A 144,179-nucleotide genomic window follows, 5' to 3' on the forward strand; every position below is an offset into this window, starting at 1 on the left:
AAATGTTTTTATTGAGCTAATTTATATTAAAGTGCTCTCTTCTACCAGCAGGGAAAAAAGGTTTCTAGAATGACTAGCCAATTGCAACAGACATGATAATATCCATCAAGTTCATAGGAGTACCTTCAAACAATCACAACTGAAGACATATGTTCTTTCACAAAAAAAAACCCAGGTATTATGGAACATGAAATTGCATCATGTTTAAAGCATTCTGCATACAGTATATGTTACTGAAGTGAAAGGGCACATCTGTGCTGTACTTAATCAGATGACTATTTTATTCACTGGATGATGGCAATTTATTCATTGATTTCTGGATCCCAAATTGCCAAGAAGATATCAGATATCTGGCTGATGTTATAAGCAGTTGGACTTGTATTTGAATCTCATTGTTTGTATCTGTTTCAAAATCATAATTGAACAGCACGTAAATGAAAAATAACAAGGAAATAGAAATGAAACATCACATATCATTCCCTCCTCTCTTATACATCAGAGAGAAGAATATGCACAGACTTACTCAATGAAGATTCCCCACACACTTTATTAAGACTGACTTGGCCCATGCAGTTACTCAGTTGAGGACTGGACCATAAAGTGAAGACGTTACAGGAATTGTTATAATTCTTATTTCTGTATGCAGGTTGCCAGCACCTGACAAACTAACAACACACATGATGGATACATGCACACTTTAGCTTCCACTTTTCATTTGAAACCCAGCAGAGGGAAAATTTTATGCATTCCTTCCCAAGCAAAGAGCAAAAGGATTGATGGGTGTATTCTGGCTGACAAACAAGGTGCAATATACACTGCTCTAATGTGGTAGTTGCCAGAGCACAGGTATCTCATTCTGGTTTCACTTATGAATGTGTGGGCTGGGCAGCTGGGGAGTACCAGCTGGGCTGGTACCAGTGTCTTCCTCGTGGCTGTCTTGGCCTCCATGAGTGGCTATCCCTTCCCTGTCCCTGGGAGCATATCAAGCCACGCTATCTTGCAATCTGAGAAGGAGCGTATTTTCAATTTTCACACTGGAGTGACAACAAACCCATAAGTAATAGAACTGAGAAGCATGATAAGATCCCACTTTTCCCCTCCTCCCTCCCCCCCCCAGCCCCCGGTTATCCTTTAGTATACAATCTTGACAACATTGAACTCAGAGGGACAACACAGAGGGATAGATAAAGGGCCATTGGTGCTCCATAAAAATAAGATTACGACACAGTCCCTCTTGTTTTCATATACTCCCAGCTTTCATTTCTATACCTCAGAGTCTTCAAATACAACAAAAACATAAAGTATGTTAAGCTGATATTGAAAAGTTCATTTTTACTAGCATTCAGATATATTTTTGCATGAAGTATTCACTAAGCTGTGGTAAAAAGCATCAATGTCTTCTCAAGTTATTTAATTCTTCTCCCCCTTGGGAAAAGAACATGCAAAATCCCAGCTTTTCCTCAACAAAATAGTTCTTGGTAGAAATATTTAGTGTAGAGGAATAATGTTTCTTCTGGGGCAATATTCAACATCATATTTACCTTTGCCTGATCAACTCCACAGAAAACACTATTTATTTTTAGACAAAATGAAACATCTTTTGCATTTTATTTCTGAACTGTGTGGTTAAGGCAATCTCAAAGCCATAGTGAGTTGTTTCTATTAAGATGAAAGAAAAATTGTATTAATCAGATGATGTTGAAAACAGTGCCTTTACCACGTTCTTCCTTTTGCAATGCCAGAGCAACCCATACACCACCAATGCATTTCCAAGTATATTCAGCTGAAAAATAACCACAGAGGAAAGCAAGGGGGATGCAAGGAATCACTAGGCATCCTGGTTTTCTCCTGTGTGGGCCAGCCCGTGGCACAAGGCAGGCTGTGGAGAGGAGCCTTGGAAACAGTGGTGCACACTGAGGGGCAAGAGTCAAGGGGAACCTGCAGCACCAGAGCACTGATTTAGGGCAGCATCATACCAGGCTCCAACAAGTAGCTGTGTTGTTTCTCACCCATATCTATGTGTATGCATGTGATTTAGTTTCTAATTGGTCTGACCACAGAAGGCTTTGCCTTGATCTGTGGCTTTCTCCACTACCACAACTCACCAGGCCATTTAGCTGCCCTGAATGAAAGGTTGCTCATTCACTTTAACCACGTTTGACTGATCAGTAGACATGTTTACTAGAATCCATTAACATCTTTCAGCCTAAGAAGAGGAGAAAAAGCAGAACTGTCTCACCCCACTGCAGGAAGATTGCACAAGTCATAGTTACAATTAAGCAATCATTGCTCTGTCACTAACAGTGGCCATTGCCCATTTCCCCAATGATAGGGCAAGCAATTATTACAAATTTTTGCTGGAGGGGGACCTTGAAGATCATCTGCCTCAAGGCCCTCCTGCAGCACTAGCTCAGGTCAGCAATGGCTGTGCCAAAGCAAGCCTGGAAAACCCCCCAAGGACAGAGGTTTCACAGTCTCAGTGGATACCATGTTCCAGAACTGCACTCTCTTCCTAGCAAGGAAATTCAACCCTTCCTGCTTTCTTCCGTTTGTTCGGCAAAAAAAAAGTATAGAAGCTATACCTTGCACACCAGAGATGACTACTTCCAGGCACTGTGCATTCCTAGTGATACCAAAAAGCAAGGACACCAGGGAAGTAACCCCTCGGAGATGAGCTGGCACCCTCTCCCCAGTGCAACCGCTAGCACGGCCAGCCCACACAGGAACAGCACAGGATGTCTTGCAGCTGCATGATTGTGATCTTCTGAATGTATTTGAGAGAGAGAGAAAAACAAAAAATTGGCATTATAGAAGGAAGAGTGTGGTAAAAGCCATAATTTGGCTGGGATTAAAGAAACCACTGGAAGTTTCTTAGCTTTAAATTTTACACAGATGTCAACTATAGTTGTTCCTACTGTCTTTAATTTAATGTCTGGAATATTGTGATAATGTAATTCAGCTGACATATGGCTGGGAAACAGCCAGACCAACAGATTTGTGAAATTTTCTTTTTATGTTTAGATTTAATTAAAAAAAAAAGCTCTCTTACGTGTGGCTTTTCTATAGAGCAGTGTAATAAAACGCTCTAGAAAGCTATGAAAATTATCTGTGAAGTTCACTTGAACATGCCTGCAGACAGAGAAGAAGGCAGAGGCGCATTGTAGCAGTAGTGGCAGCTGCTATTTTCATGTATTTTTCCAGCTCAGCATGCCACAGTCCGTCCCCTTCCCACCATGGAGAAGAAGCAAACACCAGCATGCTCTGCATTTACTTCAGTCCTTCAACCCTTTCGTAGAATCATAGAATCATTTGGTTGGAAAAGACCTTTGAGATTTTCAAGTCCAACTGTTCCTGTCCACTACTAAACCATATCCCTGAACACCTCATCTACCCATATTATAAATACCTCCAGGGGTGGTCACTTAATCACCTCCCAGAGCAAACTGTTCCAGTGCCTCCTAATATCTATTCTGAAACTATCCTGGTTCAACTTGAGGCCATAACTGGGCACTGGTGTGAGTAATCATGTAAGCACCTTTCCTAAACTGCTTCAGATGTTTCCAAAGTCATCAACCCCACACAACATCACACATTTTGCTTTGCCTGGAATAATTGGTCTGACGAGATTGCAAGTGAAGCTACTCTCTCCAAATGTATAAATACTTTCACTTTGTCCATGTTTTTACATTTTGGAAGGAGCATGGGTTCCCTAGCATGGTCCTCCACATGCTGGAGGGAATATTACTTTATATGATTCCCTGTGGCAGCAAAGCACTGCATCGAAGGACTGTTCAATGCTAAACTCTTCCGAGTTTGAAGAATTCTTTTATAAATGACTTTAAAATGCCAGTCTGACCTCAATGTGTGTGCAAGTGACTCGCATTGTTTGCGACCTATTTGCATTTGTTGCTTTATGTAACTGCAATAATACGAATTTCTTCTCAGAAAACACCTTGGAGGCCTGTTCATTTGAAGCAACAGACTCTTAGCTCTCATCAGCTTTCTTAGTTAACTGTTCTTTCACTTGCTTTATATGGGAGTTTATTAACACATTTATTGCCAAATTCTCATCTTTGATTTAAAGAAATGCAGTAAATTATATAGGTCAAAATCTGGCTGCCAAAAGAGAACCATGGAAATCTACATGTATCTTTGTGCTGATGTTTTTCAAGAAAAAATAGCATACACGATGGCCTCAGCAGCTTCAAGCCCAAAACTGCTATTTCAATAAATTTACCCTTTCACCATACAAATGCATACATTTTTTCACTTGAAATGCTGACTAGGCTTTAATCTTAAAACATATGGATGTCATTCTCTTTTTGCTCAGAGGCATTGATGTAACTGAAGAAAAACAGTTTCTGGAGGGAGGCCAAGCTAGAGAGTGGCAGCATAGAGTATACATTGACATCAGATCTGGAAGCAGATCAGATATGAATGGGAGACCCAGAGTGAGTCAGGTTTGCATGTAAACCTCCAGTAAGTCTGGGATAGCTCCAAAATGTGATATCTATGAAAGAACTGCGCTGTATCCACTTTCAGATACTCTCACTGCAGAATTGCATTGGTTTTACTTCATGGATTAAAATTCATCCAAACTGTGGGGATAATTTTTTTTAAATGGATCCGTCAAAACTTCATTAAAGGATTCTTAAGACATCGCACAAAACAACCAGAGATCAGAAATCCATGGTTAAAGATGACACGGTGGCCTGCATTTGTTAAAAAAAAAAAAAAAAGAAAAAGGAAGAAAAACACTCAGATAAATAGGTATTGGTTTCTTCCTCCTGTAATACCAATCTTAACTTTCTACATTTGAGAAACATTTCTTTTCAACAAGCATTCTTGTTATTATCTCTTATTTCCTATTGGCAATTTTAGTTGTTTTTATCCTTTCGCAGATATCCTTTTGCTGATGGATTTATTAGCCCCTGGAATCCAGGAAGATTTTTGTCTTGGGATTAAAACAACTTAGAATGAACAAAAAAGTAATTCCTTTCTGAACAGCTTTTGATTATAAATATGTAGCCTATCAGGCATTGTCCTTCTTTAAAAAATTTCTTTGCTTTTATTGCTTTCTGAAATGTATATTTTATGACTACATTAGTGCTGTTCTCCTGCTCTCTCAATTCTTAAACTAAGTTTTTGAAAAACAATAAAGAAAATGGAGAAGCCAGGAAGAAACAAAAGCAGTCCAATGCCTATTAATAAAACAACACCTTCTATTTGTTTTGTGGAATGCACGTCATATTCTGCAAACTCAAAGCAAATTGTACAAATATTAGAATATTCTCTCTGGAAAGATAATGACCATTCCTTTTATAACCTTGCAGTCTCAGAACTTCTTACTTACTCATTTTTTTCTATTTCTGCTCAACAGGAAAGAAAGAAATATAGATCCATTCTCATTTCAGTGGGTAGGTTTAAAGGTATTCCATATCCACTCAGAACTAAGTTCCTACTGTGCAGTCCTATCCTAACCCGCCATGCTGATGTTTCCCTGGGTTTCTCAAATGTCATTTGGTAGAGCACAGTGAACTCATTATTTGCTTTTTTTCCTGTGTACTGTACTCTTAGTTACAGAGTATCAAGGTATTGCAAAAATATATTACATTTCATGGTAGCAGGTCAAGTACAGAATGAATTTTCCTACCTTTGCAAGAAACAAGTACAATTTAAATGTGCTTAATATGGGGTACATTAGCAGCCAGTAGGTTAGATATGAGCAGAAGGTACAAACTCATTTACCTATCAGCAGTGAACCCTATAATTTTGGAGGAACTCTCTCTGCCAATAATTACTGTTATTTATGTCACTATCTCAAAGCTTTTGGGCTTACAAATATTTAATAGATCGAGCATCACGTTGTGCGAAGAAGACATTTGATGGTGCAATTCAGAGAGACATAGGTCTTCCACTAAGAACAGAAAGCCAATGTTCTACTCTGTCTCTTTTCTCAACTTTCAGGCATACTACAGGTACCCCCTTCTGTACATTTCTCCTTACTCCAGCTCTGGGGCTGCCCAGATGTTTTTCTGTTTGATGTCTATGTTGTAGCATGGTGGCAGCCTTGAAAGATATGACTGGAGATCCAGGATTTTTTAAATAATTTTGTTTTCATATTTTTGCACCATGCAGAAGTATCTGTTAACAAACAGATTTGTTTGTTAGATCTGTCCCCAAGAGTAGTCGTTTAGTGCCACATTCATTCATTCCTTTGTTCATTCTACAGCTATGAAAGCATACACTCCCACATATTAAAAACATGCTATACATTAGCCATGGTACTGGTTTTAGAATCTTACGTATATAATCTGCTTCCCAAATTCTGTTGAAATTTCTAGGAAAACACCCACTTAAAACACACTGTTTTCAGGAAGCAGCAGGACTCTTTGCTCTTCTTCAGCAGATATCTCTTTGAGATATCAAAGAAATGAGTAAGAAAGACTAGCGACAGATGTACTTTTGTTTTCTTTGTGCAGTGGAAAAACAAAATAGAAACTGAATCCCTGTTATTATTTTTGTATGCATATTAAAAAAGATACCAGACCTGAGGTGAGGTTTTATCTAACCAGTAAGTTTCATGCACTAACCCACTCCTTTTATGCACTGCAGGCTAAATGGTTTTCCCTTCAGTTGTGCTGGAGCACTATATGCACAGGAAATCTTAACAATTTCCCTCTTTCCTCCTCAGTGTGTAGGAGACATCATTCAAATCCAAGTACAGGAATAACTCACCGCTACTGATGACCATAATATCACCAGAGAGAGACAGTATTATTAACAGTAAAGATGGCTCTACAACTCCAAAAGCATTCCTACAGCTAGAGGAATGAATGTCTGTGCACACATGACTTAAAGCTAAAACATGCCTTACTTTATCAATTTCCTCACACACAATCTGGAAATACCCTGTATTGCAATGGAATAACAACTTGGGAATACATATCCTTTCTGTCCAGCAAGGCATTAGGCTATCACGTACAACTACTACACGTGAGGCTGATGAACGTATAAAAAGCTTTTGGCCATGGTAACTTTAGGGTGGGTGTAATCTTGAGAGCTGATCCTGTAATGCACAGTTATTTCAGTGCGGCTACTTACCTGCCTAAGAATATGGGACTTTACTTTTTTACCATGCCCTGCGTGGCCTGTAATGTGAAAACCCCAAAATCCCATTGGGCATGAACTTTCATTTTTCTCTACATCTGTAAAAGGTAGAATACCTACAAACACCTACACCTGACGCTTACAAACCACCCTTGAATGAAATGTTTGTAAATAGAAAAGACCCTTGGAATCAGATACCATAAACTCAGTTAATGTACTGAAGATAAAAGGATAATTTTATTCCTTCATTCTAATTTTTAAGTAATAAGAAACAGCTAAAAATTTGCTGCAATCCCATTTGAGCTCTCAGTGTTTCCAGCCTCATCCATTGTGTTGGTCATGTGATTTATGTATGATGATGATACCCTCAGTACTTTTACCCCAGAAAATACTGATAAAGGTGTATGCAATCTTTTTCTTGGTTCTTCTGAAGTCCATGACCCTTTTCAAATATCACAAACTATCTGTCTCCAATTCAAATGTTCGGTCACATTTTTCCTGTCTCTTTAGAGCTTCCTCTACATATCATTTTTCTTTCAGGGCAGCAGCAGCTGGGCTCCTTCTTTGAGGAGTAAAGCTCAAAAGCCAAGCAATATACCAAGAAACCTCTGAACTAGATTTCCATTTTTCTACAGGACTCTCGACCCATTGGTCATCCCAGTCTCTAAGGGTCAATCACCACAAGAATTATCTCCTACCCTGTAACTTAATGGTGACCCTTACTGTAGACAAGATATTCCTTCTCACCATTCCTCTGGCAAGTACAAAAAGCCTGCTGGCTTTATGTCTCTCCTCCCTACATCTCTAGATCCTTTTTATCGCAAACACACATCTTTCCTCAGCTGCATCCATAGCTGTATTAGTGGAGCCTAAAACATCTACAGATGCAAGCCAGAAGTTGGAACCCTCAGGACTCAATTAGTTCACTGAGAGCTGATGGACATGAATACACTGTCGTCAGTACGGGGGATTCAACTTTGTCATAGAATGTTTCATTTTGTAGACCTAAATTTTAGCTTTAAGTCCTAATCTGCTAAACAAGTAAGTTTACTTAAGTGTTGGGATTTCAGAAAAAAACTCACTTAGATGTAACTTGTGTAAATACTCACATCTGTGAATGGTTATAGGATTGTGGGCTCGAGGTGGGAAGGCACAGGTCCTGACTACATCCACAGTCCAAAATGCACCACTCACTGCAAAGATTTTGGTCCATGAGAAGCAAACAATTCTTCTTATAAATGGGGTATATATGCTCTTGGTAACACAATGCAACAATATGTCCAAATACTACCAATTGCTGCATTTTAAGAAATCTTAAGAGTTCTAAAAACAATTCAAATGCCAGTTTACTTAGGGCATTGTACATAATCACTGTCATCCAAAAAAATGCTTGTCACTAAAGAAATGAATTTGCACTGGTGAATTAGCTCTAGCAAATTCTGATACTGATAAAGTCATGTTCATTTTCGTACATGAGTGTAACATAGGGTGACCAGGTGGTTATTTCTAAACAGAGGATTGCGAATGCTCACTAGAATTGTTCAACTGCAATACCAGTTGTTGATCTCAGGGATTTATGTTGAATTCTCCAGGAAAAAAAAAAAAAAGAAGAAAAAAAAATGGATCCAGACATCAGTCCTTATAAACACAGTTTAAACAATGTGATTTCACAGTTGCTTAAAAGTCACAGAGCAGCTGCGTTGAAACTGTAAAATCTGCAGTTTTATTATGCCAATGACTTTCTATTGGCCTCAGTCATAAAATAACATACTCCTCAGTGAAGTTCTCTGCTAAACAAAAAACACATCCAGACTGACTAAAAACCAAACTCAGACAAGCAATCAACAATTTGGCCTTCATTTTGCTGGGCTCAATTTGTCCAATAATAAACAACTTTATTTTTCTTCCTCGCTGCTACTCCTACTGATAATTACCTTATTCCTAGTGGAGAAAATAAAGGACTAAAAAGTAACTATTGCTGTGAGAAATTCACAAATTGTACTTTGTTCTCCTGCAGGAGTTAATGGCATGCTGCAAATTCTCTAAGATTTTCTGTTACTATTTTCGCACAAATTTAAAATTTGCCAACTGCAAAAGAGGATCCACTGAGGAGATTTCTCTCCAGCAAACAAGACAGGAAAGTTCTAATCATTCACTATTGCTTGGGAATTCAGATGATGGCTTTAAAATAAATTATTACTTCTAGAATAATAACTATTTTTAGCCTACATCTTCTGGCCCATGCTAGAGGGTACATTAAGGTCTAGTGTGCTGTATACTTCAGGCAGAATAAAAATAGGTTCTAAATATAGCACTTATTTGAAAGCAAAATAGGTGTTCCAGATAATACTTCAGGCAGTGAAACTACTACAACATTGTACCACTTGTAGGTATAATGTCAAGGAATTCAAGAAAACAGCATTTTCATGATTTCTGTGACAACCAGCAATGTTTGAATCATGTACTTCAAACCAAGGAAGATATAGGTAGGAATATTGCCCTTTGCTCATTTAAATATAATTTTCTACATCTGATTTATTTGTGCTTTTTAGCCTTTATTTTCTAATATTGCACGTGGTTCTTTTGCATGTTTTGTACTCTATGACAACAGTGGATTGTCAAATATTTGAAGAAATGCATGCCAAGATAGATGAGGCACAAAGCATTCTTGAGGAGTCCATAAACAACCTACTATGATTTGCATCAAATTATGCTTGTATCGGATTGAGCCTGTTGATTTTGGATTTGTAATGGTATTTACCAACCATAAAACTGGAAAGATAACATGGTGCACTGTGGCTATGATCAGAGTATAAAACATTGATTCAGTAGGAAGCCCCAGAAGATATTCTGATTATCTATTTGTATTTCTTAGTTTTAATTTGTCTGTTGTTATGCATATCCTTAGATGCAGAAAACAGCGAATATTAATCTTCTAGAAGTATAAATAAAACTGATCTCTGTGGACATTATCTGATGACTCATCTGTTGGACCATGTAGAAATTCAGTTACTATCAAATAAATTTTATTTTTTAGCAACTACAGCTAATGCAGTCATCATGCTGACAAGGTGTACCATTCAACCTTCAGGCTTATATTACTTCTACAGTGAAAATAAAACCACAGACCATGTTCATTTAATAGATTACCTAGGCACACAAGCATTAAGATGAATCTAGATTTCTGTGCACTCAAAAGGACACAGAATTGCTACTGTTCAACTTTCAGGGTTAGTAGCCTATTGAATTGAACGTAGCCTTTCGTACTTCTCAGAGATAAGATTTCAGATCGCCTGCAGACTGAGCCTGATCCTCTTAAACTATTTCTGGTTTTATAGTTGAACAGCAATGGCAAAAGGATTATCTTATTCAGGTCAGCAAGAATTATTCAGCCTTCTGTCTGAATCCCACCTTGACCTTCCACTTCAAAACTGGCACTCACAGACTAAGAGCAACATACAAGTCTGTGCTTTAAGACCCACACCAACGATGAGTTATACTCCCCCAAGAACCATAAACTTGTACTGTGAAAACACTGACAGCTAAAAAAATTGATTTTTTTTTAATTGTCTGACACAATGTGTCACATAGATTCCCAGGCAGTTCACATCTCCGAAAGATGTTATTTCAGTTATGTAAAAACACAAATATGAATGCATTCGTTATCTGAAAATTAGTGACCGACATGTTTCTTACAAAGCCAGAGGTAGTAACTGGGAAGAAATGCTGGTAGGGCATGCGCCACCATGTGTCTCCTGCTGATCTCTGTACAGGTGGAAAAGGTGATCTCGAGTGCAGAATCTTTCTTGGAAAGCTGGGATAAATCACACAGAAGATGATTCAGAGCACTCTGATGCTGCAAATTGATGCTTCACTGCATTGTCTTCTGGATTCTCCAGTAGCCATAAAGGTGACCAAGATTCTATTTTAAGTACCTAATCGCTCACATAATGTATTTTTATTTGGCATGTAAATTCTTCTGGGCAAAAATACTGAGGCCAAGTTACACAGGCAGTGACAAAAAAGCATAGGTTTACCCCTATCTTTTTTTTTTTTCAATTCAGTAACATTTCCAAAAAATAAGGATGGTAAAAAAACTTGGAAATTATGATAGTAATACACCCCAAAATTTAGTAACAATAATAGTTTTCAGGTGAAATTTATGTTCTGAAATTTCCACCTCTTTATCAGAAATGTTGTATGATTTGCCTTTCTTAAAATAAGAGACAGATGTCCTAGCCAAATCATGCTTTGGTTTCATTTTGAAATCTAACATCTCACTGAGTTAAACTCTTTTGTGTTTTATTTTCAATAACCAAAGAAAAAAGCCATCATACAGAAATGGACTGTAAAGCAGACTATTTTCTAATGCAGTGAAAGACAATATGTGATTTATGTTTTCTTTTACTTATTTAAATCACAGCTGAATTGCAAATTCCTCCTTGTCAGACAGAATGCAAAATCTGGGCAGCTCCGGAGTTCTAGCAAAACTGAAGGCTGACCTTGCACATCTTTTCTTTCCCTTTTTGAATGCTCATGATCTTAATCTGAGTGTGCTTCAAGGATCAGCCTGAAACTGTGTTTTGAACTCAGCTGGGTCATAGGAACTTTCTCAGCACTCTATTCTAATTTGCAGTTTTGCTGTAATAAAAGCCCCAAATATATTGCTACTGTCTAGACATTTTATCTGAAACAAGTGTCCTTTGTAGTCTCAGAGGACTTTTCTATTTTATTTCCAGTAAATCAAAGTCTGTGAAGAGGTTTGGTTCTTATTAAGACGTACCCTTCACAGTCCAGCAACTGCCAACAGAGGCAAGCAACTGACAGTTCATTTACATATAAGTGATGATTTCCATCAGGTACTTGGCTCAAAAATACAATGGACATATAGAGCATATCCAATATTTCTTGTTCTTTGATGGGCATCAAGTGCCAATTTATACATGGAAACAGACTATTGGAAAGTGAAGGCTTCTCTTCACTGACCTTACACTGTCTTTTGCAGATCTGGAGTGACATATTGTCATTGCACTAAACGCAAGTTCATTCCTCCAAAGTGGCGTGTAGAGCAAGGTGGTAACAAGAAACATCAGAACAAGTGTAAATTTAACAGAAAAATAGCCTGGCCACATTCATTGTTAGTTCAATTCACTGCATTTACTGTAAAGCAGCCAGTAAGAGGGAGATGATGATCATGCTCTGGGCAGCAGTTGGCTCAGGGAAATGTAAAACAGGTTTCAGTCCTGGATATGGTTTTGCACTTAGGCATGAGTTGTTCACATGTAACATGCTCGCACCCTCAAACTAATTAGCAGGAGGGTGATTAACTGATAACTTGGTAATTTTTAATCTGAGAAATTATAATCGATTGACTTCCTTCTGCCAGAAGCTTAAGCACATTGTTTTGGCAGAAGGGGCATGATCAGCTCGGGGTGGACAATTGGAAACTCCTAAAGGGCATCAGCTGGTGGTGGATAGACAATTCTCCCTAAGCAATATATCTATTTTAGAGGGTCCCCGTTGCCTCTCACCTCCAGGTGTGTCAGATGCTGAACCAGCTGCTGGTGTACCTGTGCAGCAATAAGGAAGAAAACTCTGTGAAAATAATGTCTCTTAACAATTTTCTTGCAGCGGTTGTCAGCTGTGCTTAGAGGACAAAAGAAGCAAGCCCTGCTTGCTGTCATCAGTACTTGTCTCCATGTTGCACAACTGATTTATGCCAGTTTTAGGGAGAGACATACCCTGCACCCTTTGGGAAAAATCAGAGGTCCCATTTGCTCTTTTAGGAACCCAATTATGAAATATTTACTAGTTTTTTTTCCTGAAGTGTGTTGTCTTTCCATTTACAGGAAGACTGTCGGAATAAAGATCTGTCCATTATACAGGTTAAAGAAGAAATACCTAACACATCAACAGGCTTGTGTGTTGCTCTAGGAAGGTTATTGGTTGGTACAGTTTTAAGTTTTTCTACTCAATTGACTGTTGTAGAGTTTTGATCTGTGAATCCATAATGTACATTGCAGACTGATTCACCCTGTAATAAGCAAATTGAGGCATATCATTTAAAAATGGTCTAAAATTATGTAAACATCTGGATTTTCATTTACCTTATGCCCTCATTAAGGAGTTCTTCAACATGAAGGAGTCTTGTGTCCTGCTTCCTCTCAGATGTAGTATTCTTTCCCTACAAAAAGAGTCTCTCTGAAGAGACTGGAGCTTGACTTCGAAAGACTTGACCATGCTAGGTTTTATGCAGTGGCAGCAGAAATCCTGATCAGAGAGGCAATTTTATTCTCCAGTATCTCATTAAAGAAGTCCATTAAAACTTCCAAATACTCCATTCTTGGGGGAAGACTGACAAATGTCTTTTCCCAGTTGAGATTATTCAGAAAACCTAGAATGTATTTTCAGACTGTTTCAGGGAGACCAAGTTCTTATTCTAAATAAACAAATTATTAGCCTGATCTGACCTGACTCTGTTTACAGAACCACGTTGTATTTGCAAGCAAAGTTCAGTTCAACTGTCTGAGTAAAATGTGAAATTGCTAAATTAATCCTAGTTTCAGTTACTGGATTTCCCCAAGTCAGTAAGCTTGCAGGTCACGTAGAATTCATTTCTATATAATCAAAGAAACATTACCACTGTTTTAGAGTAATCTCAATTCTTTATAAAACTTCTTTTAATATATAAAACACATAACACACGCTTAATTTGGCCATGATGTACCAGAATAGTTTTTCAGTTTCAGCATTTACAATCACAGTTGCACAGTAACATTTTTTATTTTTTAGAAAAGGAAAAGTTTAGCCAGATATGAAAAAATTCAGTCCTTAACAAAATGAGAGAGAATAGTTTTAAGCGTTTTATAAAGCAAAATATAGAGAAGGAAGGTATTTACCATGTGGTCCTGTAACTCCAGGGATCTCCCTGTTTTATTTATTCTGGCCTGAAGTTGGGGCTTGTTTGAATGTATAGCAGAGGAATGGGAGGGCATGTCTAAAATTTTTTTCTCATCTTCACCACACCAAGGAAGGAAAACATCACCAGAACATGACAAAATTAAAGACTTACTAGCATTTATCAAGAGGGAAGAAAAATAGGACAAAAAATACATTCCTGCACATCAGCCACTCATATCTACAGGAAGATATAAGAGTTGACATGGAAGATCCTAAGTACTAACACTTTACTTCCCCAAACGAACACTTTTTTGTAATCTTTATGTCCCCTGGAAAAAGGTTCCTAAAATGCAAGTGAAAGGTGAATGCTTGTGAGCCAGGTATGACTGCATTAGTCACACAAGTTCATGCTTCACATGCTTCACCAAGAATAGAAAAATACGTATTTTTACAATCAAAAGGTAATTTCTCAATAAGAGGAGGAAGAATTACTGCTTTCTCTAATGCATTCATAAAGCAGCCCCTTACCAACTCAGTTTGTTGCACAGAAGTGCCTCAGACAGTATACATTTATTTGAAAATAGGACCAACACCATTGAGAGCTATGTTCTTGGTATGTATTTTGGCTTGCTTTAAAATAAAATAAAATAAAATAACATATATTTAGCTTTAAAATGGCACATATTTGGCACAGTTTTGATGAATAGGAGTTTGCCATGTGGATATTACTTTCTACAGAAAATAGACTATTCAAAAGAAATAACAAGAGCAGGATGCTTTCTAATATGTTCCAAAAGTAGAGAAAACAAACACACATGAAGAGACAAACAAACAAATCAACAAAGGACTTCATTGTGTAAATCCTTTAACAAATGAGAAAACGCTTCACTGCTTCCATGTCAGTTGTTACTTTTGCAGGTAGAAGGACCAATTTACTTCTGACAAGAGTAGGATTAGTGCCATTGGGGTAACAGGTAGTCAGATTACTTCAATAGATATAAAACAACTTCTTATTTTTTCTTTTAAAATATCACGTGCATGTACACCTCTATTTTGTGCATTTAGCCGCTACTACACCGTTGAAGAAGCCTGAGTCAATAAGTCCCACAAATTCCATTAATGCTGATAGTGAACTTGCTAGGTGAGATTGACAGGAGGCTTTTGTGTTGCAGACAGATTTTGTGGGGTAGGTTAGGATCTAAAGAACAAATGAAGACCTATACGAGTTTTCCTTCCTGCATCACTCTGGTAAACACAGCCAACACTATTTTGGCCACTGTATAACCACTGCTGTGTCTTGATGTTGAACACGTTCCCTATGAATCCCCTCATATACACCTTTAACATTCTAATTGAGCAATGCAGTCTTCAGTGATCGCCTACAACTGGAAAATACAGTTTGAATCACTGGAGAATAATTTTAAAGAGTATAGAAAGAAACAATTGCCAAGAACATTTATATTATGATTTAAAAGTCTAACCAAGCTTCTCCTCCATCAGTAATGAAAATAAAGAGACAGGAAGAGAATAACAACAGAAGGGATAAGAAAGAGAAGCAGCTGGAAGAAATAAGCAGGAAGCCCCAGAATGGAAACTCGCTTGGCAGGATCTGTGGAAAATAGACCCATATCCATAAAGCTGAACTGTATAAAATACTCCTTTACCAAATAAAGTTTTAAATAATGCATATAATTAACCTTTGCTATTACCTATTCTGCTCAAGTAAAGAAAAAAACTTGGCCTTTGATAGTTTAGAGAACAGTCCGAATAAAAAGGGTCAATTGAAATTGATTTCTTCCTGTGTGGTGCACTTGGTGTCTTCAGATTTCGCACATGGAGACTGTCACACTAAAACTCTCCTTGTTGGAAAGAGTACCTGTAGCTTATGAAAGTCTCATCAGGACCATGATGTGTCAGGAGTGGGAATGGGTAGTGGGAAGTACAGGAAACAAAGTCAGTAATATTTCATTAAAATAAAAGAAAAACAAACCAAGAACTGGTGTGTTGTTAAACCAACAAAAAACGGGCCACGAAAAGTACCCTTCACAATTGCTCCTAAGATACTCATAGAGACAGTTGTCCCAGACAAATCCACGCTACTTAAAAAATTAACTTGCAGTTAATGTACATGTACACATGATGTACAAGTGCATCGCACAGCAGAGGCAGCTGCTTCACAAATTCTTAATGACACATTACAATGAGATAATAATAATGAATATTTTTTCCTGTAGGCAAAAAAATTAAGAAATTGTAAACCAGATAATTTATGTGAACTGCTTTTGATGCATTTTTTTGTTGCTTTTAATAAATGCCTTGAACACACTTAATTATTGTGGTAGTGCACTGGAAGAGATTGAATTGGTGAACTGCCTCAGTTTCTTCATCTTGAAAGTCAGGATAATGCTGAACCATTTTGCAATAATTATGTACTATTTTTTAAAAAGCTGAACAAAAAATGTGTATCACTTGGTGCTAAAAATGCAGCAGCCAATATACATGTTACATTGGTCAGCATCAGAGGTACAGCAGCCTAACTCACCATGCATAAAGTTACCCCAAAATTAATAAAGGCAGAAATGGACGATTTTGTCACACAGTCAGCTATCTAACTGCAAGTCTTGGTGACAAAACAAAGATAAAGAACTATAAATGATTCTTAAGGGAAAGCATTTTTTTAGGCAGCATTGCAAATACAGGTATCTGGATTTGACATAGCTGTCCACTAAAAACTGCTGAAATTGAAGATGAAATCAAGCATGATCTGGAACACTGGAAGGTAAAGCAAATGGAGCCATTTTGGGTCCTTCTGCAAGAAGGAAAGTAGAGGATAAAATCTTGAGTGATACTTCTCCTGAGCTTCCTCGCTAATTCTCGTTAGCATGAATGAGTCATATTGATTTTGCTTTTCAATTTTAAAATATTACATTCATTAGAGAATCACAGGTCACCTTGCCTGTTTAGATGGATGCTATTGCATTTATTTACTGCCATTAGACATTAAGACTACAGTTATTAAAAAGGACTACAAAGACTTAACATTTTATTCTTGAACCACTAGTGTTCCTGTAAATACTTAGGATCATAGAATGGTTTGGGTTGGAAGTTACATTAAACATCACCCAGTTCCAACTCCCCTGCCATGGCAGGGACACCTCACACTAGATCAGGCTGCTCAAGGCCTCATCCAACCTGGCCTTGAACACTTCAAGGGATGGGGCTTCCACAACTTCCCTGGGAAACCCGTGCCAGCTTCTCGCCACCCTCATTGTGAAGAAATTCATAGAACAGAATAGAACCATGTCCCTGAGCACCTCATTCTTCCTTGTGACTAGTCTAAATCTTCCCCTCTCCAATTTATAGCCATTGCCCCAATTCCTTCCACCACAAGCCTTTGTGAACAGTCCCTCCCCAGCTTTCTTGTAGCCCCTTTGGGCACTGGAAGGTCACTGTAAGGTCTTCTCAGAGCCTTCTCTTCTCCTGGCTAAACGAGCCGAACTTTCTCAGCCTGTCTTCTTATGGGAGGTGCTCCAGCCCTCTGATCATCATTTTAGCCCTTCTCTGGACCCGTTCCAACAGTTCTATATCCTTCTTATGCTGAGGATTCCAGGATTGGACACAGTACTCCGGAGGAGTTCTCACAAGAGTGGAACAGAGGGACAGAATCACCACCCTCGACCTGCTGGTCACATTTCTTTTGATGCAGCCCAGGATGCGGTTGGTCTTCTGGGCTGTGAGTATCCATTGCCGGCTCATGTCAAGCTTCTCATCAATCAGCACTCTGCAGGGTTGCTCTCAATCTCATCATTCCCCATCCTGTATTGAAACCACAGATCATAATTATTATTCATTATTGTTTTAAATCCAGAAGCACAAAAGCTGGAAGAATGAAATATCTAAATGTGTAGAAGTATCAAAAGAAAGCAACAAACAATAAAAGACAAATGATACTGAAATATTAGCTGAGTTACAAACTTGAAAATAGTGTGTTCTATTTTCTTTACATATAATACAAAGCTGTTTCATCATCTCTCCATTAACGTTTCCCATATCTTAGCTACAGTCTATATATGTTGATATGGGACTGTGTTCTGTGCGTTATGGCTGGATATATATTTCTCAAAAGTTAATCCACTTTGAAATTTATTAAGCAGTGAAACTAAAATTCTATCAACCTTAATGGGATTTCCATGAGGGAGTTTACACTTAATATGGATGAAACTGATGCTTAAAACTGTTGCCAGGAAAAAAAAAAAGACAGGCTTAGTGTAGTTAAGGCAAAGCCATCACAATTTCTATTTATGTAGTCCTTCACAAGGGTAATCCTCTGTGTATTAAGGACAGAAGAAAAAGCCAAAGACTGGTTGGTGTTTAAGCTTCCCAGATGACAAGTGAGATAATTGCATTTGCCAATACAGGGTGGTCTTATTGATGTGGCACTAATAAGCATTGGTAGGAGGATGGGAAGGCATTATCTCTGGTTTTCTTATGGGTCATGAAAGTGCTATTGCTCACATTTTCTTCTGTATAATGCTGTACAATAACACTTGTTGGAATATGTTTCCTGTAATGCAACAGACATGTAATATAATGAATACAAATTTACGTTGTTCCAGTACCAGCCATTCCTCACAATCAAACTAAAGGAAAACTCACATTTTTGTCAAGAGGTTTCCAAGGCAAAATTAATTGTGGACTCTAAATCATCTAGTTAACACATAGGAGATATTTGACTTCATTTAGAAAGGCTGAATAAGCTTTGAGTATGTGATCCTAAATTGACTTTTCCAAGAAGAAATTTATTGGATGCAAGGGACCAAAATGTAAGATTGCTGAAGAGCTGAGATTTCTATGGGAGAGGATCAGAGGTCCTGAGTATCATTCAAAGGGGACCACTTAATGGTGGATACGTCAGAGTGAAGGGCACAGAAAAACGCAGGGACTCTGGGGCTCGATGTCTCACCTGTGCCAGGAAGGAATAGCATTTGTAGCAGACCCTGCTGCAGGAGTGACAGCAGAAGCTGGAGACCATTTTGCCTCCTGCAGGTACAAGTGTAGGAGTCTGGGCTTTCAAGCTCTGTGGGACAACATACAGGAGCTGCAACAAGCAGTTACTCTTCTGAGGATGGCCACATTAAGAAGTTGTCTTTGAAGGTGTTTCCTGGGTTTCAAAGTGGCATGTCAGCCATATTTTGGGTACTCAGGTGTTAGAAAGGTTGAATTATTTGTCCTGACACTTTGTCCTAGGAGTATGTTTCACTCCAAGCAAGCAATGTTACTCAGGTGGTATCTTGCTGTAGCTGCTTTGTATACCAGTCACAATGAAAACATTTGTAACATTATGGTCCAGTCTTCTGCAGAATAAAATCAAATAAAAGCCCTTAGAACATTCATGAAGAAATTAGAGAAAGAAAATCTTGTGTTAATTACTAGAAATTTCTCAGCCTTCACAAGGTTCCTAATTTGGATTCCCTGATGTAAAAATAGCAGCCTGAAACAAAACTACCGAAAAATGCCGTAGCACAAACAAATTGGTACTTTTAGAATAAACCACATTGTAAAAACACTTGGATATACTGATGTTTATATGGAGTCTGAAATGATGAAAAATAATTACTTCCTTTCTTATGCTATTTTTCATTCATTAGAAATTCAGTATTCAGAAAATAAAGACATTTTCATCCTCTTAGCTTCTTTGCCCTCCTTCGACAATACAACCCTGATACCCTATCACTAACATAAAGCTTTCTAATAGGGATTTGCAGCTAGAAGTTTGGTTTGTTATTCCGTTCATGTCAATCTGCCCAGAAGTTTTCTGAAGACAACCATTTAACATCAACGAAGTTGAGTTCCTCTCTGTCTGACATGATCGTCTGTGTCTACATTCTTCATTGGCTAAGAAAAAATATCCAAAAATATGAAAATCAAATTAGACAGTTCAGAGATGTTAATGGTAACTATCTTCTGAACATGGAGACAATTTGATTTTGGTCTTACAGTAAGGTTTTTCATACATCGTATCAGAGCCAGGCTACATACTTTGAATCTAAGCCTGGATCTTTTCTCTCCATGCAAGCAGAGTTCATTTACAAGGGCATTTACATTTGATGATATAATTTACATTTTATCACATAATTGCAGTGATAGAAGCATGACAGAAAGTGATTTATTTTTACATGTGTGTGCCAGGTATGTTGAAATTGTGATTGATTTTAGTCATAGTAAGTGTTCTCCCAGTAAAAATGAACAGGAAGCACAGTGACCCCTGAATCCTTCTAATAAAATGCCTGAGGCTGGACAGTCAGGTACCTAAATCTTCATTTGAAAAACCACTCAATATAGCATGAAATAGATGAGATTTTTTTTTCATAGCCCACGAAATTTAATGGAACCTTTTTCTGACATCCAAAACCCTAGGATCAAGGATTATATCTGTAAGCAGAAGCCTGTTAGACCAGTGGATGCACGTGTTAGCTACAGACAACAAAAAAGAGGCAAGGCTAGGCATGAACCCACTAATGGTTTTGGTACTGGCTGACAATGCAGAACATACCACCTTCTCATCAAAGTTGTTGATCACGTGGGCAGACAAAATGCCTGCGTAGTGGGTGATGTCCCCATTCACTCGCTGCTCTACCTAGTCCCATGTTGGATGTGAACAGCAAGTAGTTTCCTACAGTGGCTGCAGACTGACATCAGGAGTTAGAAACAGCGTCTACATGCATATCTGGTTCAGAAAAGAAGATTAGGCATCCCACAGACCTTTCTCTTGAACCCTCTAACAAGCAGGGTGAGAAAACTGTACCATTCCTATGAACATTTATGCCATACTCCCTCTGAGTGCACTAAACTTCACACCAAGATCATTGAAAAAAATACTGCGTTGCTCATCTTGTATTTCCATCTTTTGCAGTGATCTTGGGGGATATTTTAGATTCAAATACTATCAGTCTTGAATTAAGAAGGATAAAAAGCAAGCAGTACATTGCTGCATTTTTTCAGCAGCCTTTATGTTGTTTTCACCTTGTGAATGTTCTTGAAGGGAAATATATCACAAGAAATGACATATCTGAAAGGAAAAAGTAGTTATACTGAGTTCTCTCTCCCTTCCTACTCATATACCTGCCTTTATTCTTTCTGCAAAATATCCACATGTCTGATGGGCCACATGAGAAAGGATAGAGAGAAATATTGAACAAGAAAAAAATTAGAAAAGGTTTATTTCCCTTAAAAAAACTGTGGCTAATGGAGAACAGGCACCATAATTCTTTCCTAATATTCTAAAACCTTTACCATCTCCAATTATATTCAATGAGAACACAGCCAATGCATCTGTATTTCCTTGCTAATTTATCATGCTACCAGACGTTCCGGTAACCAGCTTCCCCAAATGTCAAGATCAGGCGTAAGTTTGGATCAAAATATATCCAGTCATAATCCATGCTGCTAAACACCACATATCAGGAAATGGATGTGCAAATTTAGTAAATTCAGAAGATCAGTAATCTTGACAAGCATGTACAGGATATACGTAGGCTGGATATCCAAGTTTATTTTCTGCTTTACTCCCAGTTTCACCAGTCATGTTTATGTGTGCGTATGTCCACATATCTACACATACATATATGCACACAAGTATACATATACAATCTTTTCTTCTCAAGTTTTACCTATACTACCTTTGAATATACAATTAAATTATTAAAGAATTCACTGTGTTATTTAAAATGCTACTTACAAGTTTTTATATATTTCATTATATCCCTTTTAAAACAATTTGATGATATTATTTTTACACAGCATTGCTATTGATTTCAGTTGGATATTCAGCCTTAATGGAATTAATATTTAACAGATTTCTGCAATCTGTCCAAGACCACTTGCTAAAGAACAATATTATTTCTACTGCTGCATTTGAAGAAAGAATTCTTTGTACTCTGAGAAATTGAGAAAATTAGGATTTCCCAACTGAATATTAGATCATATCCTCATATGATGTTCTTGAAACACGCAGATACCCACACATCTGGAAAACTGTTGCTATAAAATCTCTTTCATGCAAGTAATCCTTACTCAGCCTTTAGTCAAATTCCAGCACTTCAACAAAGCTTATGATTTTCTGAAAAGTCAACATTTTCTTTCAGAGAAAGTGACCAGGAAGTCAGGTGATGAAATAGAAATGCTGAAATAAAAATGCTGAATCAAGATTTTAAGAGATAATGCATACTACTGAATTAAATCCCTTTGCATTTTTTTCCCAACTTGCTAAGATGCATTTTTCAATATTTTTTTATCTGACAGTAAAAACTCCTTATCACTTAAAAGTCAGTACGAAGTTAACAACAAACACATCTTTTGTCCTATAAAGATTTACTGGTTTATCAATGGGTCAGTCCTGGGAAAATAACATTTGAGTCTTCTTCAGTTCTGTCAGAAATAACGGACCTATGCAATTAAAAATAAATGAAAATATTTTAAGCTTTTGGGGCTTCCAAATTTTAGTTATCTGTATTTTCAGCTCTCATGGATACAAAAAATGATCTAGAATGATTCTGCTCTAAGAAGCCAAAAAGGTTAAGCACTATGATCTGTATATTCCTGACATCAGACATCCAATGACAGTGAACAGGAAACTTCTGTGCAAACTGCAGAGACTTGTGGCAATTAATTCTCTTTCCTGATCTTCACAGGGCAAGCAAAGAAATGGTAGCACAGAATAAAGCCTCCTTTTTTTATAGGGCTATTATTACTACATGATGGAAAGTTGTCGTCAGAATTTCTATGATGGTTATAAGCTGTGCATGGATGTAATGCAACCAACCAAAAATATGTTAGACTGATCTTCCTTGTTAAAGCACAGCAACCCTCTCCTCTTGACACACTCTGTTTATTTGAGCTGACCTCAAATAACATTCCATTTATGGTCTGTATTTAGCCCTGTAAATAGAGTAATTAAAATAATTTCTATTAAAAATCTGTACAGAAATTAGGATCCTTCCCTATTAGCACGAAAAACAGAAGGTAATATTATTTGAGGAAAGGGGGCAGTCACTGGAAATGCAAACTGGATGATTACTCAGGTACCCACTTCCATGAGTAGTTGTATTTTTCCTTTCTGTCGTGCCTCAATATTTGTCGTATCCTGGGCACGTTTTCCAACCCTCAAAAAGCAGACTGAGAGAAGACACTGAGTTTTTCCACTCATTCTTTTTGAGGAAGCCTCCTGAAACCTTTACTTCATCCTCACCAAAGTCACAGCTGGGAGCTTACTTCTTTCAGGAACATCACAATATTTTGAAGCCTTTCTTTTTTGATTTTCTTGTCAATTCACAGAATTACAGAATGGTCGAGATTGGAAAGGACCTCTGCAGGTCAACTTGTCCAGTCCTCCTGCTCAAGCAGGGCCGCCTACAGCAGGTTGCCTAGAACCACATCCAGATGACTTTTGAATATCTCTGAGCATGCAGACTCACAGCCTCTCAAGGAAGCCTGTGCCAGTGCTCAGTCATCCTCATAGCAGAGTGTTTCCAACTGTTCGAATAGAACCTGCTACATTTCAGCTTGTCCCCATTGCCTCTTATTCTATTACCTTCCCAGGAATCAAGGTACAGCTGCCCAGCACGTTGTTTCCCGGGTCCTCTCTCCTGCTCGTTTTGAAAACAGGAGTAGAATGACATTTGCTTTCCTCCAGCCCTCAGGAACCTCTTCCACTTGTCATGCTCATTTGAAGATAACTGAGAGTGGTCTTGCAATTATATCAGACACTCCCTCAGCGCATGTGGGTGTACCCCATCAGAGCTCATGTACTGTCGTATGCCCAGTTTCCCTGCTCCTCTTCTACCAAGGGTACATCTTGCTTGCTCCAGGGTCTCCCTCTGATAATCAGGGCTCGCCTTGCTTGTAAGACTGAGGGTAAGAACTTGTTCAGTACATCAGCTTTTTCCATGTCTTGTGCCACCACATCTTCCCCATTCAGCAGAGGGTTCATGTTTTCCCTGGCCTTCCTTTTGCTACTTCAGTACTTGCAGAAGCCCTTCATGTTGTCTTTGACATACCTCACCAGATCCAGTGCCAGGTGGCTTTTGACTTTCCTCACTGTGTCCCTGAATACGCAGGTAGCATCTCTGTATTTCTGCCAGGTTACCTGCCCCTACTTCTACTTTTTCTACATTTCCTTTATTGTATTTGATTTTTGCCAGAAGCTCCTTGCTTATCCATGCAGGCCTCCTGGCACTTTTCCTTGACTTTCTGCACTTTATGATGGACGAGTGGTCCACTGAGCTTGGAGGAGGTGATTGTTTAATATCATAGTTCCCTATCCCATAGGACTCTTTCAAGCACTTCCCTGGAGGGACTAAAATCTGCTCTTTTGAAGTTCAGAATTGTGATTTTTTTTTTTTGCCCTGCTCCCTCCTCTTCTCCAGTCCCTAACCACCACCATTTCTTCATAACTGCAATCAAGGCCACCTTTGACCTTCACATCCCCAGTAAGCCCTTCCTTGTTTGTTCGTATGAGGTCCTGCAGACCACCTACCCTCATAGGTTTCTCTGTCACTTTTGTCAAGAAGTTCTCATCAATGGTCTCCCAGAATTTCCCTTTGCCTTGCTGTGTTGTCCCTCCAGTAGGCATTGGAGTAGTTAAAATCTCCCATGAGGACGAAGGTCAGTGAACACAAGGCTACTTCTAGCTTTCTGTGGAAGGCGTCATCTACTTCTTCTTCTTGATGAGGCAACTTATAGCAGAAATCCTCTACAATATCTCCTAACCCTATACATCCTGTTGGCTCGTCAACCATCCCCGGGTAGAACTCCATGCACTCCAGATGCTCTCTCACATAAAAAGCCCATCCTTCCTAAAGAGCCTGTATCTCTGCACTCCAGCCATGCAAGCCATTCAACCACATCTCCATCAGCCCAACAAGGTCACAGCCCTGCACCTGCATACAGATCTCTGTCATGCTCATTCCCCACAGTGTATGTGTTAGTGTACAGATACTTCTTCCCATAGTGATGCCTCGCAGCCACTTACTTGTTTACATGCAAATGTTTAAGATGACTCTGCTGAACCCCTGTTTTGTTAATTATATGTTTCCTTTGTTCACATCACCACAGGTCCTTGAAGAAGACCCAAGCAGCACAGTACAGCCTTGTCTTTTAGCTTCTCTAGTTCTTTTTTAATACGGGCCCTGAGCAAAAAGCCTCAAAGCCTCAAGTAAGAACATTGCCAAACTGCTTCCAAGGCTCACCCAAAAGGTCTGCTTTCCTACCACATTTCAGAGCTCTACCCTGTTCACAGTAGTCACTGAGTTTTTGCAATATAAACTCCTAATGCCCATATGTGGCAAGCATTTGCTGTTTACATAGCCATTAGCCAATCTTCCAGAAGATTTCTTTCTTGCATGCCATTTTCTTATTCGGGTTACAAGTGCAAAAAACAGAGGCCTGCGGTAATATGTTTTAACAGGCAAAAACTCAAACATGAAGTCACAGCCACATTTTTTTTTCAGATGTGCTTTTCAGAATAGTCTTAGAGCAACAGAAAAAAAAAGCAATTTTTTCCCTTCTTTTATGCTAAGATTTACTTTAGAAGATCTTTTCTTTGGGCTGATAAAAAGATCTTCTCTTTGGGCTGATATCTACATTGAAAGCCAGATTTAATAAGGAATTACATTGCTTAAAACTGCTTTGCAGAGCTTTGATTGATTGATTTAGCCTTCCCCAAGTCATATGACAAATGAATGAGTAAAGGATGAATAGTGTCTCTATTTGGTCTCTGTGGTGATTGAACCAGCCTTGGCAAAACTGCTTTTTAAGATCAGTGTAAAAAAAAAGGTAAGGGCCTATCACAAACTACTGTATTAAAGGAACATGCAAATCTTTCCTTGTTCCACATTCTCCTTAGCCTTTCACTACAATTATTAAAAAATTAGAGAGCATTAATAGAAACTAAATAAAGCACTCTGTAAAGACGAATTCCAGAGATGCAAAATTCAAATCCCAAATAGAGAGTATGCAATTAGGTTCTTAAATAATTCTTATCGCATTTTACGCTAATATCAACATTTCCAAAAAAAAATAGAAAACTGCAGTATTCCCAGAGACACTCCATTGGAACAACATACTAAGGCTCAGAGAAGGAATGTTGGTGAATTTTTATATTTTGATGTTATGCACAAATAACCTTTATCTCCAGTTACAATAGTAAAAATCTTTTTGTACTCCAAAAGGAATTCATAACACTTACATGGTAATATTGAGAAAAAATTGTAGGCTTTTTTTCTGAACCAATGCAACAGCAAAAATGAGACTTTTCTGCTTAGAAAGAACACAAATTAGCCCAAACTTTTACTTAATAGGCAATAGGGCTTTTCAAGTAAGTATGCAGCAATGAGCATTAGTCTCTCCTCATTGCTTTTTAAAAGCTTTATATCTATTCAGGTCCCATGGCCTTACAGATTTTAATGGCCTTAATGAAGAAAAAGAGCATTGTTATCCTATTTGACTCAAGGAGATCTCTGTTCAGAATGATAACGTTGCCATTCACAATGCTATTGTTAGAGTTTTGTCATCCTTTCTATTTTAAATCTTGGTGTTTAGGAGTTTTTAACTTGCCAGTAGCCTACCTTCTCAGGCCTCTCAAATAAATTTGGTCAATCGATTGGTCAGTCAGTCCATCTGTCTCTCTATTATCTATGCATGTAATCTACATTTCTGCAGTATACACTGCCAAATGACAGAATCATCCATTTGCTGAATTATTCACAATATCACTTTATGCAGCTCAAAGTCATTGTTATTCTAAAAACTGGGGTCTGGCAAATCATCTACCCACCATATAGTCAAACTGCCTTGGACTTCCTAGTGGTAAAAATAATCTTATTGAATATTTGTAGGTCTGAGGTCTACATATTTGCTCATTATGTGTCATGGTTCTTTGCATGTACTAAATTTCCAAGACCGTTCTCACCCAGAATGGGTATAAAAAATGTTATCTTGAATTCAATGGCCATTTTTTTCTTTGATTGAGTGTCTTATAATATAAGTAATTTTTCAAAAGCATATTCTGTATTGGAGATGATTACATACCAGAACAAGTTCATGAAAATCCTGATTACATTTTGTAAAGCTGCAAATGTACAAATAGTTAAATCCTTGTAATTCAAATTGTGATGTCACATCAAGGAAGGCGAAGAGAGTACACCTTTTTTTGCTATGTGAAAAAAAAGAATGAAAGCCATTGCATTTTAGGAGGAAATGTAGGGTCTGTGGATCCCTAAACCGTGCAAGTATTTTTTTCTCATAGATCATCTTGGTTATCACTCATTTCCTTTTGAAAATGGTCTTCTGGGGAGTCCCAGGAGACTGAAGCTTTGGCACACCATCTGTACCAGGTCTGTGCACAATCTTCATGGCCATAAATATTCTATAGAATCATAGAATCATAGAATTATCAGGTTAGAAGAGACCCACCAGATCATCGAGTCCAACCACTCTTATCAAACACTAAACCATGCCTCTTAGCACCTCGTCCACCCGTGCCTTAAACACCTCCAGGGAAGGTGAATCAACCACCTCCCTGGGTAGCCTCTGCCAGTGCCCAATGACCCTTTCTGTGAAGAATTTTTTCCTAATGTCCAGCCTAAATCTTCCCTGGCGGAGCCTGAGGACATTCCCTCTTGTCCTGTCCCCTGTCACTTGGGAGAAGAGGCCAGCACCCTCCTCTCTACAACCTCCTTTCAGGTAGTTATAGAGTAGTTATCTACCTCTTTTAATATTTGAACTGCTTTGGCCTTAAAGATAGTGGTTCTTATGTGGCTGTGAATGTCTGATTAGCATCCTTGAAGAGCATCAGCACATCTATAATACAGCTCAGCTCTCACACTTTGAACATCCTACATTCCCACAGGATTTTCTTTACCTAACCCAGACAGCCCATCTACCTTGCCTGTGGTTGAAATGTGAAGAATTTTTCTTTTATAAATCTGATAGCTACACTTTTGCACCTATGTGTTAATGGTGCTAGAACAACTGCCTCAGAATTAAAGCTCCTGGACTTCCATGTGCTTTATTGGTAAACCTAAAATAGATTTTCTGCTTTCTGAGTGGGCTGTGTTCCAAACCAGGAACTGACTGTAAACTGGAGTTAGATGCCATCTCAGCATGATATCAAATATTCACTTTAGGGTACATAGTTTGCAATAAACATATACGAAGAACTAGCTGGAACAGGAATGAAAGCTGGGTACTAGCTGAGCATCATAAGCAATGCAGCTTTCAGAGAACAAATTATTATATCTAGAAGAAAATATTGCTTTCTAAATGCTGGACCAAATGCTGGGGAAAATTGGAAGGCGAGAGGAACAACAGATGGTTCTCTCTCAGACCAGGGAAAACTGAAGGGAGACAGTAGGATTGAGAGCAAGTGGAAAAATCTAATATTTGAACTCCTCTTCCCTTGTCTTTCTCTTCTCTCAGAAGAACTAAATAATGCAAGTTTAGAATAACTAGTACAGCTACAGAAATCATGAAAAGAGTACCAGAACCTGGAGAATAAACTTTCAGTCCATGAGCACTGTGTTTACAGAGTCATACTTGATCCACCCAAAAAGCTCAGTAAGTGAAAATTGGTTTCTGGAAGAAAAGAATTACTTACCTGTTTAGGGTTATATCCTGGCTGTGGAGCTGACATCAGATGTCAGATTAGATATAGACTTCTGTACTCTCCTTCATGTAAGAGATGCTTACAATGGAGATTTAAATAATCTCTTCTTACCTGAAAAATATTTTTAATGTTAAATAAAAAATATACCAGCTATTTTATGAAATAAGATTTCTATATGCATAGCTGTATCAGTTACGTGTATCTATGAGGGTAGCTCACTTGATTTTCTAATCAGAAAGGTATTTAAACATGATCACTAGCTCTGAACAGTAATCACTTTAAGATCATCATTGTAGAAGTGAAAGTTTCCCATCTACTAGCTGGCAGTACAGTCAGAATATGCTTTGAGCTGACTAGATGTATTATCACCTGTCAGCTATTTAGAGCTCCTGTAAGTTAGAAGAAAGACCCACACTGAGTCAGGGAAAACTGCATCTGCTTCCAGACATCAAATTGACATTTCCTGGAAAGAAAACACCCCACCTGTTCATTAGAGCATTTGAAGCTGCCAAAAGGGCAAGTAGACATTATTTTCAGGATAATCAACTGAAAAGAGATTAGTGAATATTAAAACTTCACCACTACATTATTAACTCCAGTACGTTTCTCAGGATTGGAAGTATTTGTATTAAATGTGGCACCTGCTGGAGACTATTCAAGGGAACAAATCAGACACAGGAATAAGGCCAGTAACAATGATTCTGGCTTGGGGGGAGAGGGGAGGATGCCCTAAAATAAATGGATTCCCATTTTCCTAGTACTTTGACTGGAAACTGTCTTTGCAGTGATGCTTAGCACTTTCTTATAACTTGGCCAGCATTTTATTCATCTATGAGTCTATTAATCCCAGAATCTGCTCTTCTGTGATGTAACGATGAAAATAACTGCAGGTATGCAGCTTTTTATGTCTCTATGGATAATTTCTTATATTCACTAGCCAGTATTGAAATATCATCAGGAACTCAAACAATCGGATCACTGAAATCATTGGGTCAGATTTCTTAATTTGAATTGTATTTTCTGAAATGTCTTTCCTGCTGATAAAGGAAGGAGTCTGCTAAGCAACATATTCAGCATTTCGTCGTGTGAATAAAGCCCTGAGAGTAGTTAGAAATACAATAAAAGTGGAATGCCTGTGCCATAGAAGATATTCAGTTGTCTGATTCCTATTATATTAAAAATTTCCATTGTCATCAAGTGAAATAGATGTAAGCAACATTTTGCCCATAGTATCCAAAGAAAATGCAAGCAGGCATTTTAGTAGGATCACCAACCTTGTAGCTGGTATGCAAAGATTTTGCAAATTTTTTTAACAATTTGATTTTTAAACATTATAGAAAAACAACCTAAACATATTTGTGAAAACGCTAATCAGATCATGCAAATTGAATTAAAATAGGTGTATGGTAATAAACAGTAAATATTAATATGTTTCAAGAGCCAAGAAAGTAGGATTTAAAGATATATAATTTCATGAAATATAACTAACTTTTAGGGTTATAGAAAGAAATCTTGCCAATGGATTTCACATTCTAAGGACTTCAAGCATGAATCACAGATTTGACGGTACCAAATTTCTTGGTACACAAAGAGCTATATTTGTGTTTGGTTAATTGAACAGTGTTTTCTAAAGTAAAAACCTCTTTAGTATAATTCCTTTCTCCCCAGGCAGCCGCTGCATATTTGCTATATATACCATACAGTAATTTCTGTGAAGTAATTATGCCCTCTGAGGTCAAGGCTTTGTTGAAACCATTACAGTCAGACCTGAAGGCCTTTTAAAATCTGCTCCAAATTTTCTGCTGCTATCTACCCTGAACTGAGAAATCAGTTGATTTACTGATTGCATATCTATGACAGTAAGTGCAAAAGATGATAACTAAAAATTTTCCTTTTGTATGAAATGTTTTAATGTAAGGACTGAAAGAAAACATGGTGTTCCTACTCTACCAGTTCTTCATAAAGAACTGCATGCATTTTACTATTTGATATAAATCATAAAATCATCATTCTAGGGAACTTTCAAATGGTAGGCAAGAACTATAACAAACTTCACATATTTTGCTAGTATTTCTAATGAATGGACTGGCAACATAGTTAATAAGTGGCATAATTTCATTATTTTTCCTGTTCAGGAGATAACTTTAATTCTATATTCTTGTAACTAAATTTAGAAGCATTTAGATTAAACTAAATTTCCAGCATTTCAGTCAATTTGCAAGTAAAAATGATTTTAACTCTTTTTTTTTTTAATAGCACACATTTCTGCATGTAACTATTGGGACAAAAATTACCTCCAGAGTATTTGCAGATTAGGACAAATATATCTTGTTCTGCCATGAATTCCTCAACAATATTTCTTAGAATTTTAAATCCTTAATTAAAGGGCAGAATTCAAGCTAGGTTTACACTGGAATTGTTTATGATGTCTTTGTAAGATCCTTGCCAATCTTTAAGATACCTTGTTTTTATAAACTCTCTAACGAAGGGTAATTTGACTCTGGATGTCAATTAGGATTCATATTCTTGGCCCACTAGGTTGATAAGTGACTTCATTTAATCATATAATTGCAAATTATATACTTATGTATATCTCTTTATGATATTATTTGATCATCATTCTTAAGAAAGAATTATATCTTGCTCATGATAAGCAGTAAATGACAAACCAGTAATTAACAGCAGTTAAGAACAGACAAATATTTTTGGCTGTTATCTCTGATATTTTTAAAATTTGTCCTGGTTCCCAAAGAAATAATCTTCAGTTAAGTAGAAGTTTAAAAAAGTGACAGCTTGATAAAATTTTTCTCTTTTATTTTGAAGGGTTTGAAATTTGTATTTCAAATATACTGAAAGGGATTTTTAAACAAAAGAATATCACTGAAAAATACTGACATCTTTCACTCAGAAGATAAAAAAAAAGGAAGCCAACTATTTCAGTCAAAAATAAAAATATTAAAAAATCAGTAGCTATACTCTCCTTAAAAAATTAATGCGATAAAATAAATAATTATATATGTGTAATTTTCACGTTACATATTTCTAGATAAATGGATGTAAGTATTCAATCTATGGACAATTCTGTATTTCTCATTATTAAAATCTTTTGTAAAGCTTGTTCTTAGCTGATGCAATGTTTTGTGTTTATTTTAAAAAACTGAAAAAGAAACACTACAAGTTGTGATGAATTATGCTTTACTTTTAGGAAATATCAGTTTAGTCTAGTAGAGATAGAACTAGAAATGATCCTCAGTTTGCATTTCTAGGATTCTAGATAACCCTAGAACACTTCAAAATGGTTGAGACTTTACGCTGTAAATACACACCCAGCATAATTTGAGCACTTCATGGTATTTTTCTACAATTCTACAATGGGCGTGTTTCTGCATGTTTTGAGCAAACTTCCAGATGAACAGGCTTGAGTAATGCCAAACCTTTTTGAAAGTCAGTATGAAGTATCCATGCTCCATTACTTGTGTTGCAGTGGACTCAGTTAATCAAATCAGGACACAAAAATAGAACTGTGAGATTTAATTGACCACTCACAAATATGCATACAGGTCAGATTTCAAACTCTGACTTTGCAATGTGACAAATGAAGTTTTAGACAACTGTAGCCACTCCAAGAACCTTTTAAACACAAAATTAGACAAGTGTTGATGTTTCTCAAATTATAGGATATTTAATTGCTAAATTATTACCGACCCAAGTCCCACATTCACATAATCCTGTAAAAACAGGACTGGAAGGGACATGACATCGCCTTTTTGTCTTCTTATAAGAGAAAGTTTTCACTTTCCATGAAATAAAAATCTTCCTTTTCAAGCAGACAAGTTGTCTTTTCCAATATTTTAAAATTACTTGCAGACAGAATTTAACTTCAGATTCCTTTGATATCAAACACATCTCAGGAAGCTAATGTGTGTTCTAATGTAAAATGCCACTTAGTCAAAGAGCCACACTTCTCACCTTAAGTGAGACACTAAGATGTCATTGCATTATCTACAACTTCTACAAACCCTTGTGTGGATGTGCAGCTTTTCTGTCCCGCTGCATATGCTGCAAACATTTAGAAAATAAAGGCCTTGAAGTATAGAGCTTAAGCTTTCATTTGTGAGTCCAAATGCTGCATTCCAGTACGCTTTCTAGAAATAGCTTTACAATCCCCCAAACTATAGCAAACCATACTGCCAGACTAAGACAGAGAAAGAAGCAGCTTTGCAAAAATGCAAAGGAAAAAATATAAACATACAGTAGATATTGCTAGCCTAGCCCACCGGGCATATATTGTTGGTCACAGCATGGATCTGACACTGTGGAGTATATTTACAGCATGTGGTATGCAGAACTATACATATAAACAATGGTGAGAACAGTATAATTTTCTTCTGTGAAATGCATTGAAAATTGACCCTGTTGGGATATACAGTGGGAATTGGATTGTTGTGGAAATTCTACTCGTTTGTGTGCTTTTTAAGTGATCAAAAGTGTCTTTGAGTCATAACAGTCAAAGATGGCAAAGACCACATTTTTCTCTAATTCTGGTCTTCACGACATCTTGCAGAGATTAATGCTTGAAAGATATTATTAGAACTTTTTATTCCTTTATCCCAAAGTGACACCATATGAAAAGCTTACTATGATACCTCTTCAATATCTTCTTTTTATTTTCAAAGCTATACCATGTAAATTAAACTGGGAAAATCACATCAAAGCTGAAAGAAAGAGCTAATATCCACTACATACAGACATTTAAACATCTTCCATATCCTCTCTGGCTCAGACAGTAGAATGATCACACTTCCCCTTGAAGTATGAGTCCTTCAGCCTTCCATTTTACATTGCTTCCTCTTTACTTCTTTCTTTCCCCATGGAATTGCTGAGTCCACGTTTAGAAAATTTCTTCTCACATATACAAGAAGAACAAACAATATTACAATTCTTCTAGCCAGTAGGATACAGATCTTTCAGGACCTCCTTATCAGAGTTTAGTCTAGCAGCAAAATGAAAGGTTGATGGAATTGTGCCTGTCATGAGTATCTCCAAGAAACCATCACTGGCAGAGATTCTTTGCACCCATGAGTTAGCTAGGGAAGAGTAAACAGACTGCAGTGGGCATACACCAGCATGCCATAGAGGCAGATTAGGAACTGGTTGAACGTTCACATTCAGAGAGTAGCAGCCAACAGCTCAATGTCCAGATGGACATCTGTGACAAGTAATGTCCCTGAGGGGACAGTACTGGGACCAGTGCTGTTTAATATTTTCATCAATGATATAAACAGCGAGATCGAGTGCAGACTCAGCAAGTTTGCAGATGACAACACGCTAAGTGGTGCAGTTGTCACATCAGAAGGACAGGATTGCATCTAGTGGGATCTGGATGAGCTGGAGAAGTGGGCCTGTGTGAACCTCTTGAAGTTCAATGAGACCAAGAGCAAGGTCCTACACCTGGGTCAGGGAAAACTGCAGTTTCAATACTGGACGAGGAATGATGTGCTTGAGAGAAATCCTGCAGAGAAGGATTTGGGGGTACTGATTGATGAGAAGCTCAACATGAGCCAGCAATGAGCACTCTCAGCCCAGGAGACCAAGCGTACCCTGAGCTGCATCAAAAGAAGCATGGCCAGCACATTGAGGGAGCTGATTCTGCCTATCTACAATGTCCTCATGAGGCCTCACCTGAAGTATTGTGTCCAGTTCTGGAATCCCTAAAATAAGAAGGATACAGAACTGTTGCTATGGGTCCAGAGGAGGGCTAAAAAGATGATCAGAGGGCTAGAGCACCTCTGTTCTGACGACTGGCTGAGAGAGCTGGAGTTGTTCTGCCTGGAGAACAGGAGGCTCCGAGGAGACTTTATAGTGGCCTTCCAGTATCTGAAGGGGGCATACAAGAAAGCTGAGGAGGGACTTTTTAAAAGGGCGTATAGTGAAAGAACAAGAGGGAAGATTTAGATTGGACATTAGGAAGAAATTCTTCACGATGAGGATGGTGAGGCACTGGAACAGTTTGTCCAGGGAAGTTGTTGATGCTCCCTCCCTGGAGGTGTTCAAGGACAGATTGGATGGGACTTTGAGCAGCCTGGTCTAGTGAGAGGTGTCCCCTTAAAGGGCTTTAAGGTCCCTTCCAATGCAAACCAATCTATGATTCTATGGTTCTATCACTACTGAACATTTTCATTGACTTCTAGAGGCTCTGTTAGTAAACATTGGGTTTCTAAATTAGTTTCTCAAGGAAAGTTTTCGCTTCAAAAACCTTTTACAATCTTACTTCTCCGTTGATTTAACCACACTAAACCCATTGCTGCACTATCAATATTGATATCCATGTACTTGCAGCAAACACAGCAACATTATTTTTTTGTTGTATTGCATTTTTGTGGCAGCAAAAAGCTGATAACAAGTCTTATTTTACCACCTTCCCCTATGCTTTGCTCCTTCACCCCCCACCCTCCCCCTGGCTTAGTTCCATACAGGATCAAGACGTTTATAAAAAATTAAGTACAAGATTGGGTCTTTTCTTTAACTACCAAAAGGACATATTGCACAGCAAGCATAATAGAGAAAGGCTAAATTTATGTCATCACTGACATTGTTATACAGCTTAATACTTATTTCAATTTGCTCACACAGCACAATAAAAGTATTGATCAATCATCCATGCTATTATTTAAATAAGGAAGCCATGCCTTCTTTACATAAAAGCACTTCAGAAAGTGAATTTGAAATACTTCCTTGTTTTCAAATATCAAAACTAGGATATATGGAAAGCTTAAAGTTATCACACTGACAAAATACAATGTGAATTAAACCTTGATGTCCTGACTCTTTAATGAATAAAGCAATATGACTACATGAGCAGGCAAACACATCCAGTAGGAAGATGGATTTTGATATAGTCATTTTTCCAAGGGGGAATGAATATTATCTTTCATTTTCTGGTTAAAAAGTGCTGTGAAGATTACTCATCCTTAAAAGAGATGTTAGAATACTACTTACTGGTAACGAGGGACCAATAATTGTTGGCAGAAGTAACATGAAAATATGCCTTATATATTAATGTTATGAAAAAACTATTGTATTTCAAAAAGTTTAAAAGCTTAATTTCTGCTTATTTAAGCACGTGTAGAATTTTTATAGTTAGATTAGAATTCAACGGTACACCGCACCATAATATGTAATTTACATGTATGGTGTAAAAATACACCTACAGGAACTTCAAATTATGAATTAAATACAATTACATATGAAGGATTATTTATCTTGGTGCAGATCTTTACCAAATAGCAAAAGCCCTGCCTGCAGATGAGTTAGGAAATGGATGTTCACTGCCTCACACACTCTGAAACTCAGTGTATCTCAGACGCCACAGAAAGAGACATAGTAAGTAAAAAAGGGCTGTATGAATCTTGAAGTGTTTATGAGTATGGTGGAACATGCAAAAAATTCCAAGGCTATCCAGAGTTAGAATGCTTATTGGAAGAGGAGTCTCTGATCTACAGAAAGCCCTGCTTCAATAGACTAATCTCTTTTCAAGGCAACTACTGCAACTCTCTTGTCAACCAGTTTAATAATGGCTGTAACTCAAGAAGATGCAATACTGTGGTCACTGATCAGAAAAAGCTTGAAATCCATCCAGAGGTAGATCTTACCATATACATCATAATCTCATCTGAAGATCTATTTTCATCTCCTCCACTATTCTTTTCCGTATTATAACCAAAATCTGACAGACCAATATGCTATCAAAGATCTGAGTAAGCATTTTAAATGAAAAGTCATTATCTAGGATATTGACTAGAATGAGGAGAGCATTTAAATGCTTCAGGTGTTGGCAGACTTCAATAATGTCACAAAAATGGTACCTGTCTACAAGTATATTGGCCTTACTGTATTAAAATCAATGAATTTATGATTATTACCAGCAGACAGGATTCTGGCCCAAAGCAAGTATAATTCAGCATATTACAGGACCAATTTAAGCACAGTTAAAGAGAGTGTTAATATTACATCAAAAACAGGGAAAAGCTTTTTTCTGTTTGCCTTAAAAGTGCATTTTATGTCTACAGGTAGAGAAAAAAATCCTTTTACACTTTTTTCTCAATCAGAGGCTTGCAGCTGTTAGAATCATGAATTATTACTTATGAAAATATATTATTGAAAAAGTAGTTTAATAAAAGAGCCTGCAACTTAAAGCTTGAGTGAGATAGAAAGTTATTTTTTGAATAGTAATTTCTTCAGCACAGCAGCTGCCACGAGGACTCGTGGAAAGTGACAGGAGCAGGAGACTGTCTTGTTAACACATCAAGGATGAGCACAACTGTCTTAACTTCAATCCAGTGCTCTTTTCACTGGAATGAAGTACAAGAACATGATTGGACAAGGGATGGCTCCCACTCTCCTCAGCTACTTCTTTCCACCAATCTTCTGATTTACATACATATTTGAAAAATAATCTGTGCTTGCAGGGATGGATGTTTAATTTTCGATGTGCTTAAATTCCACATTTTTGTGCAACCTACAGAGTGCTGTTATTGGACCAAGACCCTAGAAAAAGGTTTAGAGCCTAAATGAACTGCAAGAACCTCCCATGAATCAGTGGGAGTAACCGACGATATTTTGGCCTTGAGTTTCAAGCATACAGTTTGGTTGCTGTTCTCTGACAGAGTAAGGGGAAGGGTATAAAAAGTGCAAATCATGAACCACTTCCCATACAGACTTTAGTCTGATGTTTTCTCAGACTCCAAGCTTGTTACAAGAAAAAGTGCTCTTATTCTGACATTAAAGAACCAAAATCCCAGGCTGCTGCACCCGTCATAGTTTTGTGGAGGTTTTTAATTTTTTGCCTTTTATGTTCACCTTTCTCCCATTCACATAATCCCTGACTGCAGTTGTCATCCCTTTCTCAGTGCAATCATACTTGAGGCAATCTAAGTGTATTAGCTCAGACTTTGAGGTAGCACTACACCCTGAGAGCTAGCAAAACCTGGAGAGACATCCTTCTCTCCTCTATTCTCTTCACCTCCTCACTTCCACTGCAGGTTCTTTCTGCACATCCAGATTCATTTGCATGTAAATGTGGAGGTCCTCTGTGGAGTTCTGAGGGGAAAAGTGGCAGAAAAAGAGCTCTATCCCTGAATTTGAACTTTCAGAGAGATGACAACTGAACATGCCCTTCTTCATATTAACACACATAGAAAAAACATCACCAGTTAAGTATGAGGGTCATTTGCTGAGTGAGTACGTTTTGTGCTGGCAAGTCCTGAAAACTAAGGATTTTGTCTCATCCTGTGTAAAGACAACAGGTAAACTAACTTGACTTTTGGAAAATAAACATCAGGTCTTCAGTGGTAGGGGGAAGGCTATGTGTGGTATATTTGTTTGTGGAGATGTATACACCACATGTACAGGTTCTGATAGATGTGGAAATACCTCTATGCCCTTCATTACATTTGTATCCTTCTTAGGGGTTGAATTTTTTACCTGATTTCTTGGTTCCATCTTTTCCATCCATGAGACAGTGCACACATGGTAGCAGCACTGTAATTAAGTTCTTCATTTTTGCACCAAGCGGAGCAATGTGAAAGCCGTTTCAATTACTTGATGCTTTGTGATGCTTCTTACAACTGCAGTGGAAGTTGAAGAAAAGTAGGAATATTTATAATGATCAACATCTTTCCTCTGACATATATAAAAATGCAATTAACAGTCACAGTAATAACCTGTACAGATAGATTTTGGTTTGTCACTTAACTGAAACACAGTAGGATGGAACTGTGAACTTCTGCAAGTGAAAAGGTTGAGATGAATGTGGGCTTATAAGCTATGGAGCTGCTGGACATGATTAAAAACAGGACAAAGGTGTCCAGTTCTAAAAGACTGCTGTTCTAATGCTTCAGATAGTCTAATATGCAGACCTATTCTATAATGATACTCACTAAATAATGCAGTTCAGCCTTTTCCGAGTAGAGTCCAGTGATAAGCATGGTTAAAATCTTCAGAGGTGTTCAAAACTTAATTTGAGATGGATGTGCAACTATTCTTCAGTCCCTTTGGAAACCTCAAGCTTGATACTGACTGTTTGCAAATCAGAAACTGTAGAAATACCTGAATTAAGACCATTAAATTACATGGTTAAATAAAATAGTTGTTAGCAATTCCCTGGAAAAAAAAAAACAAAACAAAACAGAAAAAGATACAATTTCGAGTAAGAAACTATTCCACCACACTTTATACAGTAATCTCCAACAACAGTTGATGATAATTTATTTTTAAAATCAGAAGAACTCTGACATGAAAAAGGAGTCCATAAAGGAATCCGGTCCTTAAAGTGTACCTCAGGCATTTACTTATACTCTGCACTCAGAAAGCATGAGTCCTTATTAAACCAAGGAGCTTTGGCACTCACATATGGAGGGCTCACTTGCTTGGAAACTACAGACTCGTTCCTGGCTGCAGGAACATTTAAAGCGATGTAACTTTCTGGATATGACCTTTTTGCAGAAACAATTAGAATAACTACTCTAGAAGCACGGTTGGGAGCAAGGTGAGAACATTTTTTCCTTCTGATTAGCATCCAAATCCAACCCACGTCCAGCATGCCTATACCACTGCTTGGGGTAAGAACATCCTGTTGCATCCTTTAGAAAATGGAAATGAGCCAAATGCTTTATAGCACCACATTGTTAGCAGTCTTAGTCTTTAATTGTTTGAGCCATATCTGAACTTACACCTGGAGGCAAAAGGATCTATATTACACATAGAATAAGTTTCAAGGCCAATTCATTACTGAACTTGCAGTGTTTTGTTGTTACAGTTCAATAAAATCACTTTGTGTTACATTCATTTTTTTCTGTATAAAATAAAGTGAATGTCACACCTTTTTGTCATACCATTTTTATTTAACAGTTTTTTTCTATACCCATTAGTTAAAAAAAGTTATAACACGGCAAATCATTCATCAAAATGAAAAATGCTGCACTCCTTGAGCAAGGAAAAGGGAGTCTAAATAGAACGTCCCTTCTCTTAAATTAATGGAACAGTCTTACATTTAATATTTTCTCTTAAGTAGTTAGGTAAGTACTCCAAGATCATTAAGGAAGAAGTACAGAATCACAATTTGTATCTAAAGGGCAAAATTGCTAAAAATGCTTTTCAGAATCATGTCATCAAGTGATATAGTCTAGGAAAATAAATGTAAGAATAATTGATCTCTGATATCATAATTAAATTATCACAATATATGACAGAAAGAAAGGACAACAAAGTTCACTAAAACTTGACTTGGAACCTAAGATGCAGGACTAATAAAGTAGATGTGCTAAGGAAGAGGTCAGGTTTACAAACAGGAAGCACTTTATTTTTAATAAAAACAATTTAAAGATAGATTTTTCTGGTCATTATTCCAATTTTAAATAAGAGTAACAATTAATAGTTACTATTTATAAAGACAATTCGTCTGTGTGCATCATCTCCAAATGTATCATTGGCCAGTCCATCTGCTGGTATTGTCATATCTTACATTTCTGTCCCCTAGAATCAATGCAGCAGTTAACTTATCCATTGTAAATTCAGCTCTCAGTTGCCATCTAGACACTAATACATTCATTCCTAGCCTTCTTTCTAAAACATTTGGTAGAACATATTTGCCCAGACTTTCTTAATGCAATAACTGGTCTTCAATATGCTTATGGGGACAAAAGAAAATTCACAGAAATCAGATGGAATTCATCCCAGTGAGCTAATGGAACTGGCAGAAATAGTGTTGGAACCACTGGCTATTATTCTTCAGAACTGATGGAGAGCAGTCAAGGTCCCAGAGCTGGGAAATGACAAACAATATTACCTGCTTTGAAGAGAAAATAATAAAAGGCAGCAAACCTACAAAAGCGATTACAAAACAGAGTATTCAAATTCAAATTGCCAAGACAGCTAGCAAAGTAGTCAGTTTGCAACTTTCTACAAAGGTGTGCTGAAAGGTGGGTGATAAATAACAGAAACAGGAATTGGCAGAGACAAAGCATGTCTCTGATATAAATATTACTAAACAGGGGCCTGCTGCTCAGTGCTATTGCTGCTACTCAGCCCCTTAGTACAATCAGGCTGTGTTAAGACACTTTCACATGTGCCAGCAAGTACAATAGTCACCTTTTATCAGACTCTGGAAGGAAGTGTCTGCTGGTCTAATTCCTCATTGATTCCCAGCACCTGGGCAGAAAAACTTTATTTTGGAAATATCCCTTTATACCACTCAAACATTTTACAACTTAGACCACCTCGCATTTGTCAAATACTAAGCCTTAAATTGCATGCGGACTTACAACATATAGCAGAAGATAGAATATAGATCTAGCATACTGATATTGGAATATTCCTATAGATGGACTACATGGATTAGGTCTACAATCTCATCAGTTACAAAAACTGTTTAAGAACCAATTGGAAGGTTTTTATTTGCAGTGGTTTTGGAGGGTCATTTCCCTGCCAGTTACAAGAAGGTTCTCATGTTGAAAATCAAACGATAAAAATAGATTCCTCTTTGTTCCTACAGGATGTGGGAAATGGGAACCAGCAAATGTAGAAGCACTTAGAACAGTCAGGTTTATCAGGAAACAGACACACATACACACAAAGATTCCCTGTTTAATTTAGCCCCAAAGTACTTGGATAAATAATGAGTTCATCTTTTCCAGAATACTTCACAATGTTCCAGAAAATAAATAATTTTCTCTATTTTAACAAACATACATATCTCTTTCAAAAAATCCAACAGCTGATCTATCTTCCTTTTTAAAGCTTCTTCTTTATATGAACATACTTGCCATTTTATGAATAATCAGACAAACCATTTTGCTTTTGCTTCTTCATAACTGTTTTCCGGTATGTCGTATCTTCCTGTATATGCCACAAGTAAATTCTGTAAGTAGGCGCTCAGTCTGGACTGTGAACTCAGATCTTTTTGCCATGCTGATATATACGGTGGAATAAAACATATAAGGAGTACTATCTTGCAAACTGACAGAGGAAAAAATGGCTTGTGCTTCTTAAAAGCAAATGAGGCAGATAATCCCAAGTATAAGCAAGGTCAGAAAACAGATGGAACACGGATACCTTACTAAGCTATTAAGAAGTGCAAATTCAACTAGGAAGACTAATGCTGCTGCTAACTTAACTTCTTTTACCCCACTCCACAAGTGGTGAGTGAGTGTTCCCCTTGCAGGGACTAAAGCATTTGCTTTGTAATTCTATAAAAAATAAATGCTTGCTGCTACCGGAATCAGGTCTGTATCACCTGACTATAAATGTCACAGCAGCATGTTTCACTTACATAATTTCTTACTGCTATTCAGAAATTTTCTAGTTGTTATGATTAATTTTGAAGACTTAACTTCTGTTAGCTATCCTATATTTAATGAGAATATTTTAAAAGTGCAGAGATATGTCTGCTTATCACGTATTTTAATACAATAATACAATAATAATAATTATTTCCAGTGTAAGAGAAAATAATAGGCTAGAATGGTTAGAGCTGATTAGAATGACCAATAATACAATAAATATTAGAATGCATGCTTGGTTTTCTTACTGTTAGCACTGCATCTCTTTCAAAAACTGTGCAGCACTGTCTTTGTAAAATTGCATCAATTGTTGCTTGGGATTTTTCACTTTTATAATTATTTTCATCCCAGATTTTAATTTTTCTTAAAATATTATGCCTTTGTTATTAGAAAACACAGGTTTACTTTTGAGAACTCATCTGTATTTTCTGAACGCTGATTCCAATCAAATACAAGGTATAGCCATTTTTCTCTAATACCTGTAGTTATTCTATGTGTTATTTGAGTCACAGATAAGAAAGCAATCTACATGTGGTACCTCCTGCCTGATGCCATTTCACATTCACTTTGAAAAGACAAGAAAAAATTGTGGAATTAGAAAGATGTACTAAAAAGAAATGTAAGCAGGAATGCAACAGGAATCCAAGCTAATTGTAATAACATACATGAAATACAGATACAGGTTAGGCTGGAAGTGCAATTTCTTAATGGTATAACCTGGGACTATATTCTGCTTCCCTCCATTTCTTTTCCTTTGTATTTTCAAGTCAAAATGTAAACAATCTGTGGAACTGAACAGAATCCTCACTCAATTTAAAATTATTTTAAAATGTTCATCTATGGAACAACAATAAGACCTTTAAAAGATTTTGCTTCAAAGTGGAGTAGCATGGAGCAACAGCTAGATCTTCCCTGTCCACTGAGAAAAAAATAAGCGGTAAAAAACACTAAAATGACCATGAATCACATATATTGGTTGCTTTCTAGAAGTATTTAGATATATATTCACACGATGAAAGACTCTGAATAATAATTACTGGATAGTATTAGAACAGAAATATAAGGAAATTCACAGAATTTTGCAAGTCCAAACCAGAGCTCCAGATATGTAGAGATACCAAGAAAAAAGGAAGGGGGACAAGTGCATGGGGTGTGTAGATTTCACTATTAAAAGGTGGATTTTTTTTTCTTATGAAATTACCCTTTAAATTTTAAACATGATTGAAGTTTGGATTCAGTGTGAAATACCATATCTAACTATAAGACACATTTTCATATTCCATATAATGAGATATTTGGAACAGATACACAGTACTCCTCTAAACGGATTGTGCTTCTGAAGCTCAGTTAGAATAAACTTTACATTTATTTTCATCAACATGGCAGACTTGTCTCATTATCCAGATTCATATTTGTTTTCCAGAGGATTTCAATTGTAAGTATGTGGTAGCCAACTCTGAAAAAAAGAAGAAAAAGTACATTAATCACTCCCCTAATATAGATACATGACAGCCTGAGGTGCAATAAAGCATGTGTTGCCCCTCATTTAGGAAGACTCTATTAATAACAGGTGGCAGAGCTATAAGTTAGATATATGTATTTTCCCAAACGACTCCCAACTAAAACTTTATAGAATATTATTTATAAAGAACTGTGTTCTCATATCATTACTAAGGTTACAAAGTCAGGTATTGCTCAAATATTAGGAATCCCTTTTGAATGTGCATTTACGATAAGGTCCTTAATTTCACAACTGATATGAGCCCTGTCTCCTTCACTGCACCAAGCAACCTTATGAGCAGTTATTTGGCATTTTGTTTTCTCCTTTTTCAGTGTGTGATCCCAGGATTTGATTACTATATAGTACTCATGCTTGAGTAATTTCCTCATGAGCTGCTTTATGGGACTCATCACCAGAGTATCAGATGTTCACAGACATTAACAAATTTACCTTTGCAATAACCTAAAGGAGGAATGGGTTTTATCACAGCCATTTTATTTCTCAGGAGCTCAGGCACACAGGATGAGATTTTTTACAGTTAAATAAGTACCTAAAAATGCATGAAGGAACCTAATAGTTTTACCAAAAGTGTTAAACCACTTCATTTCCAGCACAAAGGTGGTTTTGAAATTTCTTCTATGAGACTTGGCCCATCATTAGCCAGGCAAATACATTTCAAATCTGACCAAAGCAGTTTAAGTATTGGTGTATCCATGAATAGTGGGTTCCCAGTCTCACACATCTTGGATCTAATCTTCACAGTGTTTGGCATTCTACTAATATTTTATATGCTTCAAACTCAAGCTTCAAGCTGCAGCAGAAATATAAACATCAGTTGTAGCTCTGAATCCTCAGCATTTCTCCATAACAGTCATCAAGATTCCAAGTCAGGCTTCCAAAAATACTGAACACCTCTGTGATAATTTTACATAAATGAGCTATGAGCAAAAAAGAAACTCCTTGGAGCTGCTGTGGGCAATTTTCAAATACTCTCTGTAACCATTCTCTCCCTGCAATTCTCATCATCATTTGCTACGTACCTTCTAGCTCCTGCAAAAAATGGAGGAGACTTAACTGCAATCTCTTTTGCCATAAATTCTGAATCTCTTGTACTGAATGGGGTAGCAATTTCTCACAAATAAGTACATGATTATGCAACTGAAGAGCATTATGCTATGTACATACGTAGAGGCCAGTTTGCATATGCAGTGCAGATGATGTACAAAGTATAAAACACTTGACTTTTCAAGTCCAACAGGGTTATTTTAATACTTTTGTGGAGTTGTTGGGTGGAGTTTGATAACATTTAAGATATTAGAAAGAACAAACAGAAAAAAAAGTGCAAGGCTGCCCTCATGATTTAATGCACTCACACTCCAGAATTTTCAACAGGCATTGAGCTTTTGATGCCATGCAGGTGACCATTATAATTTCCATGATAAGAAGGCGTAATTTCTGGCCTCCCCTTTGTGTTAGATGTGCCCAAACCAAAGCTCAGGCTTCCACAGTCCTCACAATAAAATTGCCTCTTCAAGTGACTTAATTTCACCTATAAACATCAGAAAAATTCAGTTTTGTATCTAAACAGACAGCTTTTTCTGAAGACAATCAAAGATTTTTTTTAATTCAGTATTTTCTTTGAGATACATGAGTAATCCTGAAATAAAGTTGCAATTGTAGTAGTTATATAAAGTCAACAGGACTAGCTCCACACATGGAATCTAGTTCAAAATCCAAAACCTGCAGCAATTTCATAATTTATTTTTGTCTACTCTTGCATAAATGACCTGAAATATTACATCACAAAAATTCTTGTATTACACTCGAGATGAGCTGGTTTTTTACAATTATATAGATGATGATCATGAAGTGTATTTCTACTAGCTGTTATAATTATTACATTATTTCATCAAACTAGGACCTGCCATATAATACGACAACAAAACTTGAAGGTTATCAGAGGACATTTTTATTCCTCTGAAAGTATTTGCTTATCACATTCATTGCAGAAACAGATGTACAGAAGAAATAATAAATTGAGTCATAACTGAAAGAAATAGGGACTCCTGAATGCTCTAATAAATTTCTAGTGTACTTCACCAACACTGAAATATGTGTAAAGACAACAAAACTATATATACTCTTTTGTTCAACATCTTTGATGAAGAACTATCATTTAGAAATAATACATAATAGCTCTATAATGTATAATATATTATAATATAAATAATCAGTATAATTTTGAGATGAGGGCTATTAGTGGCAGTGGATACTTTGAACCTTGCACATTTAGTCAAAAAGACCAATGACATCCAATCAAACTTCTTTAAAGTGAATTGCAACAAACAATGGCAGCACAGCTGCTATTAGAATTATAATTGAGTTTAGGAGGGAATCGGCAGCTGAATACAATGCAGATAATTAAGGCACAAGCTTTTGTTAACACTATCAGTAGGTCATGATTCTGCAGATTGTGAACTTATTATGGCTGAACAAACTAGCCTATTTTTATAACAGAAGTATATCTATGCTTTTAATACCAATAAAGCATTTTCTGGCTACAAGATACCTGATCACTTATATATTTAAGCAATCCATTTAGAGTAATGATAAGCATTTACAAATTCTAAGATTACCATGGAAACCTTATTCTTAAATGCTGAGGATTATGGGAACAATTGGTTATACAATTGGATGGATAAATAACAAGCCCCTGCGTATGACAAAGACTGTAGATACGAAATTACATTAAGTAATTTATCTCTTTCAGGCTAATATATATTTTATATTAACCAAGCACTGAAAGGGAAGCAATATGCTTTCCATGGGTGCACAGTGAAAACATCTAAAACCATCACATTTATGGTATGCAGACAGAAGCTGCATAAATGCAGGTTCTTGTTGTCCTAACACATAACCCAGGTGTTAGGGAATTACAAAATCCAGTATAGGGAATTACAAAACTGTTCCATAATTTTATTTCCTATTGTATGTTGACTTATCTTGGAACAACAGTTACCCATGTAGAAAAGACAAAGAAACAAGAATCGCCAACGGATTCAAAGTTACTCTGAGCTTGCAGCTCGGCACCACAGAGAGGCAATGTGAGATGCCTGACCATTCACAACCATGAGTCACAGTTCCAGAAATGGATAGGAGGTCATTAAAATGCCAACAACAACGTAGCACGCTGTTAGCAATATTACTGTTATAATATTGTCTTGTCGTAATAACTGGTACTCTTTAAACAAACTGAAGAGTATATGTATACCAAAGTTGTTATTATCATTATTATACTAGTAACCCATTTAACTCACGTAGCATGGACTCAGGATCTTTGGTTTAAGCAATCCTGCTGACAACATAGGTCATTTCACTGGCAAATCTAAATTTGTTAGGGACAAATGAGTAATCCTGCTTTGGAATCTCATTGACCTCAATGTGTAAATAAAAGGAGCAGAATGTGTCTGACTGGCAGCAAGCCACTACCATGCAACGTGCAAAACTAATACATCAAAGATATTTTAAAAATACCCTTTGATATTTTGACCTGCTGAAAATTCTGGTTTTGACCCTGCAACCTCCTAAAATAATGTAACAAAAAATTGAAAAAAAAAAATTTAACATTACTAAGCATTTGCCTGTGGCAAAGTCGTTTGCAGGTTTTTCACTCCTGGTTCTGAACCTTCTAAGGTCTTATTTCACCTGACTGTGGAAAGAGTAAGCAAAAAAGCTTCTCCTGATTTGATGCTATTTTTATCTCTGTTTCTTCAGGAAATCCATTCCCAGCCTCAATATAGAGAAGCTTAATTCAGTCAGTATTACAATGGAACTCAAATATGGTACATAAGACTAAAGAATGGTTTCATTTCTGCTCAGTGCTTTTTAAGGTCTGAGCCAGGAATAAAAACATGCTCTTCTGCTAGGCACGCTGTGATGTCTTTACTTGCAGCTCGTCATATGTCAGTCAGAAGATCCTTTCAGATCTTAGAAAAAGTAGTGTTGATAATTTCCTAAACTTTCCCAGCTCTCTTTTCACATTTGCTGTGGGTGTAAATGCATGGATGTATACCTAGAAACTTGAAAGACAGAGCCAAATGGAGGTGAAACAAACTTACAGGTTTTCAAAACCCTATTATAAAGGTGACTACGCAAGCCAACATCTGTCAAGATTTAAGACAGGAGAAACTGAGCATATCACAGCTTTCACTGTATTTATAAAGGAATTTTCGGGGGGAAATTTGACTAATATCATCTATATCCTAACTGTTGATGGAAGATTTCATGTCCTGCAGAACTAAGGACTTCAAGCAGTCAAAAATATTTTCAAGATTACCATGGTTAAGGGCTACATTCCTTAAAAGATTCTGAAAATAAAAAGAAAGCTGAAGAGCAACTTGAATGAAGAACTTAAAATATTAGGAATTCCATATCTAGCAAATGTAAGGAATTGTGAAAATAATTAATGGATTACCATTTATTTTCTGAACATTTCAGAGAATCGGTGTGGTTCAGATGTGAAGGAGTTAACGGCATATAAAATGTGAAGCTAACATTTTTCTAAAGGCTGTTAATAAATATATTTCTTAGCACCTTTTTTACTGGAATATCTGGAAGGCTTCATCAACGTGATCAGATTTCATTAATAAAGCAGCACTGAGGACCTCTCCTTACAAAGCAAGGCCTGTTTTCCTAATCAACCTCTGTAGTCATCATTTCACAACTTGCCACTTCAAGGACTTGGAGTCTAAAAGAAAAATCATCAATATCTCCTTTTAGCAACAATTTTTTCAACTAATTTAAAATTAAAGATTGTTGGTATGATTGTATATGCTGTTACGTTCACCACTGAAGTCATTGATGCAAAGCAATAAATGAGCTAGAGTTGCAGTGTTTTCCAACTTCATTAGATATTGCTGTAATGTAAAGCTGATATGCTTGAATACTTTAACATACAAGGTCCTCTGAGAGAAATATACCGCTCACCAATCAGCTAAATCAGCAACCTTTGAATATCTTTAATGTCCTTTTCTCTCCAACTGGATATTTTTTTTTACAGTTCTTTGATGATAATAACAATTCCAAATCCTTTGCAAAGGTTTCACTGTTGGAGCATATACCAGACCCCATTGCTCAATCCAAATCCCTTTCATTCTATAATAACCTCCTAGCTTCTCCATAATACCTTCATAAAAAAGCACAGCATTCAAACAGACATCTTCAGAATTCTCCCACTGAAATATCTTCTACTTTTATATGACAGCCTGATTCAAAATGCATATGTTTCCTGTTTACACTGAATAGAGACAAAAGTAATGGAAAATCAGCATTTCAAGAAGGAAGAAATTTTCAAAACAATAAACAGGAGTGCTTATTTTGATATGCAAAAGAGAGATATAATCAGTTTTGCTAACTAAATAAACTTGTAAATCTTAGTCTACTTCAGTAGAAGCATGCGCAGCAGCTAATGCACTGCTTGGTAGAGGCAAAAGGGTCTGGAAACAGAAGCAAGGTGTTGGCAGGCTCTACCTAACAGCTCACTGCCTACCGCAGGTGACCTAATCTCCTGTCATCAAAGGATAGCTGAATATCACTTGTGTCATTAACAATTCTTTAAAAATCTCTCTCTTCAATTAAGAATGCAGTTCTAGGTCACTCATTCTTGCAGAGACAAAAAGAAAAACAACCACACAGAGTCAATAGAAGACAATTTCAGAATTTTGAGGGGACATGATTGAAAGGACTATGATATTGTGAATAATTTGTATAGGAGGAAGCACACTTCTTTTTTTCATAACTACATTGGAAGTCCTGAATTATGGTATTACCTACTGGCATGCCTACACTGGATGGTCAGGGCACCAACAGCATTTCACTTGAATAGATATCAGTGAATGAAGAATTTAGTCTTCAAGATTTTCATTACCATGAAAGAATGCTCTCTAATAATGCAGGAGGGCTGAAAACCAAGCTTGATTTCCTTTCCTATCAAAATCAAAAATAGATTTACTGGCAAGCAGAAAGGTTTTGCCACAAAATGACTGACACATGATTAAACATGGAAGCCTTCTTAATGCAATCTAACAGGATGATTTTTCTGCTGAAACCCAATTTTAGTCCTCCCTTTCCTCCTGAATAGTAGTCAGCACTCTTTGTGGACTGATCAACAGGTCACATCTGCAATTTTCTTTTTATTATTGAGAGCTTTCCATAGTCAGGCAATGGTACTCCACAAATTAGTTACAAGCAAAGTGTAAAATGTGAAACTCCATGATCATTGTACCATACTGCCACTGAGCCCTCAATAGATGCAGTGTAAAGCGCATTCAGAGCAGAATGACTTCTGTGTGGAAGTCTTTGAGTACACAATTCAAACTTACTAGTGTAAAGAGATATAGTACACTACAACAAAATTTGCCACTTAAATATCAATTTATTATTTTTAACTATCTTATGAATATAGATCAAGCAACCTCCTCAGAATCTGAAGAGGTGGGAAACACCTACTGTAAGCAATATTGTGTTGTATTATGTCATCTATAATTCCACATATAATGCATAATTTATTAAGATTTAATAATGACCTTGAATTCTATGCAGATTTTCATCCTACCTTCAGCTGCATGGAGCTGAAGCCCAGAAACTCAAATATATTTAGGCGCACAACTTTCATTGATAGCAGTGCAGGTGAGGCAGATATCCTTTGAGAATCTGAAGTGAAATACTTTCATAACAGGCATTAAAGGACAGGAATAACATTGTGTTTCCCTCTGACTTTTTCTCTGTTTTTTCCACAATGGGAAAATTATGTGGCAGTTTTCAAAATTATTTTTCATTTATTTATTTTATGTCTGCTGTGCTTCACATATTTGATATTGAGGCAAGGTTAATGACATGCAGCTTACATTTGGAATTGCAAGTGAAGATGTTTAAGGTGGTTCTCTGATCCTGTGGGGATATGGCAGATACTGCCAGAATATACAAGAGATTAAATGATGCTTATCAAAAATCAATGTATACTAATTTTTCCTATCCGTGAAAATTTATTGGGTTCACAACAGACTAGAGGTAATGCCTGTATTTCAAATATACTAACTACCCAAATTCAAGGTCAACTCCTACATTTCTTCTTGAGGCAAAAATCCCAGGTAGTTTATTAACATTCTTTGTTTCACATTATGCAATGCTTATAGCCAACACTGAAGTGTTGTATGGAATCAAGGATGCTTGATTGATTCATTTAATGCCGTTAAGGTATTTCCATTTAAAAATGCCTCTAAGAACAGTGGCTGTAATTAAAGGCAGGACAATGGTTGCCTCTCCCCATAGAGCAGCATAAGATGAATTGGATCAATAAAAAGCAACTTCAAATGCATTTGACTCACATTTTGTAAGAGAATTCTAAACTGAGTGTGTGCTATAAAGAGAAAACTGTTAACACAAGTAAAACATCTGATTAGGCCACAGGGGAACCACAGTCATAAACCATTTCTATTCATGATTTCTGTGTGACTGTTGGTAAATCCCTAATTTCTCCATGTCTCCATGTTCTGGTGTAAAATAGGCATGAGAACTTGTTTTTCTTCAGGAAAGCATTGTTGAATTCAGTAGTGCTTGTGATACATTCACAAACTATTAATTTGTAGGGGTGGGCAAATAAGATTTTCCTCGACACCTTTTTTTGTCCTGTCATGACTGAAGGCTGGGCTACATCATCCAGGAAATTTATTTATGTCTTCAAGCTCTCAAAAGGCTTGATTTACAATGTAAGTGTGGCTGAGTATAGCACATATCTCAGTTATGAAGCATATTGACCAAGGAGGTCACTGCAGTTGAAGAAAGAATTAACTGCTCTGTTGGAGGGCTTCATAAACTTGTTTATTATTACTGTTGCTCCACAGAGCCCCAAATGTCCAGCACAATTTCCTGCTGACTGTATTGTCTGCTAGGAACTCGAAAGCTGTTTTACTGAATGATGAGTCTTTTTTTTTTTTTCCCCCTATATAATAATGCGCTTAAAACAAGATGTTGGGAGCTGTTAGGCATTTATTTACCATGGTGGGTTAATCTCATCTAGGGACGTATAGAAACTCAAGCATGAGTGCTACAGTATATAAGCTAATTGCCAGGATAAAACCAAATGAATAATTACTTAACTTCAGAATGAGGCCTGGGGGAATTTTTCTTTAATAAAGGTTTAATTCACCAGTGATAATGAATGCAATCTCACATACTACTGAACAACACCATTAGCATAATGGCTGAGATACAAAAACTATAATTAGAACAATACAGAAATGTTAATTACAGTCATGAAGGTACAAAACAAAAAGGGAGTTTTCCTTTACCTGACAAATGGGTTCCTACCCATGTAGCTTTAGTAATCCCTCTGAATAGGTCATCAATTCTGCTCCAGTGACCGACAGGCAGAAATTAAAAACTGCATCGTCCTTTGCCTTTTGATTCCATAGAGGACTGTGATTCACACAGGAGAGTTAAATAGTTAGAATACAGGTGAGAGCAGTAAAGACTGTACCTCTAATCATCAAGCTTAAAAATTAAGCTCCCATGTATCTGAATCCCACACTTCAATTCCTTTCAACAAAAGGGCAGGCCCTTAATGTCAGTTTAGGAATATTATATCTCGTCAAAGTTTATTTACTACATACTTGCTGTACACAGCACCATATAGCTGGACAAGGAAACGTGGCAGCCTGTTGGCTAGGCAGCTGCTGAGAAGGTTACTGATAAGAAACAGCTTCATTTCCGATGCTAACAACAGTAACATAAGCTCTTTGTACATAAAAATTTGCACAAATTTTGTATCTTAAGCAAGATAGAAACAAAATATCTGAGATGCCCTCATGGAAAAACACTCTTTCATGCTATTTCTGCTGTGCATTTTCTCTAATCTCATGCTACAAAAATTAAATTTACAGATTCAAGACCTCAAAAGTTGTAAAATAGAACTAATGTTGCATTTTTTTCCCCTTGCAGGGCTTATTCAGTGTATAAAATGGACGCTAACTGAATGAGGAACCATTCAGTTTTTCTTTTTATCTTCATACTTCTATGTTTGATTCCAGACCTTATTTAGCACACATCATCAAAACCCTGCACTGAATACAAAATTACCAATTTCCTCATAGGCTTTTTTGTGGTTTTCTCAGTTTTTTTGTGGTGTTTTCAGCTCACTATAATTAATCTATCCTCCCAACACCTCTAAGAAATCATATAATTGAAGCACAGAGAGACGAAGGCCAGTTTACTAAATATTCACTAAATTGGGTGCCTGCTTTGATACAACTAAGTGTTCTGGGGGGAAAGGAGTTGTAATTCACATAGCAGTGCACATGCTTAAAATAAAGCCCCTATTAACTTGTACTTTACACGTGAGCTTTTAGCATGTCCCTAAAGAGAAAATAGTGGTAAAAAATACACTAAAAGTGATTGAAAAAAAAATCCCATTGGAACAGTGATCCCAATTAGATCTGATTGAAAAGAGTGATCCTATTAGAACATGGTGGTAAAGATATGAAAGGAAAAGGTCACCCCCCAGCAGCACCTGGTCATCTGAACCATGAGATTAGCCCTTCCACCCTAACAATTCTGCACCTTGCACACTTCAATTTCTGCAACAAATGAACAGGCAATCAAAATGGGGTTGGAAGGAAGAAAGAAAAATAATTATAACTTGAGAAATCAGAGATATTTTTCTTATGTTTTCTAATTTCCTTGCAAATTACAGAACCTAGGGACAGATGTTGGTGGGAAAGATATTTCTACTGTTCATCTAACATAAGTTCCATTAAAGCTTACCTTACTTAAATGCCTAAACTTGAACCAAATTCACAAACCTGGCATGGAATAAACCTGCCTCATGATGGATCCAGTCAGTGGCTGTTCTGTGAGCACGGGTTGTCACATAGCTGTCAGAAAGAAGCTAAGCACCAAGTGGAAAATATGGCACTTCAGCTAAGATGTCCAGAAGAGAAGTTAGTGAAAATGCTTTCTGTTCTGTAACGGGCAAGCAACAAATGCACTGATGCTAAAGCATTGATCAGCTAAACCACCTTAGGGTGAGGAGGCTCAAAATCCATCTGTTTAAATAGATCTTTCACCACCTGGCTATACAGGATATGATACCTTTCCTGTCTAAGCTGGACAACCTCAGCAAAGCAGTCAAATTTCATTAGATGAAACTGTGGAAGAAAAAAATCCCAAAACAATGACATGACTTTTCAATGCAGTAAGAGGGTACTCCTGTGGGTGGCAAGAAGTCTGGGTTATGTTTCTGTTTATATACTTTATCCAGTGACTATTTAACATGAAATGCATAGTAAGAATTATGACAGTATGGACCAGCAACCAAATGCTCCTTCTTCATGGTTCCTTTCTCCCCAAGCTGTGAGACTAGATTCCTGCTGCCACTAGATCTGTTTCTCTAGCCTAGTGATTCAAGGAGTCCTTTCTACCCAACAGACCTATCTCATCAGGTAATACAGTCCAACCTACCTATCCAGCCTATATCACAATGATTATGTGATTAATCCAACAGGCTGGAAACAGAGATCAGAATCTTTTGAGGTTAGGTAAAGCATTCAAACTTCAAATACTGCATCCCAGACAAGAAAACAAAGCATATTGACCTGATAAAAGGAGAAACTTATCAACCATAAGGGCAGTCAAGGATAGGAACAGCCTGTCCATGAAAGCTGTGTAGTTTCCATTCGTGTTTCCAGAAACACACTGTATCAGATGCTGAGCAATCTCATAGTTAAGCCTTCTTTCAGCAGGAGGTGGAACCAGAAACCTCCTGAGATTCCTTGCAACCTGAATTAATCTGTGCTGCTACAGGAAAAGTGGGTGGTGGCCTTCCTCACCAGTTACTCCCTGGAAAAAACAATACTTGAAACCATAACTTTAGGGGAACCTCAGAATTACCTGCAGAAATGCTTACCAGAGTCCTTCACTCTTACCCATCCCTCTCACTCTTTCACAACGTCTAGAGAAGGTATTTACAGGCAATTTCCACATGTAGTTTTTGTAAGAGATTTTTATTTTCTTTCACCTGAATAATCCTGGTATTAAAGATATGTTAGCCTTACTAGTCAGTAAGACTCTTTCTGTTTAAGCTGATTTTTACATTTCAGAAAAGATTGTTTTTAATTTTGGACAATAATGACCTATCAGGCTTAAATGCACACTCCATCAGAATGCTGTGCAACTTTAACAGATTTCAAATCACTCTGTTTAAATTATGATGCAAAAAGCTAAACAATCTTCTAGCATGGATTTGTCTTTCATGCAAAGTAAGGTTTTCTAGAAAAAAAATGCTGTCAAACTAACAAAAAAGAACAAAGGAACAGCTGTAAGTCAAGAGTTCTTATGCCAACACTGTTCAGCTGGGTTCTACATTCATTTCCATCCCCCACATCATGCTGATTATAAACTTAGATGCAGTTCTAATGTTTTCATTTAATTCATTTTTTCCATATTTTAAATTCATTGTATTTAGGGAACATTCAGTTTAAAACATGCGATATCAAAGAAACCCCTGCAGGTGCAGGGAATTTGAATAATCAGGTACACATAATCCGTGAACCACAATCCACTGATGTCTCCCTGGGACCATTTTAAATGTGCAAAGGAAACAAATGTCCAAATTACTCTAAACAATTGAGAGATAACCGATGAAATAAAGTAGATTATTAAAATATTGACATTTATATTACGGTAATGCCTTCAGTCCCCCACAGGGATACAAGCCCTATTGTGTCAGGTACTGTACAATCACACAGGATGGTGCTCTGCCCAGGAGAATTTACAATCAGAACCTTGATTTTCTATCAACATCCATGTTGCAACACCAGGTCAGGAATAGTAAAAACTTAATGTTGGGGAAAAAACAAAAATACGAAACAACTGTTCAGGTTGCCCAGTAAGACTGTAGCAGAACTGGGCATAATTCCCAAGCTTGTGTAGTTCTATTTTTGTGTCCTGCTTCCCAGACCTGACTGTAAACTAATCCTTTTGCTCGTCCTTCTGCCATCCCTGATAGCTAAGCAGTGGCTGGCTGTAATACAATTTCCAGCTTTGTAGGTTCTTCAGTTTCCTTATACTGTTGTTGTGTGTCAGAATTACATATGTGACTGTATTCTCTACATGGCTTCTTAATTTTAGGACAGTTCTTTCTTTTTTGGCAACACTGTAAGTTTTCAAATTTACAGGTTGGTCTACCATTATCTGACAAAGTCCTCTAAGGCACTACCACATTCCAAAGATTAATAACAAATGAGGATATGCAAAACAAACAACGTGGTGCACACTTTTAATAGATTTGTCGTCTACTCTCAGATTGAATAATTCATTTGATGTATTGTTGAAATAAAACCAATAACTGAATATAGCCCAAAGACTCGAATAACAGCTTCCTCCTAAAAGCTGGCATAGTCTGAAAAAAAGTGGCATGAAGTAGAAGTTGTTATCTAATTGAAACCTTAAATTCTGTCCTTTGGTATGTCGTATGACATACATGTTGATGTACTTCTTAAGATTTGGCAGTGGAAAATCAATAGCTGAACATCTGCAAGCATCCATACCTACCTTACAAACCTGACCAACATCTTGGAAGTAGAATATTTAAGCACTTGACAGCTATATCCTTAAAATAAGCTTTAAAATACTCCCACTTTCATATCTGTTATAATTGTATAATCAAATATGGTTACTTTGTGCAATGGTAATTTTTATTTTATCTATTTAAGTGAGTTTTTTAAATGAAAATTCTTCTTGTTGAACAGGATGGAAAAGAGAAAGCCTTTGCTACATGATACAGATATGATTTTGGTTATTCCAAGGAATGATGTCTTCTTAAGCAAGGACTGCTTTATTGAGGTAAAGCAATACTATACAGTCCAATCTTTTGCTACCAGTTAAAGATTTTAGAAGTTAAAATACGAAGTAGAGCTTTGTTCAAACCAGATTTAAACCAAAAATCATCAGCATAGTACAATGTCCTTCTCTGCATCTCTATCACAGACAAAAAAGAGCTGAAGTGCAGAAAAATACCTGATGATACACCATGTTCCTTATCTGTCAGAAGATTTTCTTCATAAATGGCTAAAGAACTACTCTCTATTTTGTGTAGTTTTGAATTAAGTCCAATGACAGAATACAGCACAGTTTGCCTGCAATGTAACTGATAACTCTTTCTTTTTGTCTGGGTAAGTACATACCCAAACAGTTAATTTCCTAACTCTGTACCTGTAACTTAGGATATATCTATTGATTTTTAACTATGTCAAGCCATTGCCATTTTTATTTACTCAATATGCCAGACAATTCCATTTATACAATACATTTTGTTAAGCCTTTTTCTTAGACTTTTTCAGCACTTTTTATTTGGGCGATTCAGGAGAGAGAGTTAGGATGGTAAGGATTTTTGGCTCTGACTTATTTCATAACAAGCAAGAACAGAAAACTATGATTCCTTTCTTATCTCTGTATTTATTTTATTACACTCTTCTTGATTCATTACTAAGCAGTTGTGAAAAATCAGGCAGATTCCTAAATATGAATTTAGAATTCTAAATTTAGGCTTTCAAATCTTGTGTTTGTCTGCAGGGTACCCAAGCTCAAATTCACCCATGATATCAGGGAGTGCAGTTCCTCTGGCTTCACTTTTAGTATCAGTGAGTAAGTTTATTCAGTCGTGAGAATGTACTTTACCACCTGTCAACACAATTTTTTGGTTGTGATGTTTTTATAATGAAGCTTTATCACCTTCCACTAATTTCCAAGTGAGCCCAACCTTTACTTAGAACAACTGAAAGCCTTACAATTAGCTGTTGTTGTTTTGTTTCTTGTCATCAATGTGTCTTGCATCTATACTGATTGCTAGGCTTTGGAAATAGACTGAACATGTATTTATTGGCTAATCAAAAATACAGTAAAAGTAGAAAGACACAGCAATATTTAAAATCTAGCTGATTACCCTTTGGTGGCAGATGACTAACAGCTTACCTCAGCAAAGCAAAAATTGCTGCCAAAGGTTTCTTCATAGAAATAATCCTTATTTATTATCCAAGTTCACAGCTCTATACACTGCAGGCAGTAACTAAAAACACTTAAAAAGCACGATACTAAAAAAACCAAACTCCAAGCTTACATGACTGTGATGGTTATTAAAAGTCCAATCCTTCCTCATTAAAACTAACAGGAGGGATTCTGCCAATGATTTTAGTAGTAAAGGAAGTCATCTCAGGCAAAATATTCAGACAAAGTCATAAAGCTGCATTCTGCTCATTAACAGTAAATGTGTGATTCTCTCTGGCATGAACAGAGAAAGTGTTAAACAGCTCCAAGAATTCTTAGGTTACTCCATAATCTCCTTTCCTGAAGTAACAGGTCAACAATAATAGCTATTTTCTGCCCCCAGTGCACACACACAGCTGTCCAAACCCTAGAATTTCTTTCACAAAAAAAAAAAAAAAAAGGATTATACACAGCTGCTGAAATAGTTCTTTTTGGACTAAATCAGCAATGGAGCGATATTTTTCTAAGAACTATTAAAATCTCACTTATTATTAATAATCCTATTCAGTTTGGTAAAATGTATGGAATAAGACCAGATTAAAAGTGTAATATTGACGGGCAATTCAACCATTTAACATTGTTGGCCCAGAGGGAAGAACACAGGGAAGCAGCCTGCTATTTCTCCTACTATGCACCCCATCTTCCCCTCACATGGCTTTTATTTGTCCTTCCCATGCTGCAGTTTGCAACATTTTCATACAGCTTGCAGGAGCCAAATATGAAGCTGAGCAAATACGAAATACCAGCTAGTGATTTGAAAGAGACGGAAATTACTTATATTCAAAGACCTATCCCTTTCCTATCATATAATCACTACTGAAAATAATTGTCTTTAGACAAAAAAAAATCGGATCCAACCTTTTTGGTATTGGGTTTGGGAAGGATACTGTAAAGGACACCTGCAACAATGAAGGAGTCACAGACCTCACAAATTTCTTGAAGCATATTCTTTTTCATCAGCACGGCATACAGAAGCCAAATTAAGAAAGTACTATTACTGTTCCTCTTAGTACTCGCTTCTCTCATTCAGGCAGATCTTTATGCAATTTCATAGTTTTCTGACCTTCAGGCAAACAGGATGTTTTTGTCTATTCCACCCTCTCTTAACTGTTTTCAGCCGTATCTCCAATTCACTTATTCCCAGGTGCTTTTACCCAGCCTGGCCTTATCATCCTATGTGCCAAGCTCAGAACACCTGGTGTTTTTAATAATGTTTATTGTAATATGTTTGGTACCAGCTTCATGCTTTATCTTAGTCCCAATTAAACTTCCACATACTTGGTGTTGCTACAGACACCCATGGCAGGTATCCGATGCAGCAGCTGAACAGCTGAATTGCTCACTGTCTCATCACTCAACTTCTTCCAAAACATGGAACCCAGGAGCACTAAAGAATAGTGTCCCCTGCACCCTGCATAGAACAGGTGGCCCTATCAGGACTGGATAGGGGACTGCGGCTGAAGGTCCTCTTGCTGGAGCCAATGAGACAGAGAAGAATAGAAAGCTCAGGAGTCTGGATGGGCAAACAAGACTCTGAGACAAACTAAAGAATGGAAAATGTTGGCAGACTGAGTATGGAAGCGAAATTTAGAATAAGGAAGCCACTTGGACAGCTTTGTCAGTTCCTTGAGGTTAAATCTGGTAGCAGCCTAAAATCTTCCATGCTATAAGCTGTCCCAAAAAAGGGAGCCAACTGAGGAAGTAGCTGATGACCCAGTATGAATTAGCAGGCTGATGAATTATCATGCAGCAACATCAGCTCAGCCCCCAGAAGCATAGTGAGATTTATGCTGTCTGGACTAATTAGCCACATCTCTCAGCAAGGCTTATTAGTCCAGGGTCCGCACATGTGCTGGCATAGTGGTGTTGTCTTGGTTCAAAAGCTAGCCCTGCAGTGCTATAAACTATATTCCATTATGCAGCAAAAGCAATCCCTGAAGTCACACACACGTGTGACATTTAAAATTTTACAAGTTCAAAACTAGCATTAGATACCATACTAAAAAAAATGCTGGAATCAGTGCAGGTTATTGCAAGAGAAATGTGCCATACAAGAATTGCCACAGCAAAAATCAGCAGCCTCTGAAGCATTTGTTTCTAGGCACATCAGTATTGCCAGCCTGGAAGCCATTCAGCCACAAGCCCTCCATATAGCTAGAATTAGACATGAGCAATACGTAGATATAGCTGTTCATGCCCTCTGCTTAACCATGCCACATCAGTCCAATAATCCAGGAAATTTAGATATAACAGTTGTTGGTAGCAGTTTCCTAGCAGGTACCATTTGACATAATGGCAAAGAACTGACTAGGATCCCTGAGGTAGTTGGAACCTTACATCTGAAGAGTTTTAAACCTTTTTTTCACGTTACTAAGACATCATTTTATTATTGTGCTGATGTCTCGTCCTGTTCCTTCACCCCAGTTTTCTTTCTTACATTTTTTCCCATTCAGTTTTTCTCTAAACCTCATTTTACCTCTCTCTTCAATACACTTCCTTAGAATGGTCAAAATGTCATTTAGCCCCACAACTCAATATGTTGCAGTAGCAGCTGCAAAATGCAGTTCAGAAGTTTCTGACCAATTGTTGGACCCTCTGGTCATGCCTCTGATGAATCATAAACCTCCTTAGTTTCTTGCAGAGCAAGCTACTGATGAACCCTAGCAAGACTGTTGCCTACACAGCAGCGATATACGTCCAAAACTGTGGCTATGCCAGGAAATTTTAACACTTTCAATTCAACCCTTAGTTTTTTCAACTGCACTTTTGGTTTTATATACCTGCTGTAGTGATTCCTAGTGTATAAGTCATATAGTAGACCAGCTTTATTGGCATATTCAGTTTTACCGTGGCTAAATATACAAGTTAGCTCAGTTTAAGAATGCTTTCTGTGTTATGGTATGCATGTAAAGAAAACAAATTCCTCAAGGGAAGAACATACTTATTAATTGTTAAATAATTCTGAGGTTAGGATTTGAGTGTGTTTTTTCAATAGAATTCTGGAGTACGGAACATTTACATTGTACCTGTGTTGCTTAACAAGCATATGCATTTCAAGTATGGATGTTTTCTTAAATGGTAACTATAAACAAAAGGACTCTGAGATAGTAAATTTATATTTGTCTATTTGGTTGTTATAAATTATGTGAACTTTCCAAGTAAAAGCACTGGAATAATTGAACTAGTTTTCCAAAATTATTCTAGTATATTCAATTACATCTTTTAATTATTTTTGAGAGATAATTCACAATGTTAATGAAATAGACTGTAGTTAGCATCATGGCAGAGTATGGGTTTCATGTTTCTGCATTCCATAAACCTTATTAGAAATGTAAATCAAATATTTGATGAATACTAAGAGCCTATTGGGACATTAAGATGAATATTACCATTGTGACTCTGAGAATCAGGTTGAAGTATAACAGAAGTCAGTTAAGGTAAGTGGATTTCAGTGCCAAAGGGAACATTAGGTGTTTTAAAGACACCTCTAAAGTATTACCTGGTATTAAATATGATAAAAATAGATGTTTAAATAACACTCAGGTTGTGACAGGAACCAACAGAAGATGCCAGAATTTCAGAGTTTTAGCTATTATTTCATATACATTAACCTCACTTCCCATGTTAATAAAAAAATAACTGAAGACAGCAGGGTGGTGGGGAACACCTAAGTGACATATGGGAATTAACTCTGAGTCTCCTATGTTATTCCCTAATCATTCAGAATTACAATTAGTGAGAACTTTGCCATTACTTTTGAAAAAAGTGAGCCTTAATGCTGGTCCTAGTTTTTATCTTAAAATATGATTTCATATATTCATTGTTCTGTAAAGGCATCCAAAGCTAACCATATTCTGCAAAGGGCATTTTGATAGCCTGCAAGGTTAGACAGCTTTCAATAATTAAGCCAGTTCTACATATTTCTATTTCATAGAGTATACAGCATTTTGAAAGCTGTGCAAGTTGGGATTTATTCTTTACAGGAGATATCATTCTTTAGAGAAAGGATAAATAGAAAACTTAAATAAGCTACACCTCCTAAGACAAAAGACAAAGGCTGTGTCAGGGAAACAGCTGTTACACGTGTTATTCCATCTCAGGTTTTCCACACAGCACCAAGACCCACTACTTCTTGTGAACATTTAAGAAGAGATCTACCTCAAGTTTATGTTCATTTACATGAAAGAATAACTCCAGCTTGAAAAAAAGTATAAAAATTCTGTGTGCTTTACTACCTTCTAGCTGGGGTATACAAACAAATGCCATCAGCAGTCTAGGGGTGAAGAGATAACAATATGCCTTCAAATTTGTTTAGGCTGTAGATGAAGACTGAAGATGAATTAGGAACATGTTTGCATTTGACATAGCCAAGGTTATATACAGTGATCCTCTAAAACTTAATGATATTTCTGCCTTTAATGTTGGTAGAAGATAAGCTTCTATGCCAAAGTATTCACTATGTGGCTGAAATTCCAGGCAAGTCATAGTTCTTGTGAAATTTTAATTATATATGAGCTGGATTCAGAAGAATAAAATAACTTCATATTGTTCCAAATTGAACTTTTATACCTTTTGTACCAAAAGTCGATTTGCCTGTTAGGATTCATACTCAGAAAATTTTAGGTACTTATTTCCATTTTCTACATTCTTCTTTTTCCCAGTTATTTCTATAATTATATCTATGGCCAGTGCATTTCATGAGCTATTAAATTAAGGTACCACTGACAATGTATTTAATAAGAGAAAATGTACATGCAGATTTCCTCTGTGTGAGGCATTGCTTGAACTATTCCATATTCAAAGGGAAGGAAGAACCAGTGTAATAAGCACTTTTTTTCCAAGTGCTTTGACAAAAGGCCTAATTCTGCTCTGGATGCTCAAGGGTCCACAGTTTTGAAGGGTACTAAACCACAGTCTGTCACACAGTCTAAACATAGCTCTACAGGTATTTGAAAATCCCACCTCTTTGGTGTACATTTTCCGTTCACATTTGGCAATATAAAAGCAGTGTCTTGTATTTAAGAAATATAAGTTAACGCATATCAATGTATTCCTGTCATTTCTGAGAGTAAAAATATTGTTTTCCTTTATCATTATTTTTTTCAAGCGCAGAAAGCAGTGGATCAAGCTTTGAAAGCCTAATTAACCTTTAATTGTTACGCAGATACAATTTTGTTTTAAAATGGTTAAGACTTTATGTCGCGACAGACATCAACATTAATAAAAATGCAATTTCTATTCTGGGTCATGTAATATCAAATATTTACATGTGCCTTTACCCTAAAACATACAACTAAACTTTGTTAAATCCATACAACCAAAACAGGGAGATTCCCACTAATTCCTCTACAGTGAGATTCTTTTATGACTCTTCATTGGAAGAAAGTTCTGGAGCAAAGCAGTATTAAAACTATCAATAAACCAGAATATTGTCGAAATACTTTCTCATAATATATTGCAAATTTTCTTCTTCATCTAGACATACTGATGAAGTTGGTAAGTCTTCATAAAATATCGGCATTTTTCAGGGACTTTTCTGCAATCATTCTTCAGAGTTTACTAGATTGGACCATAAGTAAAGCTGTGTAATACACGGGTTTCTTTTTTCCCCAGGATAAAGACATGAAGAGAAATCTTATCTTTTAATTCATATGGTTTCACCTAGACACTTTCTGTTACATTCAAATAGCCTTTCAGCGCTGGAAAAGCAAAATAGTAAAAGCAGCTTTAGTAACTAAATTCATCATGATAGCATAAACTTTCAACTTTAGTTTAACAGAGATTTAATCTGATATCGTGGATTGTTTTTATAAATGGATATGAGTGACTTAAGTTATTATTTACTTACTTTCACACAAATATTTAACTCCATGTGACAGGACTATGCTAATACTGAAATTAATTGCCCATACATCCTTGAACCTATGGCCTAGACCAATTATTTGGAATAATGAACTTAATTTGAATCAGTTTTTCTATTTATTTCATTGGCCTCTGTATTAAATCCTACAAGTGAGGGCCTGTCTGTCTATTTAGAAGACAATGCACTTTGAAATATCTATTTGAGACTTAATCATTTAGTCTGGAATGCTTTCTACCAAGAGTTACAGATATTTTATCTGTCATTGCTGTAACTTATATACAATATGATTGCATGTTCTTGGATAAGAAACTAGGAAATCTAGATATAGGTATCATTAATATATTATTTTTTTTAAATCCCTTAAAATAATATGTTTATTAATACATAAATGCTGAAAACCATAATGTTTTAGTTTTCAAAGTGGCAAAATTATACCGTGCAGTATTTAGCTGATAGTTTTGAAGACAGTAAGAAAATGAAGACTCTTGATGGTCCTCCTGAAGTATTCATTTATCTAGCACGCAGAGACTTACTAGATGCTCTCTTGAACTACAGTAGAGCGACATCTTGGTTCTTATCCTCCACTTACATTCTAGAGACTTTGTTTCAACAAGTTGGATGGTTATCATCATTATATAAAAAGCATTCCACACAAGAGAGACAGTTTCAAACAATGGATTCAAAAGAAATTAACACAAGTGTGTAGCTTTCAGCACAACTTAGAAAAATTAAAATAATAATACATGAATCAGAGGAGAAAACTCCAACAACAATAGTGGCATCCCCAGTGCAGAAACATATCTTTTTGCTGGGTCACAGACAATATTAGCTACACTACGGTAAAACTCAATTTCAGATAGAATAGCAGAGTTGAGACCAATGTAATCCCAGCAGACCAAACAACAGAAACCCAAAAAGTTACTCATGGTCAAAACTGAGAACCAAATCTGTTTTCTTTAGGATAAACACAAACATGGATAGCCAAATATCATGCTGGTAGGAGGACTGGTAATTCACGGCAAGAGTTTTATGGTTAAAGATAATGTTTTGTGTTGGTTTTGACTTACCACATATAACAGTCACTAGCCAGACAAATATTTAATCCTTCTGCTGAATAGAATGCAAAAGGTAACGTAGAAGGGGAAAAAAAAAAGTTATTCACAGGATTGAGAAATACTACTTCGTATAGAGTTATCACAACAACAGATTGGAAAAAGATCATGATCTGAAAGGAAACAGAGACTTCACAGAAGTCTTGATACACAGAATGCCTAAATGATAGAATTAATGTAACTACAGAACACTTCAATTACACTTTTTGTAGCTGTGTCATTTTTATGCCAGGTGTGAAAGGGGCAGAATCTTAATCAATAAGCTCAAGATATTTGTCTGTACATGACCTTAACAGAAAAGGTTTATATCAATATCACTTGTTGATATCACAAATGGTTGATTCAATGATACTGCACAACACAATTTTACTTTTTTGTTTCAGAGTTGAAAGGTGGATGAGTGAATGAGTCGTTTTATAGAGGGCTATTCTTCAAAAAAGGAAGCCTGTCTGTGTCAATCAAATGATTAAGTTTGTGCCATCTAACCAGAGAGAGCTTTAAATGCAACAATGGTTTACAAGAATGTGTAACAGGACATTTTAAATAATAAAATGTTGTTACTCAAATAATTTATATGACTGCAGAAAGTGAAGAGCAGGTTTGTTGAAGTAAGAAAAAAATAAAGAAAATACTGCAAATAAAGTGTCAAGCAAATGACAGCACAGAACAACACCATTACTTTGAATATAAAGTTGTATAGACCAATTTTACAGTTAAAAACATTTTGCTGTAGATCTTATTTAATCCATTTTACAAGGGGTTTTTTTGCCACTGCTTTGAGGTGGAAAAGGATCCTATATAATGACTTTGAGTTAATCTGCATAGTATTTTTAATGGGGCACAGGCCTTATGTTCCTACTTTTGTAATCATGACAAAAAAAACCTTAAATGTTGTTATCACTGATAGACTGAAATTTGCCTAACCAGCACCAAGTTATCAAAACCTAACAGAAAAAAAAGAAAGCTAAGATTTTAGTGTCCCGTGAAACAAATTGGGCAGTTTCTTTACTTTGACTACTATTTTTCACCAGAAAAAACAAGTCTGATTTTTATTTAAAAGCCTTTGTATTCTTCTCAGTCTCTTGCACACATTCACTACTGACAAAAAGAATTCAAGGACCATTTTTTCATGAGTGGCACCTGTCTCAACAGTCAACAAGATCTAGTTGAAGTTGAACATGTGTATTAAGTACATGCCTTGGGGAGAGGACTAAGTATATGTGTTCATGTTTGTAAGAAAGACAAACAAAAAAATAAGCTGTGCCTTAGAAATCATCTATTTGATGATCATGGGTATAAGAACCAGTTCTAAGCCAATTTCAAACAATTGAGGCCAAATTTCTAACAACAATTTCAGTATACAATTCAGAGTCAAATAATTTAAACTCTTTTCTTTATTTCTCCATCTCAGAAATTAGAATAATATACACCCATCTACTGGAAAACCTACTGTACTTTTAAAGCATGGATAAAAAAAATTAAACTGTAAAATAACTAGAAAACTAATACTAATAAACTAGCATTAATAAACTATATATATTAGAGTGATTGTGCCTTCATCGTTATCAAATAAGATGTGTAAAATTTTTGCATTTGTTGCCCTGTCAAGAGATCTTGTAGTATGACACCAGTGATTATTCACATTTATTTTTTCTGTATTCTGTATGTACTATACATACTTATCCACATATTTGTATAGATGCATTGTTCTCTGCAAATACTAAAATATATTGCAAATATTGTAATATATATTTTAGTAGGGGTGATAGTCAAGTCAATTTATATGGTACATCTCCCACACACAGCAAAAAGTTCTCTGAACTTTTAAAATCTGATATATTTCTTTCTGACCAAGAACAGTGCAATGGTAGGGTTTTTTTCACATATTATTGGAGAATAAACCTTCTTAAATCATGTGAAAGACATATCTGTAGTAAAAATTGTGAACTTTTAATTTATCTCCCACATACTGCTATTCTATGCTAGAATTACTGAGTTTCTTAATTGCTACCTAATCTTTAAACTCATATTTTCTACTGACTCCTTTTTTCTTGTTAGAGATCACAATATCCTGCTCAGAGGATGGATAAATACTTTCCTGTCAATACTGAGAAGACATATAAAGCAAGGTCTCAGAGAGGTCTCCTCTGAGTCCGGTTCTATTCAATATTTGCATTAATGACTCCTAAGATGATGGAATAGAGAAGACACTTATAAAGCTTGTAGGTGACACCATGCTGGAAGCAGTTATGAGCACTTTATAGGACACCAGTCAAACTCAAAATTATCTTGATAAATTGGAGAAATGGCTCAAAGTCTATAAGATAAAATTCAATTAAGACAAGTGCAAAGTAGTAAACTTGGAAAGAAACAATCAAGTATGGGGGGGAAATGAGGAAAAACTGACTAGGCAGCAGTAAAGGCTTGTGCTACAAAGGACAACAAACAGAATGGCAGTTAACAACACAATTTCAAAAAAAGGAAATGTCATCCTGAGATGTATTGACAGATTGGGCATAAAAGGCAATGAATCTGCTCTGTCAGTACTGGTGCCTTCAGGAGCAATTGATCCAATTAAGGACTTGAAGTCAAATTCACATGAAAATAATTTTTAAAAGTTAATTCCATTAAGACACAAGGGGGACTAATGAGTTCTCTTAATGGAAGGCATTTATGTGGATACTAACATATCGACAGGTCAGGTATTTCAACAGGTGAACAGGAGCTAGTCACAGCAAAGGGAAACTCAAGGCCAGAGACAGATAAGGATGATCTGGAGACAAATGCATGGGCACACACTGCTGCAGTAGCTCCATTTTTGTCCATAATAATGGATCGGGGACTGCCTACATGCAGCAGTTGGCGACGTGGAAAATCTCTTGGATAAAGAGTCCACAAATGCACAACAAGCAAAGCAGTATTATGGTTATTTGTTAACCATTTCAATGTGGCACACATGCTAATTTACTTATACCTTTAAAAAGGCTATAAAATATGTGTGCTATTGTATCACGGGAATGACATTTACTTGATGCTATTGCATGAAATATATTAGCAAACAGCTGCTAATATTTATAAAAGTATTAATTTAGTGCAATGACAGTAATGAAAAACAAACCAACAGGTGGAAAGGGATGTGATCTGATGAAGTTGTCATTATGAGCCTTGGACAGGCCAAAGTGGTAAGAGAGAAGACAGGCAGCTTGATCGTGTTGCTCAAATGCAGTGTCATTAGAGAGTTATGGGAAAAAAAATCCAAAACCCTAAGCTTCAGTCAAGTTACACCCCACAAATTTGTGATAAGCACTTGCGATGAAAAATACTGGCCCAAGGAATGTCTTTTCTCCACAATCTTTAGTCAGATGGTCGAGAAGTGGTCAGATCAGCACAGACATTACTCTGTTTTTCACCACTGCCCATACACTGATGAATAAGTACCGCAATTCTGTTGTGCTCCCCACTCATAACCTGCCACTGGATTTGTTGTGACAAGTGAATTCTTCCTAAGTTTGGAGGGAGAGAGATGCAGCTGATATAGAAAACTAGTGAAATGTAAAGACTTACACTCTGCCTATATCAATGTAGAGAAGTTCCATCATTTAAACTCAAAAATTCCCCAACATTTTTTAAAGCAGATTTGACAATGAGTCATTATTTGTACAATCTACTGGTACTAGGATAGTGCTGAGGAGCCCTAGGCACAAAACAAGACCCTCAATACCAGATTCCAACACAGACAGAACAAAAAGCCAGTCCAATATTTTATAGCTTAGGTTTAAGAGGAGGAGACAAGACAGGAGAATATAAATAAGACAGCATCAGCCTGGATGACAGGCAGCAGTGTCAGCATACTACTAGTTCAACTGTTGTCAACTACTCTGTAGACAGTGTAGCAAAGGAGAGTTTTAAGGAGAAGTTTTACTTCTCAGATAGTTGCATTGTTATTCCAAAGAACATAGTAGTATAATAATTCTAAATTTAATACAAAATGTGAATAAGCTTGCAAAACCACTCTTCATCAACTGTACAGGTCATCTGTTTTGTTTAGGCCTCTTTTTATTACCAAAACATCTGAATAAATCCATAATGTTGTTTTGGATTATTATTACTGTCAAAAAGAAATAACATTTTAATCGTGTTTTAAAAGTTTGGTGGCTGTCCTAGGGCACTCTGGGCTGTGTGGGTAACCCAAATTGAATTTTCTGTTTTGATTTTCCAGTCCCAGAAGAAGCAGACACTCAAATAAATTAAATTTTCCCTTTGAAAAGAGGAAAGAATAGAAAAGAAAAAAAAAAGAGAGAGAAAAAAATATAAGTTTGTATACATGTGGTAGGTTAGAAAGGACGCTTTCGGACAAACATTCACAAATTGCATTTGGATCCAGCAGGGATCCTTGCATGCTTTTTGACAAACATTCCAGATGTTGTGGGAGTTCTTTGACTTTTTAAACTCGCAGTAATCTGTAATTCTTTTGAGAGAGAATGAACAGTCAAGGAGAGGCATATACTATACATGTTTTATTTTCTTTTGCTGCAGTAGATAGAGAACAATCCACAGCCTTTAAGACCTGAAGTGATTATTAGGTCAAATCTGCATTTAGCCTCCATCCAGGGACTTCCATGTAGGGAATGCAGATGTTTGCACATATTCATTATCACTAACCAACTTACAGAGCTCTTCCAGCATGGAATTTAGATTTCTTGATGTTATATTTGACTTAAATAGTCATAATGATAACCTGCATCTGTCTCAGGGCTCATTACCACATAGGTGTGGAGAACGATATTAAGAAATAGCACAATGAAAGAAACTCCTGAGTATTGTGCTCTGCCAGATGCATGAGAGCTATCACACTTTTATTCCTATTATAGTATTCTTAGCTTCCTGTTACTTGTCCTGTAAGATTTTATTTAATGAAAAATAAACGGTTTTAGGAGGCAATTCTACATCAATGATGCAGGAAGTATGTTTTTCTTCAGAACATGCACAGTACTCAACACAGAAGGGTCCTGCTCTATAAATAAGGTTATTCTGCCATGACTGCAACAGAAATTGCTATTAGATGTTGTTTATATTTAGCAATTTATGCATAACTTGTCACAAATATGAACTACAGTAAGGAAGAACTGAAAAAGAAAATAACTGAAAGTTGCATTGGGAAAACCTTCAGTCAGATAGTATCATTTCTGAGCTGAACCTCCAAAAATATGAGGGCTTTCCAAAAGACCCAGTAGCAGGAACAGGTTATCATGGAATAGTACAGTAGAACTGAAAAATTATGAAGGTTCATCATGAGTCAAGTTGTGAACCACAGGCTGTGACAAGGGCAGTGTGGGACTGCTCCACTACCCTCTGTTAGCTTCATGCAAGGAAGCACTCCCCAGGGACCTCCTGCATCTCTCCTCTCTGTCTGCAGCTTGAAAGGGAGTTGACATTAACTTTAATGAAGACACATTGCTTTGACATGTCTGTTAGAGTTCATTGTATTGCACTACCATATGTTGTTGCAAATCAAGCCAGACCGGTTTGCAACCTAAAAGCTCCTGTAAAAAAACTTATTGCCACTAATATATGAAAAATTAAATATATGAAAATTCTGGACACTTCCATATTTAAATGAAGAGATGGTTTACTACCTACATATCCTTAGCTTAAACACTGGATATTTTGTATAATTACAAGATTAGATATCAAGATCACAAACACAAAAATTGAAAAATATGGGGCTTAGTACAGGCAGCTTGGAAGGGCCTGTTGCAGACAAACTCTTTACCGTGTGTACATTTTATTTGAAAATACTCCAGTTAGGATGCCGCAACTGTGAACAACTTGCCTTAAAGGGTATACCAGGATGACTCACAACTATTTCTCTAACCCAGTCTCAACCAGTAATAATAGCTGTAATTCCAGTGACTGCAGAATATATTAAATAACAAGATATTACTGCTGGACTCTTTAGCAAATCTGGAAACAAAATAACTAGCAGTCCCAGTATCTAACATATATGCATGCATAGTTCCTCTGACCTCAACGTAAATATTTACCTGAACAGAACATGCAACTCCTTGAATCAGTCAGAGAAAATAGTATATTTAAACATAAGCTACAATACTGCTTTCTGAAATATATTTTTTATATATTATTTATATTTTTCATAACAGTTATAATTTCAATGGATACAGTCAAAGTACATAACCAAAATTGATTGGTTCATTACCTCTCTTTCTCCTATGTTATTCAAACAAAGTGCAGCAGTGTTGCACTGAAGTTTTCTCCTGACTGCACAGTGCATGGCATTTTGATTTTCAATAGCAGAATGAAGTTGCAGCACAAATTAGTTTGAAACATGATGAACTAGCATCATTGCTTGTATATGAAATCTAAAAATCACTGCACTATGACTTTAATTTTAATTAGCTTTTTCATGAAACAAGCAGCTAAACCTTGCCACTGATAGAAAAACATTCAATTATTTCTAGTCAGTTCCTAACTCCTCAGTGAGCAATGTGTTAGCTAGTAATGCAGTCATTTTCCCTCACACTTTGGGGAACAAGATATGTATAGATGCATCCAGAGAATCATCTACAGTTAAATTCATTTGACCTAAAGGAAGCTCACTTTGTTCCCCAGAAGTTAAAAAGTAGATTTCAAAAGGAAGTCATGAACATATTTTTCTGCATAAGCCTGTAATCAGCACCACCATAAGCCCTCTCCAGGTACCAATGACTTCCTTAGGTCCTGACAATACATCGACTTGTTTGGTCAAAATATTGTGAAAGCTCTGCTTGTAAAAGCACAATGACTCAAATCAGTATTTTTTTTCCCAAACATTCCATATTTTTTCTATTGCATCTAATATTTCTAATTCATGTTTTGAAATTATTTTACAACAGATTGTCTTCTTTCCTTTTCTGACAGTAGGCTCTTTCTTATATAATGATTAATATTAACATTATTCTGCAAATATTCTTGTTTTATTCTGATAATTTTACTATCTTATCTTATAATCTTTAATCAAATAAGCAGATTCCATACAAATCAGATTTGTAGTCAGGTATGACTGATGTAATTAAACCTCTCAAGAGAATATGCGAAATAAAAAGCCTTCAAGCTTTTCCTGCCTAAATTACCATTAGCCAAAGTACTCAACATTTCATTACTGAAAATGAAAAAGTGACAGGACATTTATCCTACGGGCAGTTGTTTTTCACAGGCCCTGTTTTTCCAGCAATGTTTAGATTCATAAAAAAAACCAAACAAACAAAACAAAAACCCATAAAACAATAGTAAGAGAGAGATTGAAAAAATCTCAAGAGAAGATTTGAATTCTTTTTCCCTATGCTTAGATGAAATACCCACAAGACCAGGGTTTTAACCTTCCATGGATCAGTCACATGGCTATACAGATTGCAGTGTTCACCCCAAAAAAGCTCCATATAGTAATTACCAGTAGATCTCTTTACCATTCTGCCGAGCAGCAAATATTCCCCCATCTCCCTTATCTTTCCATTCCTGAATAGGCAGTCTGATGGTATGGGATGCTCTGCACTGGCACTGAAGACAGTTGCATCAAATCAGTATTCAGCAATTCAAAACATTCAACCAGTTGCAGTGTCTCTCCTGGGCAATTTAGCAAGGTTAGACTGTGTTAATAACTTATCTTCAGAAATAATGACATTTGTATTATAAAATTGAGAGAGGGCACTTTACAGATAAGTGCCATTTATTAAAAATGCTTCCATGTTAGAAATCATTTTATAAGTGCCCTTTAGACACAGGCACATCTCCATGTTTCAGCAGTTATTCATCATTTACATGTTCATTATTTGGGAGAGTTTTGAACTCAAAATGAATAAGAAACCTGCACACTGCCTCAAATGGTTGAACAAGCCTTGATAACACTTCATAGCTAAGATACTCTAAATAAATTAAATAATGAGTTGGGAAGCATGAACCTTTCGTAGTCTGTCTGTGAACACAGCAAAAAGCAGCAGTAGTCTCCCAAATCTAGGATATGACAGAAATCTGTCTCACTGTCATAAAATCTTCTGTTACCATAGTGATGGGGACTGAGCAAAGACTAAAAATACCTGGTCTATTCACACTGTCTTAGGAATGTGACCTAAATGACATTTAATACATGATTTTCCATGAGAAATTAATTGCACTTACTAGGAGACAACATTGAGAAGCAGATAATGTGTAAGTATGATGTGTGACCAGACACTCAACAAGACCACCTTCTCAAAGATACAGCTTGAACAGAGAGCTGGCTGGAAGAAAGCATACAAAAAATTATGATAAAAAGAAACCACGTGTAGATCATTAACAAATCAAAAGCATTAATTAAACACGGGTTTCTCTCTCTAAATAAAGTTGTCATTTAAAAGCATTCTTTGGAATGGGTGATACATAAAATTAACCATAACCTCCAAAGAAGACCACTGTCCACAAGAATCCCCTAGTTCTGATGACTGTCAAACTTGGGAAGACGCAGTGGTAATCTAAGTTTATGCTTAAACCCTCTTTAGTTCACAGCATCTACATATGTCAGTACAAACCTAAAGTATACTATAAAAGTGTACCAGAGGAGAAATTGCAAGTAGCATCTCCCACCTCAACTTGTGAGGTGCCCAAAGAGGCTGCCTCCATAAGCCTCACCCAGGAACCTCTGCTGCTGCAGAAGAATGCATTAAGAAGAATGACCCTGGGAAAAAGGAAAGCCAGAAGAAAGACTCTAGATTTATTTAAAGGGCTTAATCTGTTACAGTTTTATTTCTATATTTAATGATCTCTCTCCTATTTACAGTACAGGATATCTTGATTCTTTATTTTATTTACAAACATTCATTTAAATAACTCAGCCTAACAAACTTCTACAAACTGTTTGTAGACATTTGTTGGGCTGAGTTGTTTACAGATGTTGGAGGACAAACACCACTAACTTTACAAAGAGGGCAGATGCTTGCCTGGAGACATTTGCACGTGAAGACCTGCTGCAAAACTGCTCTACACCCTTTTAAGTATATTCCAAAATAGTATAGGGTTATATTTCAGCATTGTTAGACACAGTGGAATGCTACAAAATGTACTTTATTTGAAGTATGATGATAAAATGCTCCATTTTGAAAAAGATCATCAACATCAGGTAGGGTTTGTCCTCGTTATGTTCTTAAGAACAGTAGCTTCCTTACTCATGCGAGAAAAAAAAACAACAAAACGAATAAAAAGTCCAAGGCCTGCAGCATCCTCAGTTGAAATTTTGCACCATTGCAAAGGATTGCATCAGCCTCACCTCTGTGCCAGGGAAGATCATGGAACACATCCTCCTAGAAGCTATGCTAAGGCACATGGAGGACAAGGAGGCAATTTGAGACAGCCAGCATGGCTTCACCAAGGGCAAGTCCTGCCTGACCAACCTGATGGCCTAGTATGATGGAGTGACTACATCAGTGGACAAGGGAAGAAACATGGATGTCATCTCTCTGGAATTCTGTAAGGCTTTCGGTATGTTTCCCCTCAACAACCTTCTCTCTAAATTGGAGAGATGTGGATTTGATGGGCGGATTGTTTGGTGGACAAGGAATTGCTTGGATGGTCACATCCAGAGGGTAATGGTCAGCTGCTCAAAGTTCCAACTCAGACTGATGACAAGTGTTGTCCCTCAAGGTTCCTTATTGTGATCAGTACTGTTTAATATCTTCAACAGTTACATAGAGAGTGGGATTGAGGGCACCCTCAGCAAGTTTGCAAATGACATCAAGCTGAGTGGTGCAGTTGACCAGCCTGAGGGACAGGGTGCCACCCAGGGGGACCTGGACAAGCTCAAGAACAGGGCCCGCGTGAACTTCATGATGTCCAACAAGGAGCTGGTCTAGAGAAGGGGCACAAAAATGACCAGAGGGAGGGAATACCTCTCCTGTGAAGACAGAGAAAATTGGGGTTCTTCAGACTGGAGAACAGACAGCTCTTAGGAGACCTTACTGAGGCCTTTCAGCACTGAAAGGGTGCCTATAATAAAGATGGAGACAAACCTTTTAGCAGGGCCTGTTGTGATAAAACAAGGTTTTAATGATTTTAAAGTAAGAAAGCGTCGATTTAGACTAAAAATAAGGAAGACTTTTTTACAGTTAGGGTGGTGAAACACTGGGATATGTTACCCAGAGAGATGGTAGATGCTTTATCCCTGGCAACATTCAGGGTCGGGTTGAATGGGGCTCTGAGCAACCTGGTCTTGTTGAATATGGCCCTGCTTACTGTAGGGAATTTGGACTGTATGACCTTTAAGGGTCCCTTCCAGCCCAAACTATTCTACAATTCTATGATTTTTTAAGAAACCACTTACCTGGACAGGCCTGTTGAATGATATGTTGTATAGTCTCTCAAAAATTCAGGAATATAATTTCTGTCCATATTTTTGTCAAACTCTCTCTTTGAAAATATTGTTTCATAAACTGGAGAACCTTCTGTCAAATACATATTTATAATAAGTTATCCACTACTGGGCTTTTTTACAAATATTTTCTTCAGAATGTTTTCTTCCTTTTCAGAAATATTTTCTTCAGACTCAAGATACTATGCTTGATAAAATTTGCACGAAATCTTAGGCCTATGTGGAGCTCATGTGATGGGGTAGTTTGATGCTGACTTCTCTTGCACTAAAATAAAACTCACTCATCATCCTTATTGAATGCAAATGGGAATGTTTAGGCTGAAAAACGTCTCTTAGCCGTATTAGAATTTCTCTGTGGAAAGGTGATGGACTCTGCAGAATGAGGCTGGTAGCAGAACGTCAAGGTAAGTAGATAATTAGAGTGGTTAATACTCTTTTTTATTTGGCAGATACACCCAGCCTACCTAAGCAGTATATTAAACTGCTCCCCCTAGGGTAAAAGAAAGAGTAAAACTCACAGTGTAAAACAATGCCCCTGGTATTATGGTACTAGAAGTGTCCATAGATGCCTTGCCGTAGCTACTTTGAAAGGGAACAAGGAGGACATACAAGTAGGCTGTCAATTACTTTCTTGACAAATCTAATGTATTAAATAATATAGCTTCAGTGAAAGAGACTAACTCAGAGACAGGTGTTGTGTGGTTTATTTTGTACTGCTCAAGAAAGGAAAAGTACAGATTAACAACAAAAAACTTTGCAGTCTCTTATACGTTAAAGTCCATGGAACATTCCAGCTGATCTACCTAGCTCACAGATTTTAGCAGAACTGGTGCAATCCACAAATCTTGCTTCTTGAGAGACAGAGCATACTAGTCTAGCTGATTTACAACTAGTTATCATATCCACCACTTTTCCTGTAAGGGTTAACAGCAACAGATCATATTACACTCTCTGTAATGCGTGAACATATATAATGTCTCTTTCTGTCTTCATCAAAGCAGAGAAAATTAATGTCAATTTAACATTTCAGAAAAACAGCACCTGCCTTTTAAGGCAGACTTTGCAATCAAATCTTTGAAGACCATAAAGACAAAGCAACAACAGAAAAAAAAGACAATACATTGGGCTGCAACATCTTATCACCACACCTACAAACAAAGAAGCTTTGAAGGTAGAAATTTAAGACTCCCTGTTAAAGCATCAGTGACTTAATGTTAGGTATGAACTTATAAAACTTCAGTTTATCAGCAATTTAGAATTTATGAAGGTAAAATGTCAAAATTCCTGTTAACACTTAACTATCAATTGATTAGCAAAGTACTTGAAATATTCAGTTTCTATGTTATAATAAGATTAATTATTGATTTAATCAGAGTCAAAAATAAAAAGTTTCTCTACTATTTACTACATGGTGTGAGAAGTCAAACACAGAGGTAAAGAGATATGTATGCATACAAAGATATATCAATACTTCAGCATAAGAGAAGTATAGATCATGACAGAAAGAAAAAGAGAGAGTGACAAAGAGAGTGAGTTTATTCCTCAATTACAGCAGTTTCAGGTAGGCTGAGGGGTTGCCTTGGTGCCCTGGACGACTGCTTCTGTGCAATGGGAATTATTCTCCCTACAAAGGCTGTGTTCCACTGGATCAGATAACAGTTCAAATAAGGAAGACCAGGGGTTTTTCCAAGTGCACCAAAAAGATTGTACAAAGCAGTACTGAGTGGTCTGTGTTGCTAGAAGGGTGGGAAGAAATATCACTATCACACCCAGCCACCAACCAGTATTTGGTTTACATCTTAAGAATTAGTTTTATTGATGTTTTTTCTAACATACGGGGAAAATCAAATTGTCTATATACTCTTCATACTTTTTTCCTATGCGGTATTAGTAATATAAGATCTCATTATGGAATTTGGAAGTCAAAACTGAGACTATGCCATGAATCTTCTAATTATATGATTTGCATGAGTAAGGCATTTGGAGGGAACTCAAGGTCTACCCACTGAATTCTTTCAAATTAAATATTACAATCCTCCTACTTTATGCTGACGTATAAAGCTTTATGAATGCAGAATTAAAAGACTGAATGGAAATTGGAATTAAGATATAAACAATTAGTACATATCAAGCAAGCTCAAAAGATGTAAGAGTCAATTTTAACCTAATTCCAGTATTTAATGGGCAGTATATTTTTATTTCTTTGGAATGCTAGTGCTTATTTAAAGAAGAGAAGAGAAGAAAAAAACCTAACCTTTAGATATTAATTTGGTCACCTAAGTTCAACTTGCAATATTACATTTTGATGCATGGTTGAAAACTCATTAATTCTCTTTTTCTCCTAGTATACACACTATATATACACTAGTATACGCTCATCTAATCTTAAGCATCCTCTGTGATGACATAGCCATCTCTTAGTCTGCAAGAGGAATTTGAAGTGCAATGGATCAGGCAAAAAGGAAGTTTAGATTAAATTTTGCCATCTAAACTGCTTTTTAGTTCCTTAATGTATTCCTATAATCCCTGGGGTGACAAGGACTATACAAACAGAAAGAAGAATGCAGAAGGGAGTGTGTGGAGCATCTGGAAGTAAGGAACAGGCAGTTTCAGTATTAGCCAACTATTCCCTCTTCTTTCAACAGTCCTCTGCTTATGTGTCAGGAGAAGCAGCCCTTGTATCTGTATCTTACTGATTATGCCTTCAAGCCATTGTCATTCATGCTTCTCCCCACCATTGCTGTTTATTCTGTTGTGTGTCCATGAATTTCCTACCATACAGTTGAAGAATAACATCTATCTTCTCCACCACACTTGCTTGACTGTACAGTGAGCCATCAGACTGATGAGGAAACAGAGGAAACAAAAGCAGGTATAAAAGCTAGTTCTGTGGATAAGATACACAATGCATGGATTGTTCAAAAAAAATCTGTCAAGGGAGCTTCTTTAAAGAGGCGCTCTCTAAATGTACAAGTTATTTATTTCATTATGGGAAATGTTTAAGTGCTATTAGTTTTCTGCACCATCCCTCAAAAATACAATAGACTAATAAATAATATGAGGGATAAAACCTTGGCAAGAATGAATGAAAAGGATAAAACGTGAAGGAAATTATGATGATACTCAGTTTTACAGTTTCTCACCTACTATCTTGTTAGAAATTCTCCCTCCTGACAGTTTATGACACTGCCCATCATTTAACAGTTAACACAGTTACAGTTTAAGAATTGCAATACAATGACACAATCACAAAGTGCAGTATGCAGGAGATAAAATAGTTAATGTAACAGTTAATTATTAAGCTACTCAAGTGACTGGAAGAATTTTGTTATTCAAACTAAATTCTACAGTTCTGCAGTGCCAGAATGACACCTTAGAAATGCAGCAGTACATATGGAGATGTGAAATATTCCCTGCATCAAAAATTACTTTAAAATAATTTGTTGCAGACATGGAGCATTACTTAAGTATAGACAGACCACTGAAATTAAAATAAAAGATAATTCTATTAAAATAAGTGGGATTGCTTACATTTTAGTCTTGTCCATACACTCCCCTAATTCAAAATAGCAAAGTGGTGTAGGGAGATCCAAAACACCAGCTTCACATTTAATGTGGGTATCATTTTATGGTAGTAGCTTACAACTGCTGGTAGGGATGGTCCCCAACTTGTAGACTGTAATTACAGAGATGTTTCACTTTAACTGCTGCAAGAAAAAAGTGAAGAGTGACTAAAGAAACAGATGAGGAGGTAGAACAACAAGGTGTGCAGTGTTTCAGGAAATCTTAAAAGAAAGCAAGAACAAATTCCATTTCTGAAAACTCAGATGAAGAGATACGCGAAAACAATTACTCCATAGTGCTGATAAGGGATTATCCTTTCTAAAGTTGACTGGATAAAACTATTTTGTGATAAAAACAACTTATCCCAAATTACAGAATTATATCAGGAACTATGTGAAATACTGTCTCCACATAATCAGAGTCTGGGGGGATGAAGTGGAACAGTGAAACTTGGTAAGGTGAGAAACTCTGTGTTCAACATCTGTTTCCTTTTATTAAAAGTATGTTGTGGGAAGAAAAATATGTATTTGTTTTCTACTGCTTGGGAGCAGATATCAGAAATGCTGTCTCTTTTCAACATTAACTATATCAGCAGCGAAACCTTCCTCTCCTTCAGTATATAAAGTGAAGGAATATTTTTAAAGGTTGATGATTACCAAATGGTATGACCTGATTTTTATTATCCTGTTTTAGGAGTCTGGAAAACTAATAAAATAGACCGTTTAATGAATGACTTAGTTCTTACTTGAGCCACTTAATTGAATTAAGTACAAGTCATCTTATGGTAAACTTAGATAGGAGGCTTAGACATCACCAGAAAAAGGACACCTTAGCAGATGTTGTAAAGCCTCTGTTAGTACTCAACCTGCAATGTAGATAAGCTCTTTTAACCTGATAAAAACTTTGCAGTGGAAGGGAAAAGTACATATTACAGCATTCTATTTTGCCATTTCTCAGCAACCGATGTTTAATTTAACAATACTAGATGACAAACATGAAAAAGAGTGATTATAATACAGAATCCATGGGGCTTTTTTTTCAGTAATTGAAGCTTACAACAGAGTGAGAGAAGAGCAGAATATACAGTCTGTTAGTTACAGCCTGTTTCTTTACCTGAAAAACTGCAAGCCCCAAAATTAACAGCTCAGTATTCATGTACATCAAGACTCTCAGAAGGCAGAGGGATCAAATGTCACATAGGCCATTCTATTCTAAAAACTAATAAAGAGTGTCCTTGAGATAAAGTCATGGAAATGGGTCCCAGCGGAGCACTAGCAATCACTGGATTTTCCCTAACATTGAAGGTGCAGTACAGCCATGACAGTCAAACTAGCTGAGTATGTTTTTTTTCATAGCAAAATAGTAATAATCAAGAATTCTTACACTACTAGAATATAAGTGATATGTAGGTTCAACAACCAAGCCATTACCTGAATCTTCACTCTCTTGAATGCCTTGTGTTCAAGCCACCCTCTCATGCATCTTTAAATGTAAACAACTACTTTAAATACCTCTCTACTTCTAGGAAGCTTTCTACTACCACAAGAAGCTTCAAGGACTTCCAGATGAGTTACATTTTTTATCACTTTCTTCTGAGTTTGAAGGTCAAGGCATTTGTCTCTAGAAATTAAAGTACAGAACATTTGTTTTTCAGTTTGGTGGACAAATGCTTGAACTGTGAATCAAAATTCTGGAAGACAAATTGTATTGTGCACCTAAAGTAATTACAGAATCATGTAGAATCCTTTTATTTCATGAATAGCTTGACAAGATTGAAAAGGAACTGTTGGTCGTTTACCATCTACAATTACAGAATTAGCATCCAAATCTGCTTGCCAAATTTTCTGCTGCAGCTGTGTAGATCTGCACAATGCCCATGGCTTTGTAAACTATAAGGATTAAGTTATTATTTCAAACATTGTTAACATTTTGAATTCTTATTCAACTGTACATTTTTTTACAAACTGGAGAAGACAAAAAGTCATATTTTGTGTGAAAATACACTATTTCAAAAAAATTAATTTGAGTATGACTGAAAAAGTAACTTACCTAGTAGTTCTTACAATTGAATTGATAACACAAACCATAGCAGGTAGATTCATTGAAGCCTTAAATGTCTTTTCTATGTGAATGTAAGCTTCCATGGATATTGTTAATGTCTATTTATTAATGGGGCCAGGAAATATCCCTCCAAAAAGAAAGATTATACAAGAACATAGAAAAGTATTGAAACCAATCTTTTTTATAAGAACACACTGGGAAAGGCTGTACTGGAGATTTTCCCATCAGAATAAGATAGCAGAAGCACCAGAAAAGCCAAGATTTTCAATAACCTGAATTAGACACGCATTTACCATAGTAAAATTGCTATAAGTAATTTTAAAATCTTGAAAGCTCTCCATTTTGTCTTGATATGGAATGACTAGAAGGAAAATCTCCAAAGTTTCATCTCTACAGCCCTCCTGTGTGATTGCTTCACTATGTGCCCAATGAGGTAATTATCAAAATATATACAATAAATAGTCAAAATGCTCGATTTTGCATTTCAAACAGTGTAACTGGCAGAAATGTAACCCAAAATGTAGCTGAGGATTTTTCATTGACCACATTTAGAACTTTCTGTTTTTCTGAAGCATTGATTGTGCATAGAAAGTCATTTTATAGTTAAGGTCATAAGTAGCTGTGTGCTGTAAAGTCAGTTGTAATTCTACTTACCATATCCAGATTGTGCCAAGACTAAACCAATCTGCTTGAAATATCATTGAATTGAGAGGAAAATGTTTTTGGATGCTTCATCTTAATTAAGCAGGATGCTAGTCAGATAAAATGCTTGAGAATGCTGATTATTTCTCAGAATTTTATCTTTTGCTGGGTTTTTTTGTTTGGTTTTGAGGTTATAATATATTGTGAGGTTTTTAAACAAAAAAAAACCTTAGATGATGAGATTAAAACTGATTATTTTCCAGTATTCTGGAGTGCTTTCTCCTTCTAGCCAAGAGCCTGCAGGATTTCCCATCAGACCATCCCCTTACAATTAAAAAATATCATTTTTGCACTTATTCATCATTCCACTCTAAGCCACAAAGAAAAATCTGTTTTATCAATCTTGATGCCTCTATTGGCTAAAAAATCTTCCAGTTATTTCATATAACCTCACAGTATGGGACCACTATTTCACCACTCACTTATAGTTTGGTACACCCTCTAACCTTTTCCACCAAACAAAGAATTTAACCTTCTACCAGCTTAATTCAGCTCCATGCCAGCTGAAGCTGTGCAGCTATTATTTTCCCCAGTGATTATATCAGAAAACAACAGCATTTTAACTTACTTGTAGGGTTTCAGTGAAATTGCATTTTCATAGGTTTCACGGGGAATGAGTGGACTTAGCACAACTGTTTCTCTACTCTGAGACATGGGAATGTGCCAAGCATAAGGACATCCCTCTCTGGACTGATTGAATGAACTGTCTTGAAGACCACGGAACATTATGTCACATGGACAGGAAGGGAACTACCTGACTTAAGAGATACATGGGTATATAGACTACACATAGTATTTCAGTAGATTTTTTTTTCAAATTTCGAGAAAATGTTTAACAGAGACAATTAGCTATGTTGGGAGCACAAGTCTCATTGTGCTGTCTTATGGGAAAAAAAGTCTGAAATACTTACTTAACATTGTTTTCAGATTAATTTAATATTCTAGATGCAGCTTGACTTTTCCTACAAGATCCTCAAATCACTATTTAAATGAGTTGGAGTTAGGTTATTTGGGGAAGGCAGAGCACTCAGATAGTCTTCCTAAAATCAACAAATGAGATTTTTTTTTTAATGAAAATGTATTTCAGAATAATTCTAATTTTGAATCATTACATGCTTTTTTAGATCCATGGTAATAAAAACTATATGAGAGATATGGACAAGTGGCTGTTTGAAAGATCGAGTGTACAATCAAATCCTCACTTAGGTACAGCAGCTGTCTGCACTACAGATGTCTTTGTAAAATCAAATTCATGCTGCAGATCTGATGGTAATGCATTAAATGGCTTTTTCTACTGAATTATACATGTGGCAATTTCTTTTATAATCTCACAATTTAATTTCATGCAATTTGCATATTCTGATTAATAGTGCTGTGTAAAGATACATTGAATATGCTGTGGCACTTCTGTATAAATAATGTCTTATATCAGTATTTTATGATGTTCTTGAAGATTAATTTATATCAAGATTGTATTCAAGTTACACTGCTCTTTCTCTTACATACCACAAAAAATGCGTTCTAAACTACTTGCTTAATGAGATTTCTCTCAGTTATATTATTTCTAATGGTAACTTTTACTAGAAAATTTATTGGTTTAATAGAATAAAATAGCTAAACAGGAAAAAAATGTTGGTTTTACTCAAAAAGTGTTTAGAACATACTAGAGCAGAACAAATAACAAGCACAATGTTTGAAAAGGAATTTCTATCAAACCAACAGTTTATCTGCATTAATATATATTCCATCACTTACAAATTTCAGTTCAGATAATGCTACTAATTAGTTTTGGCTGATATTGGAGTATTTTGTATGCCCCATTTATAAAAGCTGTCTGCCCATCTGTTAATAGGTTGGAAGTGATTAAAGGACACTTATTTTGGCTGTTTCAAAGGCCAAATCATTTTAAAGCTGCAAATATGTGACAAAATCAGCTAAAGGTTTGCCAAGTTCAGGACCTGATTTTCCTAAAGAGTTGTGGTGTCTGTTTCCTTTCCTTCTGCCTACAGTCTCTATGAGTTTTCAAAGTAAAATTCAGCCTAATATAACAGGCCACTGTTATATATACTGTCTATTTGTTTAAGCAGAGATTTCAGTGAACTTTGGATGCTTTTCTGCTGTTTGAATATTAAGTTTGAAGCATTGCTCCTGAGATCTCAACTAAAATGTGGCTTTACAAGAGTACTCAGTAGAACATCTGTGCCTTCCTTCCCTGTCCATTGTTTCATCTGTGTGCATAAAAGAATAGGAAAGAGAGAAATAAGTCAATGAGGGAAATATCAGAGGAAAATGAAGGCAAAAAAGAGGGTAAACAATGTGAATGAAAAGGACAGTCACGGACAGTGAGCTGGGAATCAACAGCAAATCAAAAACCCTAATGGCAAGAGATTTGTGTGTGCCATTAATGCAAGATAATTGCAGACTTCAGTTCCATCTGGGGAAGAATATTTCAGTCATATGTTTAACTTAAATGAGGACAAGAATTAGTCTTGTACAGAGAGATGGGATGATTCCTGTATACCGTTTACATCCTATGGTCCACCCGAAGGCAAATCTGACATAAAAGTGATACCCTGCTTTTCCTCCATACACTTAGCTTGATGTTTAGCAGTAGCAGGACCAAACCGAAGCTGACCCTCACTCCAGATGAAAAGTAGCATAAAGGAGTTGTGAAAAGAGTATTCAAACAGATATTCTAACTCTGGTTTGTCTGCAAACCCCTGACTTTTTTTTTCCATGACTGGATTTGAGCTGTAATACCAAAAGGAGAAGACCAATAACTAAGACTAGACTTAAGTGCTTCATCTGCAAATTTAATTTTATAAATTAACAACATGAAGTGCTACCGACATACATTACAGACATACCACCTGCTTTGTACTACTTCAATGGAAAATCTGTCAAGCACTTTCTTTCATGATTATATGTCTTAAAAATTCAACAAATGAAAGGATTATCACTGAAATCATGTTAATCTGCAAAGGATTAACAGCCTACTGTTGAAAGACTTTGTGAACTGCAATAGGAGAGGATCTGAAATAAAAAATGCAAAGAGCTTTTCACATAAATAGTGCAGAAAGACTGTAGAGGTTGAAGCAGACAAAGTGAAAATGGACTGAAACAAAGAGTGGTGATGTGAATCAAACACTTCAGCACTGAAAATAGAAAAAAACATAGAAAAGGTACTATAAGCTGTAACAACCTTACCACCTGTATACAATTTATTAACTTCCTTTGTAAGGTTCTGTGACCAGTTACGCTCTCCTTATCATTTGTAATTTTTAAACAGATTTAGATACATTGTATGCAATGTCTTATTTAAAGAATGAAACAAAATTTTATTGAACATTCTGAACTTAATGAAACACTGAAAATGAAGTCTTGGTTTCCTACTAATACAGTCTTCTTCAAATGGATAGAACGCACGTACACATCCCAAATTTATAAAATACTTTACCTTCAACAGTACACAGTTTAGATTTTAGAACTGCAAGAAACAAATAGATTGTTTTATTTCTCTGTTTCTCCTGTCTGTCGGCCATTAACAAAATCATGGTCAGACATTTCTTTTTATTTAATGGTCAACAGAGTTCATCTCATCAAACCTCATTCAGTTGTCTATCCATATTCATGAAGACACTTAAGGATGTGTTTGAATTTAGCTTTAGTGGGATTTAAGGATATGGTTAAAGTTAGGCATATTCTTAAAATGCTATGCTGAATTTGGATGGAGGCAATTGCATGCTTACCTGAGCTAAAGTTAAAATTAAGCATGTGCTTAAGTGTTTTGCTAAATACAGATGGAGTGCTGAACTGGAGCCCAGTGATTACTCATAAGTGTCAGTATGTTCTCAATCCAGAAATTATCACTTTACAAATAAAATCTGAAGATATGCATATACATAATCAATGTATAGCTGAGTAGAATTTTGATGACCAGGTAATTACAATTCGTGCAGACATAAACTAAGAAGATAATGACATACTGCTTAAACTCAAAGATACATCCCAAATTATTCACTCAGGATGTACACAGAAGGCAAAATATGATAGTGAAACAACATGGAGGAATAAAGGAAAGCCATATTACAGGCACAACAACAGTTTTCACTTTCAGTTGAAGACACATTTTACAACTTCAACAGGCCTGGACTAGCTGGTCTCAGTGCCTGAAACTAAAATTTCCCTAGTCTTCTGAGGCTGCAGTGATACTAATGGGAGATCAAACAGATGTTGTTCATCACTATTCTGAGGTTTGGCAGCTCAACAACCTTGAGTATCTATAGATTCTATTTGAAAATAGTGTAAATGTATGACTAAGACATATTAATGCTTTCTGCCTTTGTCAGTTTTCAATATTAATTTTCAAAGGAAAGATATTGCAAAATAGGTTTCAAAGTAAATAAATAAGTTTCATCTGCTGTCATATTTACAAAAGATGAATAGGAAAAAAGTACCTCATATTCCTCCTTTCCTACTTAGGACTTGACACAGCGCTCTTCTTTTTGTTGACTTGGAAGTCTACCATAATCTGGAAAGACAGAACAAAGACCTAGGCAGTTAGATAGGCAAAATCTTAGGCAGTTCATAACTGCCATGTATTTCCAGAATTGTACATGTCCTTTAAAGATTTTAAACTTGCATACGACTTGCTGCTTTACTGGTCCAAACTAAAAAGTCCAAATAAATAAACTTAATCTAATCAGCAACAGCAAATGTTAGAGATGAACCTAGAATACTTTGCTTTTGTTCAGATGTACAGCTTCAAAAAGGGAAAACATTGCTTTACTCTTTCCATCTCCTCAATGACTATTACCTGTCCTGCTAACTTATAACTCTAACCACTTTTTCATTTAGTGAATTATGAAAACACACAACCCACAAATATTTGCTATCATTTGGATAGATCAGGTTGTTTGGCTTTTGCTGCGATATGTTTCTGATGTGGCTACATCTGAGAAAGAATACCATCATCTGAAAGAAAAGAAAAGAAAAAAAGTAACAGACCAGTATATAACTAAAGCATGTCACAATAACACCCTCAGATGCCCTTGCCATTTTAATTCCTGTGTTGCAGAAGCCCAGCAATAAACAACGCTTGTTAAAGAACACATATCTGACATTAGACCAAAATACCACCCATCCCAATATTCTCTTTCCAACAATTGCCAGCAAAGGAGTACGGGCTGGTATAAGAAGCACGGCACTTTCAAGGGTAATTTTTCTCCTTCATAGACTTCTGATTATTAGCAGTTTAGTGGCAGAGCTAGAGGTAGCATCTATACCCTTATATTTAGTAGCCACTGAATAACCAATCAATCACCATGAATTGTCTAATGCTTTTTTGATTCCTTTTCTATTTTCAGATTTTGTAACACCTATTTCTACGTGATCCACCATATAATTATTCGTTACATGAAGAAGATTTTTGGTTTATTGTTCTAAATTTGCGACCTGCTGATTTCTTCAGGCCCCTCTAGCTCTTGGACTAGAAAAAATAATACGTATTATTTATTAGCCTTTCTCCAACTTTCAATATTTTTATTCCTCATGGGTTACCTCTGTTACCTATATTTTATGATACTGAATCAATGGAAGGTAAAATGCTATATAATCTCCATTAGCAATAAATACAGCATGAAGCCCTTTCCTATCTTATTTAGCCTGTTTTATGACAGAAACCATTCCAAAACTCCGGGAATCCTATACTCTACCTTCTCGATTGATTTACTTTCTAGGACAGTATGACTCGCATGTGGCATTTAAGATATGGGTGTAGTAATGTTATAGCAATAACTATTCCAATCAGCAGCCAGCAACACTGGTACTTCGATATTCTTAGTAAATTCCAATTAGATTATCAGTGCTACAGCTGGTCTCCAGCGTCTTCCTATCAGTTAAGGATTTGACACATTCAGTCAGCTGAAGGAAAGACTACATGCCTGACAGGTGATTTTCCAATGCCTAATGCAGTCACCATGCATGATTTAATATGAAGATGAAATTGCACTTCTGCAACTGAGATGTAACCCATTATTTTAATGCTGTCTGGATGTTTACATCAGCTGTCTGAGAGAAAATAAGAGAAAACAGTGGACATAGAGGTGGAATAAGCCTACTATCTGCAGAAGACTTCAAGAGTCATTCTCTAAAAATTGTTTTCTGGGCAAGGATCCAATACTACAGTAAGTGACTTTTTGACATATATGAATTCAGAGCAAGATAGATGCTTGGTAACTTTCAAAGTTACTTCAAATTCATTTTAGTAATTCATACAAGATTTCCCAAATGTTGGCAAGATGTCATCCAAAGAACCCTTAGGTCCTCTAGCTTTACTTTCAATATGTGATTCTAATTATGAATTGACAATAGAAACCACAGACTGCTACCCATAAAGCTTAATACAGCTGAGTGAAAACCGATTTTCACCAACTTTCTTAAGTAAGGTATATTTTACCTTACTTCCTTAAAGAAAGTTAACCACTTCGCTTGAAGTATATTCCCTTTTAACAATAAGGAAATCATATCATCAACCTCTGAAAAGTGGGAGGGAAGAGACAGACAGTAAAGTTCTTTAAAATTTGCACTTGCTAGGCTATTAGATACACTGCTATAACAAAGAAGTCAAACGGCTTTGTCTTCTCAGAATCTTCCGTAGAGAAGAGTGCAGTAAAGTATGTGTTTGCCTTGAAATGAGCTATTCCCACTTCACATTATGATAAGTCACTTGCCAATTGAGTTCAATATCTTGCCTCGTGAAAGGAATTTAATTGGCTCTTACAGCAATCTGTACAAACAAACAAAAAAAAAACCCCAAACATCAAACCATCTCATCTGAAGACTTCATACAGTATTTTTCTTCCACAGCCGTCTATTTCTACTGGTCCACCACCTCAGTGTCTAAGTACCCTTCAAACAGCCATTCCTCCCTCTAGATCTCAAATTCTTACCTAGGGTCATCCAAAAGTTCACAATTATTTTTCCTTTACTTCCCTAAGTACCTTTCCAGTATGTGGGCCTGTAAGTTGTGTATGATTTCTTGTGAAGCTCCCTCCCCACTTTGAATTCAAAGGTTTATTCTGCCTGAGACAAGGGTGGCCTGCAATAAAGACCTTCCTTCCACTTCACAAGCCACCTGTTATCTTCTTCACCAACCTGCCAACTCCTCTGTTGCTTCCCAGTCCTGCTGCTCCCCAGCCCACTGTGCCATCTGCACAGCAGGAATTCAGAGAGAAACTTAAAAAGTGTTAGAAGTCTCAGCTTTGTCTCAGAGCTGGTGCTGCTTTGTGAGCAGAATAATTATTCTGGAATTAGAGGTAACCTTCATTTAAGAAATAATATTTCTGCATGGAAATTTACTCCAGAATCAGAGGTAGCAAGCTAATTTATCCCATTGTGGTTCTGATGTTCTGCTTCCTCTTCTGTACAGTGCCCAAGATCCATTTGTGAATACCTTGAATTTTCTTATTAGGACAGGATATACATGCATATAATAATCATCATAATCTACAAAAATAACAAAAAATTACTCAAAATGTAATTTCAAATTTTCCAGCTATTTCTGAAATTGGGGAGAATCTTAGATGCAGAACTCTGATTACTCAAAGACTGTTTAGATTTCTGTTCCAAAGTTAAAAAAAAAAAAAAAAAGGTACTTCTGCAATAGGACCACAGATCACTGCAGTCCAGAAGAAATTGGACTAATAGCATCACGTCAAAGACTGGGAAGAGGTGGTTAAGTTGAAACTAGAGAAAAAAATTCAGCTCATGTATTACAGTTAGTAGAACCGTGCCACGGAATCTCAAGACATTAGTGTTGGTCCCAGTGTCCCACTATGCTGGACACCGTATAAATGCAATACACAATTACTATCTCACTTCACAACTGCAGTAAAAATAAAAAGGAAAATAATTAAGTGATTTTGATTGGCATGAAACAGAGTTGTCATAGTAAATCAGGAGCTTAATGATTGTTACTCTAGAACAGACAGAGGGGTAAAGGTTAATCTTGAGAATGAATGTAAAAGGTGTTAAAGAGATTGTTTTGGACAATCTACAAAGAGTTTCTGCCAATCCTACGATTTAGCACAGGAAAAACACCTTCAGTTGCATGCTGGAACATTGAAACCAGCATCATTCATCAATGGGGAGAATAGAAGCTGATCATTCTATTGTGAATCAGAGATGACAGAGTGGAAAAGGATGTTTCATATTTTGTTCAATTCAGATTATTACAGTATTCTGTCTAAACTGGTGAATTTGAACCATGAAACCACTTTGCATGATAAACAGTAGAACTCTCTATCAGCCTTGAATCATAATGCTGAAAAGGGCAATTCACAGCAAGCTTTGAAAGAGCTTTCGATTTAAATAACTGTCTCCTATTTTAGGTCAAGTACAAAACCCTACTAAAGTGCAAATTGCAAGCAAACCAAGCTATCTCAGCTCCTAAAACACCACAGCTATATTCTATCACCTTCCAAAGAAAATAAATCAATAATTCAAAATACTGTCTTTCTGATAACATAACATCTTGTCTATGAGCCATTCTTCCTCGTGTGTCTTTTGAGGAAAGATTTTATTAAGCATATTTTAAAGTTTAATGAACCACACTCACTTTTCTGTTTCTCTTAATTTTTCAGAGAATACATGAAATGTATTCTGAAACAACAATACCCCTTGCGTCTAGATGCAAGCAAAGCTACAGGCACTTTCTAAGCACACTCACTGTTTCATCAAGATTCATAACCTACATTGATTTGTTACCTTTTCTCATTAAAGAAAATGCAATCAGACATGGAAATATTCTGCAAGGTGTTTTTCTTTCACATGAAACGTTCAGTAACAAAGATGTCTTTGTGCATGACATACTTTCTATTTCTTCTTCCCCATTTCTTTTCTGCATTTTAATTTAGGCTAGCTTTTCTTCTTGGTAGATGAGACATTGTAGCTGGCTTTAATCAAATAAAAATGCCATGAAGCAAGCACAAGTTTGCATGGTGACTTACCTGCCAGGAGTATGGGTATTGCAAATAGAAAGCTGAATTTTTGAAAATAACTGAAAGGATGTGTTCCAGATTCAGTTGTGAGAACGATGTAAATGCATGAGCAATATAGGCCTATCATCAAAGCCTCTTTTGAGATAGCAGTTTAACTCTATTTATCTATACAAATAAAGAGTACTCTCCTGTCCTTGGATAACGTGTTCATTACAGGCTCGCGCATAACTTCAGATGACATTTCAAGATTTTGCACTCCAGTTTGGTTTTGTTGCAGAACAAAATCAAGAGATTCTACACAGTGTCTAAGGATTCACTTACGATGCTGGAAGCTCAAATTGAATAAAATGACCAGAACAAATCAGCAAAGTGATTTCAGCTTCACTTTTTCAGTCTACCCAAAACCCAATCTGCATAGTTGGTTTCATGAGAGGGTTAGAATTTCATTTTTTTTCTCCTTTCATCCCCACAGCTGATATTCTAGGCCTGAAAACTGCTTCTTGACAAAAAAAAAAAGCCATTTAAACTCTTCTCTAGGGGGGAAAAATTTCAACTGTAGAGCTGCAGGATTTACCTAAAGTCAGGGTATATTTCTCAGTCATGTGCTACTTGTAGATGAAATGCTGGCTTATCCTTACTGAAATAAACACTTTCTAATAAGCACTACACAGTAAAGTCAGCCTCCTGTTCCTAACATGTTTACAGCATAAGCAGGAGATCCTCTGACTACCTGAAATCCACAAATTTACCCTGGGATGCAGTTTCTCAGCAATGTCTGCTCATTACATTTAGTGCTTCCATGGAAGTAGAATTCTCAACCTTAACACCAAGCAAACTTTATAATCAGGAAATTCTTTATTTAATGACAGATAAGGTCAGGAATCTTGATGCAAGATTATAAACAACACACTGCAAATATAAAATGCACTTTTAATTTGGACTTAATGATCAGGTACCTCTCTAGGCAAGAGGTAAGCAAGCTGTTTTACCTAGAATATCTAAGATTCTCCCGTGCTGTAATAGTTGAAATTTTACTGCATTCAGCAATATTTTTTCTGAACATTATTCTTCATATAAAGCTAGACAAGGACACCATTTCCATCCTATTCCATCTGATTTTTATTTCTTTTTTTCTATTTTTTCCACACTATTTTTGAAATACAGATATAATCTGTGGATTTTTCACTCTTTCTCAGAAAGGTCTGCACATCATCAGCTAGCAAAAGTTACTTCACTCTGTGACTCCATGCATCTACAGGACTCTCCAGTTAACACCTTTACTGCAGATTAAATGATCTTAACATAAACTCCTAAGACATTCCAATTATTAGAGTACTCTTAAGGATGAATGTTACATTTCGGTTTTAGTCACCATCAGTCTAAGCTTGTGGCAGAGATTAAATATAACATCTTTGGGCCTGTCATTAGTATTGACAGCAAACTTCGGAATATAATAGTGGTTTTGGACTATTTCTAGAGACATTCTGCCACTGTCCCTGTAATCTTGAATTATTTTGACTGATCAGTGCTGTTGAACGAAACATTTATGAAATATTAGCAAAACCACTCTTATTTTCAATAAGTTTATTCCATACTATAAACTAAATTTTAGATTTGTATTCTTTACTGATGAATGTCATCCAAGAGATTTTTAGACAGCCTCACTTTCTAGCACAGTTTTCAAACCAGAATCAACAATAAAAGTCACAAATTTGCAGATAATTTCTGAAAGGCCACTTGTACAATACTAAGTTCAACAAGTAAATTTCAAAACACAGCCACAAGCTGTTCAGTACACATAGCTGCACAGTTATTTATCCTTTCAAGCCTACTTTTTTTCAATTATAAAAAAATGTTAGCTATGTAATTTTTTTTCACAAAACCAGTTCTAACACTGGTTTGGCTGCTGACTGTGGTTTCTCATTATTTGTAAGGTGGATAAGGAGCTGAGTAAAGGACAGACAGTGGTGCTTGATCTAAACAAGAAACTATGGACTAGCAGGAGGTTATTGCTAATTTTCCTCCAAATTCTGTCAACAATGAAGAGAATAATACTCCTATTAGTATTCTGCATAGAATAAGAGCTTACCAGTGAAGTAACACGTAGTTGGAATACAGCACCCATAAATCTGGAAGATCAAAGTATCATACAGGAAAGAAGAACTGGATAATATTGTAGACTGGAGTTATAGAAACAGAGTAATGGTAAAACTGCAAGTTTATAAATTGATTAATGAGAAGAAATTCTATACAAGATTTTCAGTTAGAGTCTGCTGGATGTCTCAAAAATTTTCAGCATGATCAGAAGCCATAAACTGAGTAAGTAAAATAAAGTTTCACCCTAGAAATATCAGAGAAGGAAAATCTTAATGCTACTCCATGAATTGTTATATTCTGCATCACTGTGGTCACTCAGTGTTCCAGCAAAGTGAATTCTGACCATTAAAGTGCTGATAGGACTACTGGGGCAACGAAGAGTGTAGCATATGCAAGGGAAAAAGTAGTTTCACTTTTTCAGACCAGAGAGTCAAAGGCTGACAGTGGACACAGTTTACTCAGGCAAGAGTTGGTGTAAAAAGTCAAGAAAGGAGGAAACTTATAAAACCAAACGGCAATGCTGACAAAATACGAAGTACAAACTGGGCATGCCTAAATTTAGGATGGAAACTGAAGGTTTCTGAAACTGAAGGAGATAAAAGTTTTGGGGTTTTTTTCCTATGGAAATACTAGTGGGAGTAAAAAAAAATTAACTAGGTAAAAAATAGTGCTTACCAAATATTTGAATGGCACAGTCACCTACAGCAAAGTCTTGGATTTACTACATGAAAATACCCTCATCAGTCCAAAGTCACCCTCTCTGTGAACTGACAGGAGAATTTACGAAGAGAACTGAATGACAGTACAGAAAGAGAAGTTCTTGTTTATATAAAGGCTAGGTTCGTAGTGTTTTCCAAAGAATACAGAGAAGAATTATCTGATTGTATCCATCTGAGGATGACTCATTTAAAAGGAACTACTATTATAAGATGCTTTCAGGGATAACACCTCTCAACCAGAAGGGTGCTAGAACTTCAAATGCCACTATCCATGATCCTGTCCTACTCAATTCAAGCAATCAAACCTTCTCTTTTCTTTTATATTCTGCTTTATGCACAGAGGCTCTGTTTCAAGAACAAAATAAATACTTAAAGAAACAATAAAACTTCTATTTTAGTTTCTTGCGGGCCTTTCAGTCTTCACAAGGGTTTTCCAACAGGCTAAAATATATTTTAAATTACTTTACTAGATAGTAGGATCTATTCACTTCTAAGGTCAAACAGAAAACATGTACGTAGGGAAGGTACTTTCACATAGCTGCTTCCTCCCTTAAATTGTTTTTAACATTTAATATTTGCACCTCACAAACATATAATTTCTAGAACTTATGTATAGAACATGTAAGGCTTTTTAAAATGTTTCTCTTAGTTTTACCTCATTTTAACTGTTTGAATTTGAGAATCTGTAATCCTTGTAGTGTTTGGTACTTTTCATAAAATATTTGTTAAAATTGCTATAAAGATAAGACAATTTAAATTATCCAGTTTCTGACTTCCATTGCCTGAGGCTTGGTCATGTAATTTCAGCTTTATTAGCCCTCTGATGTAAAAAAAAATCTTACTTTTCTGGATAGCGTGCTGTGAAACTTAAGTTCATGAAATAACGAAATAGTCATGCCATGAAGATGCAGATACTGGAAATCTACCTGTCCCTCTTCTTAAAGAAAGGGTATATCTTAATAAAGTCATTTCCATTATGATATTAGCCTGTGTTATCTAACACATTGTGACTATTAGCATTTAAAAGCCGGTGTACTCCAGAAACCTTGATGTATTTTTTGGTTTACTTTAAAACAAGGATTGGTTCTTTAAATGGCAATATTTATGTAATATATTATAGGCAGGGACATAACGTGATACACTTACATCCATGGAAGTTCTGCTCATGGTAGTGCACCAACGCTGAAGCACTGCTTTTGTCCATAGTAGTGGGTAGAGCACAGTACTCAAAACAATGTAAGGATATTTTTGAGCTGAGAATTTGCTGGATCGAAACTCTTACCTACTGCTCCAACTATAAGCTTTCTTGCCTTGTTTTGGTAACAACATTGTTTATATTATGGATCGCTTGTATGGAAAGCAAAGTTTGTTACTAAAATACAAGAATTTCTAGTGTACAGAGAGCCGATCCTTCCTGATCAATACCTGGTCATTTTACATACCTCCTTGCCCTTCATGTTTTGTCTCACTTGGCAAATCATAGGAATTGGTGCAATCATGCATCTCCAGCTCTCAAGTACTTTGCCTGTTGGGAATTATAGAATCATAGAATCACCAGGTTGGAAAAGACCCATTGGACCCATCGAGTCCAACCATTCCTATCAAATACTAAACCATGCCCCTCAGCACCTCGTCCACCCATCACTTAAACACCTCCAGGGAAGGTGACTCAACCACCTCCCTGGGCAGCCTGTTCCAGTGCCCAATGACCCTTTCTGTGAAAAATTTTTTCCTAATGTTCAGGCTGAACATTAGGAAAAAAGCCTGGCGGAGCTTGAGGCCATTCCGCCTTGTCCTGTCCCCTGTCACTTGGGAGAAGAGGCCAGCACCCTCCTCTCTACAACCTCCTTTCAGGTAGTTGTAGAGAGCAATGAGGTCTCCCCTCAGCCTCCTCTTCTCCAGGCTAAACAACCCCAGCTCTCTCAGCTGTTCCTCATAAGGCCTGTTCTCCAGACCCTTCACCAGCTTTGTTGCTCTTCTCTGGACTCGCTCCAGAGCCTCAACACCCTTCTTGTGGTGAGGGGCCCAGAACTGAACACAGGATTCGAGGAGCGGTCTCACCAGTGCCGAGTACAGAGGGAGAATAACCTCCCTGGACCTGCTGGTCACGCCGTTTCTGATACAAGCCAAGATGCCATTGGCCTTCTTGGCCACCTGGGCACACTGCTGGCTCATGATCAAAAAACCTGATAAGTTTTCCTAGAATATTTACTATTCAAACTGCATTTTGACATGCCAAAACGTTACTTAAGTCTGACTTTTTAGCTTCAGGTTTGGTCTATTTTGTGAATACATTCATTTTACTTGCCTTCTTGTTATGCAGAATGCAAACTTTCCAAATGGGAACTACCTGTGTCCACATAAAGTTACAGTGAATACCAATGCAAAACTTACTGTTTCTATTCCCAAGCTTTTTCATGTCCAAGCTTCAAACTTTGGCACTTCTACAGTTAGCTCTCACTCTGTGCTAGCTCCTTTAGACTGCTGCATTTTACTTTATGGTTACTTATGTAAACTAGACTTAACTAACACACCATGACAGTGGCCATCTTCATTTTCCTTTGCAGATGTATATGTAGACTACTTCAGATCTTGTTATGTGTTTTCAAATGCAAGAATATTGTTTTTGTAGTCTAAAGAGTATAGAAATTCTCAGTCCAATTCTTTCATTTCTACTGATTCACAGCTTTTGTTTAATCTTTACAGATTTACATGTTGTTGTAGACAAAGCACATATAATAGTGAAATTTGTATTCTTTCCCTTAACCTCTTTTTCTCAATAAAAAGAGATCTATTAACCTTCCTAACAGGGCAGTTACTGCTGGTAGCACACTTCCAGCACTAAACAGCCAATGTAAGATGTGATCATTGATCACATAGAAATAGCTATTTAATTGCCACTAACTGTACTTTTGGTGTCAGGTATAGCAAGACCAAAACTAATCCCCACTACCCCACAGAATTGGAACTGGTCCCTGCCAGACATGGGATATTTGCTGGAATTCATTTTTTGTGTATCACAGCCAGGTTTAAAAATAAAAATATATACTGCAGTTCCTTTCATTAAAGTATTATGAAACATTCTTTTATATTCTAAATGAAGATACATATTTAGCAAATAGTTTAGTATCTTTGGAAAAAAATCAATTTGTTTACTGGAAATGTACCAGACAGACTGAATAAAGAAAAAGGATTCTGAAAGTTCACCCACAAAAGTTTGCCTTTCAGGGTTGATATTACAAGTAATTAGCTTGACATTTAATAAATGACATTTCTAAGGACTACTAAAGCTGACTTAACAAGCAAAGAGAACAACTTTGTTTTGTTTAGAAAAGGTAGTTGCATTGTTGCGCATTTTATGCAAAATGGTTTTTCCAACTCGTGTTGAAAACATCTACATGCACAAAATACTTAAAATAAGCATACTTTCTGTAAACTGAATTTTCTGATACAGTGCTCTCTGCTTAGCACAAACTCTGATAAAATGTCCTGTGATATCTGGTATATATTGCAACTGAATGAGCCCATGTTAGGTTATAATAAATTTACCCATAATTAAAGTTGTGGTTTTTCCATGCATGTTTCAAATCATAAACAATTCAGACTATGTTTTACACTGTGGTCTAAAGAAAAAATAAAAAGCAGAAGGTATGTTGAAATTATATGTCCTTAAACTTTTCCCAGGCTTTAGAATTCAATTTGATAGTGGCAAGTAAAGCAATCACTTTTGAAGAATCAAGAATCAAGAATGCATGTGTTTGTTCAATTATCCAACTCAGAGGATAGGTTTGTTTACATGCAGCACATTTCAAGGGCACTTAGAAAACAATAGTAATTCAATAAATACATATGAAATTTGGTCTCATTTCCTGCATATGTTAAGAAGAATATTAAGTGTTTATGTCATGAAAGTCTCATTGGCTTTATTTTTATGCATTAGAAATCTTGAAATCTCTTCCAAGTGCCTGTAATATCAGAGTATCATTCACCCGGTTCAACTGTGTGGTTAGCACACCCACACCTCACCAGGGAAGAGAATGGAGTCTTCAACCTGAATGGCAGAAATGTAGTTATAAATAGAGTTCCCATATAGCAGACAGCATTTTTGACAAGCCTGGGGAGCGAGGAGTGGGTTGAGTTTGTTTTTCCTTTTTTTTTATAATTAATTATACTTCAGTGGTTAAGCACGGAATGAGGCAGAGCTACATAGCTATCTTGTTCAAAAGAGAATGCAAGCAAAGCCACTGACCTTTTTTTTTTCCTAATGCCAGAATTCAATAATGATGTGGTCTACTGAACCAAGCAATGGACCTGTCTCAAGATAGTATTAGCATATACCAGCATGTGAAACAAAAATTAATCTGGAGTACATAATATATCAAAGAAAGAGAAAATGTGAAATGCTAGAATGAGTGAAAACAATGACTATGTCATATATTCCATATCCTTAAAATTTGGGGAGAAAAAGAAACACCTACATTTTTTTCTTTCCTTACTTCCATCAATAATTCCTTTTATAATCTAAAATAAAAACATTCTGAGCTCCATAAACAAAAGACTTAAGAGAAAAAGAAAATATAGGTTTTGGGAAAACAATATTGGATTTAAAAACAAAATGGAAGTTAAACCAGCACACATCTGAATACCTTTGGCATCTCTCACCGGCATTACACTGGCACAAGGACACTGATGGAAGATGGCCCTAAAATTTCCAGTTCAGATAAGATACTGTGTCCTCACTGACACTCCTTGACATCTCTCCTGCTACATCGTGCAGGTATTTTGTTGCCCCCTTCTACTCTCTAAAACTGATCCCACAGTTAAACTATCCCTTCAACCTCTTGTACAGCTTATACCTTCCTAGCTGATCCATCTCATTTCCAGCATCCCTGTAATAACCTATTTCATGGCCTATCTTTACTTTAGCCACATAAACCTTTCCATTAAAGAACTCACTTTCTGCCCACAAGGCACTTCCATGGGTCTATTTTATTGTAGAGAAAACGCAAACAATAGGGAAATGAATCTTGTATACACATCAATGAATTATGCTCCCTCAGAAAAAGCCCTTTGAACTGCACTTTCTTTCCATTCTTCCCCATTTATTGTCACCATAGGTTATTTTTCAAATGTGCTTTCACAGCAGCTCTTCACTGAAGTGAATGGTACTACTTTGGGACCTCAGTATTTGTGCAGTAATTACCATTGTTCAGCCCTGTATTTAATAGACAAGTGAGAAGACTACTAAAAATATAGCCGTACTCATAAAGATTGCCTACAAATCCCTTTAGAAATACATACAAAGCTGTAGTCCCAAACAAACCCTATTCCATTCAGCAAAGCTTTTCTGTTAAACTGCAAGGCAAAAATTTAAGAAAAAGAAGAAATAATACTGAGTCAGAAGAAACAGAGGAAAGAATAAAGAATGTAGTTTAAGCAACTATGCTTTTGGTTGGGAAAGCAAAATTCTGTTTTATCACTGCTGCAAATTGTTCTCATTTTTCAGTTGCTTCAAAATCTAGTTAACTCAAGTTTACTCTAAAGAGCTTTTGATTCTATCAACAAAGCATCAAAGGACCTGAGAAATATATAGTGTGAATATCTTTCATAAAGGTCAAATTGTTTTTCTGTCTTAGAAAATGAAAACTCCTCATGTTTGTTATTTTATGATTCAAGCTGTATTTGAAAATGAAATGTTTATTTGCAGTGCTATAGCTCTTTCTTCTCCTTTCCTTCCTGCAAACCTTATTTCAAGCTAACGCTGTCCTTTATGAAATGAAACACTTTACATGCTTCCCCATGAAAAAGCCCCACCAGTTGTTTATCGTCATGTTATTAAACAAGTATGTTTTTTTCTGATAGATATATGACCATAAACTGTGATGAATCAATCAAGAGAAATAATCAGCTCCAGAGCTTCCTGTTCTAAGACGGAAGCAAGCCATCGTAAAACATAACCACCACAAATTGTGCTAGATGGTTTGAAATTATACTTGTAACACTGTTAATTACCAATAACTTCACAATTTTAGAAGCAGATAATTGAAAACCAGTCATGCCAGAATCTAAAAAGGATAACATCTCTTCATCTGACACAACTTTTCCTTTTTGACAGAAAAATTGGCCATTTCTCTTACACAATAAGAAAAAAAATAGATAAATGTGCCTGAAGCAGACAGGAGTGATTTGATTGTTTCTTAAAAACCCATTTATATCGAGGACTCAAATTGAATCCAAGCCTTGGTTTTTTTCCATTCTGCCCAGGTGTGACTGACTACAGATCATCTAAAATGGTGACACAAAAGGGAATTAGAGCTAAACTTATGCTTCCGCTGAAGATCAGAAACTATCCTTATTTAGTAGTGAGAGCAAGCCACATACTAAGGTCTCTGCTTTTTTGCAGTTCATCTCTGAAGATCAGATTTTTAAAAATGTTCCGTTGTCATCGATAAAGCAGTACCATCCCACACATGGCCTTTCAGTTTCTGGCCTCTATTACACCAAGTCTTATTCAGAAAAACAATTTTCTTGTTAACATCATCTGTTAATTGGAGGAGGAAGACCGACTTACATTATAAAAGTTAATTTTCTTCAGGGCATTCAGAAGTACTAATATCAATGGGTTTTTTCATATAGGACCTATCTGTAGAAAACACAGGTTTGGCAAACATTTATAGGTATATGGCATCTGAGATTCTATTTTCTTTCCAGTACCAGATCTGTCATAGCAGATGAAAACATATATACTAACAGTGACTTGGAAAAAGTACACTCAGCTCATTAAAGTAAAGGTGAACAATCTGAATCCAGGTTTCTTGTCCAGGATGAGTCATTCTGGAGAGAGCAGTATTACCTTATTGAGTAAGTCTAACCATAAAAGCTGGGTGGTCTTGCAAGTATGATTTTTTTAAAGTGTAAACCACAGAGCTTATTTGAAGCACCTCAGTAAACATTGAGAGTGCTGCTAGTATGGTCAGTGAGTCTTTCTTCAGCCATGCTTTTGAATGAATGGACAACATGAGCATTGTTACTCTCCCTTCTTATCAAAACTGGCCAATGCTTTTCCATTAAGACGCTGTGTTTTCAGCTACTTTGAGGATCTTCAACTATTGGGAAAAAAAAAAAACCAAAAATAAAAACCTACCCTAAAACAGCCTAGTAGTCAAAAGCTTAATTGTAACATGTCTCTTTTTATTCTGCTAAAAAATCATTATTCCATATGACAGAAATAGAGGTGGGCAACAGAATGAAAAAGCTGAACTAAGTTCAAGCCAGTGTCTGGTTGTGACTCATCTCTGTTCATGAATAAGGATGAACTAACTCAATGCAAGGTTTCTGGCATTATTTCCTTCTCATCAAATATGTTGGATTTCTCACATATTTGTCATCAGCTCCTTTGGCTTGGATTGTTTTTGGCTGATAGAGATAAGCTAGACCCTTGATTTAACTCACATCTTTAGCTATCTAGCTCATTGAAAGAGAAATATTCTGCATTCCATCGCCTTTATATAGGGAATAACTTACAGTGGCGAATACAGAGAAAAAAACAGCTTCAAAGTTCTGTTCAAAAGATTACTTTTCTTTGCTGTGGAAGGAGGAATGAAAAACAGGCTATAGGTCAACTTGCAAGCCCCTTAGGCTCTTACAAGCTACAGTGGACTACCAGAAGAAAAGACTAGTGTAAACTAGTCCATAGTTTACACTACCTTAAACTCATCTAGTTCCACTCTATTTCTACTATTCATATGAACTTTAATAAACAAAGGTGGGTAGAAGACAGCAAAAGAAGCATTTCTACTCCTCTTCTCTCAGTCCCTTGCACAGTTCTGCTCTTGTGGAATGTTTCTCCAAGATCCTGGAGGGAGATTGCCAGCAAGAAACACAGACAAAAATATGAGTTGCTTCTCCATCGTGCAAGAGGGTAGAGGCATGTAATGGGATCATGGAAATACTGTAGGGAACTATGTTAGTGAGCAGAACATCAGTGAGTTTCTCTTCTTGTAATCAATGATTCGAGAAAGGCAAGTTGCTAATTATTTGGCATTAAGAAATAAACAGTTCATATCCATTCCACACTATCAACAAAGTGCTGTACGCACTTAGTTGTAACTGTAAACAAAATGGATCCATAGATCTTAGGAGTTCATATGTATTTTTATGTATGCCTAGTGATACAGACACAAACACTGATGTTAATGTACCAGAATTGATGTTTGCCTACAGCCTTAAATCTCGTCTCATATTTTTAGTTGAATGAATTATTTAGCTTTTTTAACAGTGTATCAAGCCTCTCCTACAAAAAGAATGACAATATTCATGATTTAACATACAGTTTAGATTCAAAGGAATGCCACTAAATCTGTGCATTTACAGGATTAGTCAGTTTTTGTTCCCAGGAGATACTTTAAAAAGTCTGGTCCTATTATTATACAAGACAACTGGACTAATGTCATTTGCTAAAAACATTTCAGAATTAATCTTGACATTTTTAATCAAATAATTTACTGTATTTTATGGAAGACTTGGGTATTCAGCTAGTTTGACAGTTGCTTGAATATGGTTTGAGGAATATTGGCACTAATCATGGAATAAATTATTAGAAAACATATTTTTCTTGCATATTCCTAGTCATTCTCACCACTATTTATCAGTTCCTAGCTCTTAACGATAAAATCCTATGAGCCTAATGAAAGAATCATTTTTACCTCAAAAAAAGAGGGATAAGCTGCAGTTTGTGTTCTTTCAGTACATTTTTTTAAAACTCATATATTTACAAATGCATGGGCTTAAAAGCTTTAAAAGCATTGCATAGCAGATTTTTTTAACTTTTTTATTGAAATCAACATTTTTGCAGATATCGCAAGGGGTTTTCATAACAATATATAACAAGCATCATCTTATATATGAGGTCATGCTTGGTTTCAACTTTCTCTACCTGTAGTACAAATGTACAGGTGGCACCAATAGAATAAAGTTATTTTTTTTTTAAATTTACTGTCAAATTATGTTTCTCTTTCTTTTCATTCATGACCTCAGCACTGCAATCTAACCTGCCAGCATTCACAAAGGAAAATTTGCACCCATCCAGAGCTTGCTCAAATATATCAGCTCAAAGAATTGAGTATACATTTCTGACTAATAGACCTGAATAGAAGACTATCACAAAATTAAAACAATCTTGTACTTAAAAAAGGACAATTGCATTTTTTTGCAAGATTGTCTCACTCTCTCAGTGACTCCACAGAGGTTTCTGCTCTTCATCACATACAGCAATGGGCACAGCATGTGTGGAAGGAGCAAGTTATTCAGCCTAGTTTGCCAGCAGATCTGGAGCAGCTAGGAAGAAAAAGTAATCCTGTGCTGAAAGCACTGCAATGAATGGAGCGCAAACTCTAATGGAGAGCTAGCTCCCTGTCTGATCTGATCTGGGGGTGGACAACTATAGGCTGCTGCTGAGTCGGTTTAAGGCAATTTGTCATGTTGTAATTTAATCCTAAAGAACAATCAGATAAAGGTTTTCAGAGCCTTTCTTTGCCTTTTTAAACAATATTTGCAAAAGTACATTGTGGACGTAGTCTAAACATTCCCGTTCATTCAGACAACAGCATCCTATTGACAGTAGTTTAAATCCATTCTTTTTTGTCTGCTTGCATGAAAATTTAGATTTTGAAATATCTAAAAGAACTAAACAGAAAGCAGTGGAAGGCAGAACATTTGTTAACTCATTTGTGATACCTAATTGCTTTAGAATCCATTGGCTTTTCATAGTCTCACATTTCATTATACCAAGATTATAGAGTGCAGAATAAAAGGGAAGTTCAGAGCAGGCAGATCACTTTGCTGCTAGCAACAGCCTACCTGTGCACTTTTTAAGTGCAGCAGATTAAGAAAATGTTTAGCAAATATCATGATTCTGAGCCCAGTCAAGCCTGCAAAATGCTTAAGAATCATTTATGGCAAACACATTTTTGGTTTTGTTTGTTTATCAAAGAAAACTTGGTCAGATGACTATCTTATTTTCACAAGAGTCAGGCCTTTTTATCTATTTGTCAGTGCCCTTTCACTGAAAGAGATGGAACTAAGTAAGTTCCTTAGGTCTCAAAAGCATTATGTCTTAAATTTTGCACTAGGAGCTACAGACCTCCTTTCAGTCACATTATTTTTAGTAAGTTTCCACAGAGGAACAGGAGTTCAGGCTCACAGCTGGCCCGTATATTACAGCATCTTAGGTCAGTGAGAAGCTCACATAAGCTAAAGTCAGGATTCAAGGAGTCAGTGCTGAAAAAGGGAAGACTCATCTGAGGGTTCCGAGACCCATCCTGCAAAATGGAGGTATCAAACAAATAAGGTGGGAGCAGAATTAGGCTGGCAGCAGGAACAAGCTGGAATAGGAGGCAGGACAAAGGGATACGCATCCAAGAGTCAGGATCAAGAACCAAAGCTGGAGCAGGTAGAAATTGGTGTTAGGATCTCACACCAGAGCTACACCCAAATGCCTGATGGAGAAACCTGACTGATGGGAAAACCATCAGGTAACCTTTCACGCCAGTATCTAAATCTCTGGGAGAACCGACTATGCCCAGGCCATTTGGTTGTTGTTTGGATTGACAGTGATTAGGTTCCTGTGTATCCAAGTAAGGTTTGAAAGGTGTTTGATAGCTCAAGACAGGAGGGGGCACTTGAGGCTTGACAATAATGCTGTCAGTCAGCCACATTCTTGGTACTTGCTGATGTATGCAAAGAAATGGCATCTTGGCTTGTATCAGAAATGGTGTGACCAGCAGGTCCAGGGAGGTTATCCTCCCTCTGTACTCGGCACTGGTGAGACCGCTCCTCGAATCCTGTGTTCAGTTCTGGGCCCCTCACCACAAGAAGGATGTTGAGGCTCTGGAGCAAGTCCAGAGAAGAGCAACAAAGCTGGTGAAGGGTCTGGAGAACAGGCCTTATGAGGAGCGGCTGAGAGAGCTGGGGTTGTTTAGCCTGGAGAAGAGGAGGCTGAGGGGAGACCTCATTGCTCTCTACAACTACCTGAAAGGAGGTTGTAGAGAGGAGGGTGCTGGCCTCTTCTCCCAAGTGACAGGGGACAGGACAAGAGGGAATGGCCTCAAGCTCCGCCAGGGAAGATTTAGGCTGGACATTAGGAAAAAATTTTTCACAGAAAGGGTCATTGGGCACTGGAACAGGCTGCCCAGTGAGGTGGTTGAGTCACCTTCCCTGGAGGAGTTTAAGGCACGGGTGGACGAGGTGCTAAGGGATATGGTTTAGTGTTTGATAGGAACGGTTGGACTCGATGATCCGGTGGGTCTCTTCCAACCTGGTTATTCTGTGATTCTGTGATTCTGTGAAATATGTAATAGTTCACAGAAGGAGACCCCTTTCACTTAGAGGCTGTAGGACACAGCACAAAGATTTCAAGCAAGCTAGCAAAGCCTATTCAGCAGGAGAGGATTAGGAGATAAACATGGAGTGTTGTCCTTGAGATACATGGATTTACAAAGAAAGTATGATTTTTTTAAAAAAATCTAAATTTGTCTAGCGTCAATATTGTAAAGCTGTTGAAGTTTTGCAGAACATTATAAAGAATGCACTCAAAGTGAGGAATTTTTAAAATATACCTCTCCTTTGAAAACCTCAAGATTTCTAATATGGAGTATATTGTGCGTGACTTGAAACCCAGGAGTATGATATGGTCTAGGAGAAGCACAACGCAAATCCAAGGATCTGCCTTAAAAAGATAAAAACAAAAAAAAATTTATCTTGTCTCTAGCTCTATAAGTTACACTGTAAGCTAACGTTTCATACTATGTAAAATATCACCTCAAAATATGTTTTTAAACAGTTAAAAGTCAAAACTAACTTTATTTGGGGTATTGTCTCAGTTTTGTTTTCAGTACATTTATGCATTTTTGCAAACTCTGTTTTAAACAGAATGACCCATTCTCCTCTGAGCTGTACAACTTTCAGTCTCTTTGTCCTTGTGATTATTAACATGCCATTGGCTCCTCAGTCAACAGAGAATTTTTCTTGGAGAATATGAATTTCAAGTGTAAAAACCAAGCAGAAAAACTCCCTCTTTGGCATAAATCTTTCAAGATTTCTTTAGTATTATCAAATTCTTGGAAAGGCTTTACAGGACATCTGTAACTTCCCCAGCATGCAGTACACTACTGTTCCAAATGCCAGGTACATATCTTTAATGAGAAGACAATATTAGCATTGATTCTATGGCTTTTTCAGCTGATATTGTCTTTCTTTTTTGCATGCAACTTCACAACATCTCTCACATTTTGCCACTCTTGTTTCATACTTTACAGTTCTATTAGCACTTTGAGCTTTGAAAGATAGCTCGTTTATTTGCTATATGTAGATGCCACGAAACTTTTAATACACTATATAAAGACATAGAGCAAGATAGTAACGGAATACAGTCAGGCGCAGGTAATTATCCTGAAAGTGTTACGGAAATAGACCCAGTATAAATGTCCCTTGTCTAGAGCAGCAATAGCAGCAGTACTACCAGACTGCATATTCATGTCTGATGATATCCACATTGTATCGTTTGTTCAAAGATCAGCCATTCTGATAATACACTAGACCCAGTGTCAGGTGATGACAAAAGTTGCATCAAGACTATCCGTAATTGTTCTTTAAAATATATGTCTTATATAGCCTCTGTACAAATACATATTTGTATAAGTAGAAGCAAGAATGGTTACAGGCTTCCACTGCTAGATTGCTTTTCAGCCATCTCCTAGAGGAGGGACATTTTAAGTCACTGCTGTTCTCTGAAATCTGCTCTCTCCTTTTCTCACTACCTAGCTTCAAGCCAGACTTCTCTTGACCTCTGTCTCTTCTCCCCCTTTATATCTCTTCTCCCCTCAGCCGGCCATCAGGGTAGGTGGCAAGCTGGAAAGTGGATCTGCAAGAAGATTCAAAGGTGCTCAAATCCAGAAGCATTATTTTCTCTAAATGAAAGTAGAAAGTAAAATCATAGAATCATAGAATAACCAGGGTGGAAGAGACCCACCGGATCATCGAGTCCAATCATTCCTATCAAACACTGAACCATGCCCCTTAGCACCTCGTCCACCCATCCCTTAAACACCTCCAGGGAAGGTGACTCAACCACCTCCCCGGGGCAGCCTGTTCCAGTGCCCAATAACCCTTTCTGTGAAAAATTTTTTCCTAATGTCCAGCCTAAATCTCCCCTGGCAGAGCTTGAGGCCATTCCCTCTTGTCCTGTCCCCTGTCTCTTGGGAGAATTGTTGCCACTCCTCGGAAGAGTTACCATTGAACATGGGATGTATCTTCTAAACATACCTGTATGGTTCTAATAAAAGTAGGTCTGTTTCTGCAGCATTGCTGCTGTTCTGCTCGATGAAATACTCGATAATGGTAACTCTCCTGCTTCTTGCAGTGTGCAGGAACCTTGCTCTCTAAAGGTACAACAATTTAACAGCCAGAAACATTGGCCAAGAGTAACGCTAAGGCAGAGCATGAAATCATAAACATGCACAGATGTTACTATTTGAAAACATTAAAGAGGTACTGAAGTTCTTGAGCACATCCCAAGTTTTGTTGATTTCAACAGTAATGAATCATAAAGGAAGAAGATGCTACAAAAATTACATGCCTGTGACACATTTCTTTGCCACTCACATTTAGGAAAAAAACAACAGTGTCTTTAGAAAAACTTAATATGGAGGAGAGCATCCTGAAAAATTGTTGTTACTAAAGGCTTGAACAAATTAATTTGCTTGCCTGTATTTATGCATTTAACAAAATACAATACTAATGCATCAAACATCTCTGATGATATCATGAAAGGCTTGGGCAATCTAATTTCACAAGTGTCTAAAAAAGCTTCATGTTAAACGTTACAGAAAGTTGTGATTGTTTTAGGGAAAAGTTTATTTAATGGAGTTTTTGGCAGTTTTATAAACAGAAAAGAAAGCAGGTCTACTCACACATTCTGTGCCAGTCCTGCTCTGACTAATAATTGCGTTGAGTCTACTGAAATATTCAGTTAGGTGAACGAGGTCATATTTTTTTTGAAGGACCTAAAACTTTTCCAAGTTCAGTTTAGTAGCAGCTCAAGCCTATTTCTACATGTAGAAACAGGGTTTCATACTGAATATGAAAATTTACCACAGTGTACTAATATAATTATAGTCACGCTATCATTTCTGTAGCTATCTTATCCTTGTATTCCAGAAGAAAGGGCTTCCAAATTAAGAAAATTTAAAAGAGATGCAACCCAATAACTCTATTAACTTGGGCAGGTATAATTCAGTGTTTCAGAAAACTCTTTTTTTAAGGTAGAAAATAAAATCTCTAAGAGCTCTCTTGGCCCATTACCTACTAGACACCTAGAATTTCAACTGAGGCAGAGATGATTTAAGCCATCTCTATGTTATTAACTCAAGAAAGTATAAATACATGAAAACAGAAATTTACACCTTTCCCCCCGCCTCTTTTCTGTTGTTATTAAGAGATTCTTTTCCTTGCTCTTCTCTGTTACTCTAGAAGTATTTGAAATGAGTTGCAACACACCAAAAGCACGTAAACTCTAGATGGGAAGAAAAAAAGTAAATAACTAACCGAAATATAGAAGTGGATCTTTGGGGTTTCAGAATTGACAAGCAGACTTTCTCAACAGTCTTATTAAATTGCAAAGATCTTTTGTTCCCCTCAGAACTTGTCAGATTTCATAGTACTGTGGGACTTTGGCCACCTGTACAAAATATAGATAAAAGCCTGTAGGTTAAAAGTAACAGGAAGCTGGATTTGGTTTCTAACTTGCAGTATTTAGTGGCTTCATTCCTTTTATCTGTAAGTAAATACTTGACAAGGCCAAAAGAGTAAAGCTTCAAGGCATTTTCCCCAAAATGCAAAGTTTCCTGAATGTTGGATGGCTTGAACATTTGCTTTACAGAAAAGGAAAAATCAGACGTGCAGATATTTTCCTTCAAAGATAAGCATCCAGCAGACCTTTATAACCCTGTGTGAGTTTTGTTTCACTTCGAGTAGAACTAGTAAAAGTTGTTAAACTTAAAAGCCAGCTAGGCCTGAAAATGCTGGACATATTTCTATGGTATCTGTTATTACAGTAGTTTTCATTTTTAGCAGACGGCAGGGGAATGCATGACGCCAGGACTTTCATGTTTAAAAGCATATTAAATCCCACTTTCAAAGGAAAATCAACACAGATGTGTGGGGAATGTGCCCCCTTCTGACAGACAGAGTTTAGGGTCTTCAGCGAGAAAAATTCTTTAACTTCACAAAAAGTGAAGTTCCCTTCCACAGCATGGAATAAACAAATTAAGCCAAAACCAGGACCAATCAGATGACATCACACAAATGCCACAGAACAGTCACATGGTTCACATGACATCTTGCTTTATTTTCTTCCACATCAGACTGACTAGATAGTCATTGTGAGAAAATGAGCAAGGGTTTTATTCAATATAAAAATCTGTTGGCTGATAAGATACTATTTTTATGAAACTGGACCTTCTAGTAAAGTAAATCCAAATTATCTGCTTTCCACAGAAAAAGTTACTTGTGAGAAACAGAAAATAAACAAACAAAAAAACCTTTCCAAGCTTGCACTCTGTTCAAGATATTTATCACTGTGCAGTTTTGCCAGTGTTTGTTATTCATAAACCAACCTAGACTATGCTTACAGACCAAGAAGATTATAACATAGGTCATCAGCTGCATAAATTTATTAGCAGACGTGGAAAAGTTCCAGTGTCAAGTCACAACTGTGTGGCCTCATGACAAAAAAAGGGATAATGGGCAAACTGTAAAATGCTGAATTCCCTCCTTTATTAAAAAAATACACATGAAAGGAGAAACTTCTCATCTACTTTCTCCATATTGTAGTGTGGAGATAGATATGTGTAAGCCTTATAACTTTTGACAGTCTGCTCATAGAGTGTGGGCTGAACACTACAGAAAATGGTCTTTCAGGTAACTTGTACAAGCTTTTTTTCTAAGGATTTTGCAGAAAAGTCCTTTTCCAGCTTTCCTTTCCAAAAACTTTGGTGTCTTAGTAGGTGGCATTATTTTCTAAAACAGGAGGAGTACTTGCAGGAGTCTGAGTTGAGCCTCAGCTGCAATAAGGTACAGAAAGGTGCTGGGAAGATACAGACCCATTGCATTTCTGTTGATAAAGTGAATACACATGTTATTAAGAGGATAATAGCTTTTAATTTTTATTCCTGTGCTGTTTTATCTCCAAACCCCTGATATCAAATAAGACAACAGTGAAATAAAGAGTTACCTCAGAAATGCTGCAACTCTAACAGTGGCATTCCCTTTCATTTCCCTTATGAAATGAAGCTACATAAAATCATAGAATCACTAAGTTTGGAAACAACCTTGAGATCATCACGTCTAACCTTCAGCCCACCACTACTATGCCTAAACCATGTCCCAAAGTGACAGGTCTACATGTTTTTTTAACACCCTGGGGATGGTTACTCCACCATTTCCCTAAGTAAGTAGCCTGTTCCAGTGCTTCACCGCTCTTTCAACAAATAAATTTTTCCTAATATACAATCTAAACCACCCCTGGTGCAACTTGAGAACTTGAGGCCATTTCTTCTTGTTACGTGGGAGAAGTACCTGTTCAGGTAGGTGTAGAGGATGATAAGGTCTTCCCTCAGCCTTCTCTTCTCTAGACTAAACAACCCCAGTTCCTTCAGTCTCTCCTCATAAGATCTGTGCTCCAGAGTCTTCACCAGCTGCATTGCCAGTCTCTGGACATGCTCCAGCACCTCAACAAGCTTCTTGTACTGAAGGGCCATCATCTGACTTTTTATTCTTTATTTCCATTTAAGAGACATTATTGATTTTGCTGAATGACAATCACTAGCTTGTTTGCAAATAAAAAATATGAAACAGGAAAATTAACAAATTGTGCTGCAGTTTTCAGATCTTAAAGTTTCTTCTAACTGCAATTTCATTAAAATATAGGCCAAGTGCCTTAATACAAAAATCTTTGACAAGAACCCATCCATTCTCAACCCAGAATTCTGATATCAGTTTTTAAGCTTATTTAACAGCTGGTCACTTAGCATTGACCTATTTTATGCAGATAGTCTTCCATTTAAATAACAGTCATTCCCATTTATTAAAGTAATTCAGTTTCCTAAGGACAGTCTAATAATACAGCTGCCCCATTATACCATGGATGAATGTAGTCAAATACTTATAATTATATTTTAAATATGTTACTGCTATTTAGTATTTTATCACACTCTCAGCATGGTTGGTAGCTCAGAGATATGAAGAACAGAGATCCCTGTCTTATCTAGAGAATATACAGTGTCAGTCTCTGTTCTAATGAGGATCAGTGTGTTGGTGTATTTTGTAATGCTCATGCAGGTACAATTACTAGAGCTTTAATGAAGAAAAGTCTAATGACAATCTTTTTACACACATATTTATAAGTAGTTTAGTAGAGGTGAACTACAGTAGTAATTACACAGTATTTTAGAGAGTCCTTCCACCTAAATTCTGAGCCTTGCCTTGCCGCAGGCTGTAACACCACAAAAGAGGGGAGCATTCACAAGGAATCACAAAGCCTCAACTACTATTATTAGTAGATCCTAAAGTTCTTTTATAACTAAACCACTCCATATTAGAATCAGCAGGAAGAGGGCGTAGAGAGAATAAGTGCCCTGTGTTGAAACAGGGTAGCAGCTGAGCAGGGGAAAAAAAAAAGGAAGAGAGGTTTTGTAAGACAGATCCAAAAAGAAATGGGTCAAGTGTATCAATCCACTCAGTGTCCCAGAATTTCTAGCTTCAGTTAAGGAAACAAGCAAGTTCCCACTTTGGTGTCAAATGACACTAGAATTCCCCTTTTTCTCATTCCTCCGAAAACAACGTGTCCTTGATAAAATGTGCCCAATGTCCCATCTATCCATTTTATGTTCCCCATATTGTACATTCTGAGATAGCCCTGCAGGGACCTAGCGGATAAAAAGTATGTATGTTCCTACCATGGCCACAGCAACTAACAAACGAGTAAACCAACTGCAATCATGGGGAAAAACACCCTCGCAGCGTGGCTTCCTGGCCAAGTCTTGGGTATAACCCATCACTGTGTCTCTGCCTGGTGATGGCCACCCTGGCCTGCCTGGTTCTCTTCACTGGAGTGAAGGGATGTGACCTGCTGATGGTCCTACAGTGAGTTTCTGACTCCTCTCCTTTGCAAGCTGCTGGCCTGCGCTGCATCCCAACAAAAGCCACGTTTGCGCTGCTCTGTATGGTTGCACCCGATGATCCGGTCGGTCTCTTCCAACCTGGTTATTCTATGATTCTATATGTTTCTCCAAGGTGCTACAAGGAAGTTGACCACATCTTTCCACAGCACATATAGAATAAGCTACATCTGGACTGTCTCTCTCCATCTGAATTTACGTTAATAATTATTTAACAGTCACAGGTGATGGAAGGTAAAGTAAGCAAGGGAGGTAACTTTTAAGAAGTTCTACAACAATTCGTATTATCTGAGACCTTCCTCAAGAGTTTTATCCTTAATCTGAATTTGTTGTAGGCTCCTTGAAACTTATAAGTCTCTCTTTACCCACTCTCTGCTCAAGATGCAATAAGAGAGACTTTTCATTCTCCCGTTGATTTCATCCTTTTGAAGGGGCAACCTTCCTTCTTTTATCCCTTCTTTGGTGCCCCAAGGAAAAAAATTCAATGGCCAGAATCCATATTGTCTTCTGCTTGGTAACTTAGAATTGTTGGGTGGTATTTACGCTTTAAGAGTTCATTGGTTTGTTGGTGTATTTGGACTCTAACTCCTGAAAATCATGTGAATTTTCAAGTATTTCAATAAAAATCTCCATAACAATACACTGTTTGGGCAAGGAAACTAACAGTTATTTGGCTCTATGTGCTAAAGACAGTAAGTAGTAATATTTTAAATATTTTATGATGATGATGGGGTTTGTTCTTCATAAGTGAAGCGAATCCTTTCCAAAAGTTATTATCTGCATCCTGAGGTAGTCACTTCCCAAATTTGTATACAGATGCAATTCCAAATTCAAAGCACTTACAGTCAAAGACAAGGAAAATTAAATGAGAGGCAAAAGGAAGAAAATGCAGCTATCCTCAACTGCCTTTTCCCTGAACATTATGAATTAATTATTTGCATGAGACATTTAATTTGACACCAGCTTTAGAAGGATGTGCAAAAGGGAGCAGTTTTCTATATAGCTTGTCTTAAGAAGGATATGATCTTGTGAGGCACAGGAGAGGCACAAATATAGCACTCATCAAATTTGTTTTCACTGGAGAGGCTTAGAGAGTACTGATGATGTAGTAGAGGTAGAAGTACATAGGACAAAAGTAAAGCTATGGAAGAAACTCAAAGACAGTCAATAGAAGCAACGTGATTTAGCAAGAAGGAAAAGAGAGTGAAAGAATTGAACGGGTAGGATGGGCAACATAGATTACCTGGGGAGATATATAAGCTGAGGGTAGTAAACCTGGAGTCAGGAGGACCACCAAAACGGGTGATGAGAACCAAGATAAGTAGTTGCAGTAGGTGGGTCAGAAATAAATCGCCAATATAAATATGGTAGTGGATTCAGTGCAGAAGGAAATCCCTTTAGGGACAAACAGAAAACCCCTGACATCCCCACACTGTGAAAAACAAGAAGCTGAAAGAGGTGCTGTAGAATTAAGCAGAGAAGTGGGCAGAATATTAGAATGTTCATCAAACCCTGCAAAAGAAACTATTCTAAAAGAAGAGATTGTATTGAAAGTGTTAGTGACATAAAGAAAATAGAGAGAACAGTGGAAAACATTCCAAGCGGTTCCAAGTTCTGGCTAGCAGAGAGGCGTTTCAGGAAACTGTTGAGAGTCAAGCTCGCTAGAAGTAACTTGAGATGCAGTTCTATACTTCTGTTTGCAAAGCCGCTGAATTTAGATTTCTAAAGTGACAGAGCAATAGAAATGACTGACAGGGAGACTTGCCTGCATGTTACAATTTGAAGTATTGTGTGTAGATGGATAATTATATGGCCCAAAGCATCTATAAATTGCTTAATCAGATTGAACCACTCATTTTATAGTATATGTTTAAATGGAAAATAGCACCACATATTTAGTTGCTCATAATTTACCTGTAGAAAAAAAATCTGTAAATGTATAACATTTCACCTCATAAATGTCTCACTGCGTCACACTCCTCTGCATGATTTCTACATTTACTCACAGAGCATAATTTTGTTCATTACAAATAAAAAAAATAATTATCATGAAGATTCTGCTTGCATGATAAAAATAACTTGTGATATGTGAAAGAATGTTTTACCTATCCTCATAACATCTGCTTATAAATTTGAACTACCTTTGAACTACTACTAGCTCCATAGTTGCAGTTGAGCAAATAACTCCTTCCTCTCCCAATCCACCATTAGCAGGAAGGTAAGTCTCATTGACTCCAGCAGAAAACAGAGGTAGACAAACCCAAATATTTTTCAAGATTCTGTCAGTCTAAGAACTGGAAAATAATGTGACTCCAGTTTACAAAATGGAAAGGCACAACAGACCTTATAAAGGCTGCGAAATCAAATTTACACTGATGCTGACCTTCCTCAGCCTAGACCACGTTCTCATGCTCCTGCTGCACAGGTGAGCTGGCCAGGTTCCTGCATCATCATCATCACCATCCTCATAGTTTTGAGCTGGTTTAACTCCCCAAGCCCACTTATCAAAAATCCGGGTTAGCACTGATTCTGATACTAATAGAAAACACGCAGCTCTGTGTAGTGGGAGGGACTGCAGCAGCTGTGACTTAGATCAGCTTACTCTGTTCCAGAGCTCTCTCAATAGGAACAGACCAACAAGGAGACAGACGTGCCACCATCCCCATAAGCAAAACACCTGACACCATTTGCTAGCTTCAGATTTCATTCGTCATGGTCCAGCAGGGGCATCATAATGCAGTAATCTTCTACAAGCTTAGAATGAACTGCTGGTTTAAAATTTAAATAACATTTTGGAGCATATATCCTACTATCAGCAAAAAAAGGTTTGTGAAATGTGTCTTTCTTATCTTCCCCAAGAGTTTAATTGATTTTATGGAAATGGAGGACTGTACCTTGAGCACTCTGATTGCAAGCTTTAGACCTCTTTTTTGAGATAATTTTGAGAAAATTGGTTACTATACTATACTTACATGACTGTAAAATATTTGGCTTATTTCCACATTCTGAACTACCACATTTTCACTGTTTTCTTGGAGTGAGGGGTAGATAGTATTAATTACAATAACTTTAATGGTATTTAAAAGATGACATCTTATTTTTTTAAATTATTAATTAGTTATTACCTATAATTAATTAGCTATAACTGCTATAAATGTATTCTACATTCCTCTTCTACTATAAAAGAAGAATCCCTGTCTAATCATAGCATTTCTGTTACGGGCTAACCAGTGCCTAAGTCTTAAGTCCTAAGTATAGTTTTCAATGATCTGGAAGAAAATACGAAGTGATTGCCAGTAAAAAATGAAGAGCATGCAAAAACTAGTGATGTGGCAAGTTATAAGGCAAATGTTCTATAGAATGATCTGTCTCGATTGGTTAGGTGGCTTCATTTGAACAATATAAATTTTAATAAGGACAAATGCAAAGTCATAAATCTAGGCACAGGGCATGCAGGTCATATTTATAGGATAAGACACTGAAAAAAGTCATTCTGAAACTGTAGGTGGGTAAGAAACTGTCTGTGAACTCCCAGTGCAAAGGTGTTGCTAAATGAACTAATTTGACCCTTGGAAAATTAAAGGAATATTGTTAGATGTTTTTCATTATCTCCGTACTCAAAAACTGATGCCACCAATGCTGGAGCACTATGTTTAGTCTGGCATTTGCATTTTTTTAAACGTATTTTAAACTGAAAATACTCAGAAGTCAATTAAAGCATATTTTGAGATCTGAAAAATCTGCCTTGAGGTCAGAGGTCAGCGTACTTAGTTTAGTCAAAAGAATTGTATAAAAGCTATTTGCTCATGTTGAGGGAAGCTAGAGTAAACCAGCAGAAAGTGTGGAAGGCAATAAACTTAAAGTCTCATAATTCATACAGATGGCAATCAAACTATTTAACAGCTTTTAGTTAAGTACCTGCAGGAGGTGTTTTTCCTTGCTTTCTGTTCATACCACTCAATATAAAGAGTGTCACCACTCTTAAAATGAGAGACTGGCAGTGTTAGTTTCCAAGAAACCAGAAAACAGACAAAACTGTTAAGAAAGAGATGTTGCCTTAATGACCACTCATGTTCAGATGAGATAGAAAAGAAACGAGTTTAGTGACCTGCTGAAAACACTGTGAGCAATACATTTTCTTTCACTGCTCTTTCAGAAAGAAAGCGCAAAGGAATCTGGATCAGCCAGTCAAAGAAGGATTAAGATAAATTAGGAGTTGGGGGTGTGTTTTGGGGTTGGCCTACCTTTTTTAAACAATGACAGCACTGGAAGTAAAGAAAAATCCACAGAAAGTTGAAAGATCACTTCCTTTAGAACCCCCTCACCAAATACAGACAATATCTCTGAAGAAATCAATAAAAATTTAATTGCTTGCTTGCTTGCTTGCAAACCAAGAACACTCACCCTATTACTCCCAACAAACAAAGATTCAGTACAACCTGTGTGTCAACTGTCAGCTTCCCTGTTTACAGTGAGGGAAAAAGTCTTTGTAGTAACAGAAATCTGTACAACAAATCACAGTCTGTATGTGCCTACATGGAAAGATTTTGAATAGTAACTGGCTTTTTAATCAGACAGAGAAAGATGTAGCAAAACCCAACATGCAGAATTAAAATTAAGTGCCCTTGCTTACACTAAAGGTACTTGTTGCAAGATAAAACTCACTGAGAGGTGTTAGATTTTCCATAATGTATTTTTCCAGCTTTGAATGCATTGAAACTGGGAAAAATAGAGGGATTCCTAAATCCCACTACAACAGAAAAGATGAATTGCACCACAGAGAAATGGCAGCCTATACAAGAGAGACCACATACTACATGAATCCTTATCTGCCGGAGAGGGGTAGGTAACCCAACATTTTCTGTCTTTCTTGAAAATACATTTTATAAGAGAAATGGGAAGAAGGAATACTCAAAAGGATAAAATGGGCAACAGAAATTAAAAGGACACACATGTTTTCATATTTCTTCAGACTGCATGTAGTAATTCTAAGGATACTCATGATTAAATGAGGACATAGCATTTCACTTTCAAAGTACTCTATACACATTGACTAATCACCAACAAGTACCTCTAATTTTTTATTCTTTCAGCATCAGTTTCATTTGTAACTTTTTAAATAGTGTTTAGTATATTCCTGAAGTATTCTGCGTGATGTTTCCAAATAATTTTTTTTTGTATCCTTAACAGATTCTCTGATGTAGAGAACAGTATGACTATTAAAGGTGCAGTTGTGTATTTGAGATGATGCTGATTTTATTTTGTCAAATAAAGGTTATTGTTTATTGCAATAAATAATAACAACAATGTAGATAACGTCTGCAGGGAAAGAGAAAATATACAGAGAATAAATCTGTAATTACGTGCAAAATAAAACGTAATATTTTCACGACAACAAGTTCTATGATAAATAGCCAATAGGAGTCAAGCTTCAGGGAAGAAAAGGAGCCAAGAGAAAAATTATAAAGTTATTTAGATGTATGACACAAACATTTTCTTCCTGAATATAGACTACCACATTGAAAATAAGGCTTTGATCAACATCCTTATCCCTGAATTTAAAGTTTCGTGGGTTATTTTTCTCAAAAATCATCTTGTAACTACAGCACAGGTGAAAATAATTTTTTTAAATGTGAAGGAGAGTACAGAAACAAAGTTCACCTTCAGACTTCACATTGTGGCAATGCCAGCCAAAACCAACACTACTTTATGTAGCTATAAATTCTGCAGAGCCTTTAATTCTTTCTTTTCCCAAAGATGTCCAGAGATATAATCTGTTCCCTTATCGTACTATCTGAACAAAAAAAAGTAATCCTATTTTCTTAAGACATCAATTTTTACCTCTTTTGTGATGATTTATAAGGTTGCAGTTTTCCTTTTATACTGTCAGACTGTATTCTCATTGCAGCTGACCTCTCAATGCACCATAGGAAGCAAAAAAGTTTGATGCTATCACTGCAGGCTCACTTCTTGTTACTGAAACAATGACTAGTCAAGCAGCAGGAAACTCTGTGAGAAACCTCTTAATTCTAATAATTGAAAAGACTTCTTCATCAAAATGACCCTGGAGTTCCTGATCTTATTTTTGAAAATTACAGTGCTGAAGTAGCAGTGTTTAGTCAAAGGGGAATTTTACTATGAGCAGAAGTGGCAAGCAGGGCTTTATTTTTCTGAGACATCTCTGAGAAATGAATCTGCAATTCTTTATAAATTCATCACACTGTTTTTACCTCCAAACTATTATTTTAACCCAGATTAGACTCACTTTAATTGCATTCCTAACAGTTATTAAATAGCAAGAAATAACCTTGGACTGCTTCTCACAATGTCTTTGGAAGTTAGCTAGTAGGAAGGTCCACAACATGTAGGATGAAGGCAAAAGCAGACTTTTGAGGAGACTCTCATTTAATTTCCCTTACTCCTTCCATTCTTGTTCCCAGAAAATCACTTTTATTCATACACATATAAAGACCCAAAAATGCTTTAACTTCACAAGGACAATTAATAAAACTATTAAATGAAAAAAACAAAGATCTTTTGTACATAGATAACTGTAAAGTGTGTAGTCTACCCACAACTGACAAGACAAGAAATAAACCTCTAAATTTTCACAAGGTTGATACAGGTTACTTATGAGGAAAACCAGCCTACTAGACAAGAAACGTTGGAATGGATTGTATGGGAATCTGCTGAGCACCACTGTTACAGGATTGCTAAGCATATTTAGGATGGTATAGCTGCAGCTTTTGGGTGGACACTTGGATATACGTAACTATATTTATAATTAATGGATGATGTATCTGAGAAAAAGAGGGTCATCTTGTATCTGATTTACTTGGCAGATTCCAGAATAAAATTATTTAAAAAATAAGTATTTAGCTTTTAGGTAAATTGACTCCTTTGTACAATGTTGTTTAATGGAACATCTGGATAGTTTTTAATAATGATACTTGAGCATGCATTTCAGCAGTTTATATGTGCAGGATTTTCAGATTTGAGAGTAATTTTGTAGATCAACTTAAGAAGCTTTATGAACTAGCACAGATCAGCTGCTTGGAGACAGAAGAACACAGCACCAAGAGCTCTCCTGGAGGTCTTTCCAGCTGTATTTTTTCCATGGCTTTGTTTAAAAGTTAAATTCAATAATACATTTTTTAAAAAAACTTCTTTGAAACCATGTGACCTGAAACTCTTGTCAAGCAAAACTCACCTGCCATTACCACTCCTCGTTAAGATTATGTTACAGATAGACAGCATGAGATTGAAAAGTTCTGTCTTAACCCAAGAGTACTAGGTAGCCTTCTGTTGTTGCTGTTCCAGCTCTGGCTTCAGAATGCCCCACATCTGACGCCAAGAGCTGCCAATCTCCTAGACAAAATTGTTTGGAGTAGTACAAATCACAGCCACTAAGAGTCCAGAGTTTGGATTGGAATGTTGTTCTTCTATTTGACAGTATGAATAAACATGGTCTCAGGGGAGACTACAGCCAAGTGCCCATAAATGTGGATGTGGCCAGTCTGTTCCATTTGACTTTAAGAACCAGAGAACAGATCCTGGCCTTCATTTTATTTAGTAGTACAGAAACCGTGAGAGGTGTAAAGAAATACGTCCAAATGTGACAGCTGCTTCTCTCACAAGTCAAAGATGAAAAGCACCAACAGGACAAAAGCAGCCCCTGTGAGAAGACCAGCATCACTCAGTGGCCTGAGCATCTTGCAAACTGAAACCTTCTTACTCGGAAGTTCTTTGGGTGATTGGCTCAGGTGGAGCTCAATGGCAAATGGTCTGTGATTTAGCCAACCTCCTTGAAAAGAGGATTGGGGCGGGGGGAGTCTTTGGTTATCCATAAGGCAGACAAGCTGGTAGACATCACCAAAACAACCTGGAGCTGGTGCAAAACATTCTATAGCTGTTACAATGTTAACAATAGTCCTGAACTTCACCTGCAGCCCTCCTGACTTCTCTTGGGTCAGCACTGGCTTTTTCATGCTTTTTCCTAATATATATAACATCCACTTACTATCACTTACAAAAGGCTTTGCTGATCTGGTATATTTAAACAGCCAATATTTTAATAAAGAATATTGTCTTTGTTATTCTTTCAAGACACCTCTGCTCAGGTTTTTTTTTTGTTTATTTGGGGTTTTTTGGTTGATTGGTTGGTTGCTTTATTAATAGGGGAGCAGACATGAGAATACTCTCTGGCCATTGCAAAAAAATATACAATGACGTCATGGTAATGCCACCTTCTGCAAAGTTGCAGATCAATTCCAAAATGGTATTAGCCTTAGCAGTCTCTTGGGAAATAAAAGTATCAGGTTGACTCTTAACTGCAAATGCTAAAGGCTAAGAAAAAAGAGAAAACTACAGGGTCAGCTGCAAATATCTGAACCTGCTGGAAAAAGAAAAGCAGCATGAAATTACTGCGTGTCAAAAAAAATTGCTGGTGAATATTAAATACTGTGCAGGTCAGCTAGATCAAGTGGCTCTTTTCCAAAAATAAAAATTAACAGGTAAGAGAAGTTTCTCTTTCATTGCCAAAATTCTGTCTGCCTTTCCTCATTTAAGTTATATGACTAGTGGTAAGTGAAGAAATAGATTTACACCTAGAAAGAGCTGCACCTTCCAAAGGAATAACTGAAACCCTCTCCTTCTGTATATAGCACTGATAACACAGGCAGTAACACAGATTCAAGAACTGAATTGTCAGTTGAATGACCACACCATGGGATTCAATCTTTTTTTCTGCTCTCTGATGATTTATGTTTAGGGGAGCTCTAGCCCTTCAGAATCCTATGTCACTTATTCTTTGCTTATATCCGGGGATTTAGGAATTGCTGTGTCCCTCTTGTTATCTCAGCCTTGGAATCAATCTACTTTTCTATTTAGCTTCCAAGTGCTGAGGCACAGTTACAAACTGTCACCAGTACCCAACGCTCTCTACCATAAACAGCTATTCAAAACAAGTACCAGGCTGTAAACATCACATTTTGAGGGGCTTTTTTGAGGGGCTTTTTGTCAGTCTAAAGATACGTGCATTTATGGAAAAGAAAATATAACAAGCAGTACTGCAGGAAAACAGCTCAACAGAATGGGTACCACACCACAGATATATCTGAGATGTTAACAACAAGACACACAACCAGGAACCCACAGCATGGGAGAGATACAATATCAAATATAATAGATATGTCTGACAAAAGGAGGGAAAGGCAAAGCAAAGGTACTCTGAAGCCATGATAAGATTTTAGTAGCAGCTATGGGCACCTGTACTTTAACTTTTCTGAATCATTCTTAAGGGTGGTTTGAGATGATGAACGGCTTCACTATTCACAGATGTGTGCAGTTGTTTCCATTTGGTAGATGGTTTATGTTTATGCCATAAGTAGTCCTTCATAAAGAAACACCAAATCCAAGACATTACACAAAAGACCTAAACTTAAGTTTTTCAGAAACACTTAGGACCTTTTGATACTAGGACTTTCAATATTCCCTGGGGAAGGGAAAGGAATAAAAACTGATTCAAATTCAAAGTCATTGTAAGGGACGTTGATATTGGAGGCCTAATGGGAAAGTCTAGACCACATGGCACTAGGTGTTCTCTCTCGCTTCTTACATTTATTGTTTAATAGGAAGCAGGGACTTAGAATCCATAACTTTTTTGTCATGGGCATTGCACTTTATCTCCAAAGCACTGTACTAATTTTTCAAACTAAAACCTGAAACCTACAACCCTAAAAAGTGAAAAGGTTGCCTAAAGCTTCAGCTTTTAAATTGGCAAGACAGCATAAACATGTAGAGCATTTGAAAACGTTAACATCTCTATGAAAAACTAATACTGAAATATACTAAGAGATCATGCTAACCTGTTACTTCATCTTGTTCTGTGACTTCAGCAAGTTATAGGTATAGTTGCTTATGATATCATAAAGATACGTCACTGAAATCAGAACCTCCTTGAATAAGTCCTGGGAGATTCAAGTTAGAAGTCAAGCAGAGCTTCCTAATCAGTAGATTTCTTTTTAAAAGCTACTTGGATTAATAAAAGAACAATTACTTTCACTCTCAATCTTCTAAATTGTTGTAATCTTGGATAAATAGAGTTTAATGAGATCTTCTTATGCTAAATTGATTTTTCTATTCTACAGAGCAAAGTGCTTTTCAGTTCTCAGCAATACATGCAGTGAAGTTATCATGATCAAAATATTACTTTCAGTACATGAAAGGTGAAGACATGCACAGTATATTGCTTTGATATGAAATTCTAATATAAATGTGAGTAATTTCTATATTCAGATTCCTACAATGTTCCTTGCAATAAATTAATGTTTTCCCTTTTCAGTGGAGGATTTTTCAAAAAGAGATACGTTGCATGTATATCCTCATAAGACAGATAAAGTCATCTTATGTTGAATTTAAGTCAAGACATAACAAATCTAATATATCTTTTGAATCAAATCTATAAAGTCTTATCAGTATTATGTATATTGAAAGCTAAACTGATGAATCACTGGATAAATTAGCAAATGCATAACAATACAGTATGCATTGAAGTGGATCAATGAACGATTTCAGTTCGCAGAACCTAACATATCAACTTCTTTAAAATTGCAGAAATTTTGTAAAAAGGCAAAAGACACAGAGAAAATAAAAACAAACTAGAAAAAAAATTGTCCATGAATTTGTTCTATTTTATACACCTGCTGTATTTTTTTACCTTTTTAATTAATAGGACAGGCAAATAGCTATTTATGGTTGAAATGAAAGACAGCAACATGATAAAATGTTGCCAGACATTATGTTTCTGATGGTTTCTCTTAGCTATTACAAAGAAAGTATACGATACTTTCTATAATACCCTTAACACTATTTTCTATGTATTTGGAGGCCAGGTTATGACTCTAAATACAGGTTGAGGTGGGCTGGTGCATCAAGTGCATTAGAGACAAATCCACAAGTTAGTCTCTTCTGTTCTTGTCCTGACGTGGAAAATAAGTTCCTGAAGATCTGAAGATGTCCTTCTTGCCTATGTAACCTATCTCTGAACTTTAGTCTACAAGTAGAAGAAGCAGAAACAATTTTGCTTGGTCTGCTTCATGATCAGTGATAGGACATATTTTTCCACAAAGACCTAAATCCTGTGTTGAATTAAAAGAGGACATAATATGGGTGCAGCTATATATTGAAGCTGGCCGATTAGCCCTCCTGTCCTGCACAAAGGGCCTTTACTTGCTCTGCTGAACATTTTCTCAGAGTAAACCAACTTGGTAGCCATACTTTAGCCAACCATAACAGAAGTCCAGGGTGTCTAAAAAGGCCTGCCTCTTTTCCTCTCTTCTGCAACCTCCTACATTTCCAGTATCCTGTAAATAATTAAGCATAATTAATTTTACTGACAGATTTCACAACCCTGAAAAGAAGTATTAAAAAATGGAAGAATCACTCAGAATGTATTATTTATATTTTCTCTATACAAACCTTCCCTTATAAAAAAGAGCACAGTGTACCTTTACTGTCATGGTGCAGTATTTCCGAATTTGCTATCACGTCTTTGTCTACCTACCTTCCACTCAGCTGATGTATTGGTGCAACCAACCTTATTTATCAGAGGAAACTGAGTACAATACCCATCTGATTTCATCCTTACATGCACAAGGGATTAGATCACATCAAGTCTGGCTCGCTTGACTCCCTTAGAGTTCTTCAAGGATCTCCCGTGAGGCTTCACATGCCTGCAGGAAGTGTTAAAACTCACTGTGGAAACTAGGCTCCTTGGAAGAGCACCTGCACAGCTGAGAGCTGCCCAAACCTGTCCCATGGCCAAGCTCAGCACACTAATAGCCACAGCCAGCTAGGGCTGTCTTCCAGAACTGCTGGCGTGATTGCTTATGTTAGTAGGACAGAAGAAATAGTTTAAAAGTAAAAAATAAACAAAAACCTCCAAAGACCACTTGGGAACAGGAGTAAACAGACTGCCAAGGAGACATGCATGGCCTCTTACAGCAGGTGACTTTGGCAAGCATGAGACTATGGTCAGCAGGGTCCTAGCATACTTGGTAAAGGCCTGAGCTTTGGACATGCTACAGTGGATAGACAAGTTTTCTCTTCAACATGGGACAACACAAACTTCTTAAGCTACAGAAATCCCAGGCAGATAGGCCAGGCAGTTCTGGAGCTCCTGTAAAGAAAACATTGGAGTGCCACCACTCATAGGTCACCACAGCTAACATCTGCCCATGCCCAGGGTGAGAAGCTGAGTATTCACTCCAGTGCTGCTAACAAAGACCACAAAACCCAAGTCACTATGTTTTCTCCAGATGTAAGTGAAGGGGGAAAACTAACAGGTCATTTGTATAAACAGATATTTGTTTGCATCAATGTCATATTTTGCTCAAAAAAATTCACGAAGACTGGCCTCTCAATTGACCCACCACAACACACCAGGCTATGTATTTAGGCACGCAAATTTGAAAGAGATAATATTCAAAGCTGATGTTTCAACTTATCAATCAATAGAATTGCTTTAATCAAAATGCTATCTGGAAAAACTTGCAGGATGTAGGACGTAACTAATTTTTTTAACTCTAGTCTGGTTTTTGTGGTTATAATATATATGTGTATCACATTTATGTATTACAATATATGTAATCCTTATCTCCCTCCTTATTTAGAATTTATTTACTTGTGCCTTTCCCATTCAAATTCTTCAAAAACATGCTTGCAAATTTACCTAGTTTAACACCCTACTAAAAATATCTGAGTCTTTGTAAAATGACATAATTTTTATAACTTTTTTATTTTATGGCCTCTATTCTCTTATTCTATAATTTGCCAAGAATATCCACTGCTCTGGCTTGTTTTGTTTGTTATTTTTTTTAATGTGGCAGTTAATCTGAAATCCATTCTTCTTTCTGATAGCTGAGGAAAATTTCATATTTGCCTTGTGAAGAAATTAAACTCCTACTTCAAAAAATGCATCATATAAAGTTTCACAATACCGCTCTCAATACAATGTTGTGGCGTGCCAGCTAATCATTCTGAAGAGCTTGCGTTTTTTCATGGTTATCTGTGGGTAAAACTTTTTAACATTCCCTATGAGCCTATGTTGCCTATTTCTATTTGTTTTCAATGGATATTAGGTGGCATTATTCACTTTAAAATTAGACATTGGGTACATTTGAAAATTTCACTCCAACATGACCATTCTTTTTGTATTTATGGCCTGATAATTAAGGCAGTTAGAATAACTTCTATATTAATGTTAACATGCATTTGACATACTCAACAAGTTTTTGGATACTGGGCTACGCCATATTTCTGAAGCAACATTCACATCATCAAAAGTAGCATCTTCTTGATAAAAGGTAACAGCAAGCTTTGAGGTAAGCTGATAATACAGCTCCTGTTCACCTCATGGTACATTCACAATGGTCAATGAAAAATGTAGTGGCAAACTTGTAAGAGTGACAAGACAACAGTCCATGTGCTACAAGGTTTTACCGTCTTTATACTAGTTCAGGGGGTAAGGTGGTTTTTTATGGCGAAGTTTTCCTGCATAGGAAATAGCAACCACAGCTCAAGATAAATCTTACATTCATCATAAATTATATTATTAGATTACTTTTAGTGTAGCTCATCAAAGGAGCACCTTTCTACAGTTCTATTTCTTTAAAAATTCTCTAATACAGATAAATTAAAACATATGCAGTAATGATTTAGCTGAGATGAAAAACTGTGTCTACAATGGAGTCCTTCTGTGACCTTGCCAAGTTTACAGTCTGCCAATAACAGAGCTGAGATTAGAAAACTGACTGATTAAAATTTTGCTCACTAGGATAAAACACTTGAAATGAATCATCTAATTTTCCATCCTGTCCTCAGGCTGCCGCAGGCACAATAAATTACATTCATATAATAGCAAACAACTATGAAAAATTAGAGTTAATACATTTCATATATATTGTAACACTAAATCCTATTTTTAAAACTCTTAATTACCTTAAATTTTGATGTTCAGAGATAATGAAATATATAACCGGTATTTTTCAGGATAAAATTTCAGAACTATTAGCCTGATCGAAAATACATAGAACTCCACTGAAATCTTTCTTCTGACTCTAAGTAGATTCCAGAACAAGCCCTATCTGCACGTTTCTGATTAATATCAAATGCTGTCTCTAGTATCTCCACAAAGAATAGACTTGCAGAGATGCTGAATGTTCTGGGTATAACCTTGCACTCTATTGAAACAAGCAGAATATAAATAGAAAACAGCAACAAGCAGTTGCAGTGGAAAATAATCAGCAGAAGTAGTAATGGAATTAACGGCTGACAAAGCTTTGCATATCACAGCAAAAAAAGCAATCTATCATGTATAGAATCATAGAATCACCACCAGGTTGGAAAAGACCCACTGGATCATGAGTCCAACCATTCCTATCAAACACTAAACCACGTCCATCAGCACCTCATCCACCCATCTTTTAAACACCTCCAAGGAAGGGGACTCAACCCCCTCCCTGGGCAGCCTGTTCTTGCATGGGGTTTCCAAGTGCTCAGGTTCACCTAAGGAGGCAAATCTCCTAGGTTTTCTCTTTTGTAAAGAGATGTAGGCTCTTCCAGAGAGAGATTTAGAGCAGACCCTTCCTATTTCCTTCTTAAGGAGCCCATCTACTCCACCCACTGTAAAGTCAGACCAAGGGAAGATTAACTGGCAAGCACCTCTTATTTGCAAAAGCAGTTGCACAGAACCCAGTTTTTCTAGCTGAGTAAATAGTCAACATCTACGTTTATGTAATAACTTCTAACTTTTGTCAAGAAACTGACAGAGCCACATAGCTAGTTTGCTGGGCCACTAAACAACATAATCAGCAGAGTGGTCTGCTTTAAGGGTCTTAATATTTAAATTAAATCCTTTTACATTACAAAAAATATTATTTTTCCTTTACATCTATTTTTACTGCATCTGTTAACAGTAGTTCCCAAAAGCTTCAGAGAGAATTATGCTGGAAGTTTTACAAAGACATCAAAAAAAATGACAGCGTCTCCTTAAACTTGTCTTCTTTTTCTGCTCATCTGATGCCATACGTAACTCCCGCAGTTGTTGAAAGGTACAGGAGTTACATTTTGCACTCTGTGCATGAATTGGATTTGAAAGCACTTGAATACACATACATGTCAGAATGCCAGCTACCAGGAAAACCAAGGAAATGCCAAACCTAAAAGAAAAATATAAAGATAAAAGCTTTACAGCAGTTCTCATTGTGTTCAAGATTTATAATAGGCATTTGAACTGGATTTGAAAGTATATGGATGCTCTTAAAAGGAGAATAATTTTTTAACTCCTGAAGGGCAAATTATTCTCTTCAGAATATTCTACTACTGTGCTGCACTGGAAACCTGGGACTTGCAAGGTAACTATGAAGCCTGTGTATCATAAAAGCTCTACCATCATTCCGGAAAATAACTGTAGGGGAATGAATTAGATTATGTAAGTAATCATGCTGAAAACTAACCAGAAAAATTCTGAAATGGAAAAAAGCTAAATTCAAGGCAACTTGAAATCCTAAACCTCAATCTGATTTACAGATCTAAAACACAATCACTTCTCAATGATTTTGTTTGGTCTGTTCTAAATGAGGTGAAAACTAGAATTTCTTATGTAAATACCAACTGAGATGCACTGCACTACTACTTTTGCAGAGACTGTCTCTAAGCCTTTTGCTTTTCAACAGTTTTCAAGAGTATAATACTAGAATTTCATTTTCAATTTTAAGATACTTGAATTTTGTAAAGGATATACTAGTATTTTTGAAGATAAATACAGTACAGACTCACAGGCTTTTGCTTATTTTTTTCTTTTTTGAGAGGAGAAAAATCCTACTGGTACAAGTAATCTACAATCCGAAATGCCTTTTCTGGGCAATAAATGTTCACCAAAAAAAATTCATAGAAATTTTAAAAAAAATATCACAGAGAGATTCCTAAAAACAACCTGTATTCTTAAATACTTTCTAAATTTGATAACTGATTTTAGATTTTTTTAATGTCTCAAATTGCATTACCACAGCAGGGAGTCAATATATTGCCAATTTTTTAGATCACAACCACAAAAAATACTAGCAACTTAAAGCTGGCTGCTGGGCTTTAGCTGAAAATACTAATTTTTCATGCTACAAATATTTGCCTTCATTTATAAAAAGCGACATTCATTGTGATCACAGAGAAACAATAAGTTAATCTTAAACAGCCATTTATGTAAGTAGGAGTAAGGTATGAATATACTAACTTTAATGAATGCATTTAAAGAAAAATAAAAAAGCAAGAACCTTCACTGACTCCATATTAGCTTTAATGTTTTATGAATTACTACACAGGTGACAAATGAAATGGAGGCTTCTCCAGAAAGTAAATAAGGATAGACAATAAGCCCTCTGAACCAAATCTATCGTATTTATGTAAACTGGTAAGTTTATATACCAATAATGACATTCTAGTCCATTTTAAAGAGTATTTCTTTATTCCTTTGCAGACCTGAATTAGAAGTTTGCTCTAACAGTAATATAAAATGTTATAACTACAGAAAAAATATGCAGTTGAACAAAAGGAATTAGATTCATGTGATCAATATTTCTACATTAAATAGAAAGAAAGATATTTTAACAGAAGTTCAGACTTTGGTATGATGCTGAGTGATTACGTGGAAAAGGGTGTTCCCTTGGAGTGCATTCACTTTAAATCCTTATTCAGGAAAGCATCCTTATTCAAGAAAACTCTTAAGCACATGCTTAACTTTGAACACATGCTTTGGAACCAGTGAAGTAAATAAGATTTAATCACAATCCAGATAATGATGGATATAAAGCCAAAAGATATTAATACACTTGGATTTTGGATTTGGGCTTAGCATTTTTCAAGTCTTAAATATACACATACAGACACATACATACACATATACGTACACCCCTGCAGAGGCACACACATAAAGATCTGTTCCTAAACTAAGCTAAAACATGAGAAACTAGAACTCAAAAGATAATATTCTAAGAAACCAGAATTAAATTGAAAATGGAGACTTTGAAATACAGTGGCCACTTCATCTTATTAGCTCATTAAATCCCAACTCTGAAGCAAACATTTATGAAAGCCTGAACATTTCCTATCTGGAATGTTCCTTCCATACTCTTACAACTCAGATTTTGTTCTCACAGAAAAGAAATGGTTTGGCTCTAACAAAAAAACAATTTACGTAGGTGTTTTAACATATTTTGAAACCAGGAACAAGAATCAATTCATTTTTAAAAGATATGCGTCTCCTGATAAGAGACTGATGTTGGCAAAAGCACAGACCTTGCATTACAGATCACTTTGTGGACTTTCTTACGTAAGGAAAAACAAGGCACAGTTTATAACAATAAGATAAATTTTTACAATTAGATTAATCGTTCCTCAATCATTTATTGGGTTAATCACTGCTAATTATTTTCTTGATAAAGAAAATGAGGATTCCTCCTCATTTTGTCTCTCAAATACAGAAAAGATGCCTTTTTAGAGGCAATTGCTAAAAAAGGGACTGGGTGAAGCTTCAGTGAAACTGTATAGCACATTAATGTCCTCTTTCTGGAGTACTTTTAAATGCAGTTAAGATTTTTTTAAAAGCTTAATAATAACTGAGGCTGTAAGAATTATCCCCTAAAACACAGTGCACACAAACCTGTCCAGTAGAAAGACTAGATGCTCACAGGAGGCTGTTACTGTGGACTGAAGACAGAGATATGATTATTATTTGATTAATATCTACAATTGTGTGAATAGAGGCAGCCAAACAGCCAGAAAAGCCAGGGGAACAACAAGAGAAATACTTACCATCTGACTACCAGATAGTCTATGCTATTTGGAAATCAGAATAAGCACAGAAAATAAACTGCCATCTCTCTCATTCCTATTGTGTTTGAGCAAAACGTTTGTTACACCTTCAGTAAACAAGCAAAGTGGCTTCTAGGAAATACTGCTTAATACCACTGGTTTCTCCCCATAAATGAAAGGGGAAAGCATGCAAAAAAAAAAAAGCCCAAACCATAAAATTAGAAATAAACTATTTCCAATTGTTTAAAAGGCCCACAGGTCAACAGAAGGACCTGCTTCAACCAAATTAGTTACGAAAATAAGTGGAGAAAGTACTGAGCCTTGATGTTCTATAATGGGTTGGTCTAATGGTTTCCTGCATACTTGAAATTTGTAATTTAACAACAATTATAAAACTAGGATATGTATAAGGATATAAGGAAAGCCATAGGAAACCACTTCAGCCAAACCATATCGTGAAGGAACATGGAGCACAAAGAGACAAAGTGAAAGAAGAGAATCGGTTCCTTTTAGAGGAAAGCCTACAATAAGCCTTCACAGCTTAGAAGTCTGACTGAGCATATGTAGGCTGACTGCAGCTAGTTCAGACTACACATAAGACATTTTTCTTCTTACCTGTCGCAGAAGACCCCATCTTCAAGAAACATGATGTTCAGAATTCCATCTGAAAACCCTTTCTACACTGTTTTTCATGAGAGAACAGTATCACATCAGTTGTTCTAACAGCCTGAGTGGAATGTGTTTAAATTAATGCAGTAAAGTCTGCCTGATTTCCTTTCTGTTTCCACAAAAACAACCAAAGATCTTGTCCCTATTTATCTCTCTCTATCTGTAGTACATATGAAAAGCTGATCTTGCACTCTATATTAATTTCAGTAAGGTCTTCAACAAAGTGACATGCATTTTAAGCATCATACAAACTTAAGTGAATCATTCCCATATTAATTGGAAAGCTGCTATCTTCCAAGAATGGCTTAGCAAATATCTAAGGAAAACATTGCTGAAGGCCATCCAAAAGGCATTCTGTACCATACATGGAAAAATTACAGTAATGTCCAAGCTGGTAAATTCATATATCACACATACAACAAAAATTTTCAAGCTTGGATTCAGAAGCTGTACAATTCTCAATGTTTGAAAACAGCTATGCTGCAAAAGAACTGGAATGAAAATGTTTTTGGGGAGATATGATGTACTTTTCTCCTTTCTTTTAGTATATTTAGTAACTCCTAATACACAAGAGTTATCAAACTTTCATTTGTAAAGGGTGTTCTGTTAAGTTCAGTATTAAAAAAACTCCATTTGACAGAAATAAAGGGTTGGCCTTAAAACTAGAACAAGAACTGAGAAGAAAGACACAACTTCATAGATAAATTAAAGATCTACTTTCTGTCTATCCAGCTACATCAATACCCATCTCAATCACTAGAAATTCGGGATCCATAGCCAAATAGTGTTGGAATTTATTATGACGATTGATTGTTCCATTTGTATTTGATATTGAATCCGATTTACTGTTTGATTTGCTAATTGATTTGCTTTATTCTTTATGTTAGCATATCATAACGAACAGTAGTTCTTGAAATTCATTTTTTGAGTGTATTTATATTATTCAAGAACACTAGTCATTATCCCAAAACTTAATTATATTGATCTAATTTTACTGAGTTTAAGCATGTTTACAATAATGGATTTTAAGACTTTTTTTTTTCATAAAAATGTGTGATTCTCTATCAGATAACCCAGAATTTTGCCTAAATCTTCTCTTTGCCACTTGTATTTCAAATATTGCGTATATGAAACAGAAGCATGAGGACATACAGCTCACAGACAGCATAGATACTTAAACTGACAAGCATTAAGAGTCCAAGAGCCCAGAGGAAGGTTTCCACCTGGAGAAGCAATTATCATTTGTCTCTTCCCCAGACAAAAAAAGACATATATTCTTTACAAGCATAATATTTTACAACCTGCTAAACTGAAAACCATACTATTCTCCTCTTTTCAGTTTGCTTCGTTTTCCCAGATTACTCTATGGAGCATGATTACTACATGAATTCAAAATATTTTATTGAAATATACATAAATATGTTTCAACAGGTTTCAGTCATACTGAAATCAAGTATTTCCAGAAATTCTTTTCAATATCCCCTGAATGAAAGTTTCAGGAATCCCTTTATTAAGGTTTTCCAGTTTTATTTTGATTCAGAATGAATGGGCAAATATTCTGAATTTTGACCAGCTTAAAAAAAAAACCCTATATATTGTTGTCTATAATTAAATGTTGCCATCATAACAGCACATCTTCAGAGACTCTGGGAGTGAAGCGTTTGGAACTGTATATACAATTTTATTTTTCATCATCTCAACTTGCACACCTACCGACAAAGGTCTGTATATCACGAACAGGTTTTTCCTCAAAGCTTATTTGGAATTTAACCTCAAAACAGTAAGGGCCAAGCAAAGAATCTAACAATGGCTCATAAGCTACCCCTAGTCAACACTTCTGTTTTTCAGTGTTTTATGATACTTTACATTGTTTTCATTTCAGCTCCAGTACTCTCAGTGCACACCACAGATATGAAAAGACAATGTTTACTCAAGTACAGGACACATTAAAAAATAAACCCAAACAGGCAACATCAAGATTTTTTTCTTTCTGAAGACATCTCTTCAAAAGAAGATTCTCTGTGTGTTGTGTGCAGATTTATTGAGATCTGATAGCAATTATTATTGACTGGTGATCTTGACCAAACTTTCACTAGTATTCCCTCCCTTTCTCTCTCCAGTTCTCTCTCCAATTTGGAAGCAACTGACTACAAAGGCCATTTCAACAATCGCTGTATTTATGTAACAGCAAAGCATATGGAATATTTGAGCTCTGTTAGAATGTAAAGTGGAACATATTGTGCTTGCATTGAAAACTGGGTGCCCAGTGCCTACTAGTTGAGCTGTTTTAAGGATAATCAGAGAACGTCCACACAGAATCTCTTAATTACATGTATCATTCCTCTGTTCGTTAAGCACAGCAGATTCCTGAGAGAGAGAAATAGAAAGTGCTTAGACTGCTGGGAAAGAAAATAATTCAATAATAGCTTTTTATTTAAGTTAGCATCCCTAGTGTTCTAAATGAAGCCAGTCATTAAGATCTTATAATTAAAGCTTTGTACAATTATAAAATAATTAGGGCCTGATCTTGTAACATCTCTTTAGAGAACACACACTTCAGATTCCCTTGGAATACTTGTGCACTAGGCATAGCCTCTGATAGCACTGATGTATCTGAACCAGCTTTACAAAAAACAGCTTTAGTACTGGGTAGCAGTAACACAGCAAAGCTCAGAAAAGGCTACCATCTTAAATACTCACGCATTCTCCTCGAGCACATTTTTTGTTGTCCACAGTGCATTCTGTCATTGTAGACACTTTGCTAGCAGAAGCCAGCCTAGAGCATTTAAAACTGCAGTGTAGTTCTATGTTACTCTGATGAGTATACTCCACAGTAACAATTTTCTAGACTGTCTAAGAATGCCAGATATCAGTTCATATAGTACTAATAAACAAAAGTATTTTATTAAAAAGTACTATGCCCAACCAGTCCTCAGGACTTTACTTACAAAAGCCAAATCAGAATTGGGGAAATAGAATTATTATCATCAGTAACAGTTTTTCTTAGCTACAGTGAATGTTGAGATAGGGAAGTAACGTTTGTTTTCCCCCATTTCTCTCTAGTCTAACAGACTTTCTTCATAAAAAGTGAATAAAAAAAAATCAATGTCTATCTATAGCTATGCAACTACATGTCAGGTATCATTTTAAAAGCTTCACTGGGCATTCAGAGCATAATCATACTTCAAATGATGTCCTTATTTTACACCACAGAAACGGCTGCATGAAAATGTAGTAGCAGCCTGAGAAATAAAACTCATAGTCCCCTGAAATGTTTTGGAAATTGTCATACAAATTTCACACAAAGACATTAGACTGCAGAAGTGAAAACTAAAATATCAGAAAAAAACAGCTCAACCTATCACCATCCCTTCAGAAACATTGATTAAGGATGCCCTATTTCATGTTAGCAATAAGGCTTTGAAGATATAAAATACTACTAAGAACTAACTATTGTTCTGAACCACTCTATAATACCCCCCCCCCCAGAAGGGACTAGTTACCCAGAGATTCAAGCAATTCAAAATATATGCTAAGCAAAACTACATTTCACTGCCAAAAGTTTTCCCCAAGAGGTGAATAACATTTTCCATAAGTCTGTGGAAATGACTGAATTAGGTTTGGTAATGAAATACCCACAGCTACTTTTTATGTATGATTCAACATTTCATCTCTCTACTGAAAAATAGGGGTTGCATTAATTACGTAAAAGGGAAGCTCATATTTATTATTCAATGAAAAGATTAACAGTCTAAAACACAATATTTTAATACACTAGGGAATATTTATCTCAATGTTGAAAGCCTGAAATTTGCTTATTTTAACCTACTTTTCATCCTGAAAAATTATTTATATTATTACAGTTTAATTTTACAGAGCTTCAATTACATAGAAAATATATTGAACACATTTTGTATTAAGTGTTGCTAATTATACAGTGTATATTTTGTAATTAAAGTAGTTTAGTTCTTATTTTCATAAAGTTCTGTACATAGACCAATTCAACAACCACCAATCATAGCACTACTAATGGGGTCAGGAACAGAATATTTTTTTCATGTTCTTTTCCCAGTAAGAAACATTGAGGCAATCCCACGTGTGTGATGCCCAGCATTTCACTTGGGAATCTCTGCCTTGCTTTCTGACCTTTTTGAGGTTACTTCCTACACATATAAGCTTCTCTACTGATGTGCGTTATTTAGTTGTCCCATTGGGAATGTAGCTCTTACAGGAGATGAAAGCTATGCAGAAAAGTAGCTTTTCGGTCAGTGTAAACTCATATAGCAGAGGCTTGAAAGTTTGAAAACCCAACACCTGAATTTGACCCAGAGGGTTAAGAGAAAAGAGTGATGAGATGAAATATTCTTGGTGGACTTCAGTGCTGAGAAATGCACTGGGCTTTCATGCTCAACTCAGTTTAGCATTGTATACATGTACCATTTGATTTCTACAGTAGATACATGGATGTTCATAATAAAGCCTACAGGTTACATCTGTTGGGATCATACTACTTAAATCCAACAGAAGATTTCTGGTTTCTCCCAGCCTCAAAAAGGCATTTTTCCAATTATTAATATTGAGTGGCTGGAAGAAATGAGAGTTTCAGATACCAGTGGTGGCATTAATAATCTGAAAATTGCTTCAGCAGTAAATGATGTTATAAACTGACAATTTCTTGGAATAACCAAACATCAACTCAGAGTTTCCATGATTAGCTTCAAGCAGAGGCTCCTCATCCTGATCACAGCATGGCAGGACTATCATTCTTAGAGTTGTGATTCAGTCTTGTTGCTGACATTAAACTAGTGCCTTCACCTTCTGTGTAGGAAAGATACATTCATTAAAGTGAAGAAAAAGAGATAAGTCTTCCTGTCTTCCGTCTCCACTATTATTAAAAATCCAGTCACTGTAGAAGAAGAACTGGTTGAGAGGACATCCTGGAAGCTGAGAGGTCCGGAGTGCCAACATGATGATATGGGACCCCAAAGAAATCTCGCCTTTTTTCCCATCACACTGTGAGCTTATATAAGTTGTGCTTCTGACTGGCTTCCTTCCTGATCCCTAGAAAATCAAACAAGCTGAGATCTATGGAACTGAAGATACATAGAAGACTGCTCACAGTAATATAGAGGAATAAAACCAATTAAATGACACATTTCTTCCTCAAGGCAAAGAAGGAAACCTGAAAGGATACAGACATGTTAAAGAAACTTTACAAGATGTTAGGGGCAATTAATTATCTTTGCTTTTTCTTTATTTGGCTCTTTACACAATTGTGTTTACTTAAAAGTGCATCCTTCTGGGAAAGGGATGAGCTAATATTGGCTGTAATTAAGCTGTGCTCCTCTGCCTGATGTAACACCATTGAAGTCAATAAGAAACTTAAAGGCCTCATTTCTGGACCCATTTGAGAGCATCGTATTTCATCCTGCACCATATAATTACTCATATAGTCCTTCTCCACCCATTCTTTAATGTAAGCTTAATCTGAAGAATTTAGGTAATTATTTAATTTCTTTTGGACTCCTTTCTTTTTTGTCTTTAAAGAAAAACACATTTATGATATGCTTTCAGTGTAAAATAAACTGTATAACAAGGTTAGGTCACAGTTTTTTCAGAATAAAGCTAATGATTTTTCATACTTAAGTTTTACTGTTTGCAGTAAATTCTGCATACAAGGCACACCTAAGTACAAATGTAGGCATTATTTTAATTTATAAAAAAAGTGGACAGTATTGAAATAGAAATATCAACAGCAGCACTCTTCTGGTCTAGCTTTCTCCATGAAATATGGAACAGCTAAAGTATTCAAGCAATTCCTCAAATTTATGTGCTGAAAGCTATTCAAATATAAAATAAGCACTAACAAACGGGCAACCTTGTCAGTTGCAATGCTAATAAATCAAATTCACCAAGGTAAGTTAGCTACATTTTCAGTACAAGAGGATATATCATAAGAGCCTGATAATGATACAACTATCAGGAAAATAAATGTGCATTCTCTGACCTTGACAATAATTCACTAACAGCTTGCCTCACAATTTTCCTAACATTGAGCCACTCTTCACAGGCTATCTAAAAAGTGTTTGTATTTCTGTGGATGGAGAGTTTCATCTAGGTCATCACTACTCTATTTGGGATTTTAGTGCAGTATCAAGATAAATAATATAAAATAACAAATTTCAGGATTATATTTTATTAAACTGCCTGGGGGAATTCGTAAGATAGGGGTCAAAAGAAAACTAGGGGGGTTGTCATGTTTGGTTCTTTTTTTCTTTTTGAGGACTGATCCTGTATCTTTCACAGTGTTTCATATGACTCTAAAACAACAAAAGCTGGAATTCATTTACTGATTTGTTACTCCCTAAAACAGGTAACAAGTGAGATTGCTGTTGAGCTTCTAAGAAAGAGGTACTTTGCCAGTATTGGACCCTTAGTAGATCTTACTAGGACTAACTTGGAAGAACAGTGACTTCAATGCAGAGAGAACAAAAGAATGTGTTTTATTTTAGATAGGTGAAATGATGGTATATGCCCTTGATTATTCCATTATTGAGAAAATACAGACAGGAAGAAAACTGTTTAAGCTGAAGGATGCTGTCAGCACAGGAACAGTTGGTTATGAACTGGCAGTGAAAAAAATCAAGCTGAAAGCTAGAAACATAAGTGTATAGGTCTTGACAAGGAGCCTAAGCGGTTAGAAGATGGAATTTGATAAGTTCATGGAATGGATTACATGATGCAGTTCTGGAAGTGGCAAGAGACCATATCTGGAGGTTCCCACGTTGTTTTGAATATAAGCCTCAAAGAGGGGTTAAGGGAATAATGCAATTCCTTTATATGCCTTTTACAGCTTGTTAGGGTTAAATAAGGACTCCTTTGTCATAATTAATATTTTATCCTCTGGTGATCGTCCTCCTTTTTGATAAATCAGTTTAAAACATGAGCAGAAGGTAGCAGTCAGGCTTTCCACAACACAAAGCAGCAACTATCATATCACTGCCACCACTACCATTTTCTCTGTGCTTACTTGTCTTCCCATGATCTTATGTTGCCAAGAGACAGTTGTAGTCAGGAACCCTGTCACAGAACTGCTCCTAAAATCTGCATTCAGCACCACAAAATGACCCAAAAGAAAAACCATCAAGTAATCAATATGACTCACCACATCACTTAAGGGGCTTGAGCCCCAGATGCATGCTTTGGAATTGTGAGTACAAGATGCTGAGAGGATTGCTGCTATGGGACTGCTAACATGTTGCCTCAGCATAAAGAGTGTGGTTGTACATCTCCCTCCAATCTCCCTACACCCACAAAGCACTAAGCCTGTTAAGACTGTGAAAGACATTGATATACTGTTAGCAAAAAAAGTCTATCAAGGGAGGAGGATGTTAAATATCGAGATCAGTATCTCATCCAGAGGTATCTACTCTAATTGTATCTGCTATTAAAAATAACATATAACCATTAGTACGTGATAGTGATTGCAATTGCATTCACAAAGCTAGAAAAATGTTGAGAAATGTATTTCCATTGCTCTTTGAAGAAGCCATGAATAGAAGAAATGCCTTTTTTTTAACTTATAAAGTTAACTTTCAATAGAAAAAAAAACCAAAGGCTTTGCCCTAGCTGGAAGTATACCAACGTATGTGATCAGCTTTGGGGGTACAGAATGCGATTACAAAAATGATTTGACTCACTTTACTATGATTTTTTTTCCCGGTGTCTGGAAATCTAAAACAATAAGAGAGAAGGAAGAATGTGCATGTATATAATTTTAAGGGTGCTTTTTTCTAACTGAGTCAAAAAGCATTGCTTTTCAATGGAGGTTTCAATTTATTTTTTTTTAACTTTTCAGCAAATACATTTTTCTCTCATTTTTCTCAAAGCGCAATGTGTGTAGGAGTCAGCTCACGTAGAAAGTGGTTCCCTGATCAAAACAGATGGCATGCTGGCAGGGTAAGTTTTAAATGGCAGAGTGTTGATGTTGAAAGATTTCAACAGCAGCTTCCATGACAGGGACAGAGACATAAATGACAAATATAAAATACAAAGACATTTCAATAACTTACCAGTGTATCACTCTAAGTTAATATTTCTCTGTTGGTTCTCAAGATGCTAGAGGGATTCTTCCTAGCTGTGGGCACAAGACTATATTCTAGCTCAATAAATCTCAAAAACCTAATGAGAGATCTATTTTTAGGACAATGAAGAATGAAAACTAAAGCTTTCCTGGCATGGGGAAGGAATAATCTGGCTACTGGAGAGGTTTGTAGCAAAGCTCTTGGTGAAACAGAGTGACCAAATGATTTTTCTCCTGACTTACAAATCTCATCAAGTACTCCTGGAAGAAGGTGTTTTATTAGACACTAGTTTTTTTTCACATGTTTTTTGGTTACTCATCCACTAATCTGTGAAGCACGGTGAACCAAAGTGTTCAAAATGGGGAACCAGTTAGGATTTTTTTCACTGTGTGACTAATATTTTCACATTTTCCAAATTAAAATAAAAACAAACCACGTTTAATCAGAGAAATTATTTTAGGTATTCAGATTTATATATCTCCTGTTCTTGTTCTTTTCTCTTCAGTTCTCATTCTTTTTAGCTATATCTGTAAGTCAACATTGCTTTTAATTACTCAAGTCACTTTTAAGAAGTTTTTCTTGATATGTGTAATTCTCCAAGCATTTTACCATCTTCCTGTGTTTTCACAGGCTCTGTGACTGAGGCTAATCTATCTTTTCTCTAACCTTCTCATCAGTACTCTGATGCTTTTCATGTTTCTCATCTTTCCAGATTCAGTTCTGCACCCAGCTATCCGTGAAGCATTTACTACCAATAAGATATGGCAGACAGTTTTGCATTTTTTACGGCAAAAAACAGAGTAACTGAGCCTTAATTCAGCTCCCTGTGCAGAGGGGGATGCACAAGACAGAATGACAGGGATACTTGGGAAAAGCTCTGGGAAGCATCAAGTCACCTAAAGGTGATCAATGATTTCTTTTCCCTCTGCAACAAGAAGGGTGAGTAGATGTCGGCCTGTACAGGAGGTACTCCCTGATCAAAAAAATCTATATAGCCAAGGCAAATTTGAAGTATTTTGCAAAAATATTTTTTTCATGAAATAATCTTGGCAGGAACCTATCCAGATACCTGACATGAGCCGCAGTATTAAGTAACTTTCTTGTAGCTTCCTCAAAGAGGTAGTAGGGGCAGAAGGAAGAGGGAGGAGGTAATGATAGGTGTTAAATTTGTCCTTAATTAGCACATCTGGTAATGTTTGTGGCCAAAAAATTAACATGGAGCAGCTTCTATTCAGTTCCCAAGGCATTGGTTTTATGCTTCTAATAGATTATAGATGATCTTTTGTACAGTCTGTCCTTTCTATTAAATACATTGGAGTAAAAAAGTACACAAGCCTTTTTTCGCCTTTCTTTTCTTTATCTTCTAACTAGTTCCACGGAAGTAATCCCATCTCTATAAGTCATTGATATGAACCAATGTTGGTTAGATAGAAACAGAAAGTTTAGGCAAAAGTAGATTAATAAATATATATATATACACTAAATACTGAGTGATACACCAAAAATAAGAGTAGTGAATAATAAGAGGAATACATGGTAAATACTAAAGAATATAATCGGCCCTATTTCAAATTACCCTGAAAGGCACATATACACACGTATATAAAATGAGGTACTAAGGAGGGCTGCATATCTCTTCATTAGACAAAGTATACTGTATCTTCAAGGAGCTACATCCCAGAAATTGAGTTGTGTACTTGCACTGTTAACGAGCTGCCACCTATCATCACAATAACAATATTTTTGAAAGGATATGATAAAATATGAAGTGTTGCCTCACCCATTCAGCTAAAATGATGAAAAGCAAACTGTAACAAATTAAAAGGTGTTTTTAATTATTTAAGATGAAGAAACTTGAACTATTTTGTCAATAAGATATTCATTGACTGTCATGAATAAAGCAAGCTTAGGGAACAGCAAATTACACTCCCTGTTTTCAGTAAACTTCTTTTCACTTTCCCTTCCAAAATAACTTGCTTAGTGCTAATAAAAACATACAGCCACAAGCCACCTTAATTATTCTCCAGAGGAAATGTTCGCATTTTCAAATTTAGGTGTGCACTTACATAAATATAAGTATTTGCCTTTATATAAATATAGAATAAGGTTGAGCAAATGAAGTATCCTTTCCAAATGCCTGCCTTGGTAGGAGTTAGAACTGCTAACAAGAACTTTTAAATCAATTTGGCTAGAATTAAGATTCTATGTGCAGCACAATATTAGACTTCGCAGTGCCTAACCAAGAATTCATACATTAATTTTTAGGAGGCAGGTTTTAAAATTTAGGGCTGTGTTTCCAGGTTTGAACATAATTCCACTGTTTTTCTTTGGTTTGGATGCTCAGCCTTTGAATAACATGCTATTCTTTCAACTAGCATGATCTGAAGCCACTAAAATGGCACCCACAAAATGGTCAAAATCAGTACTGTTTTTCCTTTCAAATGTTATGTTTAAAATAAAAATAAGTCTTTGCAGTCAGTCTTGTAGAATGAAATTCAATGACAAGCTTTATGGCACAGTTTTGTATTTATTTATTTATTTGCCATTTCTATGACAAATAAAAGCTTTGTTTTATTTATACAAAAGGGGAAATTAGGGTTTACTACTGCAAAGTGTCCTAAGAAAATGCACAGTACTTTCTGAGTAGAATTAGAAGGCAGAAAGGGGGAAATAAGGAGGAAAAATGAAGTGTATTTACCACAAGTCCCTGCAATTTATGGTCATACGAATACAGTTTGGCAAGGTTTCAGTATGTCATGAATTCCCCTTCAAAGTGTGACTGTACTACTTAGTGTTCCATTACTCTTTTCAGATTTGCTGTTCACTGTCTGCAGACCTTCCTCTGCTAGAGAAAGCTTAGCGATTCATGCCATTGAGCTCTCTAGTTCATCCTATGTAGTGCAAAGCAGCAAACAGCTGAGAGAAGCAAGGCTGAGAGTATGGAGTTTGCCTATCTCAGGTACTCAGAGTCATGAGTCACAGTCCACTGTCCTGAGCTTTAGACAACTATCTGAGGGATCCTCTTATTTGCCTTCCGGTCTTTGAGACTTAAGTAGTATTTTCAGGCTTTTCTCCACAAAACCAGGAAAGCTTGAATTGTAGCTTTCAGTAAATAAATAAAGAGAATACAAACATGTCTTTCATTTAGTCACTTCACTTTAATAAAAGCACAAAACATCCAAAGGCTTATAAAATGTCAAGATCTGGCTATTATGCTAACCTGTTCAACTTCAGGCAGCACTCATTCTAAAAGAGGGCAAATGCAGCAGTCTGGGCATTGCATTACTCCCATTTCTCTGTGAAAGTGTGAAGTGTTAGTAAAACAAAAGCAGCTGGCAACCAGCAGTAGGGAACAGCTAAAATGGCTAGTGTGGGACAAAGGGAGAAATGCAAGACCAGAAATAAAAAGCTACAAAATCCCCCAAACAATTCAGAAAAATTATAACCCTAACATTTGTTCCTAATTACATGTATATCTGGATCTGGCAAAGTCTGACAGAATAACTATATGATAATTCTGGGAAGCTTAGAAGTCCAGGGTAGGAACTGAATGCTACTCGGATCCCCAGTATTGAGGACCAATGTAAGGAAAACTTCACTATTTAGCTCTTGGTAATGTAACAGCTATTGCTGCCTCTGACATGAAACACTAGAAATGATTGGTGACTATTTTGGATTTTTTACCATTGCTTTCGCAATGCTTTTGTTCCAGCTCATCCCAAGATTAGAATTTACATGAGTGAAGTGAATAGTGCACTTGGACTACACGGCTACCACTGAACCTCTGATCCATAGTCATAAGCTGCTCAGAAACATGAGTCACTGTGCTCGTTTCAGTGGTGTAAGACTGCTTGTTTGCTTATTGTACTATTACCCAAACATGCCATCCATTCAACTTGAAAAATTTTACTTGACAGAACCCTAGTGGTTTTTGGGGAAAAAAAAAAATAATAATCCAGACAAATGGAATAGACAAATGGGAGATACACAGAATCAGACACCTGGCTAGCAGAGCCATCATCACCAAGCAAGTGTACAGTCAAGCTATTCAGCAATGAATTGGGTTATGGCACCTGTTGACAATTTCATCAGTAGCCATTCTCCGAACAGTTTCATTTGACGACATCTTGGTAGACTAGTCATCCAGAAAAGAAAGAAAATAAATATTAGTTAAAGTGAAGGGGAGTAGAGAGGCAACGCTACAGAGTGACTACAGAGTGATATCTATCTGGAGCAGAGAAACATACCAAGAAATCCTTTCAACCTGGTACATGAATATAAGGATGCTTGTACACCAAAACATGGGAACAATAAAATACATATTAAAACGTAGTCAATTATAACAGCTTTTATACCACTACAAGAGGCAGATCTATTACTTGAGTAGTACAAGACCTACGCCATTTCTAGACTGAGATCCTAGCACCCTACAGATTGACTTGATTCCTAGCTCCACAGCATCATATGGGAGACAGCCGCCAGAGAAAATGTCCCCTCCTTAAAGGGGACACCTATAATGTACTAGTGGGATAAAAAAAAAATCACAAGAAAGCAAGAATTTCACATAGCATGTTGAACTGAACAAAGAAAACAGGAGAGTTGCTGTGAAACCAACATGAAGATAGCAATGATTCACTGCTCTGAAGCCAACACATGTGGTAAGAGATAAGGATGATATAATTCAAAACCTAACTATTGTACCTGTGACTTACTTGACCAGAAAAGCCACAGACATAGCTTCCACATCAACCTTTAATTCAGCACTGGAATCACAAAGCAGCTCTGAGTTAATATTGAACTGTAAGCTAAATATTCAAAAAAAAATTTTCATGATCACATGCCAGTTCTACAGAAAAAAAAAACACCGAGGCTGAACCACATAAAAAACCCCTTATTACTATGGCATGGTATAATCAAGATTGTTTATTGCACTCGAGCAACCACCACCCCTACTTTATAAAGTGGTATTATCAATGTTGCTCTAACACTATTGCAGCATGTATTATGCTGCTGGCATTATCTGGAGACAGGTCTATTTAAGCACCATGACAATTGACTCTCATAACAACAAAGTATTATACCTCTAACTCGTGAACCTATACCAATAACCAGAAAATCGTAACTCTCCTCAGGAAACAGTCATTCCTATTTGTCTACCATAGTGACATTTTCAAAATGACACACAACTTGAATAGATTAATCTATGAGAAAGTGTTCTGATGTTCCAAGAATCTTCAAAAGGTTCTTCATATTCTGCAATCCAGCTTTTAAAAATGCTAATTTCATAATCTAAATACTTTAACTATGTACAGCATACAATTCAATACACATTGACTACCAGACAAGTAGCCTATTAAAAAGAGGTGGTGTTATGGCTTATAGTACATAATAAGTGCTCACAACGACACAATACATTGCTCTGATAAGATTATAAACACAGTATCAGAAGAAAATCCATAAAAATCTAATTAAGCACACAAAAGTTACAGCATGAAAAGCTAGCTGAGGCATTTGGACTGAAGGTTTGAAATTATAAATCATTCTAAACATATAACACTACTGGTGGATGTAATTCCTACAGGAATTTAATTTTAAAATTTTACTACTACATGCTGATTAGACTAGAGCTCCAAGGCCAACAGGTTTTTAGTATTTCTTTTAATTTAATACAGATGTTTAATACAAACTCAGTTCAGGTTAGGGAACTCAGATGTTTAAGGGCTTAGTGATTGAAAGCTACCTGTGATGGGCTGCTGTAAGTCAGTTTGCAAGAGGCTTTTCAATTACCACCTTTGAAAAGTTGTAACAGGGAAGTACAGAGAAACAGTGCACAATCTGAACTGCAGAAAGGAATAACAGAATGAACTCGTCACTCGTGCTGACAACCACAAAACTCAAGTGTTCTAGCCAGATTGCCACAATTGGGTCCATATTCATACAAAGGGCCTGATGCATAAATTTTTCTAATAGCCAATAACAATACAGGAGTTTCACTTCTCTATCAGGACCATGACCTCACATGAGTAATGGTAAAGCCTCTGATGGCAAGCTAAACGTAATGCAGAACAGTAATCATCGGTAAATCAGTAAATAAACCTCTACACAGGCAGACCATTCCTGTATGTCTTCACCTGTTCAGCTGCTAGAGGAGTAAACTGGAGGAAGGGAATAACATTGTAACCTAGGGTAGTATACGGATCATAGGAAAAAA

At 36.5% G+C, this 144,179-nt stretch overlaps 1 protein-coding gene across 1 annotated transcript; it reads right to left on the bottom strand.

The window, feature by feature from the left end:
- Positions 1–37,634: 37,634 nt before the first annotated feature.
- Positions 37,635–109,931, bottom strand: IQCM (IQ motif containing M). The gene is given in 14 exon segments (XM_069854970.1): positions 37,635–37,771; positions 38,156–38,248; positions 38,251–38,353; positions 39,081–39,165; positions 74,928–75,036; positions 78,508–78,576; positions 78,829–78,877; positions 79,970–80,159; positions 97,974–98,101; positions 104,733–104,838; positions 106,438–106,553; positions 108,963–109,081; positions 109,084–109,285; positions 109,737–109,931. Coding segments are annotated over 14 exon segments (1,701 nt in total).
- Positions 109,932–144,179: the final 34,248 nt, after the last annotated feature.

The sequence above is a fragment of the Phaenicophaeus curvirostris genome, chromosome 4 (genome assembly GCF_032191515.1).
Source record: "Phaenicophaeus curvirostris isolate KB17595 chromosome 4, BPBGC_Pcur_1.0, whole genome shotgun sequence".
Taxonomy (NCBI): Eukaryota; Metazoa; Chordata; class Aves; order Cuculiformes; family Cuculidae; genus Phaenicophaeus; species Phaenicophaeus curvirostris.